Raw genomic sequence first — 144179 nt, 5'->3', positions numbered from 1 at the left:
CTGTCAACTATCCAGAGACTTCTGCCTGCATGTTGTGTCCATCCGCTATACCGGTCAGTCCCAGTCTTCTGACCCGTGGGAGCCACCTGCTCTCTTACAAGGTCGTCCCCAGAGTAGCACCTGGTCCTTCTGCTCGGTCCCTCCCTTGTCACGGAGTCGTTAGCCGCCGCACGATCAGGGTCGGTCTGAGTTGATACTTAGTTACGCCCCTCTGGGTCCCTCCTTGCACCGCGGCTCCACCACCCTGACCCGTAACACATTGCATTTCCTCCTAATCTTAGTCAGCTTTTGCTTTTCAATGCAAAGGCGAAAACTAAGGGAGACCCACTCCCCAATAATGGGTAGAAGGTTTTTAGTACGCTGTAATCCACGTCTGTTTCAAGGGGCATTGCGGTTCCTCATAATTTTTGGAAAGCCTTCCATTCACTGCTTAGGCCAACAGTGTACAGGAGACCCAGTTGCTATAAATGGAAAAAATGGTTTAGTTAAGGCCCTCTGACCTCCATGTCATTTCCAAGGGGTATTGGAGTGCCTCAAAATTTTTGATAGGCATTGCACTCACTGTATGCCCTATAACTGTGTTGGCGAACCGCTCCTTTTGTTACAGAAACATATCCTACAAGACATATGTGGTTGACTGGCCTGAAATTGATGTGAATGGTCCCTGTTCCTCCTGCTCTTTCTCCTTTGCCACTACCTCATCCATCATTTATCACCTGAAGCTTTGTTTTAACGGGAGTCATAGAACTGGGATAGTAGCAGGAAAACATCCAGCAATCCTCGGAGGAGGTAGGATATGCGCCAAAACACTGACCACCTCAGGCCTAGCCGCTACTACATACATGCGCTTGCATTCCAAGAAAACAAAGCAGATGCTAACTTCTATCATCATCATCATGGTCCTCAACTTGGCAGGCCGGGCTAAGAAAAGTATGTGGGGGGATGTTCCAAGGAGAAAAAGGGGCGGCTGGGGACCGTTTATGGACACCCGGCTGCCCCCATGCAGCTGGGGACTGTGTGCGGACACCCGGCTACGGGGCGGCTGGGGATCGAATATGGACACCCGGCCGCCCCCTGGCAGCTGGGGACCGAGTGTGGACACTCGGACGCCGGGCGGCTGGGGACTGAGTATGGATACCAGGCCGCCAACGCAGCCATGATGTGGTGGCCAGATTCCGCCTCCACATGCCTAAAAGGCCCAATTTCAAGTGCAAGCAAGCAAGCAGTATGGTATTGCAGCCTGGGGGTGGGTGGGTGTATGGCTGCACACTTACGCTTGCATTCCAAGAAAACAAAGCAGATGCTAACTTCTATCATCATCATCATGGTCCTCACCTTGGCACTCTCAACTCCCCTGATGGAGAAGCCAGGGCCCACCGAAGGAGTCTGGTTCTCTGGTGGGCTCGTCCAATGCTGCCCTAAAGCAGGCCGGGCTAAGAAAAGTGTGTGGGGGGAAGTTGACAGGAGAAATAGGGGCGGCTGGAGACCGTTTATGGACACCCGGCTGCCCCCAGGCGGCTGGGGACCGTGTGTGGACACCTGGCCGCCAGGCGGCTTGGGACTGAGTATGGATACCAGGCCGCCAACGCAGCCATGACGTGGTGGCCAGATTCTGCCTCCACATGCCTAAAAGGCCCAATTTCAAGTGCAAGCTAGCAAGCAGTATGGTATTGCAGCCTGGGGGTGGGTGGGTGGTTGGCTGCATATTTGCGCTTGCATTGCAAGGAATTGGGGAGGTACAATTGAGCACTGCCCTGGGACAAGAACTTGCACGGGGATAGTTGCAAGTCTGCATCTTCTGATGCGGCAAGGATCACTTCTGATGGGCACACTTTTAGGCAGTGACCTGGGTGTCAGAGATGCTTCAAGGGGTCTTCCCCATGCTGTTCCCATGTCTTTTCAGCACTGTATGCATGTGTCACACAGCACATGGCCAGATAAGGTTGTAAAATGTTAAAATGACATTTCCCGGTAAATGCATTTGTCACGGTTGAAAGCAATACAAAAGTGCAAAAATGCATAAAAAATGCTACTTGTGAACATAGCCCCAGGTGTGGAGGAGTATTTTTTTTTTTGGTTATTTATTTTACCTTATACACAAGTCTTTACCCTGGAAAGGAACTTCCATAACATATTTCACAGGAAAGCACTTTCAGTTTAGTTTTTGAACGTTTTATTGTGAGCCCTTAACAGTGGCTTAATACCTCTGACCACGTTGTTGACAGCAGTGACCTGGGGGTCAGAAATGCTTCCTGGGGCGATCCCCATGCTGTCCCCATGTCATTTGAGCACTGTCACTGTCGTTTTGGGCACTTGTTAGGCTTTTAAAAGACTGCCGGGGGTGCCGCCGGCAAAAATGCTCGGGTCTCCCATAGACTAACATTGGGCTCATTGCTCGGGTCGAGCACCCGAGTATCACTGCGAGCTCGGCCCGAGCATCGAGCACCCGAGCATTTTAGTGGTCGCTCAACACTAATTAGATCTCTTAGCAGCACATTTCTATGCATACACAACCACAAGCTTTTCCTTCACAAGGACACAATAGTACACAGCATTCTTTATCCTGCATGGAGATGGCGGGGGGAGGGTTTGATGAGGGAAATGATCCCTATGACACAATTCCTTCCAGTCCTTATCTTCCTGCCCAATAATACTCTGCACTGTTAGTTCAGGGAGTTTATCAGACCTGTGTTTAGTTTCTCTCCTGATCTGAATCCTGTTCAGTTGCCTTCTGTCAGATACAGATAACACACCACCTTTCTCTTCCGCTTCAGCCAGACTACAATAACAAGTTCCCCACAATCCCCCTGGGGCTCTGTTAAAACACTCCCTGTCTCCAGTGACTGTGTTAACCCCTCTAGTCGCTGGATGCTTCTGAAGCACAACACTTCCTGTCTGCCGTGCTTGTGTTCTTTGTAACAGTTGCTGGATGCTTTGAAAGCAACACCACTACTTCTGCATGTCACACTCTTCCCTCCTTTTTGAATGTCGTCCTCAACATTCGTCGTAATTGATCAATCTGACCAATTTTAAGACAGTGATGAAAGTTGAGTAACTTTATATACAAATTTATATAACATTTATAACAACCTATTCTACGACCTTTTTCTTATAGTACTCCTGTAAGAAATAAACAATTAACACAATTAGCGTCTCTTCAGCTGGAGCTTTTCGTACGTCTTCAGCCAGTTCTCTTGCTCACTAGGCCTTAACAGTTCTTTGTTTCTACAAAGTCTTTTAAGGAAAATCAAAGCATGAAAACAAGTCTTTCCACCAGGCAATATCTTCCATACTGCCTTTTGGTGGTGAATACCACTCCAGTGGGCTTACCTGGTCTGCAGGCAGAGATACCTGTTTCCAGTCGACAGTTCTTGGCCCAAGACTCGTTTCTCCAAGTGTCTTTTACGTCAGCATCATGGGCCTCCTCACTTCTCGAGTCGACATCCTCCTGGTGAGTTGTTCCTCAGCTACCACAGGTTCTTTGGTTACAGGAGTTTCTTCTGCCGCACTCATTTCTCGTACTTCCTCAGATGATCTTGGAACTGCCTCTGTACGTTCCTGTATTTCTCTTGAATCATCCGTTTTCACCTGGTCTGGTCATTCTGCTACTCCTAAGTGTCGATCAGTCTCTTCAGTGACCGGTGTTCGATCATCAAATCTGAATTGGACTTCATCTGTACTCCTTGGTACAAACTCTGGAGCCTCGGGACTTAGTTCACTCTCTTGAGGATGGTACGTCCCTCTCCTTGCCGGTCCGAGAAATACAACGGTGTGCTCTTCCTCATCGGAACTTTCAAGGTCACTATCCACCTCCGGAGTTTCAGTCTGTGGTGGTCCCTTAGTCGATCTCGGTCGATGTCAGTCTGCCTCTGGGAGTCTTGTTGTGGTGGGAGATAATCAAAGGGTAGTAAAAATTCCGATGGACTATTCTGGTTTTCTTGTCCCCTCTTTCCAATCAGATTTCATACACTGGACTGTCATCGGCTTTCATCTTTACGACCACATACTCCTTGTCTTCCCAGTACGAACAAAGTTTTCCTGGACCACCTTTCTCACGTACGTTCTTGACTAGCACCCGGCTTCCCGGTGCCAATTCAGCTCCATAACACTTTTGATCATAGTACTCCTTACTCTTGCTCTGTCCTTGCGTAACCACTTTGGACGCTATGTTGTATGCCTCTGCCATCCGTTCCTTCCATTTCCGAATGTACTCCGGATACGTCCTGTAAGTCTCTGACACCGGAGTATCGAACACAATGTCGATTGGCAGTCTTGATGATCATCCATACAATAGGAAGAAGGGTGAGTAACCCTTTGCATCGCTCTTTGTACAGGTATAGGCATGTACCACTTTTGACAGAGAACTCTTCCAGTCTTTCTTCTCATCAGCTGTTAAAGTGCGCAACATTGACAATAATGTCCGGTTAAAATGTTCCACTTGTCCATTACCCTCTCGGTGATAGGGCGTTGTGTGGGATCTCTGAATTCTACAGTACTTTCCTAGCTTGGCAAAGAGCTGGTTCTCAAATTCTCTTCCTTGGTTGTGGTGTAACCTCGTAGGGAACCCAAACCTCAAAGCAAAATCATTGAAGATCTTCTCTGCCGCTGTTCGACCAGCTTTATTGGTGGTGGCATATGCTTGGGCATATCGAGTAAAATGGTCCATCAGCACCAATATGTATTCGTAACCACCCTTGCATGTCTCGAGATGTAGAAAGTCTATTGAGACCATCTCAAACGGATACGTAGTTTGGATGTTTCCCATGGGTGCCCGGGTTGATGTGTTGGGACGTTTATCTTTCAGACACCCACACTTCCTGGTCACATTCCTCTCAATATCTCTCTGCATGTACGGCCAGAAGAAACATTCACGGATCAAGTTGGTTGTCCTTTCCATTCCCAGGTGTCCCATGTTTTCATGGAGTTCTTTGAAGACTAACCTACGGAATACTCTGGGTAGTACCAACTGCCGGTTTTGTCCTCCTTTACGATACAGGATAGAGTCTTCACTGAGGTAGAGCTGCGTCCATTCTTTAACTAAAACAGATACTGCTGGTGACTCATTATCTCTCCCTCGTTTACGTGGAAACCGATTTTGGTCCTCATAAAGTAGTATTCTACCAATTATCTCATCTTCCCGTTGTGTTCTACGGATTTTCCCTTTTGGTAGTTGTTGAATGGACAGGGGGTGATCTTGTTCTCTCGCTTTTATGGTGGTTTCCACCGTCAACAGACACCACAATGGTGTGTCTTCCTCTTAATAAGCTTGCACTTCTTGGGTAGTGCTCTCAATTGCTTCCAGACTGACTTCCTCCGAGCATTCTTGCATGAACTCCTCAGGCTCAAGTGGCATTCTCGACAATCTGTCAGCATCCGCATTGCATTTTCCTGGCCTGTACTTGATGCTGAAATTGAAGTCAGCCAGTTCAGCGACCCATCTCTGACCCATTGCATTCAGTTTGGCTGTAGTGAGGACATATGTCAAAGGGTTGTTTTCAGTGTATACCTCAAACTCTTTGCTGTAGTAGAGATAATCTCTAAATCGTTCACAGATAACCCATTTCAATGCCAGGAACTCCAATTTTCCGGAATGTAGATGGTAATTCTTCTCGGCGTCTGTCAACGTTTTAGAACCGTAACCGATGACTCTCAATTTTCCATCTTGATGCTGATACAGGGCAGCTCCCAGTCCAACTTGAGAAGGGTCACAATGAAGAACAAATGGTAAGTTAAAATCAGGATATCCCAAGATGGTTGTTTTTATCAGGTCGTCTACTAGTTCTTACAATACCTCCTGGTGGTCTGCTGTCCAGAGAATGGGCTGCTGGGACGAAACGGCGTTGTTTCTTTTAAGCCCAGCCCTACCCGCGTTCTTCTTTTTCTCCGTGGGTGTTGTTGACTCTGTCGTTTCCCCCAAGAGGAGGTATAGTGGGGCGGCAATCCTGGAGAAGTTCTGAACATATGTACGATAGTAGGAGAGGAATCCTAAGATCTGCCTCAACTCCCCGACAGTAGAGGGCCACTTGTCTTTTAAGGCCAGTACCGGAGCGATTTCTGCTGGGTCCATGGTATATCCTTCTCTGGACACAATTTTCCCTAGAAATCGGACTTGCCTTTTGAACAGTTCACACTGCTTTGGGGTCAACTTAACTCCGTGTTGTTGATACCGCTGTAATACGGTCCTCACGTGTTCAACATGCTCCCGGAAGGTTTTGCAGTGTACCACATTGTCATCCAAGTATGGCTGGCAGATATCGTCCCTCAATCCTTCTAAACATGTCTCCATGCCCCTCTGGAATTCTGCTCAAATGGTATGCAGATAAACTCATATAATCCCCACGGTGTGATGAATGCTGTCAATGGTCTACTTTACTCTTCAACAAACCCTTGATGGTATGCTTTACCCTGATCGAGGACAGAGAACCAGTTACTTCCTGATAGGCTATCCAGCATATCTTGAATCTCTGGTATCGGGTGACGATCAGGTACTGACTTTCAGTTTAGTTCCTTGTAATCACAGCAGAGTCTTAACGTACCGTCCTTCTTCCTAACACCAACAATAGGAGAGGAATAAGTCGACTTCGACTTTTGGACTTAACCTCTGTTGATTAGATATTGAAAATACTCTTTCACTTCACGGTGTAATGGTTTCAGCACAGACATGTAACTTCTGGTTACTGGGGTCGTGTCTTTCAAATTGATTTTCAATTGCAACGATGGGATACAGCCTATATCAGAGTCAACTTTAGAGAATGCATGACACTCTTCTCTCAGCATCTGTTTTGCTATCGCTATATCTTCAGCACACAAGTGTTCCAGGGGTACTGGGGGATCCCAGAACCCTGAAGTTGGTTGTGCAATTTCCTCCCCTGGGCAACTCCTGTTCCTTGGTGAGGAGACTGAATTCACGGTAGACCCCTGGGTGGGTCTCACACTGGCTGGATATACCGTTTTAACGGTTTCAATGTGACCTAACACAGTCTAATTTCGTGTTTCATAGTATTCATCACCGGTACTGTCATTCGAGTAAACCCACCAGTAGGAATCGTAAGCACAGTCTCACCTTAAACTAGGCCTTCCGCCATCTTGACTTCTTTTAGGTCCATTGTATTCTGTGCTTTCTTTACTCTATGAATCACATTTCCCGCCACAGCAATGGGTATGGCAAGTGATGTGGCAATTGCATCCACCACCAACGTCCCTGACTTGTGTTTCGTGATGACCTCACTGATTACTTTATAACCCAGGATAGGATCCTCTGCCACGTTATGATCACTGGTCACGACAAAAGGTACCAAAATCTCAATGGTGTTGCTGTTCTTCGTGGCTTTCAGTTGGAAAGCCACTTCCACCCAGCCTATGAAATGGATTTTGGTCTAGTTGACAGCTTTGCCGTGGAGTTCCACTGGTTCTAAGAGTTCTTTTAGCGACTGAAGGCAGGTATGTGGCAGGTAGCGCCTTGTCCATTCTTCATATAAAAGGCTCGCTTGGGCTCCTGTGTTCCATAGTGCTTTTACCAGGAGTCCATCTAGCTGGCACTGTATAAAGCACCTTTCACCGATTAGGCTGATGAGGCTATCTTTACTGACCGAGAAATCCTCTTCCCAGGAGTACATCGTTTGACCTCCACACTGGGCATTACGTAACTGATGCCCCTGTCTCTCGTGCAGCTGTTGTAGATGGGAACACACTTGGGGATAGTACTAACACAGCTGTTTTACCTTATGCGCCGTTCTGGGGTTTATTGAGATTTGGATTTGCTTCTGGGGCCTCCTCCGTGTCGCGGTTACCAGTCGCCCCGCACTGGCAACCTCCTGTCTTTTAACCCAAATGACCGTGACCAATGGCATTCCTTGGCATAATGTCCTTCCTCACCACATTTTAGACAGTGGACACACACCGTACTCTGCTTTGATGAACGGCACGCTTCACAAGCCGGGTATCTTCTGTTTTGGAACCCACTCCTGGGTCTGAGGGATACAGGTTCTGGCCTGGAACGAATCAACTTTTTCACCTCAATCCACTCGGCTCGCAGTTCTCCTATTACTTCTTCCCAGTCAGCGCTGGCGGTCCTCTCTTTTGTTGGTGATTTAAGGTTCCGTCTCGGAGGTGGCACGGGAGGGTCTCCATGATGATCTTCGGACTGGCCACCGGGGGTCTCCAACGTCAGCTGACTCATTTTGGTGATTTAAGGAGTAGAGCCTTTCTTTAACTTCTGTTTGCTCGCTGACTCCAAACTACCGTATATTCCGGCGTATAAGACGACTTTTGAAGACTGAAAAATCTTCTGTCTAGTCTGGGGTCGTCTTATACGCCGGTAATGTTTTTGAACTTTCAGAAATTGACATGCGGGGATACTCTGGGGGTGTTAATAAGCTGCTGTGGCCATATCCCTGCCATGTGGGAGTTAATATAAGGTGGAGGGAGTTAAAATACGGCGGCGGTAGGTCCAGACAGTCAGCGCTTCTGTGCTGAAACTGACACATCGCTGCGTTGTGTCTTCTCAGGCCTGGGACACAGCGCAGCGTATTCCGAGCAGCGGAGACAGACAGAACCTAGCGAACTTTTCTGACACATCGCAGTGTCTTCCCAGCTCCGGACACAGCGCAGGGCTTCTGTGCCGACAGCTTTCACTTGTCACAGAAGCGCTGCGCTGTGTCCGGAGCTGGGAAGTTCGCATCGCTTCTGTGACAAGTAGTGTTGAGCATTCCGATACTGTAATATAGGGTATCGCCCGATATTCGCGGTATCGGAATTCCGATACTTAATTCCGATACTTTTACAATATCGAATACCGGAATCGGAAGTTCCCATAATGCCTGCGCTCTGCAGTGTCTCTGAAGGATGACAAGCTGGATGGCAGAGCTCAGCTGAGATCCAGCCTATCATCAGAATGCCATCCCAGCGTGGGAGAATTCTCCTGATTGTTTAAAAGCCGGCGGGCGGTAAAAAGCCGCCGGCTTTTAAACAATCACACAGCCCCATACTGCTTCCCCGCAGCCTCCCACCCCGATCCTCCGCTCCCCTCGCCACCTCCCATCCCGATCGTAAGTTAGGACCGGGCGGGGAGCGGGGAGCGAAGGATCCGGGCGGGGAAGCCGGCAATGAAAAGACTTCACCGCCGGCTTTCCCGTTCTGTGCTGCGCTTTCCCGCCGGTTATTTCAAATGAACAGCTGAGGTATCAGGTGATGCAGATCAGCTGTTCATTTGAAGTCGCCGCGGTGCCCTCAGAGGGTTCATGTGAGTTCATGCTTGACTGCATTGCATGAACTCACATGAACTTTCCCACGGTCTCACAGGTCAGCCTCACCTCCCAGACGATCAGACCCATCATGATTGGTGTGTGTGGGTGTCTGTGCGATGTCTGCGAGTGTGTGTGGGGTGTCTGTGCGATGTCTGCGGGTGTGTGCGGTGTCTGTGCGATGTCTGCGGGTGTGCGTGGTGGCTGTGCGATGTCTGCGGGTGTGTGCGGTGTCTGTGCGATGTCTGCCGGTGCCTGCGTGCAGGCAGACATAGGCCGATGTGACACTACTACTCCCATCGGCCTATGTCTGTCCCCCGTCCACTCGTGCCAGCAGGATCAGCTCGATGGGAGCAGTAGTTCCCATCAGCCTGATCCTGCTATTTAAATTGCCCTACTGTGTCCCCAATAAATGTTAAATACATGTCATTGGTGGCCAGTGGTTGCCTACAATAAATTAGTTCATACATTACCTGTCCCCGCCGATCGCCACCTAAAATAAAGTAAAAAATAAAAAACTACACCTATACTCACCTAGACACCTAATTCCCCGAAGCCATCGATCTCCTGTAATAAAATATAAAATAATAAACCACAACCTTATCCTTACCCCTCCGTAGTAGTCCACGAGTGTCCCACGAAGATATCCAGTTCAGAGCAGCCACATAGAATGTGACCGCTCTGAACCGCTGCCGCCGCTAGGATGACGGGGCCGTAAAGCAGCCCCGTCATTGCATAAGCGGGTTCGCCGGAGTTCAGGCAGCGCTGCTCCGGTTAGCTGCTTTTACGCCCTGCTGTATCGTGAGAAATTCCCACGGTACAGCAGTGCCGTAAAGGAGGTCTCCGGAGCTGCGCTGACTGAATGCACTCCGGTGACCTTAGTCAGTGGCTCCCGCTGCCGGGAGCGGACGTGTTCCCGGCAGCGTGAGCTTACAGCAGCCATGCACAGCTGACACCATCTCCAGATGTGACAGCTGTGCATGGGAGATCAGCGCAGGAACGTGGACAGGTAACTATTTTTTTTTTAGTAAACTAAGAATTAAATAAAATGGTGTGGTTTATTTCAAATAAATTATTTTTTTCTGGGCCTACGGATGCGCCATTTCTGGGGCGGCTGACGGCTGGTGTTTCTAGCCTGGGAGGGGGCCAATATTCATGGCACCCTTCCTGGGCTATTAATATAGGCCCCCGCTGTCTGCCTAGCCTTTGCTAGCTATTAAAATAGGGGGGACCCCACATCATTTTTTTGGGGGGGTCCCCCATTTTAATAGCTAGTAAAGGCTAGGTATTCAGCTGGGGGCTGATATTAGTAGTCTGGGAAGCTCCGTGGGTATTACCCCCTTCCCAGGCTTCAAACATCTGCCCCAGCTGTCTGCTTAACCTCCGCTAGAGACTAAAATTATGGGGAACCCCACGCCAATTTTTTTTTAAATAAATCCTTTATTTTAACACTAAATGACAAGTACAGTAATCAACACTGTCACTGTACTTCATATATATGTGACTGACATGTTTCTATCTATCTAATCTATGTATGATTCTCTATTCCTTCTAATCTAAATTGTCGGGTACAGATGCTGAATTGCCGGCCGGCTTTTTTAAAGAGACGGTGCACGAAAACACTATTATATTTTTTAATAAATCCTTTACACTAAATGACAAGTACAGTAAGCAACAATGTCACTGTACTTCATATATATGTGACTGACATATTTCTATCTATCTAATCTATGTGTGAAGCTCTATTCTTTCTGTTGTAAATTGTCGGGTACCGGTGTATGCCGCTGATGAAAATGGATGATAGTAATGTTGTTGTTGTATGCCTTATGTTTATGAGTGACAGTTTTCCTGCTATATACCTGCATGTCATAAGAATTTAAATTAAAAAAGGACCATGTTAAATTCAAATCTGTTTTTTTAAAATTTTTACCGGTGTTTGGTATGCGTTGGAAAAGGGGTAGTCTTATACGGTGAATATATCCTAAACTCTATATTTTAACAGGAAAGTAGGGGGTTCGTCTTATACACCAGGTCGTCTTATACGCCGGAATATACGGTAGCTGCCTCATTCATTTTTTGCAATTAGGACTTCGTACAGGATGCCAGGATCTTCTAGGTACTGTTTCAGCTGCAACTTGATGTCTTTGCTGATAAACCCCGTTCACCAATGATCTCATGAACTTCTTCTGGACTAGTCCAGCATCAAGCTTCTCCTTCTTCTCCATCTCTGGATGCAAACAACAGTCTATCCTTCAGTTCAATTGCTCTGAACAAGAAACTTTGGGGTGATTCATTATTTTTCTGAGAGGTTAATGAGTCGGTGGAACAATTCTTTTAAAATCATCTTCAGCTGTTGCAAGGTCAATTGACTCTTCATTTGTAGCATACTACGGAGGTTCAGTCCTGGGCTGATCGCTCCCCTCGACGATCTCATGTGGCTGGTAGCCTTTCTGTAAGCCTGCATCGATCTGATGCAACAAGTTCATATAAGACAGTTTCTCTTTCTGTTCACACTCTCCAATCTGTCCCAGGATCTTGAATTCTTTCCTTATGGTGATTTGTGGTGTTAGAGAGGACTGTCTTCCTGATTTATCTAACTCAAGCAGGTTAAAGGTTCTGTCTGAGTCTGTCACCCGTTCAGAGGTCTTGGTTGATTCCTGCAGGGCTGTTAGGGCTTTGAATTGCTCTTTCAATTCCTGTAGTTCTGTCTGCGAACGGAGATTCCCGCTTTTGGTAATTGGTGCCGCCCCTCCATCCTCCAACTTCAAACCTGGTTAGAAACTGTGTTAGCTCCTGGAGGATATCCCCATGACGTCTTCAGCTTCTTTCTTCCCCAGCTCATTCATTTTTGCATTACTGGCAGCTAACAGTTGCCTGCGGTTGTGTGCTTTAGAAATCTGTTCTTCTGACATCTTTATATGTTCTGCTACTGTTCTTAGTTTCTTCACAGGTTAATTGAAGAAGCAACTCACTAATTCTGTTCATTTGTATTTCCACATCCATTGCTGCTAGTGAGTTTTCTTTAGGGCTGGTCCCCTTTAACTGGTGTAGCAGAGTTAAATTGAGGTGCTGTACTGCTGTGTTTTTCCAGAAACTTTTCCTCTTCTCCCTCTACACGCTAATTCCCGCTCAGGACTCCCCGTACGGACCCCCAATGTTACACGCACGCTGCTAGGTTCAGATAGGGCAAAACGGGTTTCGTTAATTCTTTGGAATCCTGGAGGAACCGTTACTCACGGCGGCCATAGGCTGCAGCTTCTCTCAGACACACGATAGATTCAGTTGCTGACCAGACACATCTGACAAGAATCTTTTTCAACAAGTTAACAGTGGAATTTAATCTGAAGCACGGCCAGTGCAATTCAGGGATATTACAGCAACAATCTTCATTACAGTACAGTCTGAGTTTCTTAAGTAACCAGCTCCAGTAACAATACAGTAGTTTCTTCACAAGCAACAGTATTACAGTCTCTTCAGTAGCATAATTCAGCATAGATTAGATCTCTTAGCAGCACACTTCTATGCATACACAACCACAGGCTTTTCCTTTACAAGGACACAATAGTACACAGCATTCTTTATCCTGCATGGAGATGGCAGGGGGGGGGTTTGATGAGGGAGATGATCCCTGTGACACAATTCCTTCCAGTCCTTATCTTCCTGCCCAATAATACTCTGCATTGTTAGTTCAGGGAGTTTATCTGACCTGTGTGTAGTTTCTCTCCTGATCTGAATCCTGTTCAGTTGCCTTCTGTCAGATACAGATAACACACCACCTTTCTCTTCCGCTTCAGCCAGACTACAATAACAAGTTCCCCACAATCCCCCTGGGGCTCTGTTAAAACACTCCCTGTCTCCTGTCACTGTGTTAACCCCTCTAGTTGCTGGATGCTTCTGAAGCACAACACTTCCTGTCTGCTGTGCTTGTGTTTTTTGTAACAGTTGCTGGATGCTTTGGAAGCAACAGCACAACTTATGCATGTCACAAAGAGGATGATGTGAGGTTCTAGGACGCTGAGGACCCTTGAGAGCTCTAGACTACTTCCCAGCCATGTAGACTTGAATGCATCATGATGACTTGCCATGGAAGTATGGATCGTCTCCAAGAGATGGGGAAAGAAAGTCAAACCACCATTGAAGTGAGTGACGAACACATAAGGGTAGGAGCATGGTTTGGTCAAGAGAGCCCTTGGACTTGTTCCACTGTGCCAAAAGGCTTGCTAAAAAGGCAGATGTGAAACTAGATGTATGGGATAGCTTCCATGGATTAAACTATGGTTTCCAGTACTGGCATGCAGTGCCAGATAGAGATTGCGTGTGTGGAATTTTTCCATAGGAAAGAAAAATTTGGCCAATGTATGTGACGTCAAAATGAATCCTTCAAAAAGGTTAAACTGTGCAAGGTGAGATAAGATTTTGGAAGGTTGATTATTTAACCAAAATAAGTTAGTGTATGCAGCATAATGTGAAGGTTCTTCCAGTTTGTTTTGGATGGTGTTTTGAGATTATCCAAGGAGGGGACAACAACACCACCCATGGAGTGGAGGAGGGCTAGCAGAGAGGCAAGGACCCTTGTTAAGACTTCTTGGGTTATAGCCAGGATGAATGGGAGAAATAGGTAGTAGTTGGGACTGATAAAACAGGAAATACTGAGGAGTCTGGCAGATGGGGATGTATAGATAGTCATCTTTGATGTTTATGAAGAGGAATTCTCCCTGTTCCATTGATGCAATGATTGTCCTGAGGGATGACGTCTTGAGAAGTTGCACCAGCTGCACCTGACCACAGTGGTTGAGCTGTTTGAGGTTCAAGACCATGCATATTGAGCAATCCTTTTTGGGGTCAATAAAAATAAAAACTATGTAAGTGGTCTGATTAAGGAACAGGAACTATAAGCAGTTGCTCCAAAAGATCCTGGGTGGTGCAAGAAAGGCAGGAAGTTGGGGGGCATAGGGCAGAAGTAGCTTGAGGGCCTGGAAGGCAATTTTTTTTAAGCCCCTGGAAATCACCTCTTATACCTAAAAGTCTTAAATACTGGAGAGCCAGACATCTCTGATAAGAAAATGACGCAGTCCCCATCCCACTCAAGTCTTTTCATAACAAGCTGGGCTTGACCAAAGAGGATTTGGAGGCCCGATGATGAGGATGGCAGGAGGGGGTAACTCCATAATGATCAAGCACTATGCAACGCTTGATTCTGGGCTTTAAATCCACTCTATTGTAAATGTATGGTGCAGGGTTACAGCTCCTGCAATTTAGCAGGAGCAGATAGGGTTCCCAGCTGTCACACACAGCCAGGAACCATGGGGACAAGACATAAGTGGTGCATTCTCTTTTCTGTCTTCTATTTCCCCGACTGCACAGAACTCAATGAGCGTTGTGTCTACAAATGCATCATCATTGACCAGGTTACTGTAGGACTTTATGACCACATGATCGCTCAGCATCTGGCCTGCATAGCAGAGGTGCTGGATCCAAGTAGACCCAGATCAGCTTTGCCAGTGACTCGTGTAACTCAAGGGGGCTGTTTTCTTCCTGTAACAGAAGCTACTATAGATGCCTCAGTAAGGTTGTGTGCAGACGATACGGAGCTGCTGCGGGTTTGACGCTGCAGACTTACGCAGCGTCAAACCCGCAGCGGCCAGATGTTACAGCATAGTGGATGGGATTTGTAGAAATCCCATGGCCACTATCACTATGTGTATCTGGGCACCTGAGAAAACTGACATGCGGCGCGTCTTTCCAGACCGCAGCATGTCAATTTCTCCTGTGGGTCCGCATGCGGGCTTTCCCCATAGACCTAACCTCTATGGGAAAAGTACGCATGTAAAAAAAAAAAAAAAAAGGCTGCCGCTCATTTGCATAAAATGAGGGAAGCCCCAGGTTCCGCATCGTGAGCACATACCCTTACAGTAAAAAAAAAAAGATCAATCAAAAGAAGAAAAAAAAAGTTCCCCCAAGATCTTTGGTGATCTCTTTGGGAACAAATTAGGTAAAAAAAAATTATTCATGTAACATAAAAGAAAACTGTACACAGTCTAAGTTTACAAATGACCAAAGTAACCTGGAGAATTCCTTCAAGAGGACAAACGCGAAACCTTCAGTTGCAGGAAAGGTCCACAACGAGGGCAGACTGCTGAGACATGTGGCATGCTCAGCTTCTCATAGGGTTTTATGTACCCCTATAAAGTCAACAGCGTAGAATCCATGGAGGTCTTTGGATGCTTCTAAGGCTATGTGCCCACGATGCAGAAATGAAGCAGAAAATTTCTGCAGCATTTCTGCATCTCCCTGGCAGAAAAAAACGCATGCAGATTGTGCATGCGTTTTTCCTGCAGAATACATGCGGATCCACATGCGGGTTCACATGTGTTTCCGCATGCAGATTGACAAGCTCTTTCCAGGCGATAGCATCACTTGGAAAGTGCTTGACAACTAGGTCACACTATATAAATCCATGCAACCGGCATGGATTTATACAGTGTGAACCGTAAAAATTAAAACAAATAAAGCTATACTCACCCCCAAGGCCCCGGCGTGGCTGCAGCGCTTGTTCCTGTCTGGTTCCTGGATGCCGGCATATCGCGAGACAGAGCGGTGAAGGGCCTGCGGTCACATGACTGTGACGTCACCGAAGGTCCTTCAGCGCTGCTGGCATTCAGAGAGAAGCCGCCGGACAGGTGAATATAAACTTTATTTGTTATTTTATTCTTTTTTTACAGGTACAATGGTACCCAGGTCTGGATGAGAGTCTCCTCTCCTCCAGAACTGGGTACCATCCGCACATAGAGACGCATAGAAGCCGCTTGTAAAAATGTACAGTCGCGGTTTCTATGCGTCTCAATGCAAGTCAATGGCGGGAGTTCCGCTGCACTTCCGCAAAATTAAATGACATGCTGCGGATTTTTGTACGCAGCATAAACGATGCGGAAAAATCCGCAGCATGTGCATAGAACATGCGGAATCCCCTTGGGGACCATGGGGTGCGGATTACCTAGCGTTTCACAAGCGTTTCCGCTGCGGAAATTCTGCAGCATAAACGCTTGAAAAACGCTACGTGGGCACACAGCCTTAGTATGTGCCATAACTGTTTGTCATGGACTTCTGTGGGCTCTATTGAAGTTGATGAAGCCTAGAGAAGACTATGGATGAGGCCCGTGCAGGTTTAGCTTCTCATGGACTTTTATCGGCTCCGCTGACTTCAATGGATGCCATAAGAATCTATGAAATGCTGTGTAAAGGAGTAAGATATACATGAGCTAAATGATAGCACTGGGTAAACTTTCTGGAGGGAGTAATGGCATAAGTGGTTCCCCCGAGGCTGGTAATAAGGTTGAAAATGACTGACCTAGAGGAAGTGCAAGATGACAAAACTTCCCATCTGAAAGCTTTATCCATATATACAAGACCAACTTTCCATTAACAGCAGCAGAGTAGCTATAAAAAATAGCTATATAGCCTGAAGATTAGGTTTTTTTTCCTGATATAAAACCATTCCAGGACTTCTGATGTATAACACTGCACTAGCCAGAATTGATCCTTTTTAGTCTTCAAGATGGGTAAAGCACCAGATTTTAATTTTTAACAAATATGTTGTAAATGATGCAATGTACAACTTATTAACATACTATTATTAGCAGCCCAGCCCCAATGTCTTTCAAAGAAGAGCAGCCCGTTAGTACTGTCTCCTCCATGGACTGCACAATGCTTTGGTCCTAAACATGGACGATGATGGAGGCGCATGTGACCAGACGTGTCCATCAGACGCATTGAATAATGTGCACACAATGGGAAACAAGTGCACGAGCCCTGTTATCCAGGATGGATTTATCATTATTTATTTAACTTCATTCTACATAAGTTTACCTCACATAGCAGAAATTAAATTCAAGGGAAGGAATATAAAGGGTGTTGTCATGATGGACTCCAGGATGTTCCTTCTAACAGCACCACCAGGAGGAGTACCCCATAAACTATTCAGGGCGGGATAACTGCTTGCAGGACTTTCCTCCAAAAAGGCTGCTTGTTGGTTTGGCAGAATGTCCAGCTTACAGTGCCTGTAGAAGGTATTTAGACTTGACCAGGTCGCTGCTCTGCAGACTTGGTCAACAGAAGTCTCCGCTCGCTTGGCCCATGAAGAAAAGATTGCTCTTGTTGACTGGGCCCTGAGGTTCTCTGGAGTAGTGGGCTACACTGATTCCAGATTTTATCCACCTTGCCCGCTTAGATTTTGAAGCTTTCTTTCCTCTGTTCTTTCCACCAAATTAAATGAAGAGGTTTGAATCTATTCGCAAATCGCTCGTGGCATTCATGTACTATAGAACCACTCTTCTTACATCCAAGCAGTGAAATGAAAGCTCTGGTAGGTGTGTAAAATGATTTCCTGATTCAAATGAAAGTTTGTCACTACTATAGGCAGGAACACTGGATCCAACCTGAGTATGATACAGTCCTGTAGAACCCTCAGATATGGATCTCTGATGGACAAGGCCTGAATTTCCCCTATACGCTTTGTCACTGTTATCGCCACCAGCATGGCAGTCTTCAGGCATAGGGATCTTATACACTGCTTAAAAAATAAAGAGAACACTTAAACAACACAATGTAACTTCAAGTCAATCACACTTCTGTGAAATCTACCTGTCCAGTTATGAAGCAACACTGATTATGAATAAATTTCTCCTGCTGTTGTGCAAATGGAACAGACAACCGGTAGACACAGACCATTTCTCTGTTCTCATCCTTTTTGGCTATTGTTTTGGTCACTTTTGCATTTTGTCATTGCTCTCACCCCTAGAGGTACAGTAGCATGAGGCGGTGTCTACAGTACAACCCACAGAAGTTGCTCAGGTAGTGCAGCTCATCCAGGATGGCACCTCAATGCGAGCTGTGGCAAGAAGGGTAGCTGTGTCTGTCAGTACAATGTCCAGAGCATGGAGCAGATACCAGGAGACAGGCCAGTACACCAGGAGGGGGCCATAGAAGGGCAACAATCCAGCAGCAGAACCGCTACATCCTCCTTTATGCAAGGAGGAACAGGAGGAGCAGTGCCAGAGCCGTGCAAAATGACCTGCAGCTGGCCACTAACATCCATTTGTCTACTCAAATGGTCAGAAACAGACTCCATGAGGGTGGTATGAGGGCCCGACATCAGCAAGTGGGTGTTGTGCTTGCAGCCCAATACCGTGCAGGGCGATTGGCATTTGCCAGAGAACATCAATATTGGCAGATTGCACATTGGCACCCTGTGCTCTTCACTGATGAAAGCAGGTTCACACTGAGTACATCTGACAGACGTGACAAGAGTTTGGATATGCCGTGGAGAATGTTCTGCTGCCTGTAACATCCTCCATGATCGGTTTGGCAGTGGATCAGTAATGGTGTGGGGTGGCATTTCTTTGGAGGGCTGCATAGCCCTCCATGTGCTAGCAGGAGGTACCTCGACTGCCATTAGGTACCAGGATGAGATCCTCAGACCTATTGTAAGACCATATGCAGGTGCTGTAGTCCCTGGGTTTTTTCTGATGCATGACAATGCTAGGCGTCATGTGGCTGAAGTGTGTCGGCAGTTCCTGCATGATGAAGGCATTGATGCTTTGGACTGGCCTGCCCATTCCCCAGACCTGAATCCAATCGAGAACATCTGGGATCAACAGGTCTTGTTCCATCCACCAATGCCACGTTGCACCACAGACTGTTCTGGAGTTGATGGATACTTCAATCCAGGTCTGGGAGGAGATTCCTCAGGAGAACATCCACCACCTCATCAGGAGCATGCCCAGGCATTGTAAGAAGGTCATACAGGTGCGTGGAGGCCACACACACAGTACTGCGCATCATTTCCTTGTCTTGAGGAATTTCCACTGAAGTTGGATCAATCTGTAATTTGATTTTCCACTTTGATTTTGAGTATCATTCCAAATCCAGACCTCCATGGGATATTAATTTTGATTTATACTGATCATGTTTACGTTTTATTGTTCTCAACGCATTCCACTATGTAATGAATAAAGATATGCCACTGGAATATTTCATTCAGTGATATCTAAGATGTGGAATTTTAGTGCTCCTTTTATTTTTTTGAGCAGTGTATTTACATCCTCCAGAGGCTCATATGGAGGTTTTCAGAGGGCATTTAGGACTAGGCTGAGATCACATGGAGGGATGGAGCTTTTAATCGTGGGTCTAAGTCTGTGGATAGCTTTCATGAATCTTCCAATCCAGGGATGATTAGCTAAATGATAGTAAAACAAAGTACTTAAGGCTGATATCTGAACCTTCAGTGTATTGGGTCTTAGCCCTATGTTAAATCCTGACTGTAGGAAGTCTAGGATCCTCGGGATGTGTGGATGGGAGAAATCAGATATGGATCCCCCATTCTGTGAACAGAACGTCTATAGCAGAAGTCACGGGTTTTGTACTTTTCTGGAGTGTAGCTACAACTGAAATCAGAAAGACCCTAGGATCTCAGGATCTGCCTTTCAGGATTGAGGCTGACAGATGAAGTACTTTCACATTGTGATGGTATACCAGACCCTGGAACAGAAGGTCGTGTCTTGATGGTAGGAGGATGGGGCTCTCTAGAGCTATCTGCCTTAGAAGGGAGAACCAACTTCTCCTGGGTCAGAATGGACCTATTAGAATTACTGTGGCATGATCTTCCGGAATCTCTCTCAGTACCCTCAGGATTAAGGGAAATGGAGGGAAGGCATATGCCAGGTCCATGTCCCAATTCTAGGACAAGCAGGATTGTCCCTTGAAGGAAAATAATTTTTCCATCTTCCTGGAGGCAAACAAATCTACCAGAGGGATACCCCAGCGCTCTGAGTTAATTGATGGAACAACTTCATGGTCAGGGGCCATCCTGATGGATGTATTCCTTTTGCTGCTGAGGAAATCCACAGCCTGATTCTGTTACCCCTTCATATGTACTGCTGAGAGGGCTAGAACTGTACTTTCTGCCCAGCGGAATATTTCCGAGGTGAAGAACTTAAGATGGGGATGCTTTGGACCCCCCTTGATGATGTAAGGAAATGGTAGTGATGTTGAGTGTCTGAGAAAATTCTGACACACCTGTCATGAAAGTTAGCCGCCATCTTAGGCATGATACATCATACCTGAAGATATTCCCTATTGTCATTTCAAAAAATCCCTCACACAGCTCCTACCATGGCACATTTCTCCAGCCCCTGGTAAATAGAGCAATTCGCCCCCCACCTCTGGAGATCAGTCTCCAGGAACTTCTTTGATATGGTAAATAGATGGGCCAGCTTTGTTGTGTCCAAGCAAGACAGAGTCAGCGAGACCCTAGGGGGTAATTAACACCTTGATGTCACTTGAAACCAGAAGCAAACCATTTGGGCAAGTCTGAAAACCTCTCCATTGTCTCAAGAAACCATGTGCTTTCTTTGTGGAAAATGGCCACCAAAAGCTACAGATATACTATCAATTCATAATCACACGATACAAGTTAGGGAACCCAAATAAAATGTATCATGTGGGGAAGGTGCCCGCAGACACAATCATGGGACTTATAAATCCATGAGTGGCCTGGAAAGCTAGATATTTAGAAGAACCATATACAAGGTCCCAGGGGAGGCATGTTTAGAGTCAATGGCTTCCCCAGAAGAGTAGGATCACGATGAGACCTCTGGTGATACGATGAGATCACCCCAGGGGAAAGTTATGGGTACTTTTCTCAAATGAAGCAAAAACTGGCATTGGTAGGGGGGCGGGACTTAGTAAACTGACATCACCAAGAGTGGGCTTGACAGGACTCTAGTATAGCCGACAGCCAGAAACCCCCTTCAGTTTTGACCCAGGAGATGATGTGAACAACTCCTAACGTGGGGTCCAGGTCTCCGAGTGGGAGGAGCACCTTTGCCACCTGCTACTGAGGCTTGGACGACTGCAACTAAGCTTGAACCTGTGGGATAGCAAAGCCTCCCTTGCACCACAAGAACGGTAACTGATTTATCGTTGTTATTCCTGTGTTTTGTATTTCTAATTGCTATATCTCTTATTCTGGCCAAATACCGTTGTATGGTTAATTGTATAGCCTTGTAATCTAGTGTATTCTTATAATCGATTAAATCATAAATTAATCGTGGGCTGTATCCTTTACTCTGCATATACAAATCCATTGGTCCGGAAACGCTTGGCTGAAACGCTACTGGGTTGGTTCCTGACCCGATACAAGTCTATTAACGGACCGGGCTTGTATCAAACGAGAACTGGTGGCAGCATACCATCTGGGGGATTTGAGGAAGGCTGGCAGTGACGGTCGGAGGTGTGGATATATTACTGGCGCAGCCAGGGAAATATATATACCGCCCTCACTGCAGAGGGCCTCAAATACCCAGTGGGCTAAAGGACGGCCTCTCCGGCTACCACTCACTCTAGGTGCAGTACCTTGACTGACCTGAGAGGCAAGGGGGCGCCAGAGAGTTGTGCCTGTATCATGGCGTCACGGATTGGTGACGTGTAAGGGACAACACACCACCGTGTTTTTCCCCGCTGGTAGCAGCTTCCTGGCACTACTTACTCTAGGTGCAGTACCTTGACTCACCTGAGAGGTAAGGGGGCGCCAGAGAGGCATTTCATCACAACACTGTTTTCTTAGAATGGGCCAACACCTTTGTAACATTTCCCACACAGCCCATAGCTCTCTGTAGTTCAAGGATCTGGGTCGAACTAATGCTGACCAAGTATCCAGAAAATATTAGCCATCTACGTGGGCTTCTCAACCACTGTGGTTTGCGTCGGTAGTGACCTTCACGTGTGGGGACAGAATCCATGGTTTACCTCTCTGAAGATTTATTTGGAGAGGTCCACCAATTCAGAGATTCCTTCACTTCTGTCAATAAACTTATTTTCTTGTCCAGACACCATGGCGATCCATCCCAGGAAGATAAAATCGCTTGTTGCAAGTCCCTTCTGTGGAATTGGCTCCACTGAACGTTTGATATACAAGATGTCATTAGACCTAGGACTTTCATTACCTCTCTGAGCGATATTCGTGCATTTTTTTTTTGAAGACACTGAATTTTTTGCTCTGATTTCCACCGGTTCCTGTTCTGGGAGAGATTAAGAACATTGGCTTGACCCCAAGAAAGATCTGTCTCTCTGGCCTGAGGTCTTATTTTCCCCAATTTATAATCAATCCAACCCAGGCTTTCTAACACAGATGATTGTAGCTAGATGGACCCTCAGTTGTTGTTAGGAGTCTTCTACTAGAAGAAAGTCGTCCAAATACGGAATAAAAACTTTCTTAGCAAGGCCATTACCTCTGCGACCAGCTTCGTAAAGATGCGAGGGGCAGAAGAAAGGCCAAATGGAAGCCGCTGGAACTGCTGGATTTCATTCTGTTCTTTCACTGCAAATCTCAGAAACTTCTGACATGAGGGACGAATGGCTGCATTGTAGTAAGCATTTTTCAGGTCCAGGGTACACATCACAGTATCTTTCCCTATTATGGGTACGATTGACCTTACGGATTCCATTTTGAATCTGTTGAACGATATCCAATAATTTAAAGGGGTTGTCCGGACCACATTGATAAGTCTGCAGTCACTCTGTGTGACTGCAGACTTATGAATCCCCCCAGCATACGCACTGTGGGGATTCGCCGTTTTTTTAACCCGGGACCGGAAGGTATGTATGAGTTATACATACTCCCGCCCAGAGGGCGCAACCTTGCTTCCATACACTTGCATGTAGTGAGGCCGCCACATCTAATGATGCGGCCAACCAGTGGGCGTGGCTGACTAGAGGGTGCGGACTCGCTTAATACAAGTGTATGGAGCGAGGCCACACCCACTAGACGGGCTCTGGACGGGCGTGTGTATAACACATACATGACCTCCGGTCCTTGGTCAGAAACCAGTGAATCCCCGCAGCGCACAGTGCATGCCCTGGGGAGATTCTTAAGTCTGCAGTCACACAGAGTGACTGCAGACTTATCGATTTGGACCAGACAACCCCTTTAATGTTTTTTGATTTATTATGGTCGCGCAAGTTGCTTCTGGGCTTCTTTACTGGGAACAGACTTGAATAGTGGCCCTGATACCATTCTGACTGCAGAATGAGCACCAGTACTCCCGAGCTCAATAAATCTTTTACTTCTTCTAGAAGTTTGACAGACTACTGGAGATTGTGCAGATGTTAATTGGAATCTTTCTGGAATCTGAGTGAACTCTGTTCTGTAACCCTTAGATATCGTATGAATGACACTGATTCTGGGAGCCTTCCTGCCAACATTTGAGGAAAAAACAAAACAAAAAAATTCTCCCCCTGCCCAATAACACCTCTGTTTTCAATGCCTTCCTGTGCTCAATCCTGGATTAATTAGTGAACCTCTTCCTCTACCATCCTTTGGGTAGCTGTATCTGCCGGTCTTCCCTTTCTACTCCTGTCTCTGATGAGAAAAGGTTCTACAAAGGAAGTTAACCTTTTTGGATTCTCTTCTGGAAATCCTCTTTCGTGTCCTTCTCCAGGATGTCATCTAGAACTAGGTCGAATACCTGAAGGCCAGAAAAGGGAATAAAACATAATATTCTTTGAATGGCTATCCCCTGACCATGTTTTAAGCCTTATAGCATGCCTTGCTGCTTTAGAAATTACATCATTCCTCACAGCGAACCGGATGGACTGCCAAAACATCTGCCATAAAGCCTGTTGCCATTTTCACTAAGGGCAGAGATTCAAATACATCCTCTCTTGGAGTTTTCTACCTCAAGTGGCTAATTCATCTATCCATAAGTACATTGATCTAGCGACCAAGGTGGGTGATATGATGGCTCTGATAATGATGGAAGGTCTCCCAGGCTCTCTTAAGTAGGTTGTCCAATTTCCTATCCATAGTATCTTTGAGGCTCTAGGAATCCTTAAATAGGACTGAGGATTTTTTTTTGCTGCTCTGGCCACTGGAATATCAATTTTTGGGACCTTTTCCCATATCTTGACATCTGGTTGAAATACTGTGGGATAACCAACCTTTTTCCCGCATCCTCCCATATCATTGCTCTGATGTGTTTACGAATTGGGGGCCCGAGAACCAGGAGGAATAGTGTTTTCCCAAACATCTCATCTTGGATTGACGTGGATTCATGCGTCTCCTCAATTTTCATTGTGCTTTTTACTGCTTGCAGAAGCGCATCTGTATTCTCTGATGAGAAATCATTTTTCTTCTCAGGTAATAAAAGGGCAACACTTTTGCCCTCATCCATCTCATAGTAAGAGTGGCATGATAACTCCCCTTCTTCTAAGCTTGAATCCATGTCCCATCTAGGTCTCTTATGACGAGGAGTAGACTGGGGAGATAGAGGAGAGACCAGACCAGATACAATGTTTTGGACTTCCTTAGTGAAGCATTGTCCTCATATCGGCCATGAAGGAGGTTCGTTCCCTCCTTAACCATCTTGGAAATCCACACTGAACATAGCTGTTTGCTGTATGCTTCTGGCAATTTAATGCTACATGTGGCACATCTCAACCTTCTTAGTATCTGAAGTAGTTTTTTAAAGGATCTCCTTATCCTATGAAAAACAATAAAATACAATATAGCCATCTGAGGGAATAAGAAAGGTGACCTCTGTCCCCTGACTTCAATCACTTGACCAAAGGATTGCTCTACAGGATTTTCAGAACAGCTAGGATTTTGCCCCTTCATTTCTAGCAAAAGCTGCACTAGTAAGGTCAGCCACAGGATCCAAAATACATAGATAGATCTCACCTGGCTTACATCATCTGACTCGTCAGAACTGGATTGATCAATTTCCTGCCCATATCCGATTAGAGCCATCTCCACCCAATAGTGATCTGGCTTCTGTTGTGGTCCATGCTGGAACTTACACCAGCAGATTTCAGCGTCTGCCCCCCGAAATCAGAAGTGCGCTCCACCCTGGAACGCATGCCAGGCACAAGAGGCCTTTGGCGCTGCTCCCGGAAATGTAGGTCATTCTGGGATATATGCTGGGCGAGTCATACTGTACCCTCCTCATCCGCATGTGCTGGCAGGAAGCCAAGAGCCCTACACAGAGGGAAGCGGCTGCATCGGGAACCCATGGCTCAACTGGGAAGGCTGAGGGACCTCTACCAAGAGACGTGTTGGCCACGGACCCTGCGACAGGAGCAAAAGGATGAACCCCTCCGATCCGAAGTCTACGCACATATAGCGCACCTCTCGTGTGTCTGACCCTTATAGGGACAGGAAAAACAATGGTGGGAGGCCCTATCAAGGATAAGAAGAGCTACCTTCTGGTGGTGCTGTCAGTTGGGACGTCCTGGAAAACCTCACCAGCTCCAGACATATGTCTGCCCTGTAGTGACACTAAGCGAAACTGAATAGCTTGGCTGTTAATAGGAGGGTGTAGCCTGCTGGGGAAGAGCCGACATTTTTCTTAATTATAATGCTTATTCTCAGTCTCCTGGTGGCAGCAGCGTACACCCATGGCCTTTTGGGTCCCCCAATGAAACGACCAAGAAAACCTGAACAATAAGTCATTTTCTGATAACACATTCTGTCTAAGACAACCATATCTTGCTGAATAAGAATCACATAAGATAGAGTAATTAATATCATAGTATTTTTTTTTTTGCAGTGTTCACAATTGCTAATTGAGAAACTCAAAACGTGAGACCATTGAGAATCCGCAGACACCAAACCATTGTAGTCCATGTAAGTGAAGCAAAGCATTTATTTTATTTCAGGACTGAACGCCATCCAAGTTATCAAAAAACAAATACGGTTTAATAGGAAGTATGCCATTTTATTTAAACAATTAAGATTTTTGATTCTTCACAGACCTCTGTATCTTAAAGCAGAAAATGTAATATTACAGGTGTCCATGAAGTGCATTAAATGTTAACATTTCTCGTTAAATTATATGTAATGCAGTCTTTCCTCACTTTATATCTTACATGGATTCCTGTTAACAGTAAAAAGTGGTCAAAAAAAAAAAAAGTTGCACGTTCACATAGAATTCTGGCACACAAAGTCTTACCATCACCTTCGTAGTAATGTCTGCTGGTATACAATAAAGGCATGCATATCTCAGCATTGATATACTTTTACCTGGCCAATCGGAATAAAAATGGCTGCCATTCCGACAGGTATGATAACCGCAAACATTACAATTTTTTTTTTTTTTTTTACTTGACTTCTGTTAATACTTTAGATTTAGGGAGGGGAGGAAAAAAATATGAAGATTCTCAAACAGATCTCGTCAGAGCGGGCGGAAAAAATGCATCTTGTCACCATGTGCTGCAGTTCTCCCTGGCGGGGAAGGATATATGGTAAAGCATATGACATGCTCAATTGCTGGTAACGTGGTGAACTGTATCATGGCAGCTGCTGGTTGGATTAAGATTTTGCTCAAAAAAAAAAAAAAAAAAAAAGGCAGAACATGTGCTCAAAGTCATATCTAGGGTCATCAGATTGCAGATCATTCGGCTCTCGCATCAGTCGACAAATCACAGACATATACACGGGAATATGATGGCGATTCAAATTCTATTTTGTACGTGGGAAAAAAAAAATCAGGTTTATGAAACTAAATAGAAAGAAGAATGAAAAAAAATAATCTAGAAAGTTACATTTTTTAAAATCATTTATCAAGATTTATAATAAATCTGTACAAACTACAACATAACTAGCTAACTGAAGGATAGTACAGTTCATGTGTGTTTGGACTGGTCAGAAAAAAATTGCTTTTTCCTACAAAACTTCCCAAGAGGTGAAAGCAGGGTAAAAAAAAAAATAATTAGAAAGCTGAAATTTTTATAGTTCTTAACTGAATGTCGTGCAGTTTAGGAAAACCTGTGTTTTTGCTTTTCCATATGATCAAAAAAAAAAAACGTGCACAAGTTGGAGCTTATTAATTGAACGAGCGTCACTCCAATTTGCCAAGAAATCTCAAATCATACCAAGGAAAAAAAAAAATCCTTTTTTATTAAAATTGTGAATTATCCACCACTGCAATCTACCTCCACCAGAACAACACTTTATTGTATGGCCGTCAGCAATAATGCACAAGAAAACTAAAAGGAAAAAAAAAATAATAAATGAAGACGTAAAACTAAAAGATGACGAGGGCTGGGAAAATACTAGAACAGGAACAGGTTTATGATGGAAGAACCAGCTGTGGTTCCAAAATACACAGTGCTGATCCCAGTCAGGAAACTGGATGAGGGTAACACTAGTCATACCCATAGGGAATCATCTATAGGAATTGTTTCCAAAGCTCCAAGTTTTTGATTTTTTTCTCGAATATCCCAACTAGCAAACATACATACTGTAAAGCTGACTACTGTGTGAGAAGTACAAGAGTTGAAAATAAACAAGTCTTCCTAAACTACGAGAATTTAGGGGAAGAAAAGAATGGAGAACAAGGTTTTTTCTTCTTGGCAGAAGTCCACCTAACTTCACAATTCTGTTCTTTGGCTGCTTCTTTTCAGCTAGGTTTTTTTTTTGTATTATTAAAGGCCATGCTTCATCTCCTAGCCTCTTCTGTGCTAAACTGGTCAAATACAACCAGCAGTGTAACCCAAGAAAACGGACAGCATCTTCTTCACGGCAAATCCTTGATGGCCCCAGTTTTCCCCCCTTTACGAACAGGGTTTAGCATTTCCTCAATTGTTGACAGGGTCACATGGAAGAGTTCGAGATCACCATGCTTGTCTGGAGGAGACCCAATTTCTTTCTGCAGCCGTTTGTCAGACATATTTGTCAGATCTTCCATAGCAGAAAGACAATCACGTTAACCAGACGGTGAGCGTTATACTCTGTGCCCTGGGGACTGCTGACCATTGATGTTTAACATTTCTCTGGGTGCAGCGTTCCTGTGGGATTCCTTTTCCCACTGCACCAGGATTTCCTAGATTAAGCCCCCAGTATACATCGCCACCGGCCTTGGCGCGGCTGTGGATGCCTGAGACTTGATTGATTCTGGTGGATTTCGGACTGAGCTGAACCAGGCGTGTTTGCAGTCTTCTCTCTCACACCCAAGCTGTCCAACCTTCATACAGCTGCGCCAGGTTATCTAGGTTTGTTGCCTCCTTAATCACAAAGTCCACCTAAAAGTAAAAAAATACAAATTGTTAAAAATAAATAATCCATGACATATCTCAAATAATCTACTAGAAAACGTGTACGTATGTAAATATACATGTAAACAGCAGAACCTTGTGTCTCCTCCTTCCCTAGACAAAAGAGCAGCACCGTACTGCATTCACATGGTAAAAAAAAACCTGACGCTTTTCTGGCGTGTTGCTATGACTAAGAGCTGCAAGATGCCAGAAACCCGTCAGGATTTTTTTACTAGGTGAATGCAACTATCAATGGTTTAAAGGAGGATGTTCTCCAGCACCAAAGCAAGTTACAACTTAACCTTTAATCATACAGGATAAAAAAATTAGCAGAATGTGCACAAATTAAAAAACACAATTATGCTTATGTGTTTTGGGTAGAAAAACCCTTAAATCACAGCTATTAAATGTTTTTCTATCTGAAAACATAAGCATTGTTTTTTTTTTTAATATGTGCATATTCTGCAATTTTTTTTATCCCATATGATTTAAACACCACTCCCATCTTTTTTTTTCTAATATGTCAGGGCTGGAGTGGTGCCACTAACGTAAGATCCCCTACTTTAGTCTTATACAAGCAGTCTTCAGCTCTTCCCGGCACCGCTCTGGTCCAATGTTACCATCTTGTGATCGTAAATACTGACTGACCGGAAGTCAGAGGTAACGTGCTGCGAGGGGCGCGTATCATTCCATGCTCGCATTGGCGTGCCCGTGACCTGATTGCAGGGCACCAATAGGCTATCATGTGAGTGTGGGGGGTCTGTTATCACGATTCTCCTGTGAAAGCTGGACCGTGGCCGGCATTCATAGGAGCTCGTGATTACCGCTATGTATAGTGCAAGTGATCAGATGATCGCAGCTTCAAAGTACCCTAAAGGGACTATTAAATACAATAAAAAAAGAAAAAAGTTTAGATATATGAAAAAAAAAAAAAAACCACAAAGTTGAAATAATCATCCTTTTGCCCCATTGAAAACAAAAAAAAATAAAATACACATTTCATATCATTGCATTCAGAAATGTCAGATCAAAATATAAAATTAATCCGATAAACAGTGCAACGAAAAAAATAAATTCAAAACGCCAGAAATACGTTTTTTTCGGCTGCCGCAACATTGCAATAGAATGCAATAAGAGGCAAAAACAAAAATATGGAAAATGGGGTGAAAGGGTTAAAGGCAAAGTTTTAACTACATTCCTTTGATGCTGGAGAACATCCCTTTTGGACCATTGAGAGCTATTTGACATGGAAGCCAAACATTATTTATATATATATATATATATATATATATATATATATATATATATATATATATATATATATATATATATTTATAATGCAAATACTATGCTCATTTTAAAACAGCACCCATTTATCCTTAGACCGGTATCTTGTCTACTATTTTAGCCATTAGGACTGCAGACATATAAAATCAAAGGTTAGGGTTTACCATCTGTATGGATCAGGTGCAGGTGGACACCGAAGCTGAGCATGGCCCATACACTGTGGGTTCCAGCTGTGTTATACAGCCAGCACCTATATAATTACATAGGTTTGGTATCGCTGTAAACGTACTGACCTGGAGAATCGTGCTGCCAGCCGATTTTTATCATACAATGGACAAGACAGGAGAAAATGAACACAAACCCAAAAAAAAACTATGATGTAATTGAGTTTTTCATTATTTCACACAAGTTGGAATTTTATTCTCGTTTTTCAGTACGTTATATAGTAAAGTGAATGATATCATTCAAAACTGGAAATAATCAAAAATGAAGCCCCCACATGGCTATGTTGACCGAAATATAAAAATGTATGGGGGAAAGAAAAAACTAAAATCAAAAAAAATCACTCGACCAATGTAAGGTTAAAATGTTGACATCATATTTTTTCTTAAAGTACCTGCTCTGCCACAGACATCCTCCTGTTCGGATCCACATCTCTCCCCTCCAGCTTGGCTTTCACACGCTTCCAGACGCTGACTGCATAAGAGTTTCGCTCTTGCACAGCTAAAAGAGAAGAAGGGGGAGTCTACAGTCAGAGGGATTTCTTTATAGGGTGCCATACGGTGCAGAAAGACACAATGAGCTGGATAATTACTAATTCATAATGAGGGTGAACATGAAGATGGATGGTAAACTGAATGGTGCACAAATAATCTGAAAGCAACATGAATCTTTGAGCCCTTTAAGAAGTTTGGGAACATTCTAACTGATCGCTAAGTTACAATACAGCGGCAAAGCAACTTGATTTGGCTTCCTTGATTGTCGCTTCTAGCCACTTAGTGTATTATAGGCTTTGCTCTTTTTCTGTACACCAGATACATCCATAAAATAAGAATGTCTACTTTCTATCACTCTAATATAACAAAATAAAAAAAAAGTAAAATCTCCTACTAATAAAAAAGTAACTCTGTTAGTATGGGAAGCCCAGGGCAAGTACCTTTGCCAGTTTTGGGATCCCGCACTGCCTTTTTAGGACTCGAGACTGCACACTTGACAGGTCCGGGAACAGTGCTGGGCGGGGTATCTGCGGATGGGGCCAAGTTTTTCTGAATTGGCTTTTTGGCATTCTGAGACATGCCCTCCGGCTGGGTCTTCTGGAGATTGTTGCTACGCACGGCTGTGAGATTTTAATAGGTATGGAATAAAAAGGCAAAAAACATTAGGAAATAGAAACTTACACACTGCTCCATGTCAAACACAATAAATATACGCATGTGCCTTTCCCTTTTCTTATCAAGTCATATGCATAACACTAACTAAAACCAAACAGCGCAATAGCATTAAAAAGTATTCCCATCTCCAAGATCCTCTCCCAATATGTAATCGATGTAATAATAATATTAGCAAATACCTCCAATTAGAAATGTAGTATAGTTCTTCTGATTTGCCCATGTGCAGGGCATTGCAGTTGCTTAGGTGTCCATGGTTACGACCAATAGCAGCTAGCTGTCACTATATGAGTGGTCGTAACCATGGATACCTATAAGCTACTGCAATGCCCTGCACACGTGTGAATGAGAAGAACTATACTACATTTATAATTGAAGGGTTTTGCTCATATTATTACACCTACTACATCTTGGAATAGGATCTTGGACATGGGAATACCCCTTTAAATAAAAAATAAAATAGAATCAAATGAAAAGAAACGCTATTGGAAGTAGTTGATGAAATCACCTGCAGCGAAGCTGGGCAGATACGTTGCTGTGGAGATCGGGCTGGTACATTCATTTGTTGAATCCGTTACCAAAGGCGATGCAAACCCCACCAAGTTGTCGTAGATGCTGGGGAGGAAAAAAAGTGTAGGGTACATCAATGTTAATCCAAAAACACAGTTCATTGGGGGACGCAGGCATCTTGGGTATGGGCTGCTGATATTTGCATGCTGACGTTTAGCACGTGTTTGCTTCTATCAACCATACCCCTCTTACAGACAGAGCTAAACCAGTATGGACTTAGGAGTAGGAACAACAGGGGAAAAAAAAACAAAAAACCTACATTCTAGAGGGAAAGAACCTTCAAGTCATGTCCCATGAGCAGATGAACCAAACAAGACATACTGAACTACGGGCCAGGTTTATTATCGCATTTGTACCATTTTATTTTTTAATCTCGTTTTCCGCATCTTTTTCATTTCTCTACTTGACAGCCTGAGACACAATGTGCCAGAAAGTGATAATTGTATGCTCACTGTACAAGATAGAGAGCGGCATGCCAGTGTAAGGAGACTTATAGGCCATGCAATGCTCCTCTGGGAAATTATATATTCAAATTGCCTCTTCAAGAGAGGAAGAGGGCTAGAACTCTAGTCCCTCCAATTGGAAGTAGCAATTTTAAGAGTCAATATGGACCGTTTAAACGAGCCTTGGTACATGACTTAGGATAGCCAAACCAGACTCGCTTTGCACTGACGAGGGGCAACACCCCTAAACGTGTCTGCAAATGAAGAGATCTATTTGGGCTGTATGAGTAGGATTTGACTGGGGTCTAGGGGGTACCGTTTATCCTTGTGGAGAGTGATATGCTTGGCATTACATCTGCAGGCAAATAGCATTTCTTGAGGTGAAAGGTTCCTTTTAAAAATGCAGGTAAAGTGGGGACTAAATTCTCCAATAAGGGAACACAAATGGGAGGTTTAGGGCACTACTACAAGGACGACACCTGCAGGAAGGAGCCACCAAGAGCTAGACCTGCCTTGGTCAACTAAGTGCTGATGGGAACAGGTAAGAGCGGAGAGGACCAGATTTCATGAGAGGGTGGTGCACATGGAGGCCACATAGGAGAGGGAGCGAGGTGCAGGACTGAAGCACTGCTGGCAATTGGTAATCGGCCAAAGGGACAGCTCCCAAGAAGAAATCTATGAAGAGGCTGTAGGAAGAGCGATAAGACGCATGCCAAGTTGCTAAACGTTGTGGAAGTTAGAAATGACCGCCCCATGCCCAGAAAGCCAGAAGAAGGGATACCAGCCCTGCGAAGGGTCTAGCTGTAGACAAGAGCCCAAGAAATCTCTGGGGACTTACCAGGAGAATATAATTTATTGAGATTGGGAGGAAGAGGAGGAGGGTTTCAATTTGATATTATTCTCTCCCTTTAGTATAACTCTCTGGTGACAGTGGTTTCAGTAGAGTTGATGCAGTTTACCCTTCTCAGAAAGGGGAATAACAGGGAGACAGCGTTGTCCCTAATTTGCATATGGAGGACGAGTGTGAAAAATATAAATGATAAAAACAGAATCCTGCAGAACAGCAGAAGTATCTGCCTTCTACATACAATCTTTCCGCAAAAGGATATTGTATTTAAAGGGAATCTGTCAGCAGGTTTCTGGTACCTTATCTGAGAGCAGCAAAACGTAGGGCTAGAGAGACTGATTCCAACGTTGTATCACTTAGATTACTATGTGCAGTCGTTCTGACAAAATCAGAGTATTTACATTTAGCAATGCAGCAGAGCTGGGGAAGCAAACCCCGCCCACACCAGGCACTGTATATACAATGGCTATGGACAGTGAGCTGCTTATCACAGAAATGGGCGGAGTTTTTTCTTTTACAAATATTCCAAATTTATTTTCATCACTCAAATAGAAGAAAAAAAAATCCATGGACATAATAAGACTGACGTAAACAATTCATGCTTGCTGGTCATATTTACTGCACAATGAGCAGAGTAAAAGTAAAATCCCCCAAAAAAGAATGGCAAAACTAAAAATTTTCCATCACTTCTTCACACTTTGCATTCAGTGCACTACAGTGGCTTGCGAAAGTATTCACCCTCCACCTCACCTTGGCATTTTTTGTGTTTTGCTATTTCACGTTTTTTTTTGAGGGGTTTGCATCAGTTCATGTACAGTACATGTCTACAACGGTGAACATTTTGTTTTCTTTTTAATGTGAAGCAAACAAAATATTAGATTAAATAACTGAAAGCTTCAGTGTGCATAACTATTCAGCCCCCTAAAGTCAGTACTTTGTAGAGCCTCCTTTTCCAGCAATTTCAGTTGCAAGTCACTTTGGATAAGTCTATGAGCTTTCCACTGGGATTTTTGCCCATTCCTCAAGGCAAAACTGCTCCAGCTCCTTCAAGTTAGATGGTTTCCTCTGGTGAACAGCAATCGTCAAGTCTGACCACAGATTCTCAATTGGATTAAGGTCTGGGCTTTGACTAGGGCACTCCAAAACATTCACACGTTTCCCCTTAAAACACTCGAGTGTTGCTTTAGCAGTATGTATGGTAATGTAACATAATAGGAAAAAAGATAAGGCTGGGGAAGGGGTAGGGTGTTTGAATACTTTTGCAAGCCACGGTATATGGTAAAATGAATGGCGTCATTCAAAACTAAAACTCATCCTGCAAAAAACAAGCCATGACATGTCTATGTTGATGGAAAAATGAAAAAAAAATTATGGCTCTTGAAAAGGTGGCAAGGAAAAAACAAGAGCGCAAAAAAGAAAAAAAATCCCTTATCCTAAAAGGGCTAAAACTGGTTTAGGTTAGAGCCCGTAAAAAGGGTGTGGTAGATGGAGTGAACACTTTCCTTACCTAGAGTCAGCAGCCTGTACCCAAGGTGCCAGTGTTCCCCCTGTGACAAACGAGAACTCTCGATTTTCATAAAAGTGCGGCTCTTACCCCTTGCTTTGCGTCTTAAGCTCCTTTAGCGTCGGAGTGATGTCCTGCAGCATTTCTATATGTTCCTGGGTGCGTACCTGGCCCAGAGCCTGCACTATAGTGAACAAGACAGTCTGGATGTTATCCTGCCAGGACTTGTACTCGCACAAAAACTGTCTCACACTGTTCTCATAGGGCACATCTTCACCATCGGCCATGGCCGCTTCTTCATCCTAGAAGTCAAATTGTTGCAGTCGCATTTACCAATAAGGAAACTGCATTAACATAATAGTGAGTTGCAGGGTTAGTATTCCTTATTTTACCTTTGCCATGGCTTTTAATAGGTGTTTAACGTCTCCTAACTGCCTGTTGTGACCGGTGAGCACAGTCTTGATGCAATCCACCAGATTTTGGATGGTTTCACACACGGTTTCCACCGTCTGCTCCTTCTCGCTCTGCAGATTTCTCTGATTTGACATTTCATGGCTCAGCTGCTTGTGGGCAGAAACCAGCCACTCCGGGCTTCCAATAGAGCCGTCATTGGAGCCTCCCTGCAAAGAAGAAGACTTTAGATAATGGATGTCTAAGTGAAAAGGTTTTTAACATTTAACCCCTTCACCCCCAAAGGTGGTTTGCACGTTAATGACCAGGCCAATTTTTACAATTCTGACCACTGTCACTTTATGAAGTAATATCTCTGGAACGCTTCAACGGATCCCCCTGATTCTGAGATGGAAAAATCGGAAATTTGGCGAAATTTTAAAAATTTTGAATTTTCATGCCCTTAAATCAGAGCGATATGTCACACAAAATAGCTAATAAATAACATTTCCACACATCTACTTTACATCAGCACAATTTTGAAACCAACATTTTTTTTGTTAGGAATTTATAAGGGTTAAAAGCAGACTAGCGAATTCTCATTTTTCCAACAAAATTTACAAAAATATTTTTAAGGGACAACATCACATTTGAAGTCACTTTGAGGGGCCTTTATGACAGAAAATACCCAAAAGTGACACCATTCTAAAAACTGCACCCCTCAAGGTGCTCAAAACCACATTCAAGAACTTTATTAACCCTTCAGGTGCTTCACAGGAATTTTTGGAATGTGGAAGAAAAAAATGAACATTTAACTTTTTTCACAAAAACGTTACTTTGGACCCAAATTTTTTTATTTTCACAGGGTAACAGGAAAAAATGGACCCCAAAATTTGTTGTGCAATTTCTCCTAACCATGTCAATAAGACCCCATATGTGAGGGAAAACCACTATTTGGGCAACGGCAGGGTTCGGAAGGGAAGGAGCGCCATTTGACTTTTTGAATGTAAAATTAGCTTGAATAATTAGCGGACGCCATGTCGCATTTGGAGCGCTCCTGATGCGCCTAAACAGTGGAAACCCCCACAACTGACTCCATTTTGGAAACTAGACCCCTCAAGGATTTTATCAAGGGGTATAGTGAACATTTTGAACCCAGAGGTACGACACAGAATTTGATAACATTAGGTCATCATATTGAATAAGTTGTCATTAGTCTTGAGCACAAGTGCTCGCTACTTGAGTTTGCATCGGGTACTCAGGTATGCACCATGTATCACGGTGCTCCAGTGACATGTTAGAGTCCCCGCCCGCATGTTTCACGGTTGTTAGACACCCCAAAAATAAACATGCGTGGATCACTCGTGCATGGCAGGCAATCCCTGTGAGTTTTTTTTTGGCCGCGAAGCATATGGGGCAGAGAATCGAGCATGTCACTCGAGCACCCGCGATACTTGGTGCATACCCGAGCACCCGATGCAAACTCAAGTAGCGAGCACTTGCTCTCAACACCATATCATTTTTTTTCTTTACTTTTGAAAAAATCCCAACCATAGCACAACCTTACCCCTAGCACAACCCTACCCCTAGCACAACCCTAAGGCTGTGTGCACACGATGCGTTTTTTATGCGTTTCTGCAGCTGCGGAAAAGCTGTGGAAACGCATTAAAAACGCATGGTAGAAGGGCAGCAATGTTCCCCAATGGAAATCCGCATGTGCTGTGCCCATGATGCGGATTTTTCCGCAGCGTTTACGCTGCGCTCAAAAATCTGCTGCATGTCCATTAATTTTGTGGAAATGCAGCGTTTTCGCCGCCATTGACTTGCATTAGAACGCGCCAATTCCGCAAGACTGCATTTGTACTTGCGTTATTGGCGCGTTCTAATGTGCGGATGGTACCCGGGTGTGGAGGAGAGGAGAGTCTCATGCACACCCAGGTACCATTAAAAAATCCGTAAAAAAAGAATAAAATAAAAAATAAATGTATATTTACCTTCTGTCGGCCCGCGCAGCGCTCCTGCTTGGTTCCCGGCACTTTGCAGTGAGCTGAAGGACCTGCGCTGACGTCAGAGTCATGTGACGGGTCACGTGACGCTGACGTCGGCAGGTCTTTCAATTCAATGTTGCCGGCAAGGGAGAACGGAGTGAGCAGGACAGCGCGGGCCATCAGAGGGTAAAGTATACATTTATTTTTACCATTCTCTCGGGTCACACTATATAAATCCATGCTGTTTGCATGGATTTATATAGTGTGACCTAGTTGTCAAGCACTTTCCAGGTGATGCTAAAATCGCCTGGAAAGCGCTTGTCAATCCGCATGCGTTTTTCTGCCAGGGAGATGCAGAAATTTTCTGCTTCATTTCTGCATCGTGTGCACATACCCTAACCTAGCATTTATTTTTTAAAATGTTCCTCGTGCGGTAGAAGTGATTAGACGACTTTATTCTTTGGGCTGGGTTTTTATGTTTGGCAGCTGTCACACTAAAAGACGCTTTTTTTTTTTTTTCAAAAGACTAGTTTTGCAATCATTTTTCCATATTTCAGCAGTCATGTGACAGCTTGATTTTTGCGGGACAAGTTGACGTTTTTATTGGTACTATTTTCAGGCACGTGACATTTTTTGATCGCTTTCAATTCCGATTTTTGGGAGGCAGAATAAATAAAAACGAACAATTCCGGAATTTTTTTTTATGCCTTATTGTGTGGTAAAATTGATAAGGTAGCTTTAGTCTTCGGGTCAGTACGTTTACAATGGTACCACATTTATATCTTTTTTTATGTTTTGGCGCTTATACACAAACTATTTTATAGAAAAAAAGATTTTTTTTTTGTAATCGCTTTATTCTGAGAGCTATAAACCTTTTTATTTTTCGGCTGATGGAGCTGTATGGCAGCTTGTTTTTTTGTGGGACAAGATGACGTTTTCAGCAGTACCATTTATATTTGCATTCGTCTTTTTGATTGCGTTTTATTCCATTTTTTGTTTGGCGGTATGATGATAAAGCAACGTTTATTTTTTTTTACCGTGTTTACTAAAGGGATTAACTAGTGAGTTTTATAGGTCAGGTCGTTCCGGAAGCGGCGATACCAAATAGGTGTACTTTTATTGTTTTGTTTTTTTCCATAATACTTATTTATGGATACAGTATATTTTTTGGATTATTTTTTTCATATTTTTTCTTTTTTTTTTTTCACTTTTACACTTTGTCCCACTATGGGACTTCCATTTTTGCATTCTGATCGCCTGTATAGCATAGGGATACAGCAGCATCTCTATACTATGCTGCGTGTCAGCGCTGCACAGGCAGGAGTTACTTCGATCTCGCACTGCGCATGATCAAAGTAACTTCCTGATGCCTGGTGACCAAGATGTAGTCATGACGACATAGGGTCACCATTACAACTACCGGGATCCGGCACAGACAGCGAGGGACGCTGGACAGGAGGTAAATAGGCGTGCGCTTATCTCCCCTTGCTCCTGGAATGCTGCGATCGACTTCGATCACAGCATCTCGGGGGTTAATGTGCCAGGAGCAGTGCTTCACCGTTCCTGGCACATAGCAGCAGGTGTCAGTTGTGAGAATCAGCTGACACCCGGCGGCGATCGCAGTGCACATAATAGTACGTACCTGGTCGAATAGGCACAGGTCAGTACGACGTACTATTACTGAGCACGTCAGAAAGGGGTTAAAGGGAATCTGTCAGCAGGTTTTTGCTACCTCATTTGAGAGCAGCCTGATGTAGGTAAAGAGAAGTCAAATCCAGAGATGTATCACTTAGATTACTGGGTGCAGCCGTTCTCACACAATCAAAGCTTTTAGATTTAGACTGAAGCAGAGCTGAGGAAGCTAACCACGCCCACACCAGGCTCTGTATATACAATGTCCATAGACAGTGAGGTGCTCATCAGAGTTGGAAGGGGTGTTGCCAAGCTAGTCTGGCAATGTTAATCTCTTAGTGATAAATCCTTCACAGTTAATAAATAACAGCACGCACTTTGACAAGTGACAAATCCCTGAATTCAGTGTTTCAGCCCCTATCTCCTGTGGTCTTCAGATTACACAGCCAAAACCTGCTGAGAGATTCCCCTTAAAAAAAGAAAATCCAAAAAATGAAATCCAATACCTACCACGCGTTTTAAAAGCCGCAGTTCGAGCTCAGAGACTGTACTGTTGAACTGAGACGCAAACGAGCACATCTGCTGGCAGCGCTTTATCAGCTCAAACAAGCCAGCGTCTACGCTCATGGTCTCTGCGGTCCGGGTACGCAGGCTCTCAAAATGTATGATGGTGCTGCACAGGAACGTTACCTGGAAATGGCATAAGAGAGAGGGGGGAGGTCAGCGTTTCTCTGCAACAGCGTGGCCAGCCATAGTTTTTAGGAACCGCGATATATACCTGGCTTGTTCTCTGGTTTTCCTTGAGTATAAAATTTCTTCGGTCTGTTATAGTTGCCTCAAAATCTTGCAGGACTGGTGCCAAAGCAGGATTCGCCCCTCCGGCCCATTTTAAACGTTGTTCAATGCTGGCTTCCAACGCTGCCAGTTTCTCCTATATAGCGAGCAAGAGAACAAAATCACTACGAGCGACAAACTCCAAGTGCACAGACAAAACATGGAATGTCAGTTGGTCTGATGCATCAAAATATAAAATGAACCCAAATTGTTAAAAAAAAATAATAAAAAACACCAGTATTGTATTTTTAGGTCACAGCAACACTTAAACAAAATAGGGGGTTATTTGAACAATTTTTTTTATTCTTTTTAAACTTTTAAGAAACTTGAAGCCGTGATTGTCCGATTGACCCGGCATTCACAGAAGGATTGTGATGACTGGCATGGGGGTCTTCAAGCAGACTAACGACTGTCATGACAACCCATAGGCGCCCGGTGATCACGTGACGGGCAGATCAATGGCAGGCTTTCGGACAGCAGCATTTAACTGGTTAATAGGCCGTCAGAGGCACTTGGTGGCTGATTAAATCAGCCATCATGTGCAGGGCGAGATGCAGGCTCAGTGTGCGAGCCCGCATCAAAGGCAGGGACACTGCCAATGAAGTAAATATATGTCATCGGTCGTAAAGGGATAAAAAAAAAAAAAAACAATACCACCATACATTTGTACAATTTCTACTAAAAATCATCACTGCCACTTATGTAAAATGAAAGGGGGCAGGCTGCAGTTCTCTACACAGCTAAGAACACTTAGTAAAGGATGCAGCGCTAAATCAGGTGAGGCCAATTTATTCTTGGGATTGTGGGAGTCCCAGAGATTGGGACCACAGTGATCATAAAATCACAAAAATATTTACCTGGGCTGCAGCAATAGAAGAGTCAATTTGTCCAAGTGTGTGAAGCTTTTTCTTCATGCTGGTTAAGATCGCAGAGCGCGGAGGAGGCGTCACTGATGGTGTCTGCGGACGACTGATCAGGAGATCTTCATGTTGCCACTTAAAATAAAAGGTAACAGATGCATAGTTAGGGTCCATCTGTGAATTTCTGCAAGCTCCATTCAGATAAAGTTCTGTAATAACTGATGCATGTGAACATATCCTTAGCTGGTCTGAGCAGCTTAAGACGGTACTTATACACATAGATGATTAACAAATAGGAAGTGTCACAATAAGAAAATCTTTGGATGATCATTACCTGAAACATGGCAATGTGGAGCTGTAAGCGTTGCATGCTGGTTTTGCAAGAAGCAATGTTGGTTTCCAGGCGGCGGACCAAGTCTTGCTTCTTCCAAGCAGTGTCGTAAGAACTGGCCAAGACTGTAGCTCTGTTCATCACAAGTTGTGAGAAGCGGGAGATCTGGATGTTGTGCTCCACGGCCTTCTTACAAAGATCATCCACAGACACTTTGCTTTCAGCCCCAAAGTCCTTGGCCTCTACTTGGGCAATAATATCAACGCCCAAGGCACTGATGAAGCTGCACAGGGTCAGGCCCAGGGCCTGGGTAGGAAGGCCAATTAGGAGCTGCCGCACAAAGTCAGCGGTAAAGGACTTGATGGGTTTGGCCATCTGCTCTTCACTCAAAGAAGAGTTTCTATACATGTTCTTAACATTGACCAGCTGGACGGGTCCATTTACAGGGCCTTGATCGTCTGCAGAGCTCTTCCCTAATGAGAGACAAAGAGGGTAAAAAAAGTTAACTAAAAGGCAGATGTGCAGTAATGTACGATATGTCTGGACCAGATACCCCTTTGCTGGAGAAGAATACCCAGTTATCTAGTTTGCAAGGCCGATGCTGCAGAAAATGAACTGTCCTAATGTGGTGATCACATGAGATCAGTATCAGCATTTTTCATGGAAAATGCGGTATTACAAGGTCGACCACTTAAAGGGGTTGTCCAGGTTTTAGAGCACTATGTGACTGCAGACTTCTGAATCATGACCGCAGGCTGACACGATTCCCTGGTATTGCCAATGCCCGCAGCATGTATGCGATTTGCATACATACGGTCACATGCAGATTAGTTTGGCTTCTCTCCATTCATTTCTATGGAGAGAAGCCAGATAAGATTAGTCAGCATGTGACCGCATGTAAGCAAATCACATACATGCCAAGTCATATTTCAAGGCTTCTTGAAGGGTCGATATTGACTTGTAGGATTGCTACTTCCAATAGGTGGCACTAGAGTTCAAGTCCTCTTCCTTTTTGAAGAGACAATATGCATATTTAATTTCCCATAGGAGCATGCAAGGCGTTTAAGTCTCCTCATACTGGCGTGCCAGACCTGGCATGTCACTCTGCACAAGGAGAAACCTTACCGCTTAAAGACTACATTGTAGAGGAGAAATATCCTCACCAGACAAGGTTTGAGAGAAAACACCGCAAAGTTTGAAGAATTCCCTGATGGTTTGCAGTCTCTTCAGAAAGAAGATTTCGTCTAAAACCCGGCGAAGCTCTTCATCCTCAAAAAAGTTCACTTGAGTAGTGCGTGCTTCACGGATGATGTCAACCTTTCTCCAGGCAGGGGGAATTTCCATTTGCTTTAACTATATATGAAAAAAGAAAATCACAAAAATAAAAAAGGATAAATTAAAAAATTTCGAACTTTTAACCAGGACCGTGGAGTCAGAGTCGGAGTCCATTTTGGCGGAGTCGGAGTCTGTATAAAAATGGACCGACTTCTAAAATATATAATAAATTGGGTACAGTAGTTCAATGCAGTTTGTGGGAGAATATTTTTTCATAAGAATTTGGGAAAGTTCTAAAAAATGTCCTATAAATGTCTGTCCTGATCTAAGTGTCTAGACTTTTAGCTGAGATGAATCTGTGCTGCAGTTTATGTACATAAGTAGTGAAGCTCCTCCTCTACAGATTAGGGGGAAAAAAAAAACAAAACATACAGAGAAGGAATGCCTGCACTCATCTCAGAACTGCTGGAGTGAACAGGAAAGCAGGATTAAGGTAAGTACTTCTTAAAGCATATCTAAACTTTCAATAAACTGTGCATAAATCGATAATCCAGTATATGTTGTCTCTGTATGCTTGATGTATTAGATAGATTTTCCTCTTAGCTCATAAATATATTTTATGTTCAATATAAGTGGCTTGATTATTGTATCATTATAATGATTAAAAGCCTGAGGTTACCATTTTACTACAGTAAATTTAGCACTTAAACATGAGCCATATATGAGGGAGTCAGAGTTTGTGTCATGGAAATTAAGGAGACGGAGGTTTGGTTTACCAACTCCACAGCCCGGCTTTAAACAAAAAATCCATTCATCAGTAGATCAATATTCCTACCTTGTCAAGTAACAATCCAAATGCAGTTTCAACTTGAGCAAACATCCCATCAAATGCCACCAGAAGCATCTGACCGGCTGACATTTTTGGAGTTTCGTCAATTGTTCCATTCCTGGGCTGAATTAGGTCTCCGTACTGAGAATGAAGCAACCTGCAAAAACCAAGATATTTAGCAATAAAGTATCCCCCTTCTTCCCAACCACTGTCACATTTACCCTGGCTTCTGTCCATTTACACAGTGCGTGCATACAGGGAATGGAGGACTACGAGATGTGGGAAGGAGAGATAGAGGCTAATATTGCCTAATCAAAGTTTAATGTATCATTATGTACTATGATTTTTTTCTTGTCTCTGCATTTTATGAATACATAAAAGTAAAGGCAAAATTTCATTGTAGCAGACTCCTCCATCAGCTACCATACTGTACATTACAACCTGTTTATGTGAAAAATATTGCTAGATACCTTGCGACGTCAATGTACTGAGCATTTGCCTCATCGTCCATACACATGGCGGCGTTCCTCAGATAGGTCTGTAAGGAATCCACCAGCACCTGCAGCGGAGTCCCCTCAGTGGTTTGTTCAATCAGGTTGTCCAATTCTTGCAGCATGACCTCTAAAGTCTGTTCACCTTTCATTAAGCATCTCAGAGCTTCGGGGAAAATTATCTGACAGAAGTTTGAGTTCAGTTCCTTAAAAAAAAAAAAAATATATATATTATATATTATATATATATATATATATATATATATATATATATATATATATGTATATGTATGTATGTGTATATATATATATATATATATATATATATATATATATATATATATATATATATATATATATATATATTTATTAATAATTATAATAATACAAAAACAACAGCAGCAAAAACAACAGCAACTTTTAAAAAAAAAATAATGAGGCGGATTTACTACTGAACATGCATCATACTTTGAGCCAGAACTCTGGCGTACAGTAAGATATGAGATATCGAAATATTAGTACATATTTTGTATTCTGTATCTAACACTTAGGCATTTGGTCAATTTCTAAAAGGGTCTTAAGAACTGGTAATCAGGATGCTCATATTGAGGCATCTAGAAGTACAAAGGCTCCTTAGTCCATAAGAAATTCCCCACTGTTTTAGAACAATTAGGAGTGATCCCACCGGGCCAACAAGTCTGTCATTTAAATACCGTGTGGATGTGGTTATCCAGAGTAAGCATATTGTAAGGAATGAACAGATTGACGGATACAGTTCTTTGTTCACACAGTGTCTCTAGTTTGGTGGGGGAGATTTACAGCGGAGGTTGCAGGTGGGAGATAAAAAACCCAAGAGGAACACAAGGAGAGAGGAGAGGGAGAAGGCATCCCCCTGAAGAGGAGACAACAGGAAGGAATCCTTGGGAAGGAGAGAAGGAACTTGGTACTGGCTGGGTAACTATATCAATGGTTCTCCATGTTGGGTAATTACTGGGTTTTGGAGTATTGTATTTGGCGGTTTATGTGTTACTGGCGATTAGTTTTATCAATTTTATGCTTTACATTTGATTCTGGGTATAAAATCCTATCTTTTTATACCCTCTTCTCAGTGTGCTTTCTTTGCTGAAAGTCCCAAAGAATTTACATAGGGATATTCTTATCATTTGATATGGTCAATAATAATATTTGATGTTCTTGTTCAGTATCATTGATATTGTTTGCGATAATGGCATTTCTTACAGTATTACCAGCAATGTCTTACTATACTTTTATCACAAAACTGACACATACAGTGCTGCCGCCATCTTTTGGCTGCTCTCAGCAGACAGCAGTATATTTGACCGCTAACAAAAGGCATTAGTGTAGAAGTCCCCTTAATGCTTATGTTAATACCTTGCTCCTAGTATTTTGTTGGGGCATTTTCGAGAAATACTTCCTTGATGTTTTAATCTGGAGTGTAGCGGGGCGACCACTGCACCAACTACTCTGCTCTCTCCTTATTCACCGCTGGCCTCCTGTCTTTGATTGACAGGTCACTCTTCTCTAAGTGACCTGTCTCTCCTGCACAGACACCATCATTGCCCGGGTTCATTTAATCAGAAAAGGCATTGATTTGAATAGGAGGCAGAGGTGTAGTACCCTGCAGCAGCCACTAGAAGTAGACGGAGCAGCTTGGCAAGTGAATACTTCCAGCCGGCGCCACCGATAACAGCTGATTGGCCGGGTGCTGGGTGTTGGACCCCGGCCGATCATAGGATAGGCCATCAATGTAAAAGTAGTGGACAACCTCTTTAAAAAGTGCTATTTATGAGGATCCCTAAACTACAAATGAATACAGATGAATTTGGGCTTTAGGTCTATAAAACTTTACGCCGCAGCTCAGTCTATGTGACCACCTAGAAATTTCTACTTTTAATTCAAGGGAAGATATTGAATCCTTCAAGAACCTTTTCAGCCACAAATGTCGTTGCATCGGTAAGTCTATGAGGAAATCCTCTGTACCTGGAGGGAGATGTACACTGCATTCGCTAGGTGCACAGCTTCGGAGGCTTCCAGAGGGTTGGGTATATCCAGGTCTTGTGGGATAAGTTTGCACTGCTTGAGTAACTGTACGAGGCAGGTGACATTGCCGCTCATGCTGCAGAGCTCCTCCAAGAACCAAGCTCCATCCCGCGAGGTGAGGTCCACCAGCTGCTCCCCCGCGCTGGAGGCAGCGCCTTCCATCATTAGATTGCGCCTGCCAAACAACACCAGACACTGTAGGAGTGCGTCTAAATCAGTGTACAAGAGCAAGCGGCCAGCATGGGTTACCTTGTTAAAGTGCAAAGAGCAGAGATGACGACACTAGCCAGACTCAGCGAGCCCTCGTCACCATTTTCATGCAGGAACACCTTGATGCAGCGCTCGATTTCTTTTAGCTGGTCCTCGCACACTGGCACAGACACGGCCTCTTGTTTGAGCCTCTCCACCTGCCTCAGGAGGCGATTATTAGTGTCTGCATAATGGCGCTGCAGGGCCAACTCGCTGGCAGAAATGAACTGGGCTTGAGAGGGCTGCGGTGCATACTGTAACTCGTACCTTTAAAAAGAAAAATAAATAAATCTCATTATGTCTTGTAATCTACTACCGAAAATCACAGGCAGTAATCAGAGCAAAAGGCGTTATCGCTTAGTGACAACTGGATGGGCGCACTTACTGCATGGAGCGAGATTAGGAGTCTAGCGCGCTCCATACATGACCTTGCAACTTTCCATTTTTTTCACTCCCCTTCTTCCCAGAGCCATAGCTTTTTTATATTTCAGTCAATATGGTCGTGTGAGCGCTTGTTTTTTGTGGGACAAGTTGTACGGTTTTAAATGACACCATTGATTTTATCATATGGGGTACTGGAAAGCGGGGGTGGGGGGTGGGACCAAACCCCTAAATGTGGTAAAATTACAAATAAAAAAGAGCAATTCCACAATTTTTTTTTATTTACCATGTTCACTATATTTTAAAACTGACCTGGCAATATGATTGTACAGGTTGGTACGAGTGCGTATTTAGCAAACATGATTACATTTTTTTTTAAGTAGTGGAAAAAAATTCCAAAATTTGTGAGGAAAAAAAAAATTCACTTATGTCGCCTTTTTCCGAGACGCACAGCATTTTCATTTTTCGGGCTCTTGGGCTGAGTGAGGGCTCACTGTTTGCTCCCTTAGCTGACGTTTTTATTGATCGCATTTTGGGATAGATACAATATTTTGATCGCCTCTTATTGCAATGTTGCTGAGGCCAAAAACCAAATTCTGGTGTTTTTCATCACGCAGCTTACCGATCGGCTTAATTTATATTTTGATAAATCAGACTGAACGCAGCTATACCAAATATGTTTATTTTTTTCAATGGTACAAAAGGGGGCGATTTGAGCTTGTTTTTTAAATTTTTTACTTTATTTTTAACTTCATTTAATATTCCCCGTAGGACACTTGAAGCTGTAATCCTCTGTGCTATACATAGCAGTGCTAGGAGTATCATAATAACAGACACGGGGGTCTTCTGCAGACCTCCAGCTGTCATGACAATCCATAGACGCCCCGCGTTCATGTGACAGGGGCGCCGATGGGAGGAATGACGCGCTTCCTGCCGTGTGTTAAATCCCACGGTCAGTTATTGACAGCAGGATTTAACAGGTCAACAGCAGTGCTCCACCCATGCCTGTTAGAGGCGATTACATTTTATGGACTGAAAATAAAAAACTAAAAAATTTTTTTAAATGTTTTTATTTTTTCAACTGGTAACATTAAAATAAAACCTCTACATAATTTTGGCATGGACAAAATTTTGTTTTCAGGTCAGTGTGGTTATCAGGTCATATTTATTACAGAGTTTTTTTTTTTTTTTTTTTAAAAAAGCACAAATGCCTTTTTTTCCCTCCTCAATTCCACCCGACGTGGCAATTTTTCTTCACTCATTTCAGTACATTAAATGCCAAATGAATGGCATCACTTAAAAAATAGCCCTCAGTTATGTCGCTGGAAAAATAGTTAAGTTCTACCTCTTTGAATCAGAGTAGGGAAATCAAATGCAAAAAAAACAAAAAAAACAAACTATATTAGGGCCACATTTTCAAGGGATGAAATGCAGTATGGTCATTATTACCTACTTATCCTACAGTACTGAGCGGTTCTATGCCAGTACGAGAACAAGAGAATAAAGCAGCCATTGCTTTGCAGCCTGGAATCCACACAATGGATTCTGACCTCTATACCTACTTTGTGTAGATTTCTTGACAGTGCTCCATTGTCATACTGCAGATCAGTTCTTCCATCCAGGTCTTCCACTGCTCCATTCTGTGTCTCTGAAACACGGATTTGGGGTACAGTAGTGCGACGGTGGCGTAGTTGTGCAGGTGCTCTAGGCAGCCACGCAGCACGGAGCGGCGCTGTTGCAGCAGCGTGCCCATCTCTGCCTCGTACTGCTCGCACTGTGTGATCAGGTGAGCCTGGCCGGCATTCTGTAAGAAAGCTGTAGCAGGTACGTAGCTGGGAGGACCTGAGGAAACACAAAACCAAAATAAGTATATATGTATATTGCTCCTAATAATGCACTGGGAGCCGCGCGTCCTGCCCAGTCTCCTAGATTCTGTATCCCGTATCTGTTATTGTACAGCGCTGGATACAGGAGTCTTGCTAGTGCATGGATGTGAGCGGCCCAGACTCACCTGGTCTATGCTGCTATTTAGAAGAAAATAGTAGTGGACCTTAATAATGCATTCTTTTATATGTCAGAGAATGTGCAGATATCAGAATGAAGACTAAGAGCATTCATTTTTATTTTTTGCAGATGGTAACAAAATGAATTGATAAATACCCAGGTCCATTTGGCTGCTTATCTCCTGAAGCAAGCCTGCCAATTTCGTTGCCTCTAAATTGCTGAAGGCGGCTTGATACTGAGTTATCCATTGCTCAAATTCGTTCAGCTTCACTTGGATCGATTCCTGGACGGCTCTCTGCTGGGTCTGTAGTTGGGTGTGTTCAGTATACCTAAAAGAAGCAATAGTCAGCCATGTACAAATCAGTACTCAAAAAAGGACTGTCCGGGCTTGGGACAAACGTATGGAGTCACTCTGTGTGCCTGCAGACTACCAAATGCTGACAACGCATAGTGCACACGCTGGTACACTTCCCCAGTATTGCAGGGCGAGCGGGCAGGCACGTATGCCATTTACACACTTGCGGTCATGTGCCGAATATAAACATGACCACAAATCAACGGACAGAGACCAGCAGAGTCTAGGCCTCACTTCAAGGATGCATAACGCATGCTTGCATCGGAAATACCGGGGAATCATGACAACGTTTGCACCATACACCGTTGCAATTCAATAGTCTGCAGATTTCTGGCCCAAGCCTGGACAACCCCTTAACGCAAGGCACAGAAAAAAACAAACAACGGGTTATTCTATAGGGTAAGGAATAACTTGCTGATGGCTGAGGGCCCCACCACTGGGACATCTACCAATCCAAAGAACAAAACAAGGCTCTATAAGCTGGGAACCGTCGTCTTGAATGGAGGGGAAGTGACCATGCTCGACCTCTGCTCCATTCAATGGTCTATGGGCCTGCCAAAGCAAATCGAGCACATCTCCGGCAGTCCCATAAACAAGGGATTGAGTGGTGGTCAAGTATGGTCATCTCTGCTCCATTCAAGATGGGTCTCTGTAAAGCTTTGGTTCCCAGGTTGTAGAACCTTATCCTCACCGCTGGGAGCCCTAGCAATTCCAAGAGTCAGACTTAGCGATCAGTAAATTATCCCCTCTTCATGGGGATACCATCTTGGGAATATCTATTTATACATTTCTTCAGGATTTTAACACTTAAATAATGACAAAAATAACCAACCTATGCTGCAGAGTATGAGCAGGGTGATCGGATGCTTCGGCGCCTTCTAAGAACGCGATCTCTTCCACGAGTCTGGCCTGCAACTTCTCCACTTCTGACAATTCTTCATGCAAGTTCAGATATTCCTCCAAACTGCTGTCTAGTTTAGGAAGGACACTCAGCATCTCATCTTTGTTTTTAAACCAGTTCACCTTATAAAAATGAAAATGTAATCAATTACACACGATTCTTGCAGATCAGGGGAGCCAATTTCATTATATCCAAAAAATATGCGAGAGCAGGTCTCTACCTTTATTTCTGCTACTCTGGAAGAAAACAGGCTCTGTGTGATCTCTCGCTCCATTTCTCGTTTGCTTTGTTTGCTTTCTGCCTGCTGACCACCTCCGCCATAGACCGCACCAGCAAATCCAGCTTCTCCGCCCGCTGTCCAGTCCACAAGAGGGTCGTACACAAAAGCCTCCAGTAACGTCAGCAATGTCTCCCTGCCTCTCCTCATTATGTGAAGGACCTGTAATCCGGCACAGCAACTTACATATTAGCAGCAGTGATCAGACTCTGACCTTATCTTGTGTATTGAAGCTTCTCATGAGTGTGTGCAAAGGTACTCGAGGGCTAGTTGTGTGCAAAGGTACCCGAAGGCTTCCCACCAAAGCTTGTATGTTACTGTAGGAATTAAACTTGATCACTTGACAAGCAATTGGGCTGAGTAAATTCTGACACTCAGTAAAAAGTGTATAAAAGTGATAACACTATAAATTGCCAATATTTAAAAAAAACGTAAATTTAACACATTTAAACAATAAGCCATTTTTAATGATACATTCCCTTTATTTGATTGTGCATCTGTTAGCCATTTTTTTTTTAATTTATTAAAAGTGTCACATGAGCCCTGTAGCCAATGTCACGTAGGTAAACAATAGGCCAAAGGTAAATTATGGGCTTCGATGAAAGTGGTGCCAATTGGCACTCAAATTCACAGAAAAGTACCAGCTCCTAGAAAGCATTATAAATATGGAGAAACCGGAGCAATATTAGCATAAAAACATTTATTAAAGGTCAAAATAACATATCACAAGTGTGTACTACAATATATCTAACGACAGTAAGACAAATGTGTCCACAAAAAAACAGCCGCTGTTATCCTAAATAATTGCCTTAGATAATCCGTATAAGACAAAGTGCAGTGCAGGTAGTTAGAGCAGAGAATCTCCCCTGTGTGTTGTACACACCCTGACTGCAAAGTATCAGCGTTATAGGTTCAAACTAGTCTCTATAGTACAGGTGCAAGAAAGAGGGGATACCTTCCCAAAGCTGTGGTAAGACTATCCCCTCTTTCTTGCACCTGTACTATAGAGACTAGTTTGAACCTATAACGCTGATACTTTGCAGTCAGGGTGTGTACAACACACAGGGGAGATTCTCTGCTCTAACTACCTGCACTGCACTTTGTCTTATACGGATTATCTAAGGCAATTATTTAGGATAACTGCGGCAGGTTTTTGTGGACACATTTGTCTTACTGTCACTATATATATTGTAGTACACACTTGTGATGTTATTTTGACCTTTAATAAAATATGTATTTTATACCAATATTGCTCTGGTTTCTCCAAATTTATAAAGCCAATGTCACGTGCCTCAGGAAACACAGCGATGACATCACCGAAACGACGCCAACACCGAAGGAGAGTACAGGCGGTTTTATAATTTTACATCTAGAATATAGTAATTGAGAAGGGGTTGTCCGAGTAGTGGAAAATCCCTTTAAGCCTACGACCAATAGGGAACAGTCAGGGCATGTGCACACGGCGCCTTTCCCAGACAGATTTTGTTTGAAGTTCACCTAAAAAAGAACTTCAATTTTTTTTTTTTTTAAAGCATTTTTTGAACATATGCACTGTAATGTCAAAATGACTAGCTGTGGATATATTCAATCTTTTTTGAGCTTATTTTAAACAATTCTGGCTTCAAAAGCTGTGAAGTGGTTAAAGATGGCTTCCGCTTAGAAGCTTAAAGAGGTTATATCAAAATGTTCCCAAAAATTAAATAAAAAGATGCCAGAAAAAGACATCTGTTTGTCTTGAATAGTCTTCCTAAAGCAAAACACAACAGGTACCCCAGCGTCTATAACGCGCTGTGTGCCTATACCCTTGGGTAGATTTGTTACCTGTTCACACGACAGTCTGAAGACCCCCTCCACTCCCGTTACTCCCAGCGCACTCTGAATGTTCTGGGTCATCCGGAAAGGGACTTTCTCAGGAACACGGAGGCTTTTGCCTACAGAAGAGAAGGTAACAAACGTTGTTAGCCGTGGTAAATTATGAATACAACCTATACAAGAAATACTCTGCTCACCTTTCTCAAAGCAAACATTGTAGTCAATGTGCACCACCTCTCCACTGGTCATGTCAATCAGCACATTATCCAGGTGTCTGTCTCCAAGACCTATGATGTAACCAACCATTGACATCACAGCAGTTGATCTGGCGTAGGACTAAAAGAAAAAAAAAAGATCACAGAATTAAACATTACAAGTAATGCTTTCTAACATTTCAATATTCTAGCGAGAAACGCAATACATTTTCTCAATGGGGATGGCACTGGTGGAAAGTCTAGTCTAGCCTAGCCTGATCCACAGGGTTAATAGCAGCTTGCTATTCAGGATTCAACCCCAAACAGAAGAGATTCAGGACTCCAGCAGACATTCAGGAGGCGTCTTCTTACCTGGGTCACTCTCCACCACTCATCAGGAGTGGCACAGGAGCACCACAGCTCCTTTGCTAGTAGGTTGGGAGGCGTTGATTCCATTAATTCTTCTAGTACGGTCTTCATCACATTAATCGGCCAGTCTCGCCGTGACACATCCAGGCTCAGTCCAACCGCTTTCAGTGCTGGGCTGATCTTACTGTAATACAGCTCGCTGGGACGAGGAACCATAGCCGGGTTCTGGGGAGTTTGGTAGGAATCTTGGGCCTAGTAGGTGAAACAATATACAAAATGACAGTCGAAAATCCTTAACCAAGCTACTGTCATGTCTCCAAATGCTACTAACCTTTAAATATAGGGTTAATCTGCAGGTTAATAGCGTTCCAAAGCAGCTTGGCCGCCGCATTGAAAGCTTTGCTGCCAGGGTTGTTCACTACTCGGGACAACCCCTTCTTAAATACTATATTCCCCATTGTAAAATAAAAACTAACATTCACCGTCCGCTGCGCACCAGAATTGTTCCATCGATGTCGGAGCCGGGTCTCCCGTGACATTGCTATGCCATGTGAGCACTGCAGACAATCAACACTGGAATGGTGCCGGTACAGGTAGTATCTGTTATTTTAATTTTACACTGAGGAATATAGTATTTAACCAACGGCTGTCCAAGCAGTGGACAACCCCTTAAAGGGAATCTGTCAGCAGTTTTTTGCTACCTCATCTGAGAGCAGCATAATGTAGGCAAAGAGACCCTGAATCCAACGATGTATCACTTAATATACTGGGTGCAGCCCTTGTGCCACAATCAAAGAGTTTTTAGATTTGGCAATGAAGCAGAGCTGAGGAAGCTAACCCCGCCCACACCAGGAACTCATTGTACATAGCTGTAGAGAGTGAGCTGCTTAACACAGAAAGGGGCAGAGTCAGACTTGGGCTCACACGCTGCAGTGTCCGAGCAATGGTGCTGAAACAATCATTGCAAGTAAACAGGTTGGAGCTTGATAGGAGAGGATCTGAAGTCTGTGTTTTAACACCCATCTCCTGCTGTCTTCAGATTACATAGCAAAAACCTGCTGATAGTTTCCCTTTAAGTTAGGGATCTCATACTCCAATACACAGAGGGACAAAATTAAAAGCTTGGACAAAGTCACGGGCCAACCTTGATATTTATTGAAAAAATGTATACAAATGAGGAAGTTTTTCTGTGTCAACTATAATGATGAACTTTCATATGGCATATGGAAAAACTTAAAAGGGGTTGTCCCACAAACAAAGTACATTTTAATTAATAGATCTTCGAATTAAATACTGGAATATGTTATGTAAGTAGCAGTAATAAGCATATAATAATAATAATATTTTTTTATTTTTATAGCGCCATCATATTCCGCAGCACTTTACAAATTTTAGGGGTGACATATACAGACAATACAGAATAAGCATATCTCATATCGAAAGGAGTGAGGGCCCTGCTCGCGAGCTTACAGTCTATGAGGAAATGGGGGAGACACAAAAGGTAGAATGTACATATATTGTATAATGCAGCCTTGATATACTAAATAGGATAAATAATAATACATGGACTGGTCGCCAGCCAGTATGTGTACAGTCCTGACCGAGGCTATTAAGTACATGGATGGTATGAACCTGAAATTGAAGAAGATTTTAATATGGGGGAAAACTGGGACGGACAGATAGTGTGTGGAGGCGATACGCCAGTCTAAAGAAATGGGTTTTTAGGGTCCGCTTGAAACTGTGGGTATTGGGAATTAATCGAACTGTCCTGGGTAGTGCATTCCAAAGAATTGGCGCAGCACGTGAGAAATCTGGGAGACGGGAGTGGGAAGATCGGATTATGGAGGATTTTAGTTTTAAGTCACTGGCAGAACGGAGGGCACGTGTAGGGTGGTAGACTGAGACAAGAGAGGAGATGTAGGGGGGTACTAAAGCATGGAGCGCTTTGTGGGTAAGCGTGAGAAGTTTAAAATGAACTCTATATTGGATGGGTAACCAATGCAATGACTGGCACAGGGAAGAGGCATCGGTGTAGCGGTTGACGAGGAATATGATCCTGGCTGCTGCGTTAATGACAGATTGGAGAGGGGAGAGTTTAGTAAGAGGGAGACCGATTAGTAGAGAGTTGCAGTAGTACAGACGGGAATGAATAAGAGCTACAGTAAGAGTTTTTGCCAAGTCAAAGGTGAGAAAAGTCCTGATTCTTGTCCTGATTAGGCCCAATGGCCTAATCTAAATATTTAATAATGGAGAAAAAACCTTGAATACTACAGGTAAAGTATGATGTCAACAAAAGTGCCCCCAAACAGTAAGATACCCTCAGTGAATTCCTCCTAGTACCCACCATACGCACGGTATGATGACCCTACTGTACCCTTCCCTCAACACCCCCCACCTCTCCAGAAAATATAGTGACCCTATTACAGTATGATTTCCCAACTGTGGGCCCCACAAAGCACAATGGGCCCCACACAGCACAGTGGGTTCCATACAATACAACGAGCCCCACACAGCACAGTGGGCTCCATACAGTACAATGGGCCCCACACAGCACAGTGGGCTCCATACAGTACAATGGGCCCCACATACCGCTCCATACAGTACAACGGGCCCCACACAGCACAGTGGGCTCCATACAGTACAATGGGCCCCACATACCGCTCCATACAGTACAACGGGCCCCAAATAGCGCTCCATACAGTACAACGGGCCTCACATAGCGCTTTATACAGTACAATGGGCCCCACATAGCGCTCCATACAGTATAATCAGCCCCACATAGTCCCCCATACAATATAATGGGCCCCATGGGCCAAATATACTCACACCCTGTGGGCCAAAGTTTGACATATGTGCTTTAAGTGGACAACTCCTACCCCTCTAATCTAAGGAGTGGAGAGATGTAACTGCACACTGGGCCTTAACAATGAGGCAACCAAGCAGCACCCAGTGAGTATTGTGCACAGATCCCAAAAATGAGAATAGGTCTCTCACATGAGAGTTGCTCAATAATTTCGACACCTAGCATGTACCTAATGTCAGATCAGACAGAGACTATGCCTTGACAGCCTCAAGTATAACTTGTGCTGCAGTTCTAAATTAATAGTGTTGGTGGATGGAAGCGTCACAGTGTAGATAACTTCACACTTCCAGATCTCATCTCACAGCCGTCAGTGTGGGGGGAAGGGTGAGAGCTGACCGCACAGAGAATAGATCTGGAAGTGTTTGTAATGATACATAACTCAGCTCTGCAGAGATCAGTGAGGAGAGGAAGGTGTGGTCTTTACTCCTCTACTTGACACCTCATGCTTATGATTGGTTAACCACATGTAGGGGAAGTAGTACACGCCCCAGAAACAAATCTCTAGTAATGTCAAGTTGGACTTAATATAAATTAGAACCTAGGCTCAAACAAATATCTCAGCAGAGAAGAGGAGGAATTAATAAAAAATTATAATCCGCTCTGCAATCACTATTCCATAACATGGCCAGTTTAGCATGCTCAAATTGGTGAAGAGACTATTTTAAAGGTGTTGCAACGCTAGTTCCAATAAAAAAAAAAAAAAAACAGACTGCCTGGCAATGTACCATCACTTCTTCTGGTGGAAAATCCCTTCTAACAAAGCAGTAGCTGCATATTTTTCTTAATTACCTTATACACTTGTAGCTCTAATTATGAATAGTATGAAATATAGTCAATTTATACCTTTTGTGCTTGTAAAGCAGCCTCCCTCTGCTGCCATCTTTTGTAAAGACCAAATAGTGGAGTGGCTCCATCTACCCACTGAATAAGACCCGACCGGGTGCCAAGGGGTGTGACAGAGTAATGACGGGCACGGAAATGAGGTGACTCTTGTCCATTAATGGTGGCAAACATGGTGTTCACAATGGACAAAAACTGCATAATCCTTTCATCAAGATGCAAATCTTCCAAACCTGAAATAAGATAAAAGTAAGAGGTCAGATCGGCAGACCAAGTAATGATATGAAGACAGAATAAATAGGTTACAATAAAGACTTGCCTTTAAAGAGATAAGGGTAATTTTTCCCATCAGAGCCAAGGAATATAAACTTCTTCGGCTTTGTTTTGGTAGGCAGAATGGTGATGGAGCTGCCCACACTATGGATAGTGATCGTATCCCTATCAGACACTTCTCCTGGCAGAGCGATCTCCGTATTGGTCATGGAAGCTAAACAAGGGCTGATTTCCTCCAGCCGTAACAAGTAGCTCGCCCGCTTCTGTGCCCTTTGCTGCAAGCTCAGCATGATCTAGAAAAGTAACACATGAAATAAGCAAACAATATTAGGTTTTCTTACAATACACCATGTAGGGTTACAGATCGTGAAGACCACTGCAGATGAGAGCTCATTCTAATACTCACACCTCTGCATTATGTCATAACACCCCCCAGACTACTAATCAATTCTTTACCAGACCCTTCATTTGCTGGGCAGGAGCTTAAAAAGGGGCTTTCAACTTTGGGCAATGCCTACTTGCTGCAAAGATCTCTAGATAATAAACAGAACACAAAGTGTCCTCCTATTGGGACCACCAGCTGTAGTCAGTGGAAAAACCTGGAGATGTTAAAATTTCTAGGAGCTACAGAACAAGGGAAATGAAGCGTTTCACAATGAGATGTGTGTGTAATGCAGGACAAGGAAAGTCCTCCAGAGCGCAAGATGCTCTTTAGACCGCACAAGGCCCAAGTCCTTGCTAGGAGAAAATGCTGCCATGTGCAAGTCCAGAGAGCTCAAGGCTTTTCTGCTTAACAGAAACTGAGGCCAACAAGGAGAAACCCATTCTTAAAAAGATGATGGACAGGGAAAGCTTAGAGGTCTACAATTGCTCTCCTACTGCTTTATGCACTAAACTGAGATGCATAGTGTCTAAGGAGAGGATATGGACAACTGGGTGGAGCCAATGCTTTTTTCCCCCTACCTACTGTCAGCCACCTAGTGGCCTATACACTCGCTGCTGTTTACCCAATGTATTCAACGAGAAAGGGATTTTACGGGAAGTCCAACCACACTGGAAGACGACAGATTCGTCTTGGAAATCTTATTACACCAGTCTTCAGAATTTGGTGTAAATAATACAACCAGGTAAAGTCTACGCAGCTGCATTATTGCCCAATCTCAAATAGATGCATGTATTACAGTGCAAGGTTTCTACATGGGCATTTACAAGATAGATGAATTTCTATCTACCTGTTTGAATGGCATCCAGCTATTACCGGGATTAGCCGGATTGGATGGATTTCTAAGTTTTTCCAAAGCGCTTTCAATTCCCTCTCCATAGTTGTCCTGGAACCACTTCTCATGCGGCGTCTCAGCGGGTGCAGACGTGATACTACAGACGTGCTCCAGTGCAAAAACGATGGGCTTCATCAGAGCCGTGTGCTTTTCCCGCATGATTGCAATCTTTTCCTCTCTAGTATATAAAAAATATAAAGTTACAGATATCTGAAGGAAGAACAAAGCTGAATAGCAGTCCATGAAGAATACTCAAACACAAAAATATGCTTTGAACTACAATATGCTATATAACAGGGAATAGCAGATTCGAGGAGGAGTCAGATACTTAGCCTGCCATGCAGCAAAGATTTGACATGAGGTATATGTCTGTTCCTCCAATATACCAAGTGCTGTCTACCTGAATGCTGCACTAAACCCTACAGTACCAGCATGTATATACATCTTCACATTGCAGTAACTTACTTGCGAAGAGTGTTGTTGTTTTGGACTCTCTTCACCTCGTCTTCTAGTTGCTGAATACGTCGCAGGACATACATGTGCTGCTGTAGCAAGACGCCCAGCCATAGCTCATCCCAAAGCACCGTGACTCTCCGAAGTTCAGCTACCAACATCTGAACCTGCGTATCAAAAAAAAAAAAATCAGAATTGAAAAATGGACAATTCTCACCTTATAATGGAAGGCAATCAGCCACCAACAGGCCTATACAAACCTGCAGGACCATGGTAGGGCTGGCCGAAGACAACTTTTCCACAATTTTACTGTAACAATCTTGCATCATGGTTTGGTCCTCATTAAGGCCATTCTTAATTTCATCCCGGTTGCTTTCTTGAGAAGCTGGAAGACTTCCGTCGTCACATTCAGCACCCATCAGCTCATCATCCTGCATGTTACTGAGTAAGGTGGGAATGGCCGATGAAAGCTTAGTTCCTGCATTCAGAAACAATCCAGAATTAACAAGAGTCCACTCAAACTTATACTTGATCGTCACACATTTATAAGCCACAATTCCAACCAAACTTTTCCTATAATGTCATAGGTGTCTTCTACATTCCCATTCAGAACTGATCTGTTCCAATGTATCTATCTTCGATGTACTTTATTTTAGATTTATGAAGGTAATGCATTAAAATCTGGCTTTTATAGCTCCATGTCAGTTTTCCAACACTTGTATAGCTCTCAGAAAACCCTGCAGAGAGCAGACATGCAGAACGCCCCGTAGCTTGGGAGACCACTGCTTAAAATACCACTCTACTTTTCAGATCCAGTTTTAGTAGGTACTCACCAGAAGACTGAGATTCGTTACTGAGCGAGATACTTCCCACTATTGCTGGATAGAGGATGAGGTGCGGGGAGTCATGTGCGACTCGGCACAGTAAATTGCAGATACTCTGTCGAACGTATACTTCAGGGTGATTGAGACGGGAAAAAAGTTGAGGAATTATACCTGCGAAAAGAGACGAGCATTAATATACCCTGAAAGACTGACACGAGAACAAGGAGTACAGTACAATTTTTTTTTTGCAAATGAGAAAATGCAAGCAGTACACATAGCATAAAAAATAACCAAGCGTGTGTAATAGCCCTCATAAACATTAGATAGGAGTCAGCCATCTTTCTGGACTCCTCTGGCAGTGGCTTACATCCCCGTTGGACGGATAGATCCTTTTCACCCCTGACATTATCTGTCAGGGGGAGAGGTGGGAGGCCCCCCATGTACGTTATTATACTTTACTCCGATCCCCTGCGATATCAGCAGATTTGGACGACTTTAGCCTGGTGTGCATGGGGGGTTTTAAGCCTTTAAAGTAAATTTGTGAAATTCATTTTGTATTATTAGTTTTCACTGCAAATTAGACAAGTATATCATCACCTCTCCAGGGTGCTGTGGGTGTAGTCTCCAGTCCCTGCTCCAGATACTGCCGGAGTTCTCCAGCGTGTTTCACCAACAGTCTGAGCAGTCGGAGCGTGGCCATAACAATGACGTCATCCGTGCTCTGCTTAGACGGGCTGTTCAAGTGCAATCGGGGATCATCTTCATCCAGTGAAACCTTAACAGAACAGAAATGTTACAATTACCTATTAGTAATTACAGAAACTCCACAAATATTTGGTTAAAAGAAAACAAGAATTGTAAAACTTTAAATGAGAATTTACAAAATTTATAGAAAAACAAGAACAAAATTTGTAATCTAAAAGAGGACTTATTAGCATGTCTGATTAATGGGGTTGTTCTCCCTTAGAGTGACTGCAGATTTGTGTATGCTCACAATGCTGCGAGGATTCTCCAGTGCTGGGAGTGGCGAGCGCAAATATGTGATTTGCATACATCCGGTCACATGCAGACTAGATGTGGGTGGACTCACTCAATGCAAGTGTATTGAGAGAGGCCGGACACAGTCTAGTCGAAATGTGGCTGCAAGTATGCAAAACAGATACTTGCAATCACATGGCGTCCTGCTCAAGGCACCGGAAACTCCTCACAGCACACAATGCGCGCGTTGTGAGGATTCACAATTCTGCAGTCACATATAGTGAGTGCAAACTTGTAGCCTAATGCAGGGACAAACTCTTTAAGTAATTGGTTTCTGGAATATTTTTCATTTTTGGAACTGTTACTCTGTAATTACTCATTAAAATTTGTATGAATAAACTGACAACTTATGGCAATGATGAGTCTCCCTAAATACAATGTCTCTTAGCAATCGTTCAGCAGTGTTAAAAAAACAAAAAGCTGGAGTGGTGCTTTATATTTCATTGCTGGAGTGGTTCCATTAAAATATGTTCCCTGACCCTAGTAACATACTTACCAGCCGCCGTCTTCAGCTCTTCCTGGGGCCACTTCGATCCCAATCTACCATCTTGTGACTGCAACTTCCGACTAGCCGGAAGTCAGAGGTCACTGTTACAAGCTCTCGGTGTAAATCTAGGAGAGCCTTGTCCCGGCTCTCAGACTTACATTGAAATGTGACTTCCACATCACCCAGCAAACACTGGAGTGATCCGACAGGTCACAACCTGCAGAAGACCGACCGGATCGGTGCTGGTAATAGATGAAGATGGCAGCTGGCAAGTATAAGACTAGGTGCAGACAACGTAGATTAGTGCCACCACTCCAGCAATAAAATAAAAAACCCCACTGGAGTGCTTCTTTAATATTGTGTAGGGGCAACATCCTACTAACATAGGGGTATTCTCATGCCTACTTCTAAATTTATTCACACATTTCTGGGAAAAATGGAGACCACCACTATACAACGGAGCTCTTATTGAAGCTCAGATGACCATGTTAAAACGAAACCTATCAAGTCTGGAGGGGACAACTAGATTTTTATGTATAAACATGAAATGCAAACAGTGGAAACATATACAGTGGGAATAGATTTTATTCCCCTTCTGCTGGTGTTTGGACGTCCGATGAGATACTTCCGCAACCTGTTGACAGGCAAGTTGGGTGTAAAGTGTCAGACACAGATTTAATCAAACTATTTTTTTTACTCACCCGTCCGGCATTAAGTTTTAGAAAGGTGAAGTAAGCGCTGCAAGACAATTTATATAAGCTGAATATCCGGTCCACTACTTTACGCCAAAGCTTGATTAGCCCCTCTGAAGCGGTCTCATCAAGGTCTGCTAGCCAAGGGCAAGTGGCCAGGAGTTGTCTCCAGATGACGTCAACTGTATCATTTTCATCGTTGCCCTCATTCTCTGTGATCTGAAGGGACATATCCTCATCCTGAAACATAAAAAAGGAAATGCATGCATCCTTATTAGTAAAATGGTACTTTGCAATTTTAAGTACTAGGTGTTATATTTGTACATGTTCAGCAATTTGTTAGGTGCACCACACAGAGAACACCGGAGGGCAGAGGTTATTAGATGGGAACGGTACCTTGCATAAATCAATATTACAAGTCAAGAGAAGAAACTTTGTATCTGTATCAGAGAAACACGTTTTTCTCCACTTATCACCCACCTCCTGAACTCTTCATTAACTTTGTAAAAATAAACAGCTGAAATCTGTCTTACTAGACAAATGACGGACACCATTCTGAAGGCTAAAGAGGAGAGGAGCAGAGCCAGACACAAATACATTATGCTACCATTTTCTAGCAAGTACATTGGCTTATACCACAGCTGGATTCACATCTACACTGCTTAGTACTGCTTAGTAATTTCCTCAATGCTTCTGCTGCTTCTACCAAAGCAAAAAAGAGAAGAAATCTGTGTGTTTAGTTTATACGAGACATCATGGCAGCTACTCTAGTCTGCAGAAGCGAAAACTGGCAAAATTGCAGAAAGCAAGGCATAATTGTCAGAAATAGTTTTATCCCTCGTGCACAAACACAGGACAGGTTATTCTAAAAAGATAACTCAAAATATAGTTACACTTTTGAAGGATTATAAGGTCACCTTTATGAAATAAGCAAAATTAGTCGGCATAAAAATACGTTTGCAATTGAGTTGCTTTTTCTATCTGATGTCATTCTCCAGCTTTTGGATTACACTGTTTACAGTATTTACATTCTAGGCCAAGGAGGTAACTCCCGAGATCCCACTCGCCTTTCATCAGCCCATTCATTTATCATCAGCACTCAGTGCTGCACACCTCTCCCTGTCAGCTTGTGTTCAGACCTGCTGTTATTAGTTCTGCAAAGTCAGAAGTTCCTAGCCCCCACCTGTGACTGCTTCCAGAGCAGCTCCCCTAATCACTGCTCACTTTTCCACAGCATGTGTTTGTTCAAAGGCACGGTCATCTACAAATGGGAACTACTGTGATAACAGTGTAGATTTCAAAACAAGAGCATTTGAGTGTGTCACAAAAGCTGAACAGAAGGTAAAAACTACTGAATCAGACTTGTCACTCAAGGAAGAGCGCGCACCCTCCCAGCAACCGGGAAGTGAAGAGGCTGGGGAGCTGTGCGCTCCTGAAGACACATGTTGAGAATAACCCTTTAAAGGTATTCACTCTTAAAGCCATCATTCCAGACCATGACTTTCAGCAGCACAAACCATCATGCCATCAGGTGAACAACCCTTCTTTCTTTTTGTTGCTTACATAGTTTAGAATTCCAAACCTCAAACATACTCGTAGCAAAGTGAAATTCTCTGAACAATGGGTTATGTATGAAGGATTTTGGGAGAAAGCAGTAGGAGACGCAACAGAAAACATTAACTTGAACAAGCGCAAGATAGGCATAACAAAGGAGGGAACTGTGTTCCCCCAATAAAGGCAGTGAGAAAAAAAGATTTTACACCAAGTTCCTAAAATCCTTTTTTCTCTATCGCTTCATTGGGGGACACAGGAGACCATGGGACGTCCTAAAGCAGTCCCAAGTGTGGGAAAATCTAACGAAATGGAAGAACGCCCAGAGCAAGACTAGGCCCGGCCGACTGCCGCTAGCAGAACCTTCCTACCTAAGCTTGCATCAGCCGAGGCATAGGTATGCATGCTGTAAACTTTGAAAGGTTTATGCTGAAGACCATGCAGCAGCCTTGCAGAGCTGCGATGCAGAGGCCTGCCTAAGTGGAGTGAGCTTTGATCCAGGGCAGGGGCAGTCTATCCTGTGTGCCATACGCTTCCAGGATGGCAAAGCAGATCCAGCGGGCGATTGTGGCCTTGCAGGCTGTAAGAGCTTTGCAGTGGCCCTCTGGAATCACGAACAAGAAGTCAGAATGTCTGAAAGTTGCTGTTCTGGAGAGATTGTTCCAGAGGACGAGCTGGAGATGGACAAAAGGAAGGACTACGCCCTCATTTAGGTAGAAGGGGGAAACCACCTTCAGGAGAAAAGAAGGTATTGGAAGTAGCACCACCTTGTCCCGTTGAAACACAAGGAAGGGCTAACGGCACGAAAGAGCCGCCAGCTCCGAGATGCATCTGATGGAGGCGATGGCCACCAGGTAGGCAACCTTCCAAGAAAGCAGGGGGAGAAAAACTTTGTGAATGGGCTCAAAGGGGAAACCTGAAGAGCATTTAGGACCAGGTTGAGGTCCCAGGGGTACCCAGGAGGATGATGATAGGGAGCAGCAGAATAAGCAATTCTGTCTGTGATGAGATTGATTACTTCTGTATAGCAAGCTCTTCTGGGCCAGTTGGGAGTCACAAGAATAACTAGTACTCCCTCCACATTGATCTTTTTGGATTTGTCTGGGAATAAGTGGCAGAGGTGAAAAGAGATATGACAGGCGGAACTCTGACCAAGGGAGGATCAGAGTGTGAGAGGCAATCGAGATACCTGGAAACAAATAACTTTGTTGTTCATCCTGGATGCCATCAGGTCGACGTCAGGTGTGAAGCACCTTAGACGGATTTGCCTGAAAATCGATAGACCCTGGTGACTTAGGAAGTCGGCTGCCAAGTTGTCCACTCCAGGAATGTGGACAGCTGATAAACCAGGCAATTTCTGTTCGGCCCAGGCCAGAATCTGATAGACCTTAAACATGACGGATCTGCTTCGAGTTTTGCCCTGTTGATCTATGTACGCGACGGCCGTGGCATTGTCGTACTGGATATATACGGAGTGACCAGTTAGGAGATCCTGCCAACATTGAAATGCACTGTGAGGAGATATTTATCTGCGTGGGCAATTTGATCAGCGAGATCGCCCAGTTCGTCAGGTGGGGCACCTGAAAGGATGCCTTGACGAAGGAGTTTGGCCCAGGCGGAAACCGATTTGGACACCAAAGTGGGGGCGAAGGCGGGACAGAGTGAGGACCTCATAGCCTCAAAGGCGGACTTGGCAAGTGATTCAATGTGTCTATCGGAAGGATCCTTGAGGAAGCGGCCGCCTGTAAAAGGGAGGACCGTGTTGGAGGACAATTGGGAAACTAGAGAGACCACAAAAAAAGAGACTCAGTCCAAAGTTTGAGCAGCAGAAAGGGATGGGGGGGGGGGGGGGGGGTGTCTGTGGAGGTCAGATGCCTGTGCTGTATTGGGGCTGGCGTAGGAAGAGCAGGAAAGAGGCTATTCTGGAGGATGTAGATGGTGAAGAAGATCCAGAGAAGGAAGAAAGGGACCGCTTCCTTGATCTCATGCGTGATCTGCCATGACAAAGTGAACGAGAGGCTGAACCTGATCCGTCCCACAGAACAATCGAGGCACACGTGTTTGCTGCTGTATTAGGCAAATGGTCGAAAAGCGCATTTGGGAAACCCTGGTAAGGTTGGCAACAGAATTAAATAGCCAGGCGGCCCACTCTGGGGGGGGGGGGGGGGGGGGGAGGGGGAGGGTGTGCACTCTCTTCCTGGGCAGTGGGAGCTCCAGGGTGGCTTGCATCATGGGAAGGGTACAGTCGGGGCAGAGGTGTGAGTGCTGGCCAGAGGGCCGTTTTATCTTACAGGAAGAACAGGCAAAGTGAAGAATGGGGGGGCGGGAGCAAGTCTCCTTAGAGCTGGACATAAAGTACTAGTGTGGGTACTGCTGAGGAGCTGGAGCCTGTGAGCCCTATTAGGCAGAGGAGATCCGTTCTGTAGAAGAATCCCTCTCCAGAGGTGATATCAGGATGTGGCTGGCATTGTGTGCACGGTCGACGGGGATCCGTGTGGAGGATGTATCCCATTATCCTGTGGAGGACGTCAGAATGCAACCGGCAATGCGAGTGTTGTGGTAGGCGGCAAAGAATGATGGCGACGACGCGGGGAGGACGGGGCGATGCCCAAGGAAAAGCGTAGTAGCCCAGGGGAGGGGGGGGGGGTAGTAGTCCAGGAAGGAGTGGTAGGCAGAAAAGGGAAAGTAGTTCGGGGAAGGATGGAGAATATCTGTCCTGTAGTGGTCCCGATTCCCTCTGCGAAGAATTAAGATGGTCTTCAGGGGCCCTCAAGGGGGTCACTGGGATTCGTTAGTCTTCCTTCCGGCACCATCTAGCTATGGTGAACAACTGGGCTGGGATTAGATGGAAAGGACAGTCCTCTGGCCGCCCTGAGACACTCTTGATGTGCTGGGGGGGGTATGGTCCTGCTGCATAAACACGAGAGGGTACGATGTGGAGGATCACAATGTTCTCTCGGTTTCTAGGGAGGAATCAGTATCTTACGTGAGAATAAGGAGATTTTTGTGTACTCACCGTAAAATCTCTTTCTCTTAGCCTCTAATTGGGGGACACAGGACCTTGGGTGTTATGCTGCTGTCCACTAGGAGGCGACACTATGCTTATCTGAAAAAGATTAAGCGTGGCTCCTCCTCTGCAGTATACACCCCCGGACGGCATCAGCCTACTCCAGTTTTGTGCAAAAGCAGTAGGAGGAACGTAACAGATAACATAACCATGCCTATAAGAAGGCAACTATGTAAGAACTCAAAGGAAAACCAATATGAGAACTCAACTTAACAGCCCGGAACGGGCAAAGGATGGGTGCTGTGTCCCCCAATTAGAGGCTAAGAGAAAGAGATTTTACGGTGAGTACACAAAAATCTCCTTTACTCTGTCGCCTCATTGGGGGACACAGGACCTTGGGACGTCCCAAAGCAGTCCCTGGGTGGGAAGCAATGGACGAATATTGTGTAAACGGGTCCCTACAATTGGGGCACCGCCGCCTGCAGAAGACGTCTGCCCAGGCTCGCATCTGCGGAGGACTGGGTATGAACGTTGTAGTGTTTTGTAAACGTGTGTAGGCTAGTCCAGGTGGCTGCCTTACACACTTGTTGTGCCGAGGCCTGGTGAAGAATGGCCCAGGAGGCCCCTATCGCACGTGTAGAGTGTGCCGTAATACCTGCTGGAAGAGGAGAATTTTTGAGGCGGTAGGCCTTTTGTATGGTGGATTCGATCCACCTGGCAAGGGTAGCTTTAGAAGCTGGTAGACCCTTGCGGCCGCCTTCCAGAAGAAGGAAAAGAGAATCAGACTTCCGGAAGGGCGCAGTCCTAGACACATAGATACGCAGTGCCCTGACAAGGTCAAGCGTATGCAAAGCCTTTTCCACTCTATGAACCGGAACCGGACAGAGGGATGGTAGTGAAATTTCTTCATTGAGATGAAAGCTGGATACAACCTTCGGAAGGAAGAATGGAACCGTACGAAGGACTACCTTGTTCTGGAAAAAAATCAGGAAAGGCTGTCTGCAGGAGAGTGCCGTGAGTTCAGACAACCTGCGTAGCGAAGTGATTGCCACGAGGAAAACCACTTTCTGGGATAGAAGACGGAGTGGGACTTCCCTAAGGGGTTCAAAGGGCGTTTCCTGTAATGCTGTCAGCACCAGGTTGAGGTCCCACGCTTCTAGAGGTCGTCTGTAGGGGGGAACCAATCGGGAAACCCCCTGGAGAAATGTTCTTACTTGCGGTTTATGAGCAATGCGTTTTTGAAAAAGCACTGAAAGAGCTGACACCTGGCTCTTAAGGGAGGCCAGGGATAGTCTGGCTTCCAGGCCCGATTGGAGAAAACCGAGCACCCTGGGTAGGGAATAAGGGAGTGGGGTCTGGTTACGAGATTCGCACCAGGTAAAGAAAGTTTTCCAGGTACGGTAGTAAATCTTGGCAGAGGTTGGTTTTCGTGCTCTGATCATGGTTTCAATGACGTCTGGCGAAAAACCTGCCTGGGTTAGAACCCAGGTCTCAATGGCCACGCCATCAAATTGAGGGCCTCTAAGTTCTGGTGGTAGAACGGGCCTTGTGACAGAAGATCCGGGCGATTTGGGAAGAAGCCAGGGAACGTCTGCTGTGAGTCGTACGATGTCGGCGTACCATGTACGCCTGGGCCAGTCCGGTGCGATTAGGATGGTTGGAACTCCTTCCTGTTTAATCTTTCTCACCACTCTGGAAATCAGGGGGAGAGGTGGAAAAATGTACAGGAGCTGGAACTGGGTCCAGTCCTGAACCAGGGCGTCCGCCGCTAGAGCTCTCGGGTCGCGTGTTCTGGCCATGAAGTTGGAGACTTTGGCATTGAGGTGAGACGCCATTAGGTCCACATCCGGAGTGCCCCAACGATGGCAGATCTGTTGGAAGATTTCGGGATGGAGAGCCCACTCTCCCGAGTCTATTCCTTGTCGGCTGAGAAAGTCTGCTTCCCAGTTGTCTACACCTGGAATGTGGACCGCAGAGATAATGGAGCTCGTTTTCTCCGCCCAGTGAAGGATGCGTGTCACCTCTCGCATCGCTCTGGCACTGCGGGTTCCCCCTTGGTGATTGACATATGCCACGGCTGTGGCATTGTCCGATTGTACTCTGATGTGAGAGGCTGCCAGTAAGTGATGGAAGGCTCTCAACGCTGCAAGGGCGGCCGAAGCCGCGGTGTAAATTTATTTTCTATGCCCAAAAGGGCTCCAGGCCAGCGCGGTAGTCTGGGGGGGGGGGGTCGGATTAAAACCGGACCCCTCCCGGATTGAAAGGCAGAATGGCGGTGGGGACATAAGTGGAAGGGGGTCTCTGAAAAGAGTCCCCCTTAAGTGCTTAAGATGAAAAGCTGCCGCAGGTGCAGGGTCTGTGAAGGCCTGTGCCTGTGTGTGCCATGGCTGCCTGCACTCCCCCCGGCTCCTACAGGGTCCCACAGACAGACTGGGGCTCCTGTATTGCTGCTGGTCCTCGGCTGCGGTGCGCTGGCTGGTGAGAGCTGCAGATGCTGCCGTCCAGGCCCTACCTGATGGTGTCTCAACCTAATACCCCCAGGGGGGATTAGGGAGGGTGCCGCTGTCACCTGTCAGGGGGCTTTGTCCTCGCCTCAACTTCGGACCAAGACCGAGGGAATTGGGGAAGGAGGGGGGTTCTCAACTTCGAGCCTGACCCGAGGGGCCGGAGAAGGAGCAGCATGGTGGCTACGCCATCTCAACTTCAACTGTACACCCCGTAGTAGGGGGCAGAGGAAGGAGCCATGCCAGGGGTCTCTTAAGAGACCCTCTTTTCTTCATCTGTAATCCCGTGCTGAAGCGAGGGACGAGTGAAGGTCTGAGGTGTGCCTCCTTGCGACACTAAGCAAAAACTGGAGTAGGCTAACGCCGTCCAGGGGTGTATACTGCAGAGGAGGAGCCACGCTTAATCTTTTTCAGATAAGCATAGTGTCGCCTCCTAGTGGACAGCAGCATAACACCCAAGGTCCTGGGTCCCCCAATGAGGCGACAGAGTAAAAAAGGATCGCACATGTTGAAAGCCTGCATGACTGATCCCTCCCTCCTGACAACTGACAAATTAAAACTGTGAAACCTTTACTTCCATGTAATACTCGTCTAGCCAAAATCAGCAGGTTCAGACGACTTTAATTAAAGACGGTTAGGTTTCATAACACACATGCTCCTATAATGCAGTTTTCACCAGAGGCCTGACGCTAGTGTCCTACCCTTTGTGCAGTGTTTTAGAGCAATGATTGTACATACCTGGATGCCAGCAGGCCGGCACATAGCTTGTCCCAAGATCCCGTAAATCTTTTCTTTATCTTCTTCGGATACGTTATCTGGTAAAAGGCTTTGCACCTCTAATTTCTCTCGCTGAAGCAGTTTTACACCCTCACCTTGACTAAATATACAAGAACGAGAGAAACAGGTTACATACAAGTGATATTGCTTACTCTAACTGGCATTATTGAATGCATGTAAGGGCGCAGTCAGACGGCTGTACAAATCGTAACGTAGTGCTCGGAGTGGCCGGCGGCTCTCCTGACACGAGCACATGTATTTCTATACAGCCGTCACACGTGTCAGGGGAGCAGCCGGCCAGTCCGAGTATTGGGTTCCAATCTCAATTACATTTATACGGTCATCTGACTGAGCCTTCACTCTTTTCCATCACTAGGAAACCAGAGAGACTCAAAGAATTAAAAGGACTATTCCTTTCTCCAAGATCCTATCCCAATGGGGGCGTGGAGATGCCGTGGAGCTGAGAGGACGCAGGAGACCTGAGCTCCCGTAATCCGGAGCATAATCCTGCACTTACCGGACCCTGCAGCACAGCACCGGAGAAGAGAGGAGCAGCAGGGCTTCTGAAGAGCTAATACAGAGAGGGCTCCGGTCCTGCGCTCTCTGCGGACCCCGGCAGAGTAAATCTCTCTGTGGAGCGGCGGCCATCTTGAGGGCTCTGCACGTGGCACAGCTTACAGGTGCCATAGGAGACACACGCTGGCAGTCGGTCTCCCTTTGCAGAGCCTGAGGAGCGACGGTTTCTAGAGAGGTACAGCGGTGAGTGTACCGGACAACCCGGTCCCGCATTCTATCTGGGGGCCACTGGATTACATTTAAGGAAAAAAAATCACAGCAGCCACATCCTATTTCTACAAGGGGAAGCATAAACCCGGGGACATGAGACTTTCAGCCTACACTTAGTCCCTGGCGTTTGTATACGGGACACAGAGTGGCAGAAACAAATATAAAGCAGCCAGCAGCCATTATCTCCTCCAACCTTTATTATTGAAATACTACATCTTTTATCCTGGAACTGGTATATAACTGATAAAAGATATTACTGAGACACCGCTGCAGCAAAGACACCAGGTGGCAGCATTGTACAGTCTTTAACTTCTACATAACAAGTCTGCATAATAAACTGAGTAATCATAATATACTCTGCTTATAACGCTACAAAATGAGCCGATGGAAAAGCTCGAGTACAGCAGATAAATTGAAGGACTTTGCCATTGGGGACACCTTGAGACTGGCAAGACAAAAAGGCCCTATTAAATACAACAACTCTACAATTTCTATCTTCCCTGATATTTCTGTGGAACTACAGAAACAGAGAGCACAGTTCATGGATGTTAAGAAGAAACTCAAAGACAAAGGGATTATCTACGCTATGGCTTATCCTGCTCGTCTCCAAATTGTTTCTGGAAACTCTTCTACTTTCTTTGCTACCCCGGAGGAAGCGTTGGAGTGGCTCCGGTTGCACCCAGAGCCTGGAAAGGGGTGACCGACACCCTTTATACCGCCGTTTCTACATTATACATTGGGGTTGATGTAATTTGATACACCTTTTCCATATGCGGGAGTTCAGACTTTGCATTGTCTAAGACAACATAATACCTCACACTGGGATGAGTGAAGGTATTCCCCGGAAGGATGGGGCACAAGAAAAGTTTAAGTTTACTTCTTGTTTACAAGCTGAATGCTGTTAAAGTGCTTGGCTCTATTTGCTTTGTCTCCATGCATTTTGAAATGTTGGGTCCTATAGAGGCAATAGTTCAACCAGGTGAGCCTCATAAATATATAAATTGGGAAGAAATGATTAGATACGTCAAAAGGGAAATAATGCCTATGAACAGTAATAGTGTAATGGTTCTTGTCTATTTTCATTATTCTTATATTAGATAAATGGCGTCACAATGGAAATGTATGACATGGAATATCAGAGGTCTTAAATCCCCTAAGAAGAGAGTTAAAGTGTTCTCGCAAAGCAAAAATTACCAGCCATATATCCTGGCTTTAGTCGAAACTAGGTGGTTAAATAAACCATGGGTGCAATGGTCGACACACTCTTACCATACAAGCTATTCAAGAGGAGTTTCGCTTTTAATCCATAAGGCCATTAGATGGGAGGTTAGGGAGGCCCATAGAGATTTAGAGGGAAGATTCGTCTTTATAAATGCTATAATAGATTCCAGAGAATACGTAATACTTTGTATATATAACCCACCTCCTGCTAATCTAACTATTATCCAAAAGGCAGTAAGCTTTGCACTAAACCATCCACATGCTCAAATCCTGTGTATGGGAGATTTCAACTTGATTATGGATGAGAATTTAGATAAAGAACTGGTGACATTAGAACGTCACTAATACCATCTTCTAATTTGTTTTCAACTTATATGGAGAGTATGGGTTGGATAGATCTGTGGAGATTACATCACCCAGGAACTAAGGAATACACATGTCACTCCTCAACCAAGTCTACGTTATCACGGTTAGACTAGATTTTCAGCTCTAGTAATATTGCAATGTGGGTACATAGTATTGAACATGGGGTGAGAGGGATCTCGGACCATAGCCCGGTGATACTGACACTTAAATTTGACCAGGTACGAGTCAGACCTACTTGGAAACTTAATCGCTTTTGGTTAAAGTTGATTGACCCTGACGATAGAATACCAGATCAAATACACTGTTTCGTGGAGGTGCATCCACTACCAAGGAATACTAAGATTTTTTGGGATACAATGAAGGCATACCTTAGAGGATGCCTCTCCTCTGCTATTTCTCACATAAAGAAATCGACTGCACAGGCCGATGCCAAATTTGAAATTAGATTAAAAGAAGCTGAACAGTCTTATATTTCTGACCCGTCTGATGAGAATAGAGTAAACTGGTTACACTCCTATAGATTATATACACAAAATGTTGACACTAAATCTAAACGTAAACTATTTTTCACCAATCATATTTTGCATTGGGAAACCAATCAAGTAAATTGTTGGCCTTTATGGTCCGCAAACATAATGACTCGAGTGCTAGTCTCAGGATTCGGACCCCAGGGGGCCAGATAGTTACTGCGGAGGAAGAAATTCTAAATGGCTTTCATACTTTTTATAAATCCCAAAGTGCCATAATAAACTAGAATGTGTCTCCTATTTGGCAGATTTTGATTTTCCCAAATTGAGTAACACACAACAATCCCTTGTAGATGCAGATATCACTTTAGAGGAAATAAACGCAGCCCTGGCAGATATGGCTTCGGGTAAAGCTTCGGGCCCTGATGGCCGACCTATAGAACTATCTCAGATATCAAAGGGGCTTGGTGCAACATCTTTTAGAGACTTTCTCAGAGCCGATGCAAAGTGGTTCTCTGCCTGAATCCTTTTATGACGCCAATATTATTGTTCTTATAAAGGAAGGGAAGGATCCTTTGGAGGGCGGATCATATCGTCCTATTTCACTTAAATGTGGATTACAAAATTCTCACAAAAATTCTAGCTTTGAGACTTAATAAGGTGATACTCTCAGTTGTCCACCCAGATCAAACAGGCTTTATGCCAGGAAAAAAAACGTCTATTAATATTAGAAGGGTACAATCAATAACTCAATATAGCCCTTTGATACCAGGAAATGATTGGGCCTTGGCATCACTGGATGCGGCCAAGGCTTTGACTCACTGGAGTGACCGTTTTTATTTACTTGCCTAGAGAAATTTGGATTTGGCCCTAAATTTCGGGCCTGGATTCAAATATTGTACAAGGCCCCTAAAGCTAAAATGACGATAAATTATTTATCATCCACATCTTTCTCATTGGAAAGGGGAACCCGTCAGGGATGCCCTTTGTCTCCGGCTTTATTCCCTCTGGCAATAGAAGCTCTGGCTATAAGAACACGATCATCTGAGGATATCAGGGGAATTACAATTGCAGACAGAACTGATAAAATTGGTTTATATGCAGATGACATGATATTTTTTATGGACAAGGTTAAAGATACCCTCCCATCTGTTATTTCCACTATTGATAGATTTAGTGAACACTCGGGCCTCTTTATAAATTGAGATAAATCTTATCTTATGTCTTTGTCGCCCTCTCCGAATACTGACTTGGAAACATTATCTCCTCTACCTGTAGTGTCATGTTTCAAATACTTGGGAATTATGATTGTAAGGAATGATAGAGAGGATCTACCGAGCAATATTCTTCCTTTACTGGAATATGCTAAGAGTACATTTTCCTTGTGGGGGAGATTACCGCCATCTGTGTCAGGAAGGATTAATTTAAGATGATCTTACTCCCTAAATTGAATTACATATTACAACATAGTGCAGTACCGGTCTCTAAATTTTTTTTACATCTCTTAATTCTCTGATGTCTACATTTATTTGGGGAAGCTCCAGACCAAAGCTGAGGTTAGATATGAGAAGAGCAGCTTTGCCTGACTTCCATCTATACTATTTAGCAGGTCAGCTTAAAGCGATCCGTAGCTGGATGCCTGACTCCCAATTACCGAATTCTGGCACACATTTTAGGCACAGGTTGTTTATTGGGTTTTCTAGAACTAAATAAGTCAACACCCATTAAGTTGCTACCCTTACATAGATTAGCAAGAACAGTATGGAAACAGGCAAAGAACCGGCTTTACACATGTTATAGCTGAAATGCCTATATGGGGGCATCTGTTTTTTGAGACATTATTGGAACATCCATCTGCTCCCTTTTGGATCGCTAATGGGGTCTGTGTGTTGAGAGATATTTATGGAAGATCTATACTGATGGCTTTTGAACAGGTGCAAAATAAATTCAAGGTTCCAAGATCTCAATTCTTCAGGTATCTCCAACTTAGGAATGGGCTTAGATCTCATTTACAAAACTGTGAAATAAACCAAACTATTTCCTCATTTCTTTTAATAGGAATACTTAAATCTCAAGGCCCACAAGGTCTTTTATCTAGCTTGTATACATATTTGCCATCAACAGGCTTAGACCGTATCCCTTTGCCAGCAAAAAATAAATGGAGACTTCTAATTCCGAATATGGGGGAGGAGGAATGGGATGAAATTTTGGAGTCTCCGTCATTTGTCTCTCCCTCTGTTAATAATAAGATGATTCAGCTTTATATTATTCATCAGTCATATCTCACACCCCACAGACTATATCAAATGGGGCGCTCCTCTAATTCAGAATGTCTACGTTGTCATACCATAGATGCTGACTTTGTCCATTTAATTTGGGACTGCTCCATTATTAGGTCCTTCTGGCAAGAAGTTACCCCCCTATTATCCTCTTTAATATCCATTCCAATTCCATGTGATCCCCTGATTTGCCTTTTTGGGGTAATGGAGGATGCCGCCTGGGACCATTATATTAAGATTTTTTTGAGAGAAATTATTGGCTTTGAGATGGATGGGCAACACACAGCCAACATTGCGTTCCTGGATCGCTCTGGTTAACTCCGTAATTCCATTTGAAAAGATTATATACCAAAATAGAGGCTGTCCATTACAATTCTCCAAAATATGGGACTATTGGAATTTTTCACATCTTACAATCTCTACTTAGGAGAAAGGTTTGAGCTTGTAAGTAATTATACAGGAGATATGTGTATGAATAGTAAATCATGTGTTACAAGCGACAAATGTTACTTATGGAGACAGACACCTACATCCTTATACATTATGTTGTGAGATATTTTAAGCATGGAAAAGACAGCATAAGTTTGATAAGTTGTGGTTAAGAGTTTGGGTTGTATCCTAACCACGAAAATATCCTATATATATATATTCTTTTTTTCATCTTTTTCTCTGCATAGGAAACTATATATATGTATGTGGTAACACATTTGACATGTTTACTTGGATATGTTTTTCTTGATGTATATCTATGTCGATATGCTATATTTGGATGTTTTCCGATACCAAATACAATGTATAATTGTTTATAAAATTGTTTAATAAACAAATCAAGTTTAAAAAAAATAAATAAAAGATCCTATCCTAATAGTAGGTGTAATATTATTATTAGTGAATACCTCCAATTAGAATGGAGTATAGCTCTCCTGATTCGCTATGTTGCTTACCGCATGTGCAGGGCATTGCAGTAGATAAGGTATTCATGGTTATGACCACTAGCAACTAACTGTCACTATGAGTGGTCGTAACCATGGATACCCAAGTTACTGCAATGCCCTGCACATGAGGTAAGCGACATAGCGAATCAGGAAAACTATACATTTCTAATTGAGGGTTATTTGCTAGTACTATTATTACTACATATTGGAATAGGATCTTGGAGAGGGGAATACCCCTTTAAATCGGCTCTCAGCAAGCATGTTTTATTAAATGCCTGCAAAGTCCAATTACTGCTCACAGCGTTAGACTGTGTAGGGATACTCCCCATTGACAAAGGAAATAACCACCCAGTCATCAGTTTATACATACATTTCCAGGAGGAAAGAGAGAATAATGAAACACTGAAGAATTGTAAGAAAAGGTGCTACAGAATTTGTAACGGTCAATGCAAATTTACTAAACACAGACATGTCCGTAGGGTGCGCTTCAACAGACCAATTTTCCTACCTAGCATTGTCCACCACCTTTCTTCCCCATCTGTATGCCCAACTAGCCAATGCTGCCCAAGACTTGGCCACTTCGGGAGCTTGCACTGAAGACAAATGATACAGCTGGCCGAGTATGAAATCTGGCTCACCAACACCGATGTTCACTGTTATGTAGAAGACAATAAAAGGCAAGTTATCCACACAGAAGAATAGAAGGCCAGTCCAGATACATCTATCACAGAAGAAAGGGCAGACCTAGCTTACCTGTGGATTCACTTTCAATACGTGGATACTCTTCCTCCACGGCGTTGACTGGAGGCAGATCAATGAGAGCGAGCACATTTTTGGCCAGGGCAGACAGATTGGTAACGTTGGCTTGCTGACGTGCTCTGTACACTTGCTTCATCTGTCCGGATATTTCTTTCCAATCCGCTTGGATCCATTTGGCCAGAGTCAGGATAGACTTTGCCACAGCATATTCAGCTTTTGCAGATTTACAGAAGGAGATGGCACAGGAGCTCAGCATCTCCATGGCATGAGTAGACTGACCTGCCAACCAAGTCACATGCAATATTAATCATCACCAAAATATAATCACCATCTGTAGTCCATACACAGACCCATTCAATGTCATACTGACCTGCAGCGTACAGGAGCTTAGCCTTTTCGATGTCAAGCTCTGGTCCCCACTTTTCATCCATCTGTCCATGAAGCGAGAGCTTTTTAAAATTAGCAACTAGATCCTGGGCATTGGTCACTGGTCCAAGCTGGATATTGCTGCACTGGGCAATTAACCTTGCGGCGAGTGTAACATTGCCCCGTTTTCTCGAACATTTAGCAGCCGTTAAACCTAACTCCATCAGATGACTCTTGACAGACATCGTCTGATCTGTAAAGATTCAGAAGACAAGGAAGTCTGAGAAACTAAGGTGTGTACAGAGTAAGCTATTAGGAATTATCTATGTACAGTGCAATCTGCAACAACAAAGTGACGCATTCTGGGGTGACCGTGGCAGTACGGGACCCCCAATCCAAGTCTGCTTGATTTGGCTCCATTGACCTTTTCAATAAATACACATAAAAGGCCACCAACTGTATGGCACTAGTGAATGTAGGTGACCTTGGATCCCTCCCTCACTTCCATAGGCAATATATAAGGTGGACGGGCGTGAATGCATGATCAACCCCTTCACTCAATTCCACCTGGCCGTGGTCTTGGGGGCAAGTGGAATTTGAGAGACGCAAGCCCCCATTTCTGTTGACAAATGCATAGGTAATGTGTGTTGTTCATATGACAACCCATTTAATTACAACTTTATGATATAAAGTTAGAAAATACAAATATACTGATCTGTCTGCCAGTATGTAGAAAAAGCTGGAAAATTAAAGTGGTATTCCCATCGACAAGATCCTATCCCAATATGTATCAGGTGTAGTAATAATAATAATAATAATAGCAAATACCTCCAATTAGAAATGTAGTATAGTTCTCCTGATAACCTATGTCGCTTACCCCATATGCAGGGCATTGCAGTAGCTTAGGTATCCATGGTTACAACCACTAGCAACTGTCACTATATGAGTAGTTGTAACCAGGGATATCTAAGCTACTGCAATGCCCTGCACATGGGGTAAGAAACATAGGTTATCAGGAGAACTATACTAATTTTTTAATTGGAAGCATTTGCTAATATTATTATAGCTACTACATATTGGGATAGGATCTTGGCGATGGGAATACTCTTTTAAGTAATCCCATGGGCTTGAAAAGAAGATAGTGCCCCTAATTATTTACGTGCAGCCACTCTCAAACAAGAAAACAAAATGTACACTGCTCAAAAAAATAAAGGGAACACTTAAACAACAGAATATAACTCCAAGTTAGGCTATGTGCACACGATGCAGAAATGCTCAGGATTTTTTCTGAGCGTTTCTGCATCTCCCTGGCAGAAAAAAACGCATGCGGATTGTACATGCGTTTTCCTGCCAGGGACATGCGGAAATGGAGCGTTATTCACGGACATTTCCGCATGTGGATTGACAAGCGCTTTCCAAGCGATTAGCATCACTTGGAAAGTGCTTGTGACAACTAGGTCACACTATATAAATCCATGATGCTTTGGTCACTTTTGAATGTTGGTTGTGCTTTCACACTCGTGGAAGCATGAGACGGACTCTACAACCCACAGAAGTTGCTCAGGTAGTGCAGCTCATCCAGGATGGCACATCAATGCAAGCTGTGGCAAGAAGGTTTGATGTGTCTGTCAGCGTAGTGTCCAGAGGCTGGAGGCGCTACCAGGAGACAAGCCAGTACACCAGGAGACGTGGAGGGGGCCGTAGGAGGGCAACAACCCAGCAGCAGGACCGCTACCTCCACCTTTGTGCAAGAAGGAACAGGAGGAGCACTGCCAGAGCCCTGCAAAATGACCTCCAGCAGGCCCCAAATGTGCATGTGTCAGCACAAACGGTTAGAAACCGACTCCGTGAGGGTGGTATGAGGGCCCAACGTCCACAGATGGGGGTTGTGCTCACAGCCCAACACCGTGCAGGACGCTTGGCATTTGCCACAGAACACCAGGATGGGCAAAGTCGCCACTGGCGCCCTGTGCTCTACACAGATGAAAGCAGGTTCACACTGAGCACATGTGACAGATGTGACTGTCTGGAGACGCCGTGGAGAGTGATCTGCTGCTTGCAACATCCTTCAGCATGACCGGTTTGGCAGGGTCAGTAATGATGTGAGGTGGCATTTCTTTGGAGGGCCGCACAGCCCTCCATGTGCTCACCAGAGGTAGCCTGACTGCCATTAGGTACCGAGGTGAGATCCTCAGACCCCTTGTGAAACCATATGCTGGTGCGGTTGGCCCTGGGTTCCTCCTAATGGAGGACAATGCCAGACCTCATGTGGCTGGAGTGTTCCTGCAATATGAAGGCATTGAAGCTATGGACTGGCTCGCCCGTTCCCCAGACCTGAATCCGATTGAGCACATCTGGGACATCATGTCTCACTCCATCCACCAATGTCATGTGCACCACAGACAGTCCAGGAGTTGGCGGATGCTTTAGTCCAGGTCTGGGAGGAGATCCCATAGGAGACCATCCGCAACCTCATCAGGAGCATGTTCAGGCGTTGTAGGGAGGTCATACGGGCACGTGGAGGCCACACACAATACTGAGCCTCATTTTGACTTGTTTTAAGGACATTACATCAAAGTTGGATCAGCCTGTAGTGTGTTTTTCCACTTTAATTTTGGGGGTGACTCCAAATCCAGGCCTGCATTGGTTAATAAATTTGATTTCCATTGATTTTTGTGTGATTTTGTTGTCAGCACATTCAACTTTGTACAGAACAAAGTATTCAATGAGAATATTTCATTCATTCAGATCTAGGATGTGCTATTGAAGTGTTCCCTTTATTTTTTTGAGCAGTGTATGATGTTACAGAGGATAATCTTGATCAGTCAATAGCCATCAAAATAATCTTAGAATAATTTTATTATAACCACACATCCACACTGGATTGGACAGGTTTGGCAAAAGGTCCTATTTAAAGGGCTATTCCCACCAGCATAGGTGATAACTTACTGAAATGCCCCATCTGAATGGACTGGTGGCACTGGCAGAGAAAGGTGAGCGCTGTACTCTGCTTTCTCTGGCAGTCTCATAGATAATCAATGAATCAGAGGTACATGAACAGCCACCATCCCATTCTCAGGATTCATAGGGGTCCCAGTGATCAAACCTCCACTGGTCAGCGAGTTATCACCTATCAGGTGGACAGTATTACAGTAGAAGCAGACATTTAGGCAAAGTGCTTCTTCATTAAAAGTACAGAAATGACCTATCTAGGTAACAAGTCATGGCAGCACATGACCTGCAGCATGAACTACCTTTGAATTTGTCTGCAAGCCGATTCTGGAAGGTGGTGTATCTCAGCGCAAGTATCCATGGTCTGACGTCATGCTGCTTACATGACCTCAAAGTTTCACTGTATAGCGGTATCAGACAGTCCTGGAGACAGGGCATTGGAGTTAGTGACCAGCAACAACACAATGGAAATCGAAAGATATTTAAATGAACTAATCACAACACAGAAGTCAGACAATTCTGTATACCTACTATGTAGTAAGCACTTTTAGTAGCACTGGCAGGACTTAAAGGGGTATTCCCACCTTCAAGATCCTATCCCAATATAAAGTAGGTGTAATAATAATAGTAATAGCAAATACCTCCAATTAGAAATGTAGTAAAGTTCTCCTGATTCGCTATGTCGCTTACCCCATGTGCAGTAGCTTAGATATCCATGGTTACGATCACTAGCAACTAACTGTCACTATATGAGTGGTCGTAACCATGGACAGCTAAGCTACTGCAATGCCCTGCACATGGGGTAAGCAACATAGCGAATCAGAACTATACTACATTTCTAATTGGAGGTATTTGCTAATAATATTATTATTACACCTCCTACATATTGGGATAGGATCTTGGAGATGGAAATACCCCTTTAAAGGGGGAACTCCAGGGAGATAAAGTATTCTAATGGACATACCTTCACAAAATTATAAGTTGAAATCCATAGAGCTGTTTCTAATCCTGACAGTATCTGCTATTCTCTATGGTACAGGAATTGCTTGTTGGTGCTCCTCCTCACTTCTGCGACATTACATCACATATGAGAATGCCTGGCCTGCTCCTGGATTCTGGTAACAGCCAGCCCCTTGATAACATCTATTCATCATGGAGCGTGGCCAGCAGCTGCCAAGCTGCAGTCATTCCTCAACTGTGAAATGACTTTCCTCCCCCTCCCCTCTCTACTTGGGATCCATACCAGCAAGTTTCACAGCTTCTTTATGACAGTCATAGGGTCCCACCACACTTCTGGACATGTTCTGCAGTTGATCACAGCCTGTATATGCAGTTTCTTTATGACATGCCATGACAGTGCATAATGTGTACCGTCACGAGTCAGACAGGGAGCAGAAGCAGAACACCGATATACACATCCGAGCATGTGCAATGCAGAATAAGACATTCTGCATTGCACATGCACTGCTATAAGACATGGCAGTACAATATGCACTGTAATGTTTGGATTAACGCTCTGCCTCTGCTCCCTGCCAGACACATGACAGTACACATTATGCACTGTCTTGGCTTGTTCTGCAGTTGATCGCAGCCTGTATTTGCAGCTTCTTTATGACATGTCCAGGAGTGTGGAGAGAGCTATGACTGTAATAAAGAAGCTGTGACACTAGCTGGCATACATCCAGAATGCAGAGGGAGGGCAGGCAGAGCACAGACAAGCTACTGCTGTTTGGCAGACTGAATGGGTGGAGATGTAATCAGAGGGCTGGCTGTTACTACAAGCCAAGAGCAGGACACTCCCCCTGATTTGTGATGTAACTTCCCTGAAGGGAGAGGGAACAGTGAGGAGCAGCTCCAGCATCACATTGAATTAGAAACAGTACTATGGATGTGAACTTAAGAGTTCATGAAGGTATATCCATTAGAATACTTTATTTCCCTGGAGTTCTCCTTTACGGAGGTTTTTCCACTACTACGATATTGGAGATCTATGGTTAGAATAAATCATCATTATCAGATCTGGGTCCAGACCTGGCAACACCACTGATTAGTGGTCAAATCTATACACTGTATGAAGCAGGACACCGCAGCGCCGTCACACTGTTTAATGCCCATTCCTCTTATTATTTAAGCTTTTCTGCAGCCAGTTAAGAGCATGAAGGTGCTGCGGTGTACCCAGTTTACAGCCGATTCCATGGTGGTGCCGTTTCTGGACCCACACGTCCTATATTGTTGACCTTGTCTTAAGGATAGATCAATACTGTAGTAGTGGAAAACCTATTTAAATGGGTTGTTTCATGTTCAATTTTCAGGAACGCATCACTCCCTGGACTCTTGTTTTCTTGCTTGCTTTACCTCATTGAAGTAGCGTAGTGGCACTGAAGCTGGATGGATCCAGGGATCTGCCCAGCTTCAGAGCAGTGACGCTCTACTGGAAAGCGCTTGTAACTTCTGTACTCCTTGCCAAAGAGACTGGCTAGTAACCTTAGGCAATGGGCAGTGAACAATAAAATCTGTTCTTGAGAATGAATAAGATTTTAAAGTAAATGGAAAAGTTGCTTGTTTTTACCAGCACTTCTCAAGTGTACAGTTTTAACACAAGGAGATTAGCACTTTAGTAGCACACCTTACCTCAGCTGAGAGTTTGCTGGACACAGTGCTCTCCAGAGATGATGCACAGTACAGCTGTAATGTTCCTAAAGCTGGCAGTGACTGGGATATAGTCAGTGTGGAGAATCTTAGTGGTCCCATAGCGATACGGGCCGTTTGCTTCAAGTGTTTGGTCAGATTTCTGTAATTTAGTGTAAAACATTTTTCATGTGTATCAAGAATTCAGAGATTGAGAAAGTACTTAAAACACAGTTTAAAGCTCTTTGGCTACAGGCAGAAAGCAGAGATAACACATATATTCAGAATATTCCAGAAATGAAGCCCACTCTTTGCTTACTCAGAGATGGATTGCCACTTCTGCTCCTGGTCTGCTTCACTCAGAGCCAAACTCAAACACACAGAACTTCGGAGCAGCTGGACCTCAATACACTTCTGAAGTTCTCTGGGATCAGGACTTAGCATGTTGGGAAGTAATTTCTTCATGTCTAGAAGCAAATTAAGAAAAATGTCAAACTAATGTTATTAATAACAAAAAAACTTCTCCTTAATACTGATTTAAAGAGGTTCTCTCATATTCAGGAGAGCACAAGCTACTTTGCTTCCGGGGACAGCGAGCACCTGAAGACTGGCAGCTGTATGGCTGAGCCACTGGATTCGTCCAGCGTCAGAGCAGCGCTTGCAAGCTATATTGTAAATCGCTTGCAAGCGTGCGCTACATGAATAGGAGACTGTCAACTCCTGAGGTGGCCTACCACTGGCTTGAAACGTATTGCAACAAATCAGTAACATGTTTGCCACCAAAAGCTCAAGAGCGAAACAAGATACTTTTGTAAATGTACCCAGTCAGTCACTTAGGAACTAAATCTGCAGAGATTTAAGAATTGTACCTATTTTTTCCTTAAAGCCGCCATTCACAAGGTTCAGATTCTCCCCGGGCAGTAATTCCAACTGTTCTGCACATTCAAGGAACTCTCCATACTCAAAGCTGCTTAGCGACCTGTTAAAAAAAGATCCGTAATAAACTGGAAGGCTCGAAGTCTACAAGGAAGCTAACTCATATCTAACATGGAACGAGAGTATATTGGCGACATAAGGCAATGCTGCATTTATTGAGGAGATCCTACAAACTTTCTATAGAGAACTCTATTTGTGATTGTTATGCAGGCCGTGAATTATCAGATCATGGTGTATAAATTGATTTACTGCCATGTTAAGTCAGTCAGCCCCAGAATGCCTTTTAAACTAACTATACAGTGCTATAGGGGACTTAGCCCCTACAAAAGTCATACTAGCAATGTACTTGTTAATGGTACAGAGTTTGGGAAAATAATGTAATGCCTATGCAAATGAGGGGGTTTCAGTGCACCCTTGGTGTGGCCAAGAGCTCGGTGCACTGCTACACCCCCTCATATTACATCATGAGGACTTGCCTTGCTTCTGATGGACAGTGCTTGCTTCTTAGAGCAAATGCTGCCTTGCGTGTGTGCTCATTGTGGTTCATGTACACAGTGGCCAGGCGTGTTCTCCTACCTGGATCCCCGCTGTGCTTGTACACATGGAAGCAGAACCTGCCTAGCCACTATGTGCACGCCCGCTGGCACAGGCAGTGACAAAACGCATGTGTACACCCACACGGTAGTGTTCACACTAGGAAGCAAGTGCAATCCATCAGAAACAAGTAAAGTCCCCAAGATGCAGAATGAGGAGGTGTAATGATGCAATGAGTTCTTGGCCATGCCAAGGGTGCACTGAAGGCTCCTCATTTGCATTAAGTTACTTTCTCAAGCACTGTACCAGTAACAGGTTCAGTGCAAGTATCATTTTTGCTATAGCGAACTTGGCGCTTACATTGTATGGCTAGTTTAAAAGGTATTTTGGAGGTGAACGACTCCCTTTAAACTAGGGGGACTACAAGGTAATAATAAGAGACAGAGATATACTATGGGACTCACTTAATATAATTGAAGTCTGTCTTCATGTTAATGCAGCTTCCCAACGCTCCTTTCTTCAAGTCGTGCATGCTGTTCTGCCATTCCTGGACCGCAGGCCAGTCAGCGATTGAGATGTAGCACTCGCAGGCCTTATTTCCCAAATAGTTCACCACTTCAGGCAAAGGATCGCTAGGTTTTGTTAGCACAGTCTTACGGGTGTCTCCTGCAAATCACAAATAAATAGAACTTGTGTTCATCAATTTTACTGCAATGTCCAAAAAACAATGAAAAATTATAAAATGCAGCAAAGTTACCTGACTGCAACGTAACAGAACTGCGAGCAACCTATAAAGCAGAAGCATTGTACGGACGGTAATGACTAGATCTAATACATACACTTACCGTTCGCATGTTTGGGGCTGGCAGACGTGCTGCTGGAATTCGCTAATTTCAGGACAGTTTTGTCAAATCCTGAAGTGCTGCAGTCCACCCCGGTCATCGCACATAAGTGCTCCTGATATTCCACGGCGGCTTTCTCAAACCTACCAAAAGAAGCTGGCTATAAACTCGTGACACAAAGAAGAAGATTATAAATTCTAACACACAACACACTATTGAGCAAATGACCCACTGTAAGTGAGCTTTGCATTCAGTCACACTTGTTGCCGCCAACACAATTTGAATGATGTACGAGGGGTTGCACCCAAGTCAGATAGCGTGTGCAGGGCCGACCGGGAGAGCCGCGCGTGCGCAGGGCCGACCGGGAGAGCCGCGCGTGCGCAGGGCCGACCGGGAGAGCCGCGCGTGCGCAGGGCCGACCGGGAGAGCCGCGCGTGCGCAGGGCCGACCGGGAGAGCCGCGCGTGCGCAGGGCCGACCGGGAGAGCCGCGCGTGCGCAGGGCCGACCGGGAGAGCCGCGCGTGCGCAGGGCCGACCGGGAGAGCCGCGCGTGCGCAGGGCCGACCGGGAGAGCCGCGCGTGCGCAGGGCCGACCGGGAGAGCCGCGCGTGCGCAGGGCCGACCGGGAGAGCCGCGCGTGCGCAGGGCCGACCGGGAGAGCCGCGCGTGCGCAGGGCCGACCGGGAGAGCCGCGCGTGCGCAGGGCCGACCGGGAGAGCCGCGCGTGCGCAGGGCCGACCGGGAGAGCCGCGCGTGCGCAGGGCCGACCGGGAGAGCCGCGCGTGCGCAGGGCCGACCGGGAGAGCCGCGCGTGCGCAGGGCCGACCGGGAGAGCCGCGCGTGCGCAGGGCCGACCGGGAGAGCCGCGCGTGCGCAGGGCCGACCGGGAGAGCCGCGCGTGCGCAGGGCCGACCGGGAGAGCCGCGCGTGCGCAGGGAGGCTGTGTGTAGTACCCAGCTTCACTGACTGTGTGGCTGGAGCCGCTCGTCACAGCGCAAGCGCGGCTCTCGGATCGACACCGCGCAAGCGCAGGATTTTTCAAATCTTATTTAAATGACGTCGGCGCAATCCCGGGAACATCATTCAAATTGTACTGGCAGCAACAAGTGTGACTGAATGCAATGAAGCACACCCCTATGACTAAACGAGCAGGTACAATCTAACTATTATTAAGTGCTTTTTGCACATGATTAGACCGCCACTTTTAATGCAAATAACGTGTTAGTGATGCACATTGCATCACTAACAATGCACTGGGGACAGTTTACATCCTAAAAAGGACATGACAGGTTCCCTTTAAGGGGATCCATGTAAAACAGATGAAACTAGGAAGACAGACTTCATACTTCAGTTTTCCATCTGAGATTCATCAGTTTTTAACTGATCCATTATTAAGAGTCAAAAGATATAAAAAAAAATGTTTAATCTGCCTGCTCCAGTGGGAAATAAAAACGGCAGCAGCTAGGAAGACACCAGGGGAGGGAGAAAAAAAATGGATCTGTTTCTATCGGAGGGCAACACTCACTCATATCTGGATGTAGCCGTAGGCCTTGGCTTCACTACCGATTGATTTGGACCATTTAGTTAGAGCAGTCCAAAGCAATACATTTAGTTGTATCCAACAGGGTGGTCATAAACCAAAACTTAATAGTTAAAATCATTTAGTAGCACTACAAAAAGTTGTAGTGTAGCCCAAGCCCTAGACAGACAAAGAAATTGTTTAACTCTTTAACAACCAAAGACGTACATTTTCATCGTAGGTCGGTAAGGGCTGTATGAAGCTGGCTCAGGCGCTGAGCCTGCTTTATACGTGGCAGATGCCGGCTGTGTTAGGCTGTGTGCCCACGTAGCGTTTTACAAGCGTTTTTGATGCGGAATTTCCGCAGCGGAAACGCTTGTAAAATGCTTGGTAACCCGCACCCCATGATCCCCAATGGGTTTCCGCAACTTCTATGCACATGCTGCGGATTTTTCCGCAGCGTTTATGCCGCGTTCAAAAATCCGCAGCATGTCATTTAATTTTGCGTTTCCGCATGCAGAATTGCCTTTGTCCAATGCTTAAAAAACGCAAGGCAATTCCGCATGTGGAAAACGCGTGATAAACGCGCGAAAAAAGCGCGATAAACGCGTGCGGAATTCCGCATGCGTTTTTCCGGGAGAGGACTTGCATTTATGCAGCAGAAATTTTCTGCTTCATAAATGCAACGTGGGCACATAGCCTTACATAGCCGGCATCTGCCTGTAAGTGCAGCAACTTAAGCTTGTTCCGATGGCTGCAGTTTAACCAATTAAATACCGCTGATGTCCAAATATATCATCTAAATATCCTTGGCATTCGGGGCCAGCTGAGAGCCCTTGTAAATGCCGTATTAGTCGTCCTGTAAATTATTGCAATTTCTTTATTTTTGCTTCTCAACCCGCTTTTTGAAGATTGACCAAAGGTTCTCAATGGGATTGAAATCTTGGGAGTTTCCAGGCCGTGGTCTCAGATTTTCAATATTTTGTTCACAGAGCCTCTTCGTTTTCACTTTTGCTTTCTGCCATGGTCTCAGTCATTCTGAAAAAACATTGTTCCTCACCAAAATGCTCCTGAATCATTGGGAGAAACTGCTCTTGGAGGATGTTTAGATACTATTCCTTATTCTTGGGCAAAATTGTGAAAGAGCCCACTCCCTTTGATGAAAAGCCCGCACACATCAATGCTCTCAGGATGTTTACTGGTGGCATGACAAGACCACCACTGGCAGTGCTCAACTTTTCTTCTCCAGACAATCATTTCACCAGCTGTTCCAAACTATCTGAAAGGGGCTTCATATGTGGGGGCTTTTCATCCAAGGGAGTGGGCTCACTCACAATTTTGCCTCAGAATAAGGATGGTATTTAAACATTCTCAAAGAGCAACTTCTCCCAATTATCCCAGGAATTAGCAAGTGTAATGCGGTCACACAACACTTGTCAGAATAAGACACACATGTCAAACTCTGGCCCGCTGCACCAGAACCACCACCCCTATGCAGGGCCCGTTATTCCGCACAGAGGACCAAGTGGGGCCCGTTATTCCGCACAGAGGACCAAGTGGGGCCCGGTATTCCGCACAGAGGACCAAGTGGGGCCCGTTATTCCGCACAGAGGACCAAGTGGGGCCCGTTATTCCGTACGGAGGACTATGTGGGGCCCATTATACTGTATACTGGTTGGCATGCGACCTCTGTGTGTTTGACATCCCTGGTATAAGACCTTAAACATTGCATCTCTGCTTGTGTAGATTGATCTGCTCCATATAACCACAAACTCAGCAGGGCGTTAGTGCATAGAGAGTTAAACTAGAAGCAGGCCAAAGACTAGTGACAGAAAGGAAGATAATAAAATGACACATGTACACGGAGCCAATTACATGATGACATCAGGCAGGTTATCGTACCTGCCATCTGCTTGTAGAGCCACAGAATTAATCCAGGAAAGACTTTTCCCAGCCACAGCGGACGACCACACAGCAAGTCCCTGTATGGCTTCTGGGCACTGAAGTTCACAAAGTGCTTCCACCACCATCATCACGGTCAGCTCAAATTCTGATCCCTTTAACAAATATTAACACAGGGTTAGCATTGAGCACACTGCACCTCATAAGCTGCATCTTACGACTATGCAGATTTTTTTTTTACCTGGGGGGTACTGTTATTCTTCATCTCACACAGCAGGTCAAACCCATGCCTGACCGTCACAGCGGGTTGGCCGGCTAACAACCCCACTCTCATGATGGCGATTCGGATTCGAGTGAGCCAGTCTTGGCACGTCTGTCGGTTCGTATAGAAGAATGTCCTGATAACCTTTAAAAAAAAAGAAAAAAAATTGATGCAGAATTTAAGAAATCCTTACGGCATCTGACGCTGCAAGGCCACCTAATGCATAGATTCATACCCACCTTAGGTGGAGAGGTTAATGCATTGGCACATCCTTCATAGGCATTGTACATCAGCTTGTCCAGATTCTCTAAATACTGTAGGAGAAGTACTAGACGCAGCTGATTATTGCCGTGTCCTTCGTCATTGTCGGCCGTCGTCCACTGACTCACATCCTGGTCTGGATTGAGAGTGTGAGCGGCTAGGCTTCGGATAATACCTTTAAACAAAAGGCGAGACGGTTTCAGCGGAAATACAAGAATGACAAGCTTGTAATACATAAATGACCCTCAAGATACAGATTTGTATAATTCTATGCATACACTCAGCTTTTCTTCCATTCACGGTCACCACAAACCTTCAATTGTCTGGAACGTATCTTGGGCTCTTCCTAGAGGTGTCCGCAACTTCGACAGGACAGTGAATTGAGCCGCTTCCCATACAACCCATTGCCACAGGACGGCCTCCGTCTTCAGCAGGTTGCGAGGAATGAGTGAAGCTTCTCGCTTATCCAGTCTCTGGCAGCTGTAGAACAACCTCTCCAGCCAGTTATCCTTACTATGAGGAAGAAGAGCAGCCATAATCCCACCATGACGGGTGCAACGTGGACAGGTAAAGAGCAGTTTGCACTTGCATTTATTTTGTGGGCCTGGGCAGAGACACGCGACTCTGGCTATGGCTGTAACAAAGGTATGAAGCGGCCTTGTCATGGCACAATTTCACAAAAATATATGCTGAGGAATATACAGTATAAGTACCGTATTTTTCAGACTATAAGAAGCAGTGGACCACAAGACGCACCCCAAATTTAGAGGCGGAAAACAGGAAAAAAAATATTTTAATGTGAAAATGAGGGTCCATCTTCTTATAGTCAGAATTTAGCTTACCGGGGGATAGGTGAATATTTGCACCTACACATTCATTTCACTTTGATAAAAGGTGGTGACTGGCTGGATTCACAAAAGCAAAACCAAGAAGGAAAATTTGTGGAATTATGGAAATTACAGGATCGATAGACCTGCTGATGGTATGCAAACGATGAAACAATGGAAATATTATTTGTATTAATTTCTGCACGTGGTGCTCATACTCTATATTAAATCGAGATGTTTTGATTTTTTTTTCATTATTTGCAGATCACTAACATGTCTATTCATCTTGTGACTTTTCCTTCTTGGCGTTACAATTTTGATGTGGAGAAGTGTACATGCTGTGTGAAGCAGTGGGTATAACAGTCCGAGAACGTACCGAATATTACATGTGTGAATCCAGCTTTACATCTACAGTACTGTGCAAAAGTTCTAGGCGAGTGGGGAAAAAATGTTGCAAAGTAAGAAAGCTTCCACAATTAGTATCAGATGGGTAAGAATCAGCTTGTATTTCTCAAAATTTAGCACACCAAGAAATGGGCACTGCTGAAGACCGAAGACACAGTGGTCAGCCAAGTAAACTTAGTGCAGCAGATGAAAGACACAGCATGCTTACTCCCCTTCAAAATCGGTAGATGTCCAGCAGTGCCATCAGCTCAGAACAGGCAGCAACCAGTGGACCCAGTTACACACATCTACTATTTGGAGAGGTCTAGTCAAATGTCTACTTTTGACAAAGTTAACAAGGCCAAGTGACTCTACTATGCATAAAAGCATAAGAAATGGGGTGTAGAAAAATGGTAGTGGTTGCTCAGGAGTAAAGGAGTCAAAATTTGGGAAAATTGGCTGTAAAAGAAGAAAGTTTAGTGTCTGTAGGCAGCAGTGAGACATGGTGGAGGTTCCTTGCAAGTTCAGGGCTACATTTCAGCAAATGGAGTTGGGGATTTGGTCAGGATTAATGGTGTCCTCAATGCAGAGAAAAACAGGCAGATACCTATCCATCATGCAATACCGTCTGACTGGCTCCAAATTTATTTTGTAGCAGGACGGCGACCCCAAACATACAGCCAATATCATCAATAACAATCTTCAGTGTAAAGAACACCAAGGAGTCCTGGAAGTGATAATACGGCTCCACAGAGCACTGAGATTACACAAAGCGACAGAAGGATTTACACTAGCGACAGAAGATCTGTGGTTGGTTCTCCAAGATGTTTGGAACAACCTCCCTGCCCAGTTCCCTCAAAAACTGTGTGTAAGTGACCCCAGAAGAACTGATACTTTGATGCCATTTTGACTGCAAAGGAAGATCACACCAAATAATGTGATTTAGGATTGACAAAAAAAATAAAACTATTACACTTGTCTGCATTCTTTCCACACCGGCCTAAAACTTTTGCACAGTACTGTACCTGAATTAATCACTTCCCCTTTACATTTCACTGTGAAAGCAATCTGGCACTATCCGACAGAAAAATTCTGCATGGTTTTATTGTCACATTGACAAAAGCTTACATAAGAAGTCAACAAGTGAAATGGAGATTTGCCTAGTTCTAGATTTAACCCTTTACCTTCAGACTCAAAACACACACGCATGGCCTTACCCTGATCTATGAAAGTTCCCATACAGTACAAAGCTGATGACATCGGAAAAATCCTGCGGATGGAAAGTGTTGCTGGGGGATTTGCTCATGTGGTTTCGTACTGCAGAGGAGATTTCCTGCGTTTCAGTGTGACTTGTATTACTTTTAAGACAGAAAAAAAAAAAAAAAGTAAAATTAGTTAATATAAAATTTCAAGCAGAAAATGGTCTGAAATTTTTAATGGCAGGAAAAGTGCAAAACTTCATAAATATGAAGGGAAGTGTGAACAGAGCCTAATCCAAACCATATAGCATTGTTATATTTAAAGGGCTTAGCCAACTACTTTACTAGGCCCAGGAAGGCTTCTACCAGACCGTTGCCATTGGCACACACTTGGTATTGTGCCCCTGCCAGTGCCCCCCTGGTATCAGCATCCAGTAGGGGGCGTCACGGGACTGCTGCAGCCTTCACACAGCATCCTAACATTCAATTTTAGACAGAATGAAGTTTGCCCGACTGTTGTTGCTGGCAGAAAACCGCTGGAGGACACATTACCAAGTGCTGTAGATGAGCATAGTTATTTCTTACAACACCCTGGGCCCATAAAGGTTAACATATAAAGTAGTGGCCAACCTCTTTAACCTTCTGGGACTTCAGTAAGATGTAGAAATTTTGTGTACCGGACCAGCTGTAATTTTGCTAAAGTCTGCATTACATACAGAAGAGAAGAGAAGTGTGCAAATAAAAGATATAAAATGAAAACATTCATTATATTACTACACACAGTGGTAGAACATACCTCAATACGATGTCTAATGAAATCGACTTCAAAAGCTTTCCAAATGCTTGTCTAACTCGTGGTCCGCTTGATACAAGTTGCACACGACACACATCAACACACCTATAACAAAAGGAATATGAAATTACTTTAGTCCCTATATTCCTAGAGGGACAGAAAATAAATCAAAGAAAAAAGGGAAAAATACAAACCCTCCCACAGGCGAGAAGAACTGGTAACTTTGCAAAAGTTATATTTTTGTACCTACTGCAAAATTCCTTTCTCGTTGAATGTATTGGGAAACACAGGACCGCGAGTATAAGCTAGGAGGCTTGATTTTAAATAGATATCTATATCTATGTGCTGGCTCCGCCTTGTGGGAAGTAACATTTCTTCGGACAGTTAAGTGCCAAAAGTAGTAGGAGAGCAATCCAAAAAAACCAAAATATTCAGTAACGAGGAACAACCAGGAAACGATATGACCAGAACCTGGGGAATAAGTTGGGTACTTGTGATTGAAACAGGACGCCAAAAGCTCTATGTTGGGGGTGCCTCAGCGACGACAAAGTTAACAAAGAGAACCTGCCAGTACGATTGTTTAATATAAAGACAGGGCTGTAATGGTGTTATACAGATTCATCTGATACCCAATTAGAGGAGGTAGGTTGAACTTGATGGACCTAGGTCTATATTCAACCTACGTTACTATGAAAAAAAAACGCTTTGTTGTTATTTTTTTTCAATCAGCATTTTAAGCTTTTTGGAGGGGAGATTTTGGCGCACAGAGCTGGAACTGTCCACTGGGTCTTCTCCTCTTGCTCTGGCCCCTCCATCTGCCTCCGTTGTTTGAATGAAAGGTCAGATATTTCTGCCTCCTGACAGCTCAAAAATTTCAGACATTACTGCGTGTGCAGATTGAGATCTCGGCTCAATGACATCTCTAAAAGAAGTCATTGAGTCGAGACCTCAATCTAGGCGTGTGCTACGGGATTCTTCTAGAGAGCAAAACCTTGAGTGGTTTGATGGTTGAACTCTGCTCTCCAGCCCAAGAGACTGGCATCAGTCGGCACTGTCTGCCACTGGATAGGAAGGATGGATCTACTAGAAAGCAAAACGTGGGATGTCAACCATTAAAGTTGGTCTCTCTGCAAACTCAAATAGACAGATGTCGAGTATGTATACCAGATAGAAGAATTCTTCTGCCTCCAATGATGCAACTACAGATCACATGGATTCCATGCAAAATCTTCAGACTCGCACAAATTAGTTGATTTTCTTCAATTCCAGAATGGGTCTGACCAAGCAATCCTTATTGGGGACAGTGAGTAGGTTTGAGTAGTTTCCTTGGAAAGGGAACAATGGACTCCTTGGAGCTGGAAATAGGTAGACCCGCAAGGTTGAGCCTTTCACTGGACAAAATGAAACATTGGGGGCACAGAGCTGAACTCAATTCTTTAAACCAGAGATACCGCCTCACTGACCGAGGAGTTATTCACGTGAGCAATCCAAAACTCTTTCAAGACGACCCCTCACTCGAGAAGATCTTCATAATGTGGAGGATCGGGAAGTGGAAGGTTTCACGGCCTTGGGGGTGGCCATGCCAGGAAGACTAACTGCATGTAACATTTGTTCAAGTCAGAGTGTCGGGAGTAGTTTTCATCTCCTCCACAGAAAGTCTTAAAAGAGCAAAACCTCTGAGATCGCCTAAGGTTCTGGGGGCGAGAAGAGCACCCTTGCCCCCTATGGCATTCTTCATGATCTTGTCTAGGAGTTTACCAAAAAGCCTGTTCACTACAAAAAGGAGACCAGCATGGGCCTTTTTGGATGACAATTCTGATGATCAGGTTGGAGCCAAGTGGAGCGTTGAAAGTCCACAGAATTGACTTTAGGACAGGCTACAAGTTGTGCTGACTTGAGAGAAAACTCACCAAAGGAATTTAGAGAAGTGCAGCAATCAAGAAGAGAGGTTCAGAAGGACCTCAATATGAAAATAAATCTTGGTGAAGGTGTCCAGGTCTTGCAGACCCAAGATGCTGCGAAAAGAGGAATATAAAGTGGAAACTGCTGCTGGAAAGGCAGATTTTGAGAGGGACACGTTCTTTCTTACCAAGCGGGCCACTGAGGGACTCCACAGCAGAAAGAGGCAAGGCAGTGGCTCTAGACAGACAAGCTGTAAGGTGATCCACGGAGGAAAGTGTGGACCATTTGGTAACCAGAGGAAGGTTGCGTCTGTCCAGATGTTTTCATTCTTTGTTAAGAAGATTGGTCAATTCGGTTGCTGGGAAAGGTGATTTGCCAGCAGAAGGAAACTGCTTCCTTGCCAGAAAAGGCAGACATGTTCATGACATGGATGGAGGGTGTCTGTCCCACACTAACTAGATAAGGTCCTGTATGGCAGAGGACAGCTTGGAATCCTGCTCAGACACAGTCTGAATAAGAGGCGTCCCCCAGGAGTTCGGACTGGGCACGAAGTGGCCTCATCTGTTGTGCCTCTGTCCTGGGGATGTTCCATTTAGACTAAAGAGGATCTGAGGAAAGATCTACACCTCTTGTGAGAGAGTCTGTCGGGAGTGGATAGGCTCCTTAAGCACCATGTCAAAAAGGCCCAGTTCGGGCAAGCTGAGTTAGCTAGTGCTACAGGAATTTATCATAAATTTGGAGACTTGAACCATTCGCGAGGTCTCGATTTCTGAGGGAAGGTTCCAAAAGGGTCCAAATCAATAGAGTAGATAAGGTGTTGGAGCTGAGAGAGAAGGCTTCCCGCATGGTAGAGATTTGTCGCTGCTGGGCTCAGAAAGTGGCTGGAACTGCATACTGGAGGTCTTCTTAGGTCCAGGATGACCAGGACAACTCACCCTTCCAATGCCAGCAGGGTGAATCCTTCAGCGACCTTTTACTATTGTTGGATTATCAGTAGCCTGTTGCGGCAGCCGCCTCAGTGAACAGGTGGCCACCATAGATGTGGCATTTGCAAGGAGGTAAACTACTGTGAACGGTATGGAGTGAAGGAAAAAAGTGGAGTTCATCCATGTCACCCAAGACAAAAAGAAAACGTAGAAGACCTAATACAGGACGTGTCTTGCGCCTTTGGACAACAGGTGGAGCCAACACTTATTTCTAATTTTGACACCTCGTGTGAAGCCTCCCAGTGGGAGAATATACCCATGGTCCTGTGTCCACCTCCCCCCAATGCTTTAAAAAAGAAATGTAAAATGTCATCCCCATCATTCAGAGGATAAAAACTCCCTGATATAGTGCTACTACTAGAACAAGTCAACAACACATGAATGGAAAACTCAACCCAGCAAGTTTCACAAAATTTCCATCACAAGTCATCCTTTCAGCTGTCCGAAAGCAATTTAAGGAATTATCTAACACTAGGATATGCCATAATTTGCTGATCAGTGGTGAAAAATCCCAAAAACATCTGAACAGCGAAGGGCACCCCCAGCAGCGTTCAGAAGCATACCTCTGCAGTAAGTCTTCTGGTAGTGACGATGACAGAACATGGAGACTGTTACAAGCTTGTAAGGTGATGTTCCCATCTTCAGAAAGTGCTAGGAAAAAATGTAAAAGCATTCAATATAGATAAAAAAAAAAAAAAAAAATACAAGTTTGTAGGAGTAGAGACACAGTCTCGCCTTACTATTTGCCAGTAGTCCCTTGCAGAAATTGTGAAAAGATGGCAGTGAAAATAAAGGTGCATATGTGTCAGATTTCTTCATGAGGACTGCCACTTCCGCAGCCCAGTTCATCAACAATTTTCTAAGGCGAGAAAGAAAAAATACATGAAAGTAGAATACTTTTTGTAGAAAATAAATAATAAGGATGGGTCGTAAGGGCGGAATCTAAGCAATAATGGGATCAGGAAAAACAATGAAGTAAATGAAGTTACCGAGAGTCTTGGTAAATATCATCTTTCTTCAGCAACATGCCCAACAAATTGAGAATAACTGAGAAATGCTTCTTGGTGGCGGTGGTTACTGTGCTGATCACTGCTCCATCGAACAATGAAGGAGATGATGAGCTGAGACTGCTGGAAATAAAGTGCTCGTGCCTGCAAAGGGAAACCAATGGTAAAAGCAAGAAACACAACAGCATAATATCCACAGTACAGCAAATAGTAGATGAGCGCAGACATGGCCGTACCTGGTACAGTGAGAATACAGCGTGCAGAGCACAGAGTACTGGACTTCTGGATAATGGACGGCTATTTCTTTATGTACGACCATTAGCGTCTTACTCAGTAATGCAAACACAGTGGGAGACAGAGCCCACATCTGGAAGAACATAAAAAAGGTGGTCTCTATAAGAAAGTTAAAAGTACAGCCACAGATCAACCTGCATTATTAAACTTCTGTTCACATTAGTTTCATGGCTTCTGTACAAATGGATCATGATGGACCCTGATGACTTATAATGGGGTCTATCAGATATGACACTATTGTTGGCCTCATAAAACTTTAAAAAAACAAAAATGATTTTGGCGAGTATTCCATGCTGCAATCTATGTGAAACCTACAGACAAATCGCTTTCCAACCCATGCTGCCATTCATATTGTCCATGAACTTCAAAAAGTTTTGGCTAATTAAGGGGCCGTTCACACTGCATTAGGCAGTGGGCTTGTTCCAGCACTTGCCGGGTTCCTCGGCTTACTTCAGTGACATCAATCTTGGGCATCACAGCTTGGCTCCGTATTTGGTGTCCATGCTGCTACCATGGACCGCTTCTGCTCTAGAACCTTCTGACAACCAGGCTCTGAGATCACTAGGCCAGTTCTGGGACATACTCTGCTACATACTAAGCTTACCCTGCGGCCACTGGGTAACCGAGCATGGACCAGTTCAGCATAGTAGACACTGGTGCTTAACCACTGAGTCAACTCCGCTATACAGCTGTGCTAGATCTGCACTGAATTTTGTTGCAAGCTCCGCTCTACCATTTTGCTGGGCTTGTTGTCTCTGAACTTCCTGCGCTACTTGGCTCTGTGATACATCATGACTGAGTTTACCCTTCTCACCCACAACAGACTCCACTGTCCCAACTAGACCACCCTGTCATTTGTTCATGCTACTTAACCCCTTTCCAACCTGGTGAGGGCTCCGGGGATGAGCCCGCACTGAACCGGGCACATATCAGCTGATTATTACAGCTGACATGTGCCCGCAACAGCCACGGATGGAATTGCGATCCACCTGCGGCTATTAACCAGTTAAATGCCGCTGTCAATCTCCGACAGCAACATTTAACATCGCTGCGCCGGAAGTGCGGCATTGTCCCCGCAACGTGATCGCGGGTCACTGATTGGTGAGCATGACAACCCGGGCTGTGCAGCAGACCCCTGTGGTTGTCATGTCTCAATTGCTATGAGCGCCACCCAGTGGTCGGCGGTCATAGCAGGTGAGCATTTCTACTGCATACAGGCGATCTGCTTGTCGCCTGTATGCAGTAGAAGCAATCAGACAGTTGCTGCTTCTAGTCTCCAATGGAGACTATTTAAGCATGCAGAAAGTGTAAACAAAAATAAATAAATAAATTTACAAAATCTAAAAAAAAATAAATATATAAAAGTTTAAAATCACCCGCCTTTTGCTGCATTCAAAATAAAATTAAAAAAAAAAAAAATAAATCACATACACATATTTGGTATCGCCGCGTTCAGAATCGCTATATAAAAAAAAGAATTAATCCAATCGGTAAACGGCGTAACGAGAAAAACAAATTCTAAAACGCCAGAATTACTGATTTTGGGTCACCGCAACATTGCAATAAAATGCAATAACGGGAGATCAAAACATAGGATCTACCCCAAAATGGTACCAATAAAAACGTCAGCTCGACGCGCTAAAAATAAGCCCTCACCCGGCCAGAAATACCGAAAAATGGAGGCGCTACGGGTCTTGGATTTTTTTTTTTTCACCACTTAAATAAAAAAGAACCTATACATGTTTGGTGTCTACGAACTTGTAATGACCTGCAGAATAAGAATGGCAGAATAAAAAACTACTGTGGAATTGCATTTTTTTCCAATTTCACCGCTCTTGGATTTTTTCCCCGTTTTCCAGTACACAATATGGTAAAACCAGTGATGGCGTTCAAAGGTACAACTCGTCCCGCAAAAAATAAGCCCTCACATGGCCATATTGAACGAAAAATAAAAAAGTTCTAGCTCTGGGAAGAAGGGGAGCAAAAAATGAAAACGCAAAAACCCAAGAGGTTGTCCGCTGCTTTATAAGAATGGCCTATCCTATGGATTGATGACATATGTCTGATCAATCGGGGTCCGACACTTGCCACCTCTGTCGATCATCTGTTGTCGGTGTCCGGAACTGCTCAATTGCAGAGCTGCTTTGTCTTCTGATAGTGGCCGCGGCAGGGTACTGCACATCTATTTCCTATTCAAATCAATGGGAGATGTGCAGTACCCTGCCGCGGCCACTATCAGAAAGGTGGGCAGCTCCGCAGTTGGGCAGCGAACAGCCTTTAAAGCAATTTCCAAGTGAAAACCGCAGCAGATAATCACAATCAGAATGGCCCCATTCAATTTGCACTTCATGTGGACCCGCAGTGATGCACACTGAAAATCCATGCCAGAAATGCTGGAGTCTGAGCCACATACATACAGTACATCAGACTGAAATACTACAGCATGACTATGGAAATAATTACATCCATAGCCATTCATTCAGAGACTGTGCAAAGGGGACAAGTCATATATATTACATTTCTACAATACTATATGCAACAACATCACAGCAGACAATATGCATAACTTACACCAATCAGTGAATTTTTTGCATTTCCAATTGTCGTCAAAACATTCAAGTCAAATACAGCAACAAACTTTGCACTGTCCACGCCGAACGTATGGGTCTTAAAGGCTTCATGTTGGATTTCGGCACACGCTTCTGCTAGTTGCAGAAAACCCAAGAGACTGTTTAAAGCGCATGTAATTTCTCCCAATATCAGTTTATATGCCGTCTCCAAAACTGGAATGTTCTTCAGGGTCAATACTGCTTGGTACAAAGCATTGGCTGCATCAATTACCTAAAAAAAAATTATATAATATAATATATACTATCCATTTAATCAATGCTACATGTTTGGGAAACATGACATCCATTGCTAGACTAAGTAAGCAAACTACAAAACAATATAAATTGAACTCAAACAGGAATATTATATATATATATATAAAAACACATGTACATATTCAAGTTACAGTTATATAATCAATCTGGGCTTAAAGTGCAGTCTCCGCTTTATTTTGAAGGTATCACATCCTAATTGGAGTAAGGGTTTAGGAATCACAGCACTTTAATATGTAGCTGCCTCTTTTTAAAGGGACCAGAGGTAATTGGACAATTATCTCAAAAGCTCTTTAATGGGCAATATAGGCTAATCCCTCATTAATCCAATCATCAATTAAGCAGGTAAAAGGTCTAGAGCTGATTCCATGTGTGGCATTTGCATTTGGAAGCTGTTGTGCACCCACAACATACGGTTAAAGGAGATCCTAATGGAAGAGAAACAGACCATCATTAGGCTGAAAAAAAAAGAAGAAATCCATCAGAATGTTAAAAGTGGCCAAATCAACAGTTTGGTACATTCTCCAAAAAACAAAAAAGAGCGCACTGGTGAACTTGGAAACTCAAAAAAGCCTGGACATCCACAGAAGACAACAGTGGTGGATGATCACAGAATCCTTTCCATGGTGAAAAACCCCTTCACAAGATCCACATAAGTGAAGAACAATCTCCAGGAAGGTGTTTCAGTGGCTATCACAAAGAGAAGACTTCAGGAGAGCAAATACAGAGGGTTCACCACAAGGTGCAAACCATTAATCAGCCTTAAAAATAGAAAAGCCAGATTTGACTTTGGCAAGCCAGCCCAATTCTCAAAAAGCATTCCTTGGACAGACTAAGCTAAGATCAGAATAATGGGAAGAAGAAAGTACGGAGAAGGCTTGGAACGGATCATGATCCAAAGTACACCACATCCTCTGTAAAATATGGTAGAGGCAGTGTGATGGCGGGGGAATGCCTGGCTCCCAATGGCACCGGGTCACTAGTGTTTATTGATGATGTGACTGAAGACCGAAGCAGCCGGATGAATTCTTAAGTCTACAGGGCGATACTTTCTGCTCAGAATCAAAAAAATGCAGCAAGATTATTTGGACGGCGCTTCAAACTACAGATGGACAAGGACACAAAACATACTGCGACAGCAAGCCAGGAGGGTTAAGGCAAAGAAGTGGGATATTCTGCAATGGCCGAGTCAATCACCCGATCTCAACCCCATTGAGAAACATTTCACATGGTTAAGACAAAACTTAAGCCAGAAAGACCCACAAACAAGCAACTGAAGTAAACTGCAGTAACGGCCCGGAAAAGCATCACAAAGGAGGAAACCCAGCGTTTGCTGACATCTATGGCTTCCACACTTCAGGCAGTCATTGCCTGCAAAGGACTCTCTACAAAGTATTAAAAATTAACCTTTTATATATAGTAAAATTAATTTGTTCAATTACTCGAGCCCCTGAAATGAGGAGGGCTTTGTAGAAAAATGGTTGCAATTCCTAAATGTTTCAAGGGATATTTTTGTTCAACCCCTTTGACTAAACCTGAAAGTCTACACATTTACACACAAAATAGGTCCAAAGACAGACAAGTGCTTACTTCCTTCTCCTTGTGGAATCTTAGTGCAAGCAGCTTTGAGGTGGGTACAAAGAGTTTCTCCACAAAGGAAGAAGGCAATTTCGTATTAATCTGTTCGACAATCTGAAAGCATAAAACATTGAACTTGTAGAAAATGACATTATCTTTTTCAATTAATTATTTCAAGGACATTTTTTTCTTTTTTAGAGATTGAGATTTATAATTTTGCATTTGTGACTAAATCGGTCAGTGATTAGTAGCCATTAGGATCACTGAAATATAAAAGACATATCCCTCTATATACCACAATCACCTGTGTAACTCCAGGATTCATTTTTGGAACCCAATTAAATTGACATTTTGACTATTATGAAGGCAGAATTACTACAGAGAACGTAACACAAAATCCTGTCTCTGGAGGGAGCAGGTATCCCATGCTGGGTAGCCAAAGCTAAGTGTGGCCTGTAAAGGGAGGGGGCAATGCAGTGCTACTTTAAAAGGGGAATGCCCATCTCCAGCATCCTATCCCACCCAATAAGTAGTAGGTGTAATAATAATACTATTAGCAAATACCTCCAATTAGAAATGTAGTATAGTTCTGATTTGCTATGTTGCTTACCCCACGTGCAGGGCATTGCAGCAACTTAGGGATCCATGGATACGATCACTAACAACTAATGGTCTCTATATACATATTGGGATAGGATCTTGGCGATTGGAATATCCCTTTTTCAATCAGATCATTTTTATTACTAATAAAGGGTATATAACAATTTTTACAAAATCGGCTATCTCAGGTACAGCAACACTAAACTGAGTCTGGGACAAGTCTCAATTGTAAGGAGGATATTTTTGAGTGTTCCATTATCTAGTATATTATCCACAGTCTGTACTTCTCTCCATTCCCAACCCCCGAACCCCTTTGATTTGCCAAACTCCGCCAATTTGCGATTATGCCATAGTGGAGTAAATTTGGAGAACCCAGTCATTCCAGACAATCTCTTTCCTCTATCCCATACCTGATACATCAGCGTCAAAGTAGGTCTATCTCCATCTAGGCAACCCGTAACCCCCTCCAATATATGACTAGGTGAGGAGCATTTGTCATCTTGCAGGACAAGACTGCCAGCCTTGCCCATACCTTCCCTTGTCTCCCAACCATGAAAATGCTGCATCGGTTAAGCCACAAAGTAGATCCACGGATCTGGGATCGCCAATACAAAAGAAAAAATAAAAAACCCCAAAAAATAAAAATAATGTGCTTTTTGGACATGCTACTAACAAAGTGCAAAGCAGCTTAAACCAATTTTTCACAATTTCCAAAATGGTTCTGAACAAACTTTTTAATTTGTATTAATGAGAAGCACAATGCAGTGCACTTACCAGGGTTAGTAAATTGAGGACAGAGATAATGTAATCAGTACCAGACGTCTGACAGTTCTCCAGCTGATCTAACCCGTATGCGATTACCATTTCACAGTGTATTGCCATGTTGGGGTCCAGGCTGCCGAGCAGCACCCCAACACATTCATTGGCTGCAGTTAATACAGTCTCTGAAGAGAAGACTTGGTTGGCAGCAGTAACACATCTCATCACTCGATACAAGATCTAAGGAGGAAAACGTAATGCCCATAAGAAAATCACATTACCCACAGATCCCAAATTCACATAAATGACACAACCTATAAGAGCAAGTTAGGATTTGTCTGGACTCAGAAGAAAAGTCTGCAGTCACTATGTGCCGACTGCTGAATGGTGACAGTGGGCGACACGCATATTGTCACTATACCCCTGTATAGTGACAACACATGCAATTTGTTTACTTGCGGTCACAGGCCCACTAGTCTCACCCAGCTTTTCTCTATAGAGAAGAATTGAGAGTCTAGTCTGCATGTGACCACTCAAATGCATGGGGAATCATGGCATTCTGCAGGCAAAGTGGACTTTCCTTCTAAGACTGGACTTGACCCTGCCAATGTCTGACGGCTTGTTCTATTTACTGCAATACAAGTGAATTACAGTACATAGCTGAAATGACTATCAACTAATATAAGCCTAGACTAACACAGCTGGCATCTGCAGGATATGGTGCAGGCTCAGCTCCTGAGCCCGCATAATACATATACGGCGCATGTCGGGATGGGTTTAAATCTGCTGCACGGAAGTACTTTTAAAGGGGCTGTCTCATCAGAGGCCACCTTTTTCACATTGTGGTGGTGACAGCAATAAGTCTGGCTCCCTGCCAATAGCTGCTTTTACAAGGGGGCCCTCTCTGGCAGTATAACTTCATGCTTAGGGTGGCAGACCAGCATGGAGTTCCTACTCCATGAACTTTAGGTGTTTTTCTTATTTGTAGGTGATCTAATCAACAGAAGCAGCCATGATTTCCACAACATTATCATTTCCATTTGTTTTCCTTACATCTGTCACGTAAGCTTCTGTTATCGGGGGTCCTCTGATTGGACTGAATCGCTCTCCAATACTTCGTACCACCGTACTGAATACTCTGAGGAGGGCAGCGAGCTTAGGCAAGGAAACTGATGGTGGAGGAATGTCTTCATCAACAGATTCACCAGAGGCAATATTACCAAGATCCTGAAAAAGAAAATTATTAATCAGGATTTATTCCTTTCTGAGCTTCTTTGGGGCTTCCCTAACTTTTGAAGGCAAGAATGGTACAGCATGAATACTTGTCGAAGCAACAAAATCCTCAAGGAGTCCAGTACAAGACAATGGAGTCTCCTGTCATGGCCGAACAAGACACACATTTGATCCAAGTGTCACGGCTATTATAATCCGGAGGGACACTTAGTGTGGAGATAAAGCACCGCTTATTGTATAAGGGAGAATGAAAACTGGTAAAGCAACCTGCATTTGCAATATAACCTAACAGTATAAAGTTGCTTACATCGGCATAGGCTTCCATGTCTTCCAAAAATTGCCCCAACAAAGTAGTGGAAAATGCAAGGTCAGCAACCCAGAACGGCTCCAGGCTTTGTAGCCATCCTGCAAGCATAAGCCAAGAAAAAGGATACCTTTAGATGCTTAAGAAAATTCAAGAAATAAATAACTACAACAGTAAAGACAATAGTAAATGTAGACGCAATAACATGACAAATTACAGAATTATGTGCTGGTCGTTTTTCCAAGTCTAACATTCATGGGATGTATAAGGACCGCCTGCGGGGTCTCGTGACCCATATTCAACAGCTTCAGTCATATATGAGGCTGAAGAGTTCGGGACAGGAGACCTACAGCCAGTCTGGACCTAGAGGTCTGTATCCGGAGCACATAAAGCCGGCCGCGGGGAGCAGTATTGTTACCTGACACTTGCAATGTGAGCGAAGGTTTCTGTGTAAGGTCAATGTGCCATCCAACCAAAATGTCAACAGTGTCCTAAAAGTGGAAACAAAGAGGTTCAGGTTAATTTGCCAAATCCAATCAGACAATGGTTATACAAAATCAAAACTAAGTAAAAGCATCAGGACACTACAAGATAATTCCTCCGTTATTTTAATGCCTATAGGTAAAAAAAAAGCTCACCCTGAAGTTTGTGCTGAAGATATGCGGGTAGCAGCGGGACACCAGCAAGATGCATTTCACACATTTACACAGCAGTTCTGGCGTATCTAGGTTCTCCAAGATTGACTGCAAGCTGGTCATTACCAACTAAAACAACAAAAGACAACAATATACGAAATGAAGAGAGGCTGAATATCAATCACACAAATGTAGCAACAAAAAGAATGCTTTGTCTCTACTCACCTGCATCACAGAGGAAAAGGCTTTCTTTTCTCCTACGGTTTCGAGAGCTTTGTAGGTAGCACACAAGAAAAGCAGTTTGACTTCATCTTTAGAAGAGGAGCTAAATTTGCTAAAAATCCACTTAAAGATCTTCTCCGCCTCATAGCTCAGGGCGGCACAGAGCAAGCCCAAGCACTGTGCCCCCTCCTGCCGCAGCTCCTGGAGAAGTTTACTACTGGAGAAACAAGAAGTGGAAGCCTTCAGCAACTGTCAAAGTCTTATACTACACAAGCGCTTAAGAAGTTTCCTTCAAGAGGTCATCAAGATTTTGGAAAACAAGGAATCTTTCCCTCAACATACAGCACCACCCTTGTCTTCAGGCTGTGTTTAGTATTGCAGCACCTTTCACGTCATTGGTGCTTGGATGCAATACCAGCCACAACCCACGAACAGGCAGAGAGCTGTTTTTTGTTTTTTTTATTTAGAGAAAGCAGCAATGTTTTGGTCAAAAGTTAAAAGCTATGGACACCTTTGGAATAATTTTCCTTTTTATTTAAATGAACGTATTTTAGGCTAAAAATTATTTGTGCAATTGGATTTCATTACAAACGTTACCCAGTTTGGCCATTACAGGCTGCAGGATGAGCGTCAGTGAGTTCCTTTTGATGGGAACTTTGTAGCTCTTATCCATCATTTTCTGAGCTCCTCTCAGATGATTTATGACCACATCAAAGTTTAGTTCAACTATGAAGTGGCCATAAAATAGCACTGAGTTCAGCAAAAGACAGACAGGTCCCCCTCAGAACAAGCTCACTGATGGATTCCACAGTTCATCTCATTCTATGGCCAGCAATAAACTATAGAAGGCAAATAATGTAACTCAAGTGCAAAAAATATATATTTTTAGCTAAAAAAAAAAAATGTATTCCCATCTCCAAGATTCTATCCCAAGATGTAGTAGGTGTAATAATAAAAATACTAGCAAAAAATACCTCCAACTATAAATGTAGTATAGTTCTTCTAATTCACTATGTCGCTTACCCCATGTGCAAGGCATTACAGTAGCCTGGGTATCCATGGTGACGACCACCAACAGCTAACTATCACTGGTCGTAACCTAAGCTACTGCAGTGGCCTGCATGTGGAAAGCAACATAGCTAATCAGAAGAACTATACTACATTTCTAATTGGAGGTATTTGCTATTAATATTACAAATACTACATATTGGGATAGGATCTTGGAGATGTGAATACCCCTTTAAAGTGAACCTGCCAGCTGCTGCCAAATCCATCGGCAGCATGTATAAAGGCACTGGCTGTATTATCTCAGCCAGGTAAAATATTTTAAAAATACTTTAAAAGCCGGGGACTGAACCGCGCAGGAGGCTAGTCGGACAGGCGGGTCACCGGCGGGTTCTCCCCATCTGCTGCCTTGAATTGGCAGTTCTTGGGCTATACGCACACATAGGCAGAAACCTGTCACTCCAGATCAGCGGGCAGGAAGAAGCTGCCAGGGACCCGCCTGTCCAGCTAGTCTACAGCGCGGTCTCTGTCCCCAGCAGCTTTTAAAACACTTTTTTCTCTGAAACGCTGCAGCATTTCAGAATCAAAACGCACCTGGCTGAGATTATGCAGCCAGTGCCCACGGACGGGCCAGCATGTGTCAGGTTCACTTTAAGCAAAAATGCAAAAAGCAAATACTGTGAAGGTGAAGTGTCCAACAGAGCTGAGTGAATAAATCTGCAAGTCCCTGGTCAATATTCCAGCCCTGAGATCCGTGGCTCCTCTTTTGATCAGCCACTCTGGCATGAGGTTGTGTGCGCGCAACAATGACACTTCGTTGAGCCGCCTAATGAAAACAGGGAGCGCTGATGCCGTCAAGTATGAGGAGGTTCCCGTCCAGTGGACCTGGAATACTGACCTGGACCAGGCGACAAATCGATTTGCTCATTTTCCATGTACCGTACCTTTCATTTAACACATCGTGTATAGCGGTCAGGATGTTGTCAAGTTGTTTAACCAGCACCTGCACGGGGATACAGGGAAATCAATGGCTTAATAATGAGCATGGAATACTAGACAGTATTTCCTTACTGATACAATAAAAGATCATTTATACCTTGTACAGGACATATTCAATACAGTCCAATGACAGTTTAGGAGTAATAGGTGCCACGTATTAAAGGGATTTTCGGCATCGGTTCTGGATGTAAGCAGTCAACGGAGCTGAACAGCATGGCTATGGTCACTGTGTGGTGGCTGCTGCCAAGAACTGCAGATCAGCTACTATTCACTTGAATTGGAGCGGAGCTGCAGTTTTTGGCAGAATGATTGCCCTTGTGCTCTTCCAGACTCTTTCGCCGTTTACATCTGGCTCCCAAAGGTGCTGATAATAAAGATAGCCAAATAACACGCCCCCCAGAGGTCAGACACAGCGACTCAGCCCTGCTTCCCCCACTGATCTGACTGCAGGAATTTACTGTGTAAAGTAGAGCAATAGAGCTGTGTGTCATTACAAACAACTCCTGCAGCTTTCATCTTACAGCAGTCAGTGTGGGGGGGGAGCAGAGCTAATAATTGCCCTGAGATCAAAGCTGCAAGGAGACTGTAAAAACACACAGCTCTGCTGTGCTTCCCTTCCCCCACTCTTACTGCCATGAGATGAAAGATGCAACCGGTGTTTGTAATGAAAAGCAGCACTGCACTACTCTAGACAGTAAATGCCAGCAGTCAGGTTAAAACAGAGTATGGTTGTGTGTTGTTACTGCTTATTGCCTGCATGACACTAACCAATCATAAGCAGGGAAAAAAATTAAGTGCTCCTCAGATAAGCATCTCTGGTAACACCCCCTTGGTCTTATTGGTCTTAGCATAAAGGGACCACCTAAACTTCACAAGCAAATATCTCCACAACGGAAGTGAGAAATTAAACATTTAATTCAGCTCTGCAGTCATTATTCCATGACGTGGCCAGTTTAACATGCTCAAAGTGGGTAAAGGTCCTCTTAAATTTTGCAAACTACACAATCTAGCTCACCTAAAAAGTTAATACTCACCTTCATGTGAAATAAGGTGGGAAGAACAAAACATTTTACAATCTCTTAAAACAGAAGCAGTGGTCAATGTGTCACTTTTTTTGGTGGGAAGCAGGATACCACTTAGTCTAAGTGCCCACGATGTAGAAATGCTCCGGATTTTTCCTGAGCGTTTCTGCATCTCCCTGGCAGAAAAAACGCATGCGGATTGTACATGCGTTTTTCCTGCCAAGGACAAGCGTGAGTGAAGCGTTTTGATCATGCAATTTCTGCATGCGGGATGTCAAGCGCTTTCCAAGCGATTTTAGCATCACTATGAAAGTGCTTGACAACTTGGTCACACTATATAAATCCATGCAACCGGTATGGATTTATATAGTGAGACCAAGTTAGTTAAAAAAAAGAAAGAATAAAAATGGTAAAAAAAAAAACAAAAACAAACATATACTCACCTTCCGATGGCCCCCGGTCTCCTTCTCCAATGCGTCCGGTCTTCCCGGTGTCTCGTGGTTGTGTAAAAGGACCCGTCACATGACTAATTGACGTCATGGCAGGTCCTTTTAGACCATCGCGAGCTGCCGGGGAGCCAGGACGCATCGCTATGGAGACCGGGGGCCATCAGAAGGCGAGTATAATGTATATTTTTTTATTTTAATTCTTTTTTTTTTTTTTTTTTTTTTTACAGGTACTATGGTACCTGGGTCTGGAGGAGAGTCTCCTCTTCTTCAGACCCGGGTACCATCCGCACATTGAATCGTTTAATATAAGCATGTGTACATGTAGTCATGCGGATATTAAGCGATTCAATGCAAGTCAATGGCGGCGAAAACGCAAAACAATTGGTAGTGCTGCGTTTTTTTTCCGCAATGATAATCCGCAGCGGAAATTTCCGCAGCATGTGCAAAGCACATGCGGATTATCATTGGGGTACATAGCAGACCTTCTACCAAGCGTTTTTTTAAGCGTTTCTGCAGCGGAATTACCGCTGCGAAAAACTGCTTAAAAAAATCGCATAGTGGGCACACAGCCTTAATTTTTTTTTTTGCACTTAAACTTTTGCAATAGGGCATAAAGTGAACAGAGACAGAATAGGGGCATAATAAAAAGTTTGCACATCTGCATGAATAATAGTGTGGATGCTCAGCCATCTACGGCAATCTCCTTGTGCTGTACAGCACCAGAAGTCTCACATTGTACAGTGTATATTTATAATAGATTCCTAACTGTGAGAGTACACAGTATAACATACACAAGTGTTAAAATGCAAGCTACAAAGTAGATAGAAAGAGCGGCATCCTCACCATTTTGTTTTCCGGTTGCTGAATGAATTCTTTCAGCTGCTTAACAGTAGCCAGTCTTCGGTCCCTGTCGTCTTCGCGGGTGATCCTCCGTAGAAGATTCGACAGCCGAGACTCATCAGAATAGGACAGCGATCGCTCTAACAAAATAAAGAATTGATAAAGTAAGATAAAATACAAAGAAACAAACCAGATGTGATCAGTGTTAAACATACAGTTCGCTTTCAAGGGTGCCTGGAATTAAAACAAATATCTGTCGTGACGGAAGTTTTGATGATGAGTGGAACCCTGGGACCTCACCAATCGCTAAAATGTATGAGCAAAAGTAGAGTCCCTTCACTTCAGTTGGTTTCTTCTCGATATATAGACTTTTACAAAGCTATATACCACCACTATAGAGGGTAGTTGAATTGAAACAATGGGTACAGCTCTAAGGTGAACACTTCCCATTCTTCTGATCAGTGGAGGTCTCAGCATTTTGGCTCAGAGTGGTCAAAATTAGTAACATCTCAAAATGACTTAAATGAGGATTTCTGGCACGCACTGTAAAATCTTTCACACAGCCTTTATTGGGGGACACAGGGAACATGGGTTATATGCAGCCACTAGGAACACATCTTAGAAAAAAAGTAGTCTCCTAACCAACAGCCTACACTGGAGGAGCAAAACCAAGATCCCCTCCGCCTAAAACAATGGAGGGTGCTGTGTCCCCCGATGAAGGTTACGAGAAAGATTTCTTTACAGTGAGTACCAAACAATGATTGCTCGAATGCTTCATTGGGGGACAAAGGCGGGCTTGCCTATGAAGAAGCACTTGTCCTGCATAAAAAAATATCACTCTCAAATTAAGGCCTGAAACTCAGACCAGTATCTGCCTCCGACGTGACACTAAGGCCCCCTTTCATATGTACGTGTAGTATCAGTTATTTTTTACACACACTCATTATAACCTATGGTGATCTTTGCATGTCCGTAAACCACAAGGAGACATGTCTGTTTTTTTCTGGCAGTACGGGTGACAATACAAGTCTATAGGCCCGTGAAAAAGACGTACAGGACACAGATGGCTTCCGCTTGCCGTCTGTGTTTTGACATTGCAAAGTATATGACAAGCTTTGTAATTTCATTCTTTCTTTATCCATACCGGAAAAACATGGATGGCACACTGATGACACTGGAAGGCTCTTTTCCTTTACTAGTTTTATACTGACATGTGAAGGGGGCCTGAGCTAACCAGAATAACTGGGTGTCGGCTGGCCAAGTGTAGACTGTTAGGGAGGAGACGACTTTTTTCTAAGATGTCTTCTTAGTGTGAGCATCCAAGAGGCAGCATAACACATGGTTCTTGTGCCATCCAATAAAGGGTCTGAGAAGTCTTAAAATCATAGGTAGACTTTTAGTCCATTGAACCAAGCACATCGACTGAGCTACTATAAACAGTAGAAACACACAGACAATATCTGAAGAGGACGACATCTGGACCAATGTATCAGAAAACTGAAAGAATACGAAAGCAGAACAAACTTTGTTTTCCTCTTGTTCATCAGTTTTCGCATAATGCTCTTGCTGTACAAAGAGCATGAATGGCGTAGAAGTCTCCTCAGTCTGACATGCCAGGCCTGGCTTGGCACTCTCCACAAGAAACGTTACCCCTTAGATCCTAGTCTTAACCTCTCCCCCAACCAAATCAGATCTCATACTTTGCACTGATGAGGGGCAACACCCCGAAACACTGTCAGCAAATTGAGATTCTGGTTTGGCTTTTATCCTTAGTGATCCTAAGCCTGTAAAGAGCCATAGTGCTGTAGCTGTCGACAGTCGCCATGCACCTGCGGTAGTTTGTGGCTGGTCAGCACACCCGCGTAATCATCCAAGAATATAAACACAATTGTTAGGTGACAGACAGCGGTGGTAAGGGAGACATTGAATCATTATAAATAAAAAATAAGGGGGCAAATCTCTAACGCTACAATGGTCGCCATTACCTGATACCTCGTTACAAAGAGAAGAAGTCTCCTATATATTGGTTATTCATAAAATGTACAGATCCAGCAAAAGACGAGTGAAGGTACAAGAAGAAGAATATCCCATGAAAGGACCAGACATAAGTCTTGTACATGCATCCGGTGTACAAGGAGTTACGTACCCTGGGATTTCCTCATATCTTTTGTGGCTAAAGCACGGTTTCCATGCTGAACAGTGAAATCAGGGCTCACATTGTTAACCCTCAGCTCTTGCCCCAACGACTTCCGACCAAAAGCATTTTCTCCAGATCCTCCATTAACGCTGAAGCCATCTAAAGAGGTAAGGAAAAAAGCTATTTACTTTCAATGTTTATAACACCTTACACAGAGCAGGTGTAGCAGTGCTTTCAGTGCGATGGCCGCACGGCTTTACAACACCAGTAACCTGCAGACTAGACCATGTCTGTAGGCTAAAAGTGTTTGAGGACATGAAAGGTTCCCTTTAAAGAGACTTTCTAGTTTGTATGGAATCTCATGCATCTGATTAGGGAATTCTGGATTAATAGAGAGGGGTCCTCAGCCCAAAATCCTCATCCCAGCCAGAGTACAGAGGGGTGACAGAGAGGGTCTCCTGCACTACACAGAGCCATGTGCTTTCACTTTTCACGGTATAATGCTTCTTTTTTACCTGTGGCGGTGCTCTAGGTATACTGAAGTTTCCGCCGGGGCTCTCACTGTCTGTTATCGACAACGCTGGAGCAAACAACTGAGCTTGGTGATGCCACCCAAGTTGAGACGATGAGCTCACTGAGGATTGGCTGCAGTGCTGATGACATGACATCAGCACTGCAGACAATAGCAGACAGCGACAGAGACTTTGCACCAGACCCAGAAAGGGCAAGTAGAGAAAACCCCTTTAAAGGGTTACTCCATTATTTATAATTGATCTATATAACAGAAGATAATATAAATCCATTAAAAAACCCTGCTCCCATATCCTATATCAGGACAGTACTGTCTAATTTCTTCTTCTCAATAAACTAGCATTCAACTGAATGCTGGGGTCCAATGACATACGCCATGTTTATTGGTATTCAATCCTATGGGTGAATAAAACAGACATAGAACATACAGAAGCATACAATTTAAAAAAAAAAAAATGTATACAGCCTGGCATGCAGACTTGTACAACAAGAATCTTTGGCACGAATGCCACTGTATAACAGTTATCATAATAAATATTATATATACAATATGTAATATATATACACACACACACACACACACACACACACACGGTACAGACCAAAAGTTTGGATACACCTTCTCATTTAAAGATTTTTTTGTATTTTCATGACTATGAAAATTGTACATTCACACTGAAGGCATCAAAACTATGAATTAACACATGTGGAATTATATACTTAACAAAAAAGTGTGAAACAACTAAAAATATGTCTTATATTCTAGGTTCTTCATAGTAGCCACCTTTTGCTTTGATGACTGCTTTGCACACTCTTGGCATTCTCTTGATGAGCTTCAAGAGGTAGTCACCGGAAATGGTCTTCACTTCACAGGTGTGCCCTGTCAGGTTTAATAAGTGGGATTTCTTGCCTTATAAATGGGGTCGGGACCATCAGCTGTGTTGTGCAGAAGTCTGGTGGATACACAGCTGATAGTCCTACTGAATAGACTGTTAGAATTTGTATTATGGCAAGAAAAAAGCAGCTAAGTAAAGAAAAACGAGTGGCCATCATTACTTTAACCACTTCGTGCCAGAGCCTGTTTTTTTCAATTCTGACCACTGTCACTTTATGAAGTAATTACTCTGGAACGCTTCAACAGATCCCCCTGATTCTGAGACTGTTTTTTCGGGACATATTGTACTTCAGGATTGTGGTAAAATTTCTTTGATATCACTTGTGTTTGTGAAAAAAATCGGAAATTTGGCAAAAATTTTGAAAATTTTGCAATTTTCAAACTTTGAATATTCATGCCCTTAAATCAGAGAGATATGTCACACAAAATAGTTAATAAATAACATTTCACACATGTCTACTTTCCATCAGCACAATTTTGGAACCAACATTTTTTTTGTTATGGAGCTATAAGGGTTAAAAGTTGACCAGCGATTTCTCATTTTTACAACAAAATTTACAAAACAATTTTTTTTAGGGACCACATCACATTTGAAGTCACTTTGAGGGGTCTTTATGACAGAAAATACCCAAAAGTGACACCATTGTAAAAACTGCACCCCTTAAGGTGCTCAAAACCACATTCAAGAACTTTATTAACCCTTCAGGTGCTTCACGGGAATTTTTGGAATGTGGAAGAAAACCATGAACATTTAACTTCTTTTTTAATTTTCGCAAAGGGTAACAGGAAAAAATGGACCCCAAAATGTGTTGTGTAATTTCTCCTGAGCACGCCGATACCCCATATGTGGAGGCAAACCATTGTTTGGGTGCACGGCATGGCTCGGAAGATAAGGAGAACCATTAGACTTTTGAAACGGAAGTTTGGCTGGAATCGATAGCGGACGCCATGTTGTAGTGGTGGGAAAATAAGTAGATAGGTAAATGGTCACTAAACCCATAGATGAATTCCCAGAGAGGTGTCATTTCTAAAATGGGGTCACTTCAGGTGAGATTCTGCTGTTCTGGCACTTTTCAGAGGCGCTAAGTACCAGAACTAAAGATTCCCCCCTGAAGTGACCCCATTTTGGAAAGGACAGCCCTCTGGGAATTCATCTATGGGTTTAGTGACCATTTTAACTCAATGGATGATTTCCAGAAACAAGCACACAATGGAAGGTTTAGATTCTAGAGAAACCCCCCCCCCCCCCCCCTGGAAATTAAGTGAGCTCTACTCGAATGTGTCATTCACTAAATGAACCAAATGTTTGAATGACATAATGAGATACATTTTTACAGTTTAAAAACGTGGTTCTGTGTGGAAGATTTTAAAGCAGTCAGTGACGCATAAGGCTGGCAATGATGGGCATTGTGGGCAATAGTAGCGGGTATCACACCTCATTCCTCTCTTAGTACATACACGACATCTATTCTGGGGGTTCCTTCTTGTTTCCGTTGCTGGAATAAGTGCAATAAAATGTCGCTCAGTGAGTCTTTTCACATCCTCAGATTCTAATGGATGAGCGGGGCTAACACTTTCAAAAACAACATTTTCAATTACCTTTTCTTGATAATCAAGAAAAGGATCTGAATTTCCTGCTTTTTTGTACAACACAAAAGAATTGTATGTGGCCACCTGAAACAAATAACCAAGTTTTTATACCAGGTATAGGACTTTCTTGATACCTGGTATGGCTGTAGAACCTGGTCTGCAAGGTCCACACCCCTATGTGTTTGTTGTAGTCAATGACTGACACTTCGGAGTAGTGGATCCTAGTTCTACAGTGGCCCTTGAGGCATCTGTGTGGATCGAGCTGAGGACAAAAATATCCCTCTTATCCCTATATTTCAGGGCAAGCAGCTCTCCGTTGCGTACAGCCCCTGACTGCCCCTTTTGGAACTTTTGGTTGACCAATGGTTGTGGAAACCCCTGACTGTTTTTAAGGATGGTCCCACAAGCCCCGATGTTGTGTTCAACCAGACTTTTAAATAGGGGTATGCTGGTGTAATAATTGTCCACATATAGATTGTAACCTTTTTGAAAAAATGGACTTATCAGCTCCCAAACAATTTTTGCAGATGTCCACAGATAAGTAGGGCATCCTGGTGGGTTTAGTTGGCTATCTTTCCCCTCATATATGCGGAAAGCGGATGTGTATCCGGTTGAACTTTCGCCCATTTTATAGATCTTTATTCCAAACCTTGCCCTTTTAGATGGGATAAATTGCTTGAGGTGCAGCCTTCCTTTGAATTTTACAAGGGACTCATCTATAGAAATATTTTGTGTTGGGGTGTAGAGCCTTAAGAATTTTTCAGACAAATTTTCAATCATGGGTCTAATTTTATATAACCTGTCATGTTCTGGGGCATTTCTGGGCAGGCATTGACCATTGTCGTTAAAATGCCAAAACCGCATGAGCATTTCATAACGGGTCCTAGGAAGAATGACTGAAAACATAGGGGTGGCTTGAACAGTAGGATCGAATGCTCGTTTTTTTTTAACAAGCCCCATGGCAAATGTAAGTCCTAAAAAATTTTTTATTTCCGGGACATTAGTTGGTGTCCATAAATTTGCCCTAGCATAGTAAGATCGGGGATTCTGGCTTATGAATTGGGACGCGTATAAATTTGTTTGCACGACAATATGCTCTAGCAAGCGGTCTGTAAAAAACAAATTAAAAAAATGAATTGGTCCAAAATCTTCCACCTCCACATTTATACCAGGAATGGCTGAATGGAGCAGCCGAATCCGAAGCCTCCCATCTGGGAAATGCTATATCAAGTGGCAAAGCCCCTTGTACCCTGGCGTGCGCCAATTCACTAGTAGCAGGGACAGCGCTTGTACTGGGCAGTGTTCCCTGATTTGGAGACGTTTCTCCAGTAGCACTATTTGCCCCTATTGTTGTACTGGTCCTTGGGCTTGAGGATGGATCAGAATCACTGCTCATTTCTGAGCTCTCAGTGTCGCCGCTACTAAAGCCCTCAAAATCCACATCTCCATCTGAGATTGCGCTGTCATCAGTGTCAGAACATAGCAGGGCATACGCCTCCTCTGCGGTATAAGTCTGACGGGCCATTTTATTTGTTTTTATATTTTTTGACCGGACCGGACGGACCAGACCGACCAACCCTAACTTTAGCCTAACTCTTACTTACTTTTTTTTTTTTTTTTTTAAACTGCTTCACAGTGGCAAGGCTGACAGCTCTTGTCACACTGTTTCTCCTCTGCTCTCTCACTGAGATCTGAGGGGAAACCGTGTTTTATCAGGCAGATCGCCCGGGAAAGTTTGTTGCTAAAACAAACTTCCCTAGTGATCTCTGATTGGCTGGGGTGACTCTGACATCGAGACCTGAGCCAATCAGGTCTCGATGAGGTCAGAGGTCACAGCAAAGGGATCCCCTCGCTGTTAAGGTATGTGGGGGTCCCGATCACCGACTGTCACCATCTTTTAAATGCCGCGATCGCGGCATCTAGAACAGTGGTCGGCAAACTTTTTTGCACCAGGGACCGGCTTTAAGCAAGACCAGTTTTCAATGGCCCGGTGGGGGTGGGGGCAGGGCTTTGGTCATATGTGGGTGGGGTTATGGAGGGGTGGAGCTTAGTGCATACTTATCATATAATTATGACATTTATAATGAGAATGTGATTCAACTTACCATAGGTTCAGAATGAGTGGGAGCACCAGGCTGGTTTCCCTGGATCAGTGGGAGCACTGGGCTTGTTTTCCTGCAACAAGACGGTCCCATCTAGGGGTGATGGGAGACAAGTGAAACCCGAAGTGTGTTCCTTAAGTCCAGTCTACTCCGTAATCTCGTTTTTGCTGTTGTCATGGCAGAAAACCCAGTTTCACAAAGATAGGATGTTGGAAAAGGAAGCAGAGTTTTCAGTGCTTTGGTGGCGATCCCAGGATATTCAGCCTTGACTTTAATCCAGAATGTTGGGAGATTTGAAGTCTCAAACATACTTTTAAGGCTACCATCATTTGCAATCTCAAGCAGTTGGTCTTCTTCAAGCACGGACAAGGTCGATTCACCTGGCTTGTTCACAAATGGGTTGCAAATCCATTCCTTCCTAGTTCGTGGGTCTTTTGTGGTCGGAAAATAGCACTCAAAACTCTTCTGAAAGCTGAGATAGGTGATCATGCACCAGCTGGGAGAATGAAGGCTCAGGCTCGGTCTCTTCCAAAATTCCTGCTAATGTTTGAAACATGTCAAATATCCCTGTTCTCACTCGCCGTCCCCACACTTCCAGTTTGGCTTTAAATGCAGCAACTTTATCTGCCAACTTGAAGGCAGTTGTCATTCTCCCCTAAAGTGACAGATTAAGTTCGTTCAAAAAGTTGAATATGTCACATAAGTAAGCAAGTTTTGTGACCCATTCCTTACTACTGAAATGTGCTGCAAGTGGCGATTCTTTTTCTAAAAGAAATCTATAAAGCGGGTCTCGTAACTCAAAAACTCTGGCCAGTGCTCTACCTTTAGAAAGCCATCTGACTTCTGTGTGTAGGAGAAGACGTTTGTGCTCCGCGTCCATCTCCTCACAGAGCTGCTCGAACAGACGTGAGTTAAGGGCATGTGCTTTTATGTGATTAATAACTTTAATCACATCTTGCAAAACGCTGTTAAGTTCAGGTGACATTTTTCGGCTTGCCAGCATTTCTCTATGGATGACACAGTGCGTAGACTCGCATTCAGACGCAACCTCTTTGACCCGGGTAGTTAAACCAGAAAGCCGTCCCGTCATGGCAGCTGCTCCGTCTGTGCATATACCGACACAAAATGACCAGTTTAGGTTTCCTGATATGTAATCATCCAAAGACTTGAATAGTTCTGCACCTGTGGTGTTGGCTGGCAACAATAATGCACATAACATATCCTCATGCACATCCTCCTGAAAAATATATCGCACATAAACAAGCATCATTGCCTTGTTGTCAACGTCAGTAGACTCGTCAACCTGGATTGCGTACCATGGTGACGCATTAATCCTCTCCAACAATTGTACCTCGATGTCTTCTGCTATTTCATTAATTCGTCTACTGACCGTGCTCGCTGAAAGAGGAACCTGTGCCACTTTTTTAACCGCAGCCTCTCCTAAAAGTTCCTGGCAAATGTTCTTAGCGGCAGGCAGGATCAACTCTTCACCAATAGTGAAGGGCTTCTTAGCCTTGGCAATGCGGTTAGCCACTAAGAATGATGCTCTCAGAGCAGACACATTTGTTGATGTGGTGGCCTTCAATAATTGCTTCTGTTCTTCGTGTTCGCGTTTTTTTCTTTCAAAAAACTCCAAAGGCTTGTCTTTTGATGCAGGGTGCTTGGTCTGTAAGTGGCGAACCAGTTTTGAAGGCTTCATGGCCTCGTTGGATAGCCGGTCGCCACATATCAGACAGAGTGGGCTTGGGGCATGTGAATCGCCAGTTGCGATGAACCCATAATTTAAGTAGGACTCATTGTATTTTCTTTTAAATGCAGCTTTCTTTTTTTTAGCAGTCATGGAGTCTTCATCTGTCTCATTGGGTCTTTCTTCCTTTTCAAAGAAGCTCTTCAGTGATGTTTGTTTTTTACTCATTTTACAAGGGTTAGAGGTGAAGGCGTAGTGGGCCCCTAACACAGAAAGATGGCTACTGCTACTGGAGACGGGCACTGATGATGATGACCACCACTACTGCTGCTACTGGAGACGGGCACTGATGATGATGACCACTACTGCTGCTACTGGACACAGCCACTGCTGCTATGAATTTTCACTGTTATTTGCTTTTTTCACTTTAACCAGAAAATCTGCTGCTGGGCCGCACGACACCAGAACACAGCTACAGGAGTCATAAGGGTGGGACACCTGACATCATATCTAGCTGCCCATTAGCATCCAGAGCCCCTCCCCCTCCAACTCGCAGCTAGCAGGAGGGGAAGGAGCGCTGGACACACATGACCTGCTTGTCCCTGCTCCTGCCTGAGCACATTCTGCGAGTAGGGCCGCATGGCTAATTATCTATTCACTGCCAGTCCCTCCTCCTCCTCTTTTCTTATAGGCTACTGATCACATGCTGGCTTTCTCCCTGCTGATCCTCTACAACTGTCAGCAGCGCCGCGGACCGGCTGAAAAACCCCAACGGCCCGGTCCTGGTCCGCGGACCGGCGGTTGGGGACCTCTGATCTAGAAGATAGGAACGGGTTAACATCATGGGGACCTAATCTAATCAGGTCCCCATGATGTCACATATCAGAGCTATCGCTCTGCACAGGAACAGCAGTGCTTGCAGGACCCTGGGGGTCCTGAGCGCTGCGGGACCACCCACCATTTTTAAACGTCGGCACAGCACAGAGCCCAGGCAGCGACGACGTTTATGTACAGTGGGCGGTCCTGAACCAGTTAAGAAATTAATGTCAGTCAGTCCGAAAAATTGGGAAAACTTTGAAAGTGTCCCCAAGTGCTGTTGCAAAAACCATCAAGAGCTACAAAGAAACTGGCTCACATGAGGACCGCCCCAGGAAAGGAAGACCAAGAGTCACCTCTGCTTCTAAGGATAAGTTTATCCGAGTCACCAGCCTCAGAAATCGCAGGTTAACAGCAGCTCAGATTAGAGACCAGGTCAATGCCACACAGAGTTCTAGCAGCAGACACATCTCTTCAACAACTGTTAAGAGGAGACTTTGTGCAGCAGGCCTTCATGGTAAAATAGCTGCTAGGAAACCTCTGCTAAGGACAGGCAACAAGCAGAAGAGACTTGTTTGGGCTAAAGAACACAAGGAATGGACATTAGACCAGTGGAAATCTGTGCTTTGGTCTGATGAGTCCAAATTTGAGATCTTTGGTTCCATCCACCGTGTCTTTGGGCGACGCAGAAAAGGTGAACGGATGGACTCTACATGCCTGGTTCCCACTGTGAAGCATGGAGGAGGAGGTGTGATGGTGTGGGGGTGCTTTGCTGGTGACACTGTTGGGGATTTATTCAAAATTGAAGGCATACTGAACCAGCATGGCTACCACAGAATCTTGCAGCGGCATGCTATTCCATCTGGTTTGCGTTTAGTTGAACCATCATTTATCTTTCAACAGGACAATGACCCCAAACACACCTCCAGGCTGTGTAAGGGCTATTTGATCAAAAAGGAGAGTGACGTGGGTGCTACACCAGATGACCTGTCCTCCACAGTCACCAGACCTGAACCCAATCGAGACGGTTTGGGGTGAGCTGGACCGCAGAGTGAAGGCAAAAGGGCCAACAAGTGCTAAGCATCTCTGGGAACTGCTTCAAGATTGTTGGAAGACCATTTCCGGTGACTACCTCTTGAAGCTCATCAAGAGAATGCCAAGAGTGTGCAAAGCAGTCATCAAAGCAAAAGGTGGCTACTTTGAAGAACCTAGAATATAAGACATATTTTCCGTTGTTTCACACTTTTTTGTTAAGTATATAATTCCACATGTGTTAATTAATAGTTTTGATGCCTTCAGTGTGAATGTACAATTTTAATAGTCATGAAAATACAGAAAAATCTTTACAATGAGAAGGTGTGTCCAAACCTTTGGTCTGTACTAATAATATATTATATATATATATATATATATATATATATATATATATATATATTTATCTATCTATCTCAATGTGGGCCTTTAAATCCGTGACCTGGAATCAGAGCTGACATCACATGGTCACGTGGGGCGGCCTTACCTTCCTCTTCATTGTGCACCTCGGTATGGACCCTGACATCATCATGCTTCTGTCGCCCAGCTGAATTCGGAGTGTGTGATCCATAGGAGGCAGAATTGCCCCGATCTCTGGATGTGGAGTATTTTAAACCGTCGTGGTCAGCTGAAGCACTATCAGATCTAGAGAGAAAAAAAAAAAACAGAAATGGATCAGTCAGGAATCGATTTTGCTGGATATATTATAGCGACATTATTTCTAGTACTGCTCTGACCATCAACTGAAGCATGAAGGAGAGGAAAAAAAGACAAGTGTGAACAGAGCCTCTCTTTTTCTACAACCCAAAACATACTCCATCACCTACATAGAAATTTTAATTCATGCTCGTCTAACAGATCCATGTAGTGATCCGACCCTTTGTGCGCGGGTGTGAGCAATGTAAGAGATAGGCCTTGAAAGCCGGCATGCAGAAGAGGGGATCGTAGATGTCGCATCCCCAGATCCTATTCTAGATGATTCCTGAAGAGGAGACTACCAAAAACGAAAGAAAAAACGAAGATGGAGATAAGAGGCACGAGTGAATGTGCAGTAGATATACTTTGCCTCCAGAAACTGACAATTGTGCACACCGGTTGATTTAAAGGCCACAATGGTATATTTGTTGGGACTACCAAAACAGTTTTTAACTCTTTACTTAATGATACAAAAGGGACAATTTTTCATAACATAGAAATTTGCCTTTTAAGCCTTTGGGTCTAAGGAGTAACATTTCTCCTTGTTGAGACTGACAAGCCAAGCCTGGCATGTCAGTGAGGAGACTTCTAAGCTATGCATGCTCCGGACCCTCTCACCTAGCCAAATCAGATCTCATAGTTTGCACTGATGAGGGGCAATACCCAGCAAATTTAGATTCTGATTTGGCTTTTATCCCAAGTCATATTGCAAGGCTCGATATAGACTTCCAATAGGTGGTGCTAGAGTTCTAGCTCTCTGTTTCCGAAGAGGCACCTCAGTATTGCAGCCAACATTTTTCGCTGGTCTCCTGGCTTCCTCTTTTGATTGGCTGCAGCGTTCACCTGATGTCTAGTCCCTCCCTCTTCCAGAAGAGGAAGCAGAAGTCTGCAAGCGGACAAAGACATTAGTACACTGAAGCAGCGGGGGGTCTGGTTGGTATAGATTTTTTTGTGATATAAACTTTAGCACTGCCATGGGTCTGTTTATTATTTAAAGAGGTTGTTCACAATTATTAAAGGGTTCCCAATTCTGAAGATGCAGCTTTGATAGTCAGAACTTGTAGTGGCGCATGATGGCCGTAGTTCTGACTGGCACAAGTGGGGATTTTCTTCCACTGTATTCGTGTTTTATCTATTCTATGCGTCCATCTGAAGACCAATGTAGGACATTTTAACTTTTTTTTATATACTCAACCAATGCACTCAGCAAGAACCAACAAAAGATTGAAGCTATGGTGAGGAGTAAAGCACTGTTTCTTATTTTACCCATCACTGGGCCTACGGGCTAATAACAGACAAGGGATGGATGGTGGCGGACATGTGCGGCCACTGCTCTGCTCTAACAGGATGTTATAAGGTCCTGTTCTCAGGATCAGTGAGGGTCTCAGAGGTTGACCCCCAGCAATCAACAAGTAATCACCTGTCCTGTGGATACAGACCGGGCTCTCCCAACAGAGCATGTTAACTCATAAAAAGCAAAAACTCATCAACTGGTCTCCTCTTGCAGAGCAATCCTGCACAGCAAATCACTCGCTAGGCTTTATGTAAGACATTTATGGTTCTACCAGTATCATATATGAGAGCTATACACTGGGAAATCCATATATCATTGATGGAAAGCTTACAATGTTACAAGAGACAGCACAAGTTTATCAGACCAGGTTGTGTTAGAGCTCTAGTCCTCTTCCTCTCTGAACAAACAATTTGCTAATTTAATTTACCAGAAGAACATGCATGGCTTATAAGTCTCCTCACTCTTACATGCCAGGCTTGGCTTGCCACACTCTTCACAAGGAGAAACGTTAACCCTTATACTCCAGCCCAGAGCCTCTCACCTAGCCAAATCAGATCTCATACTTGGCACTGATGAGGGGGCAACACCCCGAAACACGGTGTCAGCAAATTTGAGATTTTTGTTTGCCTTTTATCCCAAGTCATATTGCAAGGCTTGGTAAAGAGTCAATATTGATTGCACCTATAGGTGGCACAAGAGTTCTAGTCCTCTGCCTCTCTGAAGAGACAATTTGCATATTTAATCAGACCAGGGGAACCCATGTGTGACGTTCCTAGTTCTCTTAGTGCTTTGAACAGCTTCCACCAGATTAGCTTAACCTTCTTTCTGGGTGCGATACAATTGCCTGGCTAGTTCATTCCCAAAAAACTGCCCTGGATACGGATCTCAGGAATAGAGTGGAGAATTCGGTCCTAAGGAGTATGCATGTATGTATGTATGTACTTTCTGTCCAACTACTTTTGGTCCACCCTGTGTGTGTATATATATTATACACAGAACAGACCAAAAGTTTGGACACAGCTTCTCATTTACAGATTTTTCTGTATTTTCATGACTTTTAAAATTGTACATTCACACTGAAGGCATCAAAACTATGAATTAACACATGTGGAATTATATACTTAACAAAAAAGTGTGAAACAACTGAAAATATGTCTTATATTCTAGGTTCTTCAAAGTAGCCACCTTTTGCTTTGATGACTGCTTTGCACACTCTTGGCATTCTCTTGATGAGCTTCAAGAGGTAGTCACCGAAAATGGTCTTCCAACAATCTTGAAGGAGTTCCCACAGATGCTTAGCACTTGTTGGCCCTTTTGCCTTCACTCTGCGGTCCCGCTCACCCCAAACCATCTCGATTGGGTTCAGGTCTGGTGACTGTGGAGGCCCGGTCATCTGGCGTAGCACCCCATCACTCTTCTTCTTGGTCAAATAGCCCTTACACAGCCTGGAGGTGTGTTTGGGGTCGTCCTGTTGAAAAATAAATGATGGTCCAACTAAACGCAACCGGATGGAATAGTATGCCGCTGCAAGATGCTGTGGTAGCCATGCTGGTTCAGTATGCCTTCAGTTTTTAATAAATCCCCAACAGTGTCACCAGCAAAGCACCCCCACACCATCACACCTCCCCCTCCATGCGTCACGGTGGGAACCAGGCATGTAGAGTCCATCCGTTCACCTTTTCTGCGTCGCACAAAGACACGGTGGTTGGAACCAAAGATCTCAAATTTGGACTCATCAGACCAAAGCACAGATTTCCACTGGTCTAATGTCCATTCCTTGTGTTCTTTAGCCCAAACAAGTCTCTTCTGCTTGTTGCCTGTCCTTAGCAGAGGTTTCCTACCAGCTATTTTACCATGAAGGCCTGCTGCGCAGTCTCCTCTTAGCAGTTGTTGTAGAGATGTGTCTGCTGCTAGAACTCTGTGTGGCATTGACCTGGTCTCTAATCTGAGCTGCTGTTAACCTGCGATTTCTGAGGCTGGTGACTCGGATAAACTTATCCTCAGAAGCAAAGGTGACTCTTGGTCTTCCTTTCCTGGGGCGGTCCTCATGTGAGCCAGTTTTTTTGTAGCGCTTGATGGTTTTTGCAACTGCACTTGGGGACACTTTCAAAGTTTTCCCAATTTTTCAGACTGACTGACCTTCATTTCTTAAAGTAATGATTGCCACTTGTTTTTCTTTACTTAGCTGCTTTTTTCTTGCCATAATACAAATTCTAACAGTCTATTCAGTAGGACTATCAGCTGTGTATCCACATGACTTCGGCACAACACAACTGATGGTCCCAACCCCATTTATGAGGCAAGAAATCCCACTTATTAAACCTGACAGGGCACACCTGTGAAGTGAAAACCATTTCCGGTGACTACCTCTTGAAGCTCATCAAGAGAATGCCAAGAGTGTGCAAAGCAGTCATCAAAGCAAAAGGTGGCTACTTTGAAGAACCTAGAATATAAGACATATTTTCAGTTGTTTCACACTTTTTTGTTAAGTATATAATTCCACATGTGATAATTCATAGTTTTGATGCCTTCAGTGTGAATGTACAATTTCCATATTCATGAAATACAGAAAAATCTTTAAATGAGACGGTGTGTTTCTAAACTTTTGGTCTGAGATATAGAGATATATGTGTGTGTGTGTGTGTGTGTGTGTGTGTGTACATACACACATATAAAATATATATATATGCACACACACATATATTAGGATCACGTATACATTATATAAAACTCAGCCAAATCCGCCAATTTCGGCGGACCATCTATTGCAGGGGGACATACCGCTGATGCAGCTACACAGGGGTCCAGAGGTGGAGGAGGCCCATGCCAGCTGTGCAGGGGCGGATTATAATGAGAGAAATCTGGTCCAGAGGATCTGGTAATGAATTTGGAGGTGGAAGAGAAAACACAGGACAGGGATTTGTAATGAATATGGGGGAGAGTCACAGTGCCTAATTAATTTAGATTTATTGGGCAGCGGAAAACTGTCTAATTATAGTTAATGGGGGGCACAGTGCTGGCCAACAGTATATTAATGTGTGGGTAATATTTGTATTCAGTGGTGTAGTGTGGGAGATTTTTTTTTTTTTTTGGATTTAGGAGACAAGATGTATCTATACATATATTACATAGTGCCCTCTCGTAATATAGAAAACAAAATGAATGTGGATAGAGCACGTCACCAGACCAGTCCATCAGCCTCCTCCAATACAAAAGCAGCTTATAGGCACATGGATCATCTGACCAGAGAGGACGCCGTCTGGTAATTCTGGCGACAGCTTACTGCGCTCTGCTCAGAACACAGGGAGGGGATTTTTATCAAAATTGTAGCAAGCAGCCCAGTAAGTGATACATTGCTGAATCAGGGTCTCTATACCAACATTTTGCTACGCTCAGATTAGGCGGCAAAACCCTGGTGACAGATTACCTTTAAAACAACACACAAACTGGTAATAAATTTAATCTCTAAAAGGAGACTTGGGATCTGTGCGCACATTGAGTTTTACTTGCTTTTTTTCTGCGCAGTTGTGTTACAAAATCTGAAGGATTTCCTAATAGCAGCAAAGTGAATGAGATTCCTGAAGCCTCATGCACACGCTGCTTATTTTTGACTTGCAGATTTAAATCTCCATAATGTCAATTCTTTAAGTGTTTTTTTGGAGCAGATTTCACCCATACTAACGAGCAGGGAAAAATGTATACCAAAAATGCAGCAAAAACGCACGTATTTTAACCAGCGTTTTACCAGCCAATACATCAGGATTTGCCGCATAATTTTCTGCAGAAAATCCTGAACGTGTGCACATACCCTTAATATGCCTCATGTATTCATTGCCGAACTACTCAATATTCACAAATGGCTGTTGAGCAGCTACAGTAAAATACAGAATTTGCCACTTCGTAAAGGAGACTGCCATCCAAATCACTAATTATTCTGTTATTAAAGCAGATTTGGCACCAGACTTCGCAATACTAAACGCATGAATTATTATGTAAATCTCAAACCTGAGGAGGCAGGTGTATCTGCTTTGAAAATCCATAAAATGAATTGCTGGCTGTACAAACCTTTAAAAAAATTTAAAAAAAAGTCTTCCTGCCGGCTCAACACCATTTAGCCTACAGGCCCAACATTTTATCCACTTTTCAGTGGCTACGTCTGACGCCCTGAAAAAGGGGATCAGGATGTATGCGTCATTGACTTTAAATGATGCAGACAGAGTTAATGTGTGCTTTATCAGACATCATTTTTGGCACTAGCCACCTATAAGGCAGGCACTAAAACGCAGTCAACCACGTTTTAGCGATCTGGCCATGACAGGGCGTTGGTTGTCCAGGTTTGGCACTGACTGTAGACTTGTGAATCCTCACAGCGCGCACCCTGCACTCTGTCAGGATTCTCTGGTGCCGGGAGCAGGAGGTCATGTGACTGCAAGTATACTAGAAGTACCAGGCTTGTGCAATGCAAGTGAATTGAGCGAAGCTGCGCACATCTAACCAGAATGTGGCTGAAGAGTGGGCATATTGTAGACTTGCAGTCGCATGACCACCTGGTCTCGCTGCCGGCACCGGAGAATCCTTACAGCGGGCACTGTGAAGGTTCGCAAGTCTACAGTCACAGTGACTGCAAGCGGTAGAGTTAAACCTGGACAACCCCATTAAGGAGCGACTGCCTCCCCAGGTTGTTTGCTCACCAGCCTCTTTATCTGATCGATTGCTCACTTCTTATGTGAAATCAGGCAAGGATATCAGTGAGCTATCAATGAAGCTAAAGAGACTGGTGCTGGGTGGAGAAAACTTTGGGAGGCAGAAGTTCAGGGGACAGCTCTATCACGCCCAGAGCACTTAACACCTCATTGGTATACGAATTAAAACGATAATTATTTGGGAATTCAGCAACAGATAGAAGATGTAAAGGTGTCGATGGATTTACATTTCAAAGACCTACATGCTCAAGTATGCTGCTTTTGGAGGGCTGATCTTAAAGTCCATTTACAAGGACCGATCGGTGGGTATTTAATAGCCCTTTTACACAGACAGGTCTTCTCTTGCTAATCTGGCCTAGAGCACCAGGATAAGACCCTGCCCACAGTCCCACCCTGGAGCACGGGCATATCATTAACTCAAAACTGCAACCAATGATTACACAAGACGGGTTTCTTCACCTCCGGTATCATATTAATCAGTGCACCAGCCCCAACATGACACTGCATGTACTTTACTTGGCAAAATCCTGCTGACAGGTTCCTTTAAAAATGTGCATACTGATAAGTTACCTCACTTATTACAAGGCAATACAGAAAGGCATAAATGAGGTTTCAAGTATTAAAGACACAGTATGAGTCTAAGTGTGCAAACAGAAGGTGCAGTAGTTGCAGTTGTCAGCCTCCACAGCTGGCCAAAAGCAAACAAAAGCCAGTCAGCACTGGAAGGTCCCCAGGACATGCAGGAGTTAGTAAGCCAAACGAATAAAAAAAGCATAAGTTCAATAAGAAGAGATGGAGGAAAGAACCTAACAGTACCCCTCTGTGCAGCATCAGGTGGATGGACCACCCATGCAGTGCTAAAGATATACAGTGGATGAAATAAGTATTGAACACGTCAGCAATATTCTAAGTAAAGATATTTCCTCAAAAGGCACAAATCAAACCATAGATGTCCATAAATTAAGTTATGTGTAATAATGAGAAATCACACAGGAAAAGTATTGAACTCATGAAGAAAGAGGTGCAAAAAGCCCTGGAAAGCCATGACACCACCTGAAATCTCTCAGTAATTAGAAAGCAATCCAAACACTTGGTGAAAAATAATATCTGCTGGTTCAAATGGTGTCACATTACCAAGGTGTCAAAGAAGAAAAAAAGCTCATGATGGGTAAAATCAGTGAGCTGTCTCAAGACCTTCACAACCTTATTGTTCCAAACATACTGATGGCATTAGTTACAGAACAATTTCTAAGCTACTCAAGGTTCCAGTGAGCACTGTTGGGGCCATAATCCTAAAGTGGAAAGAACTTAATTTCACCATAAACCGGCCACGACCAGGTGCTACCCACAAGATTTCAGACAGAGGAGTAAAAAGCAGGACTGTGGAGTCGGTAAGCCAAAACTCCGACTTAAGACTCCTCAATTTCCATGACACCGACTCCCTCAAACATGGCTCATGTTTAAGTGATAAATTTACTGTAGCACAGATTCATCTCAGCTAAAAGTCTAGACCCTTAGATCAGGAATAGGACATTTCATAACTTTCCAAAATTGTTATGAAAAAAATATTCCCCACAAACTGCATTGAACTACTGCACCGAATTTATTATATATTTTAGGAGTTGGTCCATTTTATACCGACTGACTCCAACTCCACAGCCCTGGTAAAAATAATCAGAAGAGTTGTCCAGGAGCCATGGACCACATGTGAAGAGCTACAGAAAGACCTAGAATCAGCAGGTACAATTGTTTCAAAGAAAACTAGGAGTAAGGCCATGTGCCCACGATGCAGAAATGCTCAGGATTTTTTCCTGAGCGTTTCTGCATCTCCCTGGCAGAAAAAAACGCATGCGGATTGTATATGCGGATTGTACATGCGTTTTTCCTGCCAGGGACAAGCGGATGTGAAGCGTTCTTCACATGCATTTCCGCATGCGGGTTGACAAGCGATTTTAGCATCACTTGGAAAGTGCTTGACAACTTGGTCACACTATATAAATCCATGCAAAAGGCATGGATTTATATAGTGTGACCGTTAAGAATGTTTAAAAATAAATCTATACTTGTGTTCCGATGGCCCCCGGTGTGTTTTGCTTCCCTCCGTTCTCCCTTGCCGGCAGATCGCGGTACACTGAAGGACCTGCCGACGTCAGCATCGAATGACCCGTCACATGATTATGACGTCAGCGCAGGTCCTCCAGTCAATCGCGAGCTGCCAGCAAGTGAAGACAAGGAGAGCGGGGGCCGGCAGAAGGTAAATATAACTTTTTTTTTTTTTTACAGGTTCTATGGTACCCGGGTCCGGAGGAGTCTCCTCTCCTCCACACCCGGGTACCATCCGCACATTGGAACGCATGGAATGCGCATCTACAGATGCAGTGATGCCGAATCCATGCGTTCCAATGCAAGTCAATGGCGGCGAAAACGCAGCGCTTCCGCAAAATAATTGGTAGTGCTGCGTTTTTTTCCGCAATGATAATCCGCAGAGGAAATTTCCGCAGCATGTGCACAGCACATATGGATGATCATTGGGGAACATGGCAGGCCTTCTACCAAGCGTTTTTGCCGCTGCGGAAACACTTAAAAAACGCATCGTGGGCACACAGCCTAATGCACTCAACCTCCGTGTCCTGCATGCAAGCTCACCACGTAAGGCTTTAAATGCACTTGAACATGCTTTGACAGTACGGTGGCTCAGTGGTTAGCATTGCAGCGCTAGGGTCCTGGGTTCAAATCCCACCAAGGACAACATCTGCAAAGGGTTTGTGTGTTCTCCCCATATTTGCGTGTGTTTCCTCCCACACTCCAAAAACAATACTGATAGGGAATCTAGATTGTGAACCCCAATGGGGACAGTGATGGTAATGTCTGTAAAATTGGAATTAATGGTGCAGTATAAGTGAATAAAATAAACATTTAGACAAGCCTGTTAAATACTGGAGAATATAGTCTGGTCAGATGAGAGCAAAATTGAACTCTTTGGATGTCATAATACACAGAATTTTTGGAGGTCAAAAGGTACTGCATATAACCCCAGAAACACCATACCAACAGTGAAGTTTGGAGGTGGGAACATCATGGTGTGGGATTGTTTTTCAGCATAAGGCACTGGCAAACTTAATATGATTTTAGGAAGAAGGGATAAACATACCAAGATATTCTTGATAAAAATCTGCTGCCATCTACCAGGATGATGAAGATGAAATGAGTGTGGACATTTCAGCAAGACAATGATCCCAAACACACAGCCAAGGAAACTCTCAATTGGCTCAGAGAAAGAAAATAAAGCTGCTAGAATGGCCGAGCCAATCACCTGACCTGAATCCAATAGAAAATGTATGGAAGGAACTAAAGCTCAGAGTTCATAGAAGAAGCTCACAGGACCTTCAGGATGTGAAGAGTGGAAAGAATGGGCGAAAATCACACCTGAGCAATGCCTGCGACTAGTTTCTCCATACAGGAGGTGTCTTGAAGCTGTCATCACCAACAAAAGCTTTTGTACAGAGTATTAAAAGGTACTCCGGGGAGGTAAAAAAATTATTACAATGGCCATATCTTCATAAACTATTAGGATAACATGAATAGTATAGTTTTCCACGCTCACACTACCTTGAATTCTGTGTGATGCTGCAGCTGCTCTTCACTGCTCCCCCCTCCCTTATGGGACGTTACATCAAACATCCGGAAACACGGCCTGCCCCCTGCTAATGTCTCCTTCACTGCAGTCCAATATTGGGAACGTGGCCTGCTCCCTGCTAGTAGCAACAGCCAGGTGCCTTACACTATCTGCTTGTATGTGGTCCAATATTATCAGGGTGCTGCTACTAGCAGCAGGTCGCGCCCCAAATATTGGACCACATACAAGCAGACAGTATCAGGGGGCACGTCCCTACTAGCAGCCTGGGAGCAGGCCACGTCCGCACCACCCCACCAATATCGGACTGCAGATAGCAGTGGGCAGCAGGCCACGCCCCCTGGTGTGTGGCGTAACATCCCATAAGGGAAGGGGAGCAGCTGCAGCTTCACACAGAATTACAGGTAGTATGAGGATGGAAAACAGCACTATTCATGTTATCCTAATAGTTTATGAAGATATGGCCATTACAATATTATATATATATATATATTTTTTTTTATCTCCAAGGAGTACCCCTTCAATATATTTTCAGTAAACGTGTTCAATACTTTTTCCCTGTGTCATTTCTCATTATTACACAATTTATGGACATCTATGGTTTGATTTATTTGCCTAATAAGATTGGATGAGTTGTTACGGACATCTCGTGAGAATTTCATGTCAATAGAACCTTTTGAAATATATTTACTTAGAAAATTGGTGACGTGTTCAATACTTATCTCACCTGCTGTACAACCCCTAAAAATGTGGTGGTCTAGAGCAGACCTGGGCAAAGTGTGGCCCGCTAGCTAGACTGGAACAGCCAGAGATCAGGACTTTGCCCAGATCTGCTATACAGCGAGGCAGTCAAAAGGATGAAAACACTGGCCCACAGGCCACACCATGCAGGTAGCGGTGAATTTAATGGTGGAGTATGCATTTTGGTTTTTCCCTTAATATTTGTGTGGAATGTGTGCACCGGGGAGGGCCGCGTGTGCGGGCACAGAATACTGTGGGATACCGGGGATATCAGAATACTTAACTCTGCTCAATATTAAGTGATAGTAAAATAATTAACATTTATATTAATTGCAACATTCAGCAAAATTAATTTCTGCCTATTGGTTCGGCCTCCACAACAATCACAGTCTCTCATATCGCCTCTCGGGCAAAATAATTACTCATCTCTGGTCAAGAGTAATGTCATGCACTGATTTCTGTACCAGCCTAGGCAATCACACAAAGTACTGACAGTACCACTAGCATCAGTCAAGAAATACTGAAGATCCAATATCATGCCAGTGGACTAACTGGTGACGTCAGTGACATTTGGCAACAGTGTTCTGATGGCCACATAGTACTGGGACTCTCCAGCCTGTGGTTGTAACAGATGTGATAAAACTATACAGCCAGTTTTGCCATAAATAATATAATAAGCAGACGCAATATTCTTACCTACGAATGCCAGCACTGATCATCCATTATAAAGGACAGAGCTGTCATGTCAGCAAACGCTGCCGCTACAATAACCCATATAAAGCAGCTAAACTACATAGAGCACATGTCAATCCCCATAATCGTGTTTTACTACACCACTCATCTCTCTCCCGAGGAGCCTCAACTCTTCAATGAATCCTAAAGCGATAGCCCACAATTATGTTTTGCTCTGTAGCAACTACAAAACTGTACTAATATACATACTTTAATCCTAAATGTCCACCAGTCCCCTATGGCAGGCACTTCAGCGCTGTGTGTGAAGTGGGGTAATCTGAGAAAGCTAAACCAGCCCACTTCTTTGACATGGCCAATGCCTAAACCCAGAAGGGGGCTGGCTCAGCTTGTGAAAAAAGCAGTCAGCCCCCTCACAGAGATGAAATGCCGGCACAGGACCCGCTCTCCAGCATATGCCGGTAGTGGAGATGCTAGGAGCAGGTCTTTTATTGGGACATTAGGAAATAACAGTACTTCGTTAAGTTTTGTATATTTTTGTAACTTTATATCTTGTGATAGGGAACATTTTTTGCTCCGAATTTACAGCAAAGTTTTATTCCTGTGAAACCCAGAGCATAAATATACTGGTGCCAAATCCGCAGCACTGCTCAATTTCACAAAATCTTATCCACTGTCCCGATTCTGTAATATGCAGATTTTCCATCTGGGAAAGGATGGATTATGTGCTGCTTACAGCCTGCATGGAGCTACACTTTGTGTAAGGGCTCATTCAGGCATCAGTTTTTCTTGTACTGGTGCCATCTGCGGATTTTATGGATAACACAGGTAGTCTATGGGATAGTTCACGTGCCTCATTTTTCTTTGGACAAGAGTAGACCGCACAAAAGCAGAGAGACTTCCCCGAGTGTTGGATCAAACTCGCCAAAGCAAGTATACGGATCCGTAATAAAATCAGACAACCCTCGAATTCCATCTGTGCTTTGCCCATTTCTCAGACTGTATGATACAAGCTTGAGAAACCTCCATCATTTTTTCTTTTCATCTGAGAAAAATGGATGAAACTAACCAAACTGGTGGTAAAAACGGACAACTGACCAAACTGTGATGACACTGATCAAAAGCACAAAGTTTTCCTTCAATAGTATGTCCGTTTTTCAGACCGTACAATATTCATTTTTGTTTTCCATCCCATCCACAATAAAAAAATAAATAAAAAAAATAAATAAAAAGTCTGAATACAGTTTCTCATCTACAGTGACATGTAAAAGTTTAGGCACCCCTGGTCAAAATTACTGTTATTGTGAACAGTAAGGCTATGAGCCCACGATGCAGAAATGCTCCGGATTTTTCCTGAGTGTTTCTGCATCTCCCTGGCAGAAAAAAAGCATGTGGATTGTACATGCGGTTTCCTGCCAGGGACTTGCTGATGTGAAGTGTTCTTCACTTGCATTTCTGCATGCGGGTTGTCAAGCGCTTTCCAAGCGATTTTAGCATCACTTGGAAAAGTGCTTGACAACTTGGTCACACTATATAAATCCATGCAACCAGCCTGGATTTATATAGTGTGACCCGAGAGAAAGTCAAAAATAAAAAAATAAATATTATACTTACCTTCTGATGGCCCCCGAGTCTTGCTGCACTCCTGTGCGGGCTGCCGGCAGATTGCAGTACAGTACACTGAAGGACCTGCCGTCACATGACTGTAACGTAACCGCAGGTCTTTCAGTCCTGCGCGATCTGGCGGCAGCCAGCACAGGGAAGGAGTCCGGGGGCCGTCGGAAGGTGAATATAATCTTTATTTTTTATTTTAGTTTTTTTTACAGCTTTTAAAGGTACCTGGGTGTGGAGGAGAGTCTCCTGTCCTCTACACTCGGGTACCATCCACACATTAGAACACGCCAATTACGCAAGTACAGATGAAGTCTTGCGGAATTGGCAAATTCTAATGCAAGTCAATGGCAGCGAAAACACAGCACTTCCGCAAAATTAATGGACATGCTGCGGATTTTTGAGCGCAGCTTAAACGCTGCGGAAAAATACGCAGCATGGACATTGAAAGTGCGGAATTGCATTGGAGACCATGGGGGAAGGTTTAACAAGCGTTTCCCAAGCATTTATGGTGCGGAAATTCCGCAGCGTAAACGCTTGAAAAAAGCATAGTGGGCACACAACCTTAAGCAAATTGAAGATGAAATGACCCCTAAAAGGCCTAAAGTTAAAGATGACACATTTCCTTTAATTTTCGGCAGAAAAAAAAAATCTTTTTCACCTTTTACAAAATTACAAAAACGAAAAATAGGGCGAAGCAAAAGTTTGAGCACCCTGCATGGTTAGTACCTAGTAGCGCCCCCTTTGAAAGTATCACAGTTTGTAGCCAGACAAGAGCCTTACAATTCTTGTTTTGAGGGATTTTAATCCATTCTTCCTTGGAAAATTCTTCCAGTTCTGTGAGATTCCTGGGTCGTCTTGCATGCACTGCTATTTTGAGGTCTAGCCACAGATTGTGAATAATGTTCAGATCAGGGGACTGTGAGGGCCATTGTAAAACATTCAGGTTCCGACTTTTGAGGTAGTCTATTGTGCATTTTGACATGTGTTTAGGATCATTATCCATTTGTAGAAGCCATCCTCTTTTCAACTTCAGCTTACAGATGGTGTTCTGTTTGCATCAAGTTTGTTGAAATTTTATTGAATCCATTTTTCCCCTCTACCCATGAAATGTTCCCCATACCATTGGCTGCAACACAACCCCAAAGCATGATTGATCCACCCGCATGCTTAATGGTTGGCACACATACCTTTGATCATTGTGGCCAAAGAGTTTTATTTTAACATCATCGGTCCACAGGACTTGTTTCCAAAATACATCAGACTTGTTTAGATGTTCCTTTGCATACTTCTGACACTGCTGAATTTTATGGTGAGGTTTTCTTCAGCCGACTCGTCCATGAAGGCCATATTTGTGCAAGTGTCTCTGTACAGTAGAATAATGCACCACAACTCCAGTCTGCTAAATCTTTCTGAAGGTCTTTTGCAGTTAAGCGGGGGTTCTGATTTGCCTCTCTAACAATCTTATGAGCAGCTCTCACTGAAATTTTGCTTGGTCTTTCAGATCTTATCTTGACCTCAACTGTTCCTGTTAACTGCCATTTCTTAATTAAATTTCAAAATGAGGAAAGCGCTATTTGAAAACGCTTTGCTATCTTCTTATAGCCTTCTCCTGCTTTATGGGCCGCCACCATTTTCATGTGCAAGGCAGCTGCTTAGAAGAACCTATGGCTGCTGGTTTTTGGCACAAGGTTAGAGGAGGCTGGGTTTTTATAAAGCTGGGAAATTTGCATCACCTGGCCTTTCCTAATGATGATAGTTAACAAGCCATAAGCCTAACGGACTTAATTAAGGTCTGAAACCTTGGTCAAAGTTATCTGAGCACACAAATCTCCAAGGGTGCCCAAACTTTTGCATCGGCCCATTTTCCTTTTTGTAATTTTTAAAATGTAGATGACTTTTTTTTTTTCCCCTAAAATACAAAGGTAATGTGTCATCTTTCACTTTAGGCCCTTTAGAGAGGATTTAATCTTCAATTTGCTTAACTGTTCACACAGTAATTTTGACCAGGGGTGCCCAAAACTTTTATATACCACTGTAAACTTTGGGGTAAAGTTTCTCCTTGTGGAGAGCGGCTGCCAGTGTAAGGATACTTAAAGGCCATGCAAAGCTTCTCTGGGAATGGATCCACTAAAAACATGCAAACGGATGTGAATGACCATGATATTTAACACTGGTCCATGTGCGGTTGTTTTTGTAGACAGCACACGGTCTAAAAGTACACTTCTGTGAACCTGACCTTAAAAGGGGTTGGCCACTACTAGGATAACCCATTCTCAATCTGAGAGTGAATGCCGACACCGCTGGAACGTCGCTGGCAAGGGAGGAGAGTATAAGCGTTTTTTTTATCAAGTGGAAACATGGGGAATGATAAGGGGTTGTCATAGTAGTGGACAATTCCTTTAAGTTTGATGAATAATTCTAGAGTTCACACATTTTGCCCAAGATGGTTTCTATGACTGATCCAATGCCAAGAACCTTTGACAATCTGTAGGTGACCACTTTTGCAGCTGCCGCTCCACCTTCTTGACTTTTTGTGCAGTGAAGAAGTGCTGACCATGCAAACGAGACCTCCTGAGAACAGTGAATGGCTGGGGCTGTCACATGTCAACATTACCATGTTTTCATGGCAAGACAGGTCTATAAGACCAGCAGGCAGCACAGGAGCAGCAGTGCTGGGACAGCAGGGGATTTACTAGGTCTTTGGTATCACTTAGCAAGGGAAAAAACACAGTAAAAATGTAGAATGACACGATGACTGTCACAAAAGTAACACATAGACCACTACGTTGGCCAATGTGACTTACAAGACCCCTTTCATGACAACACAAGTCTTAATAGGGTAGATGGACATGGGTTGTCTTCAGGAAAAACTCCTTTGAGCCCTGCTTCCAGAGGCAATCATTTCCACTCATGTCTGAGAGATTGTGCCTACACTGTAGAGTAACTAATAGCACAGCACAGTGATTCTAGGGGTTTTCCAGGACTTTTTCAAAAAGACCCAGAGGGCAGAACGGTTTTCTGACAGTATTTCATAACTTGCCAAAGGGCAGGGATCGTTATAAAGAAATGTCTCTTACCACTCTAAGCACCCGCATCTCCAGTATCATGCTCTGGTGGTGTCTGCTGGAAATGATGACCTGACCATCACTGGCCAAACTGTCATGAGAGTGAACCAATCATATGTGATCAATTCTTGTACCAGTGGAGACCACGGGAGCAGTGGGGGGTACTGGAGTAAACCTGTTACCTGTGGCTAAAGCAAGTGAAAATAAAAATACATACATCAGACTTCTGCCAGGTGGGCTCTCCTTCTCCCCTGCCCCCCCCCCCCAGGCGGCCTCTCACTCCCCTGCCCCCCGGGCACCACCAGGCGGCCTCTCACTCCCCTGCCCCCGGGCTCCCCCAGGCAGCCTCTCTCCCCTGCCCCCGGGTAAGACTAGGCTGGTTCTCCCCTGCCCCCAGGAGGCTTTTCTCCCCTGCCCCCAGGCTCCTTCTCTCCCCTGCCCCCGGGCACCACCAGACGGCCGGTTCTCCCCTGCCCCCGGGCACCACCAGACGGCCTCTCTCCTCTGCCCCCGGGCACCACCAGGCTGGTTCTCCCCGGGCACCATCAGGCTCTACCAGGCGGGCTCTGTCCCCTGCCCCCGGGCACCATCAGGCGGGCTCTGTCCCCTGCCCCTGGGCACCATCAGGCGGGCTCTGTCCCCTGCCCCTGGGCACCATCAGGCGGGCTCTGTCCCCTGCCCCTGGGCACCATCAGGCTCTACCAGGCGGGCTCTGTCCCCTGCCCCCGGGCACCATCAGGCGGGCTCTGTCCCCTGCCCCCGGGCACCATCAGGCTCTACCAGGCGGGCTCTGTCCCCTGCCCCCGGGCACCATCAGGCGGGCTCTGTCCCCTGCCCCCGGGCACCATCAGGCTCTACCAGGCGGGCTCTGTCCCCTGCCCCCAGGCACCATCAGGCGGGCTGTGTCCCCTGCCCCCGGGCCACCATCAGGCGGGCTCTGTCCCCTGCCCCCGGGCCACCATCAGGCTCTACCAGGCGGGCTCTGTCCCCTGCCCCCGGGGCACCATCAGGCTCTACCAGGCGGGCTCTGTCCCCTGCCCCCGGGGCACCATCAGGCTCTACCAGGCGGGCTCTGTCCCCTGCCCCCGGGGCACCATCAGGCGGGCTGTGTCCCCTGCCCCCGGGCCACCATCAGGCGGGCTCTGTCCCCTGCCCCCGGGCCACCATCAGGCTCTACCAGGCGGGCTCTGTCCCCTGCCCCCGGGCCACCATCAGGCTCTACCAGGCGGGCTCTGTCCCCTGCCCCCGGGCCACCATCAGGCTCTACCAGGCGGGCTCTGTCCCCTGCCCCCGGGCCACCATCAGGCTCTACCAGGCGGGCTCTGTCCCCTGCCCCCGGGCCACCATCAGGCTCTACCAGGCGGGCTCTGTCCCCTGCCCCCGGGCCACCATCAGGCTCTACCAGGCGGGCTCTGTCCCCTGCCCCCGGGCCACCATCAGGCTCTACCAGGCGGGCTCTGTCCCCTGCCCCCGGGCCACCATCAGGCTCTACCAGGCGGGCTCTGTCCCCTGCCCCCGGGCCACCATCAGGCTCTACCAGGCGGGCTCTGTCCCCTGCCCCCGGGCCACCATCAGGCTCTACCAGGCGGGCTCTGTCCCCTGCCCCCGGGCCACCATCAGGCTCTACCAGGCGGGCTCTGTCCCCTGCCCCCGGGCCACCATCAGGCTCTACCAGGCGGGCTCTGTCCCCTGCCCCCGGGCCACCATCAGGCTCTACCAGGCGGGCTCTGTCCCCTGCCCCCGGGCCACCATCAGGCTCTACCAGGCGGGCTCTGTCCCCTGCCCCCGGGGCACCATCAGGCTCTACCAGGCGGGCTCTGTCCCCTGCCCCCGGGCACCATCAGGCTCTACCAGGCGGGCTCTGTCCCCTGCCCCCGGGCGGTCTCTCCCCTGGCTCCACCAGCCTCTTCCCGGGCTGTGTAGGCCTCACAGCAGCCCCCGGTGTCCGCCCCGTCACCTGCCGCACATATTTCCGCCTCCCCGTACCCGGCAGGTCTTGTGCCGTCCCCCCTCCGCCAGGGGCAGATCTAGGCCTCGGCCGCCAACTGACCTGGGTTGCCAGTCATTCCAGCTCCGCTGGTACTGCTTGCCGCTGTTCAGCCGAGTCCCCGGGGCTCTGCGGCTCATTACCTTCCCCTCGCCGGCATGGCCAGCAGCGGAGGACGAGGCTGCAGGGAGCGGGGAGCACAGGAGGCCGAGGCGGGAGTAGTAGTTTCGGTTCCTGCTTCCTGAGTAGGCGGCTCTGGATCGCTGTGTGAACTGCTCGCTCCGGGGCTGTCGGCGGAGGCCCCGCCCCCTTCCTTCAGTTCCCTGACTCACGCTCTGTCATTGGCTATCGGGGACAGATCCGTTTCCTTCTCGGGCGCTGTGTCTGTGATTGGCTGTTGTAGGATAACCCCGCCCCTTATTCTCCTGCCTTGCTTTCTCTCGGAGCGCCGGTAGACATAGCTGTCCGCTAGGTGGCGCTAGATGCAGCCGTTGGCGTCACGCTACAGCGACACCTGGCGGACAGACCGTGCATAGACATCTGGGAATGTGTCCGTGCAGCGCTGCACGTGGGGTGTGGACAAAGATACACGAGGATCGTCGTGTTCCCACGTGTGATCCTAGTCTGATCATACACAGTGCTGTCATATGTGATGTATCTGCAAGGGCCGGCCCAGGGGTATGCGGCCCTAGGGTGACATCACATTGGGCCCTCTTTGCTTTTGATTTTTCCTCCTTACCGTCCAATAGCTGTTTTTCAGTTATATCAGGGCATGTACCAGATGTATTTTTTATCTGTACAATATTGGGGTCCATACGACTTTCTAATCTCTTTAGTTTTGTTTTTTTAAAATGACCCATGTTCTATAAAGCCCAATCATAGATGTACAAACATGCAGATCTTGGGGCCTTCACTAAACTCCCGCTGCCATGGCAACACTATTGGGACCCCATTTCACCCATTTACAGTAGATCCTCTTACATGTCAATGTTGTAAGGAGATGGACAAGTGAGAAGACGCACACAATGTCTAACCGAGTGTCTGCGAGCGAGCACCGCCATCTGCTGGTCAAAGATGATAGGAAAAGAGAAAGCTGCCAGAATTGCATTAGTAGGAACTGAAGAGTGAAGTGCATGTTCCCTGAGGGAAGAGATTAGAGGAGACACCAGGTCAGGTGATAGCAATGGTGCAGTTAGTAATTATAAAAGGCCCAGGAGGGCAGTGAAGGGGAGGAGTCGGCGCATGGACCTGTGGCAGGTCGGACGTGCGGTGCAGTGGAGTTGGCTTACAGTCACCTTTACAAGTGAGGAAATGAGTAACCCAACCCGAGTGAGGAACTGAGTAACCAGACCCGAGTGAGTAAATGAGTAACCTGATCCGACTGAGAAAATGAGTAACCAGACCCGAGTGAGGAACCGAGTAACCAGACCCGAGAGAGGAAACGAGTAACCAGACCCGAGTGAGGAACCGAGTAACCAGACCCGAGTGAGAAACCGAATAACCAGACCCGAGTGAGGAACCGAGTAACCAGACCCGAGTGAGGGACCGAGTAACCAGACCCGAGTGAGGAACCGAGGAACCAGACCTGAGTGAGGAACTAAGTGACCAAATCCGAGTGAGGAGCCGAGTAACCAGACCCAAGTGAAGAACCGAGTGACCAGATCCGAGTGAGGAACCGAGTGACCAGATCCGAGTGAGGAACCGAGTGACCAGACCCGAGTGAGGAACTAAGTGACCAAACCCGAGTGAGGAACCGAGTAACCAAACCCGAATGAGGAACCAAGTGACCAGAGCCGAGTGAAGAACCAAGTGACCAGACCCGAGTGAGGAACCAAGTGACCAGACCAGAGTGAAGAACCAAGTGACCAGACCCGAGTGACCAGACAAGAGTGAGGAACCGAATGACCGGACCCGAGTGAGTAACCAGACCCAAATGAGAAGCCGAGTAACCAGACCCGAGTGAGGAAATGAGTAACCTGATCCGACTGAGGAAATGAGTAACCAGACTCGAGTGAGGAACCGAATAACCAGACCCGAGTGAGGAAACGAGTAACCAGACCAGAGTGAGAAACTGAGTAACCAGACCTGAGTGAGGAAATGAGTAACCAGATCCGAGTGAGGAGTCGAGTAACCAGACCCGAGTGAGGAACCGAGTAACCTGACACGAGTGAGGAACCGAGTAACCTGACCCAAGTGAGGAAACGAGTAACCAAACCCGAGTGAGGAGTCGAGTAACCAGACCTGAGTGAGAAACCGAGTAACCAGACACGAGTGAGGAAACAAGTAACCAGACTCGAGTGAGGAGTCGAGTAACCAGACCTGAGTGAGGAACCGAGTAACCCGACCCGAGTGAGGAACCGTGTAACCAGACCCAAGTGAGGAAATGAGTAACCTGATCCGACTGAGGAAATGAGTGACCGGACCCTAATGAGGAACTGAATAACCAGATCCAAGTGAGGAACCGAGTAACCAGACCCGAGTGAGAAACCGAATAACCAGACTCGAGTGAGGAACCAAGTAACCAGACCCGAGTGAGAAACCGACTAACCAGACCCGAGTGAGGAACCGAGTAACCAGACCTGAGTGAAGAACCGAGTAACCAGACCCGAGAGAGAAACCGAATAACCAGACTCGAGTGAGGAAACGAGTAATCAGACCCGAGTGAGAAACCGAATAACCAGACTTGAGTGAGGAACCAAGTAACCAGACCCGAGAGAGGAACCGACTGACCAGACCCGAGTGAGGAACCGAGTAACCAGACCTGAGTGAAGAACCGAGTAATCAGACCCGAGTGAGGAACCGAGTGACCAGAACTGAGTGAGGAACTGAGTGACCAGACCCGAGTGAGGAACTAAGTGACCAAACCCGAATGAGGAACCGAGTGACCAGAGCCGAGTGAAGAACCATGTGACCAGACCTGAGTGAGGAACCAAGTGACCAGACCAGAGTGAAGAACCAAGTGACCAGACCCGAGTGACCAGACCTGAGTGAGTAACCAGACCCAAATGAGAAACCGAGTGACCAGACCTGAGTGAGGAACCGAGTGACCAGACCCGACCCTAGTGAGGAACTGAATGACCAGGCCCAAGTGAGGAACCGAGTGACCAGACCCGAGTGAGGAACCGAGTGACCAGACCCGAGTGACCAGACCTGAGTATGGAACCAGGTGACCAGACCCGAGTGAGGAACCGAGTGACCAAACCCAAGAGAGGAACCGAGCGACCAGACTCGAGTGTGGAACCGAGTAACCAGATCCGAGTGAGGAACCAAGTGACCAAACCCAAGAGAGGAACTGAGTGACCAGACGCATGTGAAAGTCACAAATTGGTGCATCTACCTTTAGTATGGTTTTAACAAATGTATATATAAATATGCTCTGCTTTTCTATACTACAGCTGGGAGGATCGGTTGAAAATTTAATGTGCCACTTTGCCGAATTTTGGTCAAAAATTTGATTTGCATTGCATATCAAACATATCATATGTGTATAACACTCTAAGGTCTCCAAAGTGTGTATTGAACCTGTTATGAACTCTGTAATGGAAATACTTCATTTTTAAAGGGAATGTGTCACCCCCATGGGAGATATCAGACCGCTACTATGGGCATAGATGTTATAGAAATGTAAATCTATACTTACCTGTATATCCCATGGTAGAGGTCTGCTTACAGTGAAATGTAGTTTTATAAAATGTGTTTTCACATGCTTGGGGTCCCCCGGACGCCAAGAAATTCCCGCCTATCTGCTTATTTAGCATGTTCCCCCCTCCCCTGCACGTCACAGGACCCTGTGACGTGCACTGGTCTAACTCATTTCTTGTGCATGCACGATGTGGTGCTCACATCAGGAGCACTTTGTTTCCTTCCGGCCCCGTTTGTCTCTGCAGTGTTCTGGTGTGCCGGGATGCCTCTGCACCAAAACAGACAAACGGGGCCAGGAGGAAACAAAGTGCTCCTGATGTGAGCACCGCATCGTGCATGTGTAGCACCCCGAGGGCTCGGCTGCTACAGGGGTATTGCACCTCAAACCAGAGGTGTGATATTCCACTCCCGGGTAAGGATGGAGTGTGGACCAGGACTCTTTAGGCTGCATGCACCACACACACCCCATTTCCGAGGGACAGGTCAACGGTGCTCCCACGAGACAGGAGTGCAGGCACGACAGCATCTGTCCCTGTCTGGAGTGGGGAGGGGAAGGAAAACCCAGTGGTGTAGGAGCAGATAGGGGTGGGTCTCTGGGCATAGGTAGGAGCCGATTGTTTGCTAGTCACCTGGGCTCACACATAAGGGAGGTATATAAGGTGGGCACCATCTTAGGACAGGGTCCAGTTCAGTGCAGTCTGTGAGGAGAGCAGACAGGGAGCAGCAGCTCAGGCTGGGTGCTGCTCCAGAGGCAGGCCTAGAGAAGAGGCTGGAGCCTGAGAGGAGAAGGAGAAGTAGGAACTGGAACTGGACCAGAAAGGAGATAAGGGAACTGGAACACAGAGAAAGGCCCAGAGACACGAGGACAGAAGGAACCCCAGAGGCCCAGGAGATTGCGGGTGAAGGGTTGGCAGAGCAGGGTACCGGAACCCAAATTGGTGGAGGCAACAGATTCCTCAGCCAAAGACCGGAGGTTGTGACCACATCTTGGTGCGACCCCTCACTACATCCACCAGGAAAGCATACCACATAGGGTCAGGGAAACCGGAGACAGGTTTCGCCAAGAGAAGGCCCGAGGGAGCTGGACAAAGGTGGGTCACTGGTGAGGACGGCCAGAGAAGGGAAGAGAGGGGAGCCCTGTGCCACGCTCTGAAGTTGCCTGGGAGTTGGTCGAGCCCCTTGCCTGGTGGATGCAGCACGGCTTGGGCAGTCATCGCCTGCAGGATTGACACGAATAACAACTGTGAGTAAAGCATTGGAAACTGCAGCCCCACGTCTCTGTGTTTCATCGTCGCACCAGCACCATCAGTACTGGGACGCTCACACCATCACTCCCATTATCTCCACCCTAACTGCCCTGAGGCTATACTCCTCCTGTGGGGAGTCATCCCATTCTAAGCTGCACACATAATACCAGCCTCAGCAGTCTGCCCTGCAGCGGCGGTCCCCATTGACCGCAGTTCACGGGTGGCGTAGTCGGACATTTGTTATTACACTAAGACTGCCACTGGTTTGACCGCCCTGGGCACGGACCGGGTCACAGCCACGGAGGACTACAACCCCCAGCGATCCGGCTCCGGGTATCCCCTGCACAGCACAGGCCCAGGTGGCGCGTCAACTTTGGCGTAGTCGGCAGGATCTTTACCAACCCGCCACAAGCGGGTATTGCGTGCCTGAAGAAGATTGTGCATGTACCTTGAAAAGGAGTCTCCCGCCATTTCCAGAAGTTTCCCGCCATCCGGCACCGATTCCCGCCATCAGACGCCATCTTGGACCATTTCCTGCCGTCTTCATCTGCCTTTCCCGCCCTGGCAGAGCGGACGCCATTATGTGCGCACCAAAAGACAGCAGGAAGCTGCCTCCCATCGTGGGCCAGGTCCCGGAATGGCGCCAAAGAAGGAGCCCGCCCCCACCAGCCATGAATGCAGCAGTGGAGATGTCCATCAACGTGGGGGGGCTGGCCCTAAAGGTGATTGTCAGCAGATGCCCCCAGGACCACCCCCCATGGGGGCGGATAGGAAAGAAAACTGTGGGGTCGGGTGCAGCCTGGATCAGTCTGGACCTGCTGCACCCGGAGATGGAGGGAGCAACGAACCCCACCAGCACCCTGGCCCGCAGCCTGCTGCAAGCGGAGCCACCTTGCAGCTTGACGGAGTTGCTGGCACAGCTGCCCAGAGACCCGGACTGCGCGCGAGCTGCGCTGGAGGATCTGAATCAGAGGATGGTCTGGGCGCAGCGAGATGTGTTTGCCGGGTGGAAGGAGGAGTTGGCCCGGCAGCACGAAAACAGCCAGCGGAGGACCCCCCAAGGCCCGAGCAGCGCGCCTGCTGCCGAGCGCGGTGAAGATGGACCGGCGGCAGCGGACGACGCCGCGGAAGAGGCAACGGAGGCCGATGCAGGTAACGGGGACGCCACCACTCTACGCCCTGAGATCACCAGCCTGCCCCCACCCTCCGTTGCGGGACCCGAAGCCCCGGGGACCGTACCTGACACCACGCCTCCACCGCCGCCAGCTAGGCCTCAGGCTGCAGGCGTCGCTGACACGCCCCGCCCCGCGCTGTGCCCTCTGAACCCGGGCGCCGTAAAGCAGGAGACGTCACAGGCCGGGACGCAGGGCCTAGTACACCCGGGCGCCGCTGCCCCACCAGCGCCTCCTACCGTGACTGTTCCATCCGCGGGCGCGACCATCAGACGACCACCGGCCTGGTCGCAAGGCCGAGTGCCCCCGGGCGCTGCTCCCCAAAGGGGGTCCCGTGCAATACCACCCCTGGGCGCGGATCTCTTCGCCCAGCATACGGGCCCAGATGGAATGCCCCTGGTGTGGCCGGCCAAACTGACCAGCGGTCAGCCCTGGAGAGCTCCACCCCCACGTGAGCCTCTGATACCGGCTCTGGAGCCCGCGGAAGTCACCCCGCCCGCACTACAAGAAACACAGGCGGACGCAGATCGTCACCTGGACTGCTGCCGTCAACAGCTGGCCACCTATGAAATGGAGCGGCGGCAGAGGCGCATCAGGGAGGAGCGACTCCAAGCCTGGAGCGCAGAGCAGAAGAGTAGAGCCCGTCAGGACTCCCAGGCCATCCGCGGTCCCCCAGGCCACCGGGACCGTAGTAAAGTTCCTGCTGGAGCACGGCTGGGGCTTCATAAGAGACCCGGAGGCTGACACCGACGCCTTCGTCACCAGGAGAGACGTGGAAAGCCACTTGCCAGAGGGACATCACGGCCATGACCTGTACCCCGGCGACGTGGTCACCTACACCCGGCACAAGGGCGCAAAGGGACTGTACGCCCTCCATGTCCACCGTTTAACGGAGGAGGAACTGTGGTACCGCCCAGACATGGACTACCCTGAGGGTCCGGACGGACCTGAAGACTACCCGGAAGAGCGAGGAGGACACCGTTACCAGTGAATGGTAAAATGGAACTGTATATAGTTACCCGTAAGGGTATAGAAACTGTTGCTGAGTGGAGTGTGGTCCCCGTTGGGACTGATATAGAACTGTGTAGAAGTTACCCCCTATATCCTTTATCTGGCTGGGGACTGAGAACAGCCATCCCTTTTTCCTAATCTGGCTGGGAACTGAGAGCAGCCATTCCCCTAAGAAGAAAGAACACCTGGTCGCAAGTTGCACCGCGGCTAGAACTCAAGAATGTGTTTTTGAAAAAAAAAAAAAAAAAAAATGTTTTACTTAAGAATGTCTTATACTGACAAAGTTTCATATGCTGCTAAAAGAGTTTATAGCATTTTATATGTGTGTGAAGAAAGTCTTGTAATGTTTTATACCAGTAACGTTAAAAGGGAAGAGTGCCTCCCATAAAGGGATGGGTTAATAGTTATTGTCTTATATACGAATGCATTCTAAAATTTTTGTATGTTTAAATTGTTTTGCTCTTTTCCAGCCCGAGGACGTGCTGTGATTTACCAGGGGGGAATGTAGCACCCCGAGGGCTCGGCTGCTACAGGGGTATTGCACCTCAAACCAGAGGTGTGATATTCCACTCCCGGGTAAGGATGGAGTGTGGACCAGGACTCGTTAGGCTGCATGCACCACACACACCCCATTTCCGAGGGACAGGTCAACGGTGCTCCCACGAGACAGGAGTGCAGGCACGACAACATCTGTCCCTGTCTGGAGTGGGGAGGGGAAGGAAAACCCAGTGGTGTAGGAGCAGATAGGGGTGGGTCTCTGGGCATAGGTAGG

The 144179-nt window shown here is 44.9% G+C and overlaps 1 protein-coding gene across 2 annotated transcripts; it reads right to left on the bottom strand.

The window, feature by feature from the left end:
• Positions 1 to 25921: 25921 nt before the first annotated feature.
• On the bottom strand, positions 25922 to 136669 carry SMG1 (SMG1 nonsense mediated mRNA decay associated PI3K related kinase). 2 transcript variants are annotated; one of them, XM_073647650.1, is made up of 63 exons: positions 136399 to 136669; positions 118399 to 118556; positions 109268 to 109417; positions 107125 to 107261; positions 104756 to 104814; positions 102810 to 103023; positions 102588 to 102713; positions 102368 to 102440; positions 101953 to 102050; positions 101466 to 101639; positions 100428 to 100652; positions 99066 to 99167; positions 97165 to 97434; positions 94536 to 94666; positions 94282 to 94443; positions 94033 to 94151; positions 93856 to 93943; positions 90408 to 90509; positions 89630 to 89770; positions 87515 to 87714; positions 87180 to 87376; positions 86920 to 87084; positions 86679 to 86833; positions 83261 to 83400; positions 82880 to 83081; positions 81815 to 81924; positions 81265 to 81412; positions 80949 to 81108; positions 78620 to 78740; positions 75370 to 75618; positions 74994 to 75278; positions 74749 to 74893; positions 68148 to 68286; positions 60357 to 60587; positions 58728 to 58905; positions 58140 to 58301; positions 57567 to 57784; positions 57319 to 57473; positions 56809 to 57031; positions 55623 to 55869; positions 55307 to 55536; positions 51604 to 51852; positions 51235 to 51373; positions 51047 to 51156; positions 49169 to 49387; positions 48880 to 49070; positions 47849 to 48021; positions 47251 to 47530; positions 45308 to 45574; positions 44999 to 45233; positions 42977 to 43203; positions 42513 to 42663; positions 41566 to 41755; positions 40406 to 40875; positions 40069 to 40206; positions 39156 to 39308; positions 38888 to 39067; positions 34760 to 34987; positions 34458 to 34669; positions 31512 to 31618; positions 30772 to 30951; positions 30232 to 30338; positions 25922 to 28316 (listed from the first exon to the last, which is right to left on the bottom strand). In XM_073647650.1, exons 1-63 carry the CDS (start codon positions 136473 to 136475, stop codon positions 28239 to 28241), a joined length of 10950 nt encoding a protein of 3649 aa, XP_073503751.1. In that variant the 5' UTR covers positions 136476 to 136669; the 3' UTR covers positions 25922 to 28238. The 2 variants fall into 2 exon arrangements, with proteins under 2 accessions (XP_073503751.1, XP_073503752.1); XM_073647651.1 differs by lacking the exon at positions 136399 to 136669 and adding an exon at positions 134566 to 134588.
• Positions 136670 to 144179: the final 7510 nt, after the last annotated feature.

The sequence above is a fragment of the Phyllobates terribilis genome, unplaced genomic scaffold, assembly GCF_046119375.1.
Source record: "Phyllobates terribilis strain yellow unplaced genomic scaffold, ASM4611937v1 Scaffold_9__5_contigs__length_417890890, whole genome shotgun sequence".
In the NCBI taxonomy this organism is placed as follows: domain Eukaryota; kingdom Metazoa; phylum Chordata; class Amphibia; order Anura; family Dendrobatidae; genus Phyllobates; species Phyllobates terribilis.
Note: the sequence above shows the minus strand (reverse complement) of the source record. Positions and strands in the feature narration are given on the sequence as shown.

What these genes read in the sequence shown, in the direction of transcription:
- SMG1 (XM_073647650.1), bottom strand. Translation starts at nt 136,475, where the DNA reads ATGAGCCGCAGAGCCCCGGGGACTCGGCTGAACAGCGGCAAGCAGTAC. An exon ending in GCTCACATTGCAAGTGTCAG is followed by an intron (nt 102,051 to 102,367) that starts GTAACAATACTG and finishes TTATGCTTGCAG; the next exon opens with GATGGCTACAAAGCCTGGAG. An exon ending in TAAAACTTAATGCCGGACGG is followed by an intron (nt 58,906 to 60,356) that starts GTGAGTAAAAAA and finishes TGTTCTGTTAAG; the next exon opens with GTTTCACTGGATGAAGATGA.